The 144179-nt window shown below is 34.9% G+C and overlaps 4 protein-coding genes across 5 annotated transcripts; all 4 read right to left on the bottom strand.

Moving 5' to 3' along the window:
• Window positions 1-6831: 6831 nt before the first annotated feature.
• On the bottom strand, window positions 6832-63214 carry LOC134848385 (glutamine--fructose-6-phosphate aminotransferase [isomerizing] 1-like). Of its 2 annotated transcripts, XM_063865796.1 has the most exons (17): window positions 63183-63214; window positions 35172-35233; window positions 34819-34988; window positions 32803-32956; window positions 31994-32097; window positions 31168-31316; window positions 29541-29620; window positions 28924-29004; window positions 27209-27481; window positions 24221-24316; window positions 20843-20938; window positions 18019-18237; window positions 17247-17519; window positions 16373-16534; window positions 12501-12634; window positions 11617-11805; window positions 6832-7528 (listed from the first exon to the last, which is right to left on the bottom strand). In XM_063865796.1, the coding sequence occupies exons 2-17, from the start codon at window positions 35176-35178 to the stop codon at window positions 7484-7486; spliced, it is 2232 nt and encodes a 743-aa protein (XP_063721866.1). In that variant the 5' UTR covers window positions 35179-35233; window positions 63183-63214; the 3' UTR covers window positions 6832-7483. The 2 variants fall into 2 exon arrangements, with proteins under 2 accessions (XP_063721866.1, XP_063721868.1); XM_063865798.1 differs by lacking the exon at window positions 28924-29004.
• On the bottom strand, window positions 7539-10970 carry LOC134848387 (gamma-glutamyl hydrolase-like). The gene is made up of 3 exons (XM_063865800.1): window positions 9373-10970; window positions 8718-8871; window positions 7539-8436 (listed from the first exon to the last, which is right to left on the bottom strand). The coding sequence occupies exons 1-3, from the start codon at window positions 9547-9549 to the stop codon at window positions 7778-7780; spliced, it is 990 nt and encodes a 329-aa protein (XP_063721870.1). The 5' UTR covers window positions 9550-10970; the 3' UTR covers window positions 7539-7777.
• On the bottom strand, window positions 35306-63212 carry LOC134848386 (tRNA (uracil-5-)-methyltransferase homolog A-like). Its single transcript, XM_063865799.1, has 12 exons — window positions 63185-63212; window positions 59245-59398; window positions 57316-57496; window positions 53628-53812; window positions 49939-50098; window positions 49514-49730; window positions 46988-47171; window positions 44253-44401; window positions 42530-42646; window positions 37104-37205; window positions 36614-36828; window positions 35306-35782 (listed from the first exon to the last, which is right to left on the bottom strand). Exons 2-12 carry the CDS (start codon window positions 59388-59390, stop codon window positions 35474-35476), a joined length of 1965 nt encoding a protein of 654 aa, XP_063721869.1. The 5' UTR covers window positions 59391-59398; window positions 63185-63212; the 3' UTR covers window positions 35306-35473.
• A 16816-nt stretch (window positions 63215-80030) lies between the features above and the next one.
• LOC134848291 (uncharacterized) lies at window positions 80031-100889 on the bottom strand. The gene is made up of 7 exons (XM_063865685.1): window positions 100791-100889; window positions 100374-100548; window positions 93546-93706; window positions 87511-87683; window positions 85908-85994; window positions 85140-85266; window positions 80031-80396 (listed from the first exon to the last, which is right to left on the bottom strand). The coding sequence occupies exons 1-7, from the start codon at window positions 100813-100815 to the stop codon at window positions 80218-80220; spliced, it is 927 nt and encodes a 308-aa protein (XP_063721755.1). The 5' UTR covers window positions 100816-100889; the 3' UTR covers window positions 80031-80217.
• Between the last annotated feature and the right edge of the window lie 43290 nt (window positions 100890-144179).

A 144179-nucleotide genomic window follows, 5' to 3' on the forward strand; every position in this document is an offset into this window, starting at 1 on the left:
TAGAAATAATGTTCCATTACAGTCTTTTTATCGGAAGGCAGAAACTGCTTCCAGCTGAATGTTGGAGGTAATCCCCTGCTATTCAGCAAAACTGACATATTCTATCTTGAAGAGAGGCAAAATTCTGAAACGCGGTTTCAAACACCGTTTTGACATGAAGATCTGCCTGGGACTTTAAAAAGCAATCGTTTTTCAGGCTTAAGACAAAAAAAAACGAACAACGGTTGCTTGCCAATTAAAAAGCAATAGATTTTGCATCCATTTTCAGCCGACCATATCTAAATTTTTCTTAAAGCGATTTGGCGCCATTATATATTTATTTTGAGTCTTAAGGGGGAGGAGGGCAGAGTTTGCCGTTTTTCAGAAAACCGCCTGCAGGGCAGAAAATATTGTCAAAATAGGGTGTGATAGTGAATTGGTAGAGCTTGGAAAATTAATTTGGTCGACCTTACAATATTTTTTGAAAATCGCAGCTTCCCTCGAAAAAAGATCCACCCCTGATACCACTCTCAATCCAATCACCAAAAAATAGTTCCTTGCCACCTTTTGGTTGGAGCACTCAGATGTTTTGGACACATATCGAATTTCAATATTCAAAAGCACGGCGCTAAAACAACAAACAGATCATTTTTGAATGTCGAAAACCTCACTTTAGACCAGGGGCGGATCTAGGATTTTCTCGAGGGGGGGGGGGGGGGGGGGGTTGGATTTTCAAAATGAAATTTGAAAACTATGTCGGGCTTTTTTTAGGTCGACCAAAGTGAATTTCCGAACTCTCCCAAAGCACTAAAAAGACCCAAGACCCTATTTTGGTCAAATTTTGTGCGCCGCAGGCAAAATTTTGAAAAACAGGCCAAAAAGGCGTTCTAGGCACTTTTTGGAAAATTTTGACCAAAAATTCGCGTTTTTTGGCGCACACTCCCCCCCTCCCTCTCAAACTTAGTATATATTGGCGCCAAAGGATCCACCAAATATGGATATCTCAAATTAGTATTAAGAGGGGACCCTTTGGGTCGGCAGGAGGTCGAATCCCTGAGGGGGGGGGGGGGGGGGCGGACGCCCCACCCCTAAATCTGCCCCTGCTTTAGAACATAGTTCTTTCCCCCTCATCGCAGAATGGTTGGTACTCAAGGAAATGAAAAAATAAAAGAATCAAACCAAAAGCAATTGATTTGCTAGAAAATTATATTTCTAGCGGATCAATTGCTTTCGGTTTGAATCATCTTTCATTTTTTGTCTATTCTGATTCTTTTGGTTCCGATCATTCTCGAGATGTTACTTTGTACAACCTAGTGCACAACATGTCGTTCAGTATTCGAAAAGGAGTGGGCAGTGCTCAGGCCGACAAAAATCCAATTCAGCCGAAAAAGCATCGAAATGATCAGCGGTAAACTTCAAGAAATCGACTTTCCTTACCTCGCTCATGGAAACTAATTCATAGAAATAATGCTGCACTTCGCAAACAAAACAACATGAAAAAAACTAAGATGTACAAAAACGAGCCTGTAAGTAAAATAAGCTTTAAAAACCAAAGAATCGATTGGTTTGAAGGAAAAGCTCCAGATTGAATTTTTCGAACCTAATCCATTACGAAATGTTGATAAATTCAAATTTTGAGAAACTTTACCTTAAGTTTTCTAAAAAAAGTACTTTTTGAGAACCAGAAAAAAAACATCTCGAAAACTACCAAGATTTCAGCAGTCTTGTTTGATGGCAATATACGAAATCTTTGCAAGTACTCTAACAGCACACAACTAAAGGGTTGGGAATTTCACTTTAGTTTCCAAAAAAATCACAAAAATCGTCTCATCTCTTAAACTAAAAAAATTTAAGAATTCCTAATTGGAGGCCGAAATTGCAACCCCTGAGATTACTCAGACTGCCCCCAACTAGAGGTTAGGAATTTCAAACTTTGAAAAAAAAAATTAATTTAAACTTCATGAAATTTTTTTGAAAAATACAAAAAACGTCATATCTGAAAAACTGCAAGGTTTTGAGCAGTCACATTTAGAGGCAAAATTGGCAACTCCTGAGAGTACCCTGACAGAGCCTCACTACATAGATGGTAATTTCAAGTTTCGTAAATTTTTTTATATCTAAGTTTTGAAAAAAAAAATCCTAAAAAAGAGTCATATCTCGAAAACTACAAGGATTTGAGCAGCCATAATCAGAGCCAAGATCCGCAACCCTTGAGTGTACCCTCACAATATCCAACAACAGGAAGGAGATCTTCAACGTTTTGGAATCTTTTAAAATCTAAGTTTTTGAATATTTTTTTAAAAAATCATAAAAAACGTCATATCTCGAAAACTACAATGATTTGAGAATTGATATTTGGAGGCAAGATTCGCAACCCCTGAGAGTACCCTGACAGCACCCAGCTACAGGATGAGAATTTAAAAAAAGAGAAATTAATTTCAAAAATATCGAAAATTGCCTATCTCTTAAACTAAAAGGATTTGGTTATTCATATATGGAGGCCAGAATCGCAAAACCTGGGAAAACTCTAACAACATCCCACTATTACCTTGCTAATTTCAAACTTGATGAAATAAACACTGAATTTAAACTGGAAAATTGAAAAAAACCTTAACCATATCAACATACGATATAGCTTAAACGTGAAAAAAATCTTTTGCAAAACAAACAAAAATAATACGTTGAACAAACATGGCGAAATAGTGAAGCCCGCATTTAAATATATAATAGATTAAATATTTACGAATTTGACATGTGCGATTTAGTTGACCAGAAGACAAAGTTATTTGACGATTTAAGTTTTCTGAACCTGAGGTCGAGTATAAATATCAAATGTTTGTTGAAAGTTCATAGAGTTCAAATTAAATATCAGTAATATAACACTAGCCGCATAAGCTCGCTTGTGTAAGCAAAGTTAACTGAACACAAAATTTACGAAAAAATTGTCCGATTCCGATTGAAAAAAAGCAAGCAAGTAATATAACACAAGCGCTATAACACAAGTAATTTATCCCGTTTAATTCTTGGCATATAACAAGTCGAACATTTGGTTATTGTTCTCTTAGCAAATTCAAATCACGATCATTCCGCCTAGCCTATGAACAAAAAATATAACCCCAAATATGATTTTGTACTATTTTTGTACAAAAAACATAGCCCCCGAAATGATTTTGTACTATTATTTGCTGTGGCTGCTATATTAGGAAGAAAGATGCATAGAGGAATTTGGACCACTTGCGACACAAAAAACATAGCCAACTGACAATTGGAAGAGTAATGAGTGCAACGAACTAGAAAAAAACTGATTAATTTTTCGGAAAAATCTCAATGCTTAAAGCTTTTGAATTTCTAGAACAATTTATGACTGACAATTACTTGAATAAATTAACCCAATACGAGAAAACTGGATAAATAAGTAAAGTTTTAATTCCGCTGGGAAATCTGAACATTAAAATCTAATTTCGTTAATAGAAGTCAATCACGCTTTCCATGACAATTACATTTTTGCATATTGGATAAGAAAGTTTCAAAAGAAATCAAAGTTAAACCGTGAAAAAATAAACAAATTTGAGCGTGAACAAATTTTGAAGACTTTTTCCTATTAAAAATCGCCAAGAGCTATATAGAAGTCTTCAACACGTTCATGACTCGCAAACATATGGCAGTTATTAGGTGTTAAAAAAATTGACGGCAAAAAAAAGCTGCGGTACACTTCATGTAACCCAAGAAACTTCAAGTTATGCCAAGAATACGGGCTCAACCCAGATAGTCTCTAACCAATCTAATATTTAAAAAGCTCATTTGATCAATAAAAACCAGGCTAATGAATCACTAATTAAAAACATATGTTTTTCAAATGCTTGCAATAAGATACTATAGCCAACAGACAGTTGAAAAAAGTTAGAAAACGGATGGAACTAGAAATACTTGGGTTTTGAAAAATCCAACTCGATATTCAAGTTAACAGATACATGGCCTTCAAGCTCTTCGAAATTCAAGAACAATTTATGACACACTTTTTCAAAAACTTTATTTGTGAAAACTGGGTCAAATAGGAAATTTCGCATTCAGCACATTTAATGTGACCCTCGATAGTTGAGTTTGCCTTGAGAAAAGAAAACAAACAAAAAATCATCACGACCTATATGAGAGCCTTCACTACTTTCGTTGACTCTGCAAAATCATAATTGAAAACAAAGAAAAATTTCCACACAGAGGCGTAGCGGAGATTCGCAGCACTTGTAATACAATACAAACATGAAAAACATGTCGGAAAAATTTGAAAAGGTTCGAAAAACAGGAAGAACCAAATATTTCGTTGGTCTCGATAAAAGATACCTAGGAGCCCTGCTAACGCTGTAGGTAACTGCTATATACCTTTTACAATTGTTATACTGATACTGTATAAAAAGGGTAGCTTCAATCACCCTTCATCTCAGATTTGACAGAGTCGTTTCTAAGAAAAGTTTATAAAAATTCTAAACAATGAACTATGAATAAAAAAATTGACTTTTTCGAGATTCATACAATTTTGCGTAGAAAAGTTTGGGCGTATCCGCTTACGCAGGAGAGCTTCACGGTACAATTTACGTCGATTGAACCCAAAATCTCAGATTTGGGAGGGAAGTGGGACAAAAGAAGTTTCTCATAAACAGCTGTGGGTTGAAAACACAATATGAAATTATGGCAGTTTTCGAGAAAAGTCAAAAAGAATCAAAAAACGGTTAAAAAAATAATTATTTCACTATTCCGAGGGCCATAAATCTTTGTTCATAAAATTGGGACGTATCCATTTATGCAAGGAAGCTTTACACAATCCGTGCATTTCATTAAATCCAAGCCCTCAGATTTTTGAGAATTGACCTCAGTTCTTCGATAAAATCGTTAGAAATTTGACTGCTTCCTGTTTTGATCTCCTTATTCATTCCAAGAGGAGGGATTTCTTGATTATCACGCTTTACCAAAATGTGGTTGCATTTACAGGTTTCAGCAGCAGCGGGCTTAGGAAATATCAACTGAGTTTCTCTATTATGGGCGTTGAAATAATATTTCTTTTTGTCATTTGCCAACTTTTCTTTTCTAACTTTTAGTTTTGACATTTCTGAAAAAAACCACACTCTGCTACCGTCGGTATTTTAAAACATTGACTATTTATTATCTAGACTACGTCTCGGAATGGGAAGGGACTATGTCCAAGTGTGTTTTTACAAGCGATTATAGAATATGGGTCAATGACGAATTTGGGTCAAATATTCCCCGAAAAACTTTTTCGAAGGCTGCAGAGAGTGAATGAAGTGGAAAAAAATTAAGTAATTATGCAGAGGAGTGAGGCGTCTTTCCATTTTTACTTTTTTAAATGGAAATCGGTAGGTCAGTTTTTGAGAAAAACTAAACCTGTTGAAAAAAATTTATTAAGTTTTAAATTTTAAAAGAGTCTCAAAATATTAAAAACCCAATTCCGGATATTTTCATAATAGCGGTTGCAATCAAACAGGAACTCTAGCTTAAAATGCAGAGTAAGACATTTAAATTAGCAACGGAACAAAACTTACGAAGCGGAAACAATCTTTGATCAGACACCAGTTGAGCCGAAAACAAATGATTTTGTAAAAAAAATTTCAAGTCCCCTGAAACTATAATAAAAAACAGCACAAGAAAAATCGGAAATATGGTACTTAAGTCGACAAAACTTGAGCAGATAAACTTAAGTCCGACAAATCAATTTTTATCAAGTATTTAGTAGATAAATTTCATACATAACAGAAAATTTTTTAATTTCATAAAAACTGAAAAAAGCAAGGTCCTGTCGGGACTCAAACCCCAGAAATTAGACTGCAAAAGGCTCTAGGCTAATTAGGAATGCACTTGCCAATCGTTAGGGTTCAATAATAAAGTAAGATCAATTTCTTGCAAGAAAAATTCTTGGTCTCGCAAGTGTAATGATTTGATTCATCGTAACCAAAATAGATTGAATTTGAACTATTTAGTGAGCACATTTATGCAGTCATAAGATACTCACAGGGACCGACTCACGGGCCTTAAGGCCGCTCGAGGAGACGACCCAGAAATGAACCAAATAAAAAAAATTCAAAAACATTTCATCGAACTCAGTTAAGTGCATCATTACAGGAGTGAGTCAACGAGATTTTCAAAACTAGTAAAAATTACAAAAACGCGTCACCTGACGAAATATAAGTAGACAAACGATATTCCCACAATTCAAAAATTTGGTCCGAATTCGAACCCTGGAACCCCAGGCATGGCCGTTACTTGAGCCCCATTGTGCATAATGGGACTTGAATTTGAATTGATATCAAATAAAGCGTTCAAATGATTCAAGGATTCTCTCAGACAAGTTGTTAATCTGAAAAAACTCCATGTTACGATATGATAAGGTTTGTTAGTCGTAAGCGCAAAGAGCATATTAAGGTTATACAGTAGCTAACTTTTATAAACCAAAAGGTCTTTAGAAATATTTGAATTAGAATTTTAATGCATAAATACATTTAAGATGACATTATTACCCAAAATGAGTTTCTAATTATTTGGTTATTCGCAACCAGTGAATACAGTAGTTCATATTCGATTTATTCTATATTTATTATTTCAGCCAATGAAAACGTTCACTATCTGAATTTGCAGAGGCTAGTTTTTCTTGATAATTCTTGAAATGTGCATAATGGGACTTGAATTTGAATTGATATCGAATAAAGCATTCAAATGATTCAAGGATTCTCTCAGACAAGTTGTTAATCTGAAAAAAACTCCATGTTACGATATTATAAGGTTTGTTAGTCGTAAGCGAAAAGAGCAAATTAAGGTTATACAGTAGCTAACTTTTTAAACAGAAAAGGTCTTTGGAAATATTTGAATTAGAATTTTAATGCATAAATACATAAGATGGCATTATTACCCAAAATGAGTTTCTAATTATTTGGTTATTCGCAACCAGTGAATACAGTCGTTCATATTCGATTTATTCTATTCATTATTTCAGCCAATGAAAACGTTCACTCTCTGATTTTGTGGAGGCTAGTTTTTCTTGATAAGTTTTCTCCACTAAAATAAAATTTCAAAACTAATTAAAACTGTTCCAATATTAAAACCCAGGACCGACTGAATGCTTCTATAACACCAACTATTAAAGCACTGGTGAACCCCAATATTCATTTTATAGCCAGTCGAACAACAAAAGCAGGCAAACTAGATGCATGGAATTTCATCTGACTCCCTCAAGATATAATTTGAACAGACTTTTTAAGCGCAACATTGAATCGATAACATACACGACGATTGATTAAAAATTTAGACGCACTTTAAAGTCATAATATAACCAGTTATACTGGAAATTTTCTCTTAAGTAGGATTTGAAGATGAAGTGCACTTTTATGTACTTTTGATCCCTCTCCCTCGTGTGATTTGGTGGTTCTTCCTACTTTCGCTGTCTGGACCAGTGGATCGAAACTCGTTCAACATTATTTATTGCTTTTTTACTTTTCATTGGCTACTCGACAGTTACTGATTTGGCCAAGTTTCGAGGGCAGTCAACCTAAACACAAAATCGAAACTTACCCAAACATAAACTGATTCGCTCAATCCTTATGACTAAACGCTTTGTTTTTTTTAGAACAAAACTGGCTTTATCAAACTTGAAATTATCTAAAATTCAAATCGCATGCAACATTTCATAACTTCTTTTCGGTTTTTAAAAATGTTACATGCTTAAATTTGTCCATCAAATCAAAGTTAAAATCAAAAGCGTCCCCTATATCTCGATTTCAAAAAAATTGAATGCAAGTCAATTATCGAAGTAAAATTTTAGATTCAAACTCGATAGAGAGTAAACTATTTTATAGTTCCAAATCTGGTCCTTCGCAAAATCTTCTTCCGGATAAACATTGCACGATTTTCGCAGCTCATTGGCAAAGAAGTCTGCAAAGTACTGCATCACTCTAATAGCGCCAACAGAATGATTGACCGGGTCTTCAACTTCTGCGTACACAAACTGGTTCTTTTCTGGGTGCCACTGACTTCCATATATGGGCAGCAAATTGTGCTCAACTGTCGAAACAAATACTATTCCATTCGCATCCTCGTTGGTCGAAAGCAGGTTCCAAGTTGCGTTCATGTCTGAGTTTGATTCAAAAAACTTCTTGGATATCGAACGACTATGGAAATTTGCCGTGATCGGCTTGTTTCTAAGAGTCTCCATTAGCCAACCAGGTGCGTTCTCAAACATTCTAGATTTCTCCACGTTTTCTGTGAAGTTGAGTGGCAATGATACACCGTCGGTTCCATAGCTGAAATAGCGACATTCCTTTTCGCCGTTTAGAATGTAGGCAAGCACCTCGAAGCCCATGCAAGTTCCCCAAATCGGAAACTGTTTTCCACTTTCAAGATAATCTTGCGAGCTCCACTTCAGAAACAATTTGGTCGTGTTGTAGTAATCTCCAACATCTGGAAACAAACATCAAATTCAAGTACAATATTATAGACTAAAACAATCAAAAAACCAAAAAAATATATAATAACTTTAACATGACTAGAAGGGACGTGACAAAAAATCACAAATTCTGAACGCTCACTTCCCATTCAAAACAGATTCCTCCTTGAAAAAAAAATATTTTAACAATGCACATAAAGCGGCACTACTCCGTATCATCATGGCTAAACATCTTTATTGATTTGTATCAAACAAACACTTCATGCAACTGTTAACGATTTGACAAACAACTCACTCATGATGACGCCTCCTCCCGGCAGAATGAGTCCACTGACCCTCTTGTACACTTGGGCATAGTAAGTTTGTGATCTGTTCAGGAACACAGGCACCACTCGGATACCTGCCTGTTCTGCCCACTGCACGTACGACGCCTGAATGTGACTCGCTCCCTTTGGTACAAGACGATATCAAACACAAGTACTTGACAAACGACTGACATCTTCGATCGAGATTTCCATAATTAATCGATTTCCAAACTTTTTGTTTAAAACAATTGACTATGCTTAGACATACATATTTAGGCCGATTGATAGCTCTTTCGCGGTTCACAGGAACCTCAATTATTATGATTTTTACATAATCATTATGATGATTTTATTTTTTATTTTTATCATTCTTATTTGTACTAACGAGGGAAAACACCCGTGGCGAAGAAAAAAACGCATTTAACATTTAATTTAGCTTGATCCTAATTTGATAAGATGTATTCTTAGAAAACATTTTAAAAATTGGACCTAATCAACAAAACAAAAAATGCAATCTAATAATCTAATAATGACCTTATAATAACTGAAAAGAATATAATCTAACGGTCAATTCAAACTATTGCCGAAGCAATGTTCCATGCATTGAAACTATCATCGCGTCAGTACTTGAACTTGAAATCCCACCTCTTTTATGTCAGCTTTCGCCCAGCAATCTTCCGCCAATATTCCCACTACAGGCGAGTAGTTTTCTGCCACTTGGCCATTACATTGCACAACTCGACCCGGTTTGGTTACTTGAAAGGAGACTGTTTGAAGAATCGAAGAAACAAAAAACGACAGCTCGAGAAGACTCGGTATCATTTCTTCGTTCTTTGCAGTTAAGATTCTCTTTGAAACGCTGATTCTTTTTCCAACTGCCGATAAATGTGAATCAACGATATCAGGTTTAATAAGATAGTTTTGATAATATTTTGCCAGTTTAGGAGTGTTTAGAGAGATTAGGATGATAAAATAATCCAGAGTTAAGATATGACTATTTGCGATGAGGTATAATAATTTGATCAATCATTGGATAGATAAATAGTTTGTGTCACCACTAATGTGTGCAAATATTGGTCGGCAAAGTTTTCAGGCATATGCTATCTTCGAAATTGAAATATGGCACCAGTTCTTTAAAGACCTACTTTCTAAACAATATTTAGACACAGGCGAAGCTGGACTTCTCAAACACTAGCGGGAACACGGCAAAAGGCATCTCTATAAATTGCAATAAGAGAAAAGTAGAAATATGCCTCGATCTAGTAAAATTCGGCTATGTCTCGGATTCAATCTGCGACATAAAGATTATGAGTCTCACTCACTAACCCCTTAGCCACGGATGCTGAATAAATCTCAAACACTAGCCACATATAAAGCAGAGAACAGATGATATGAAATTTCCAATGCTACAGATCGTGGTTATAGCAAAAGTACCCCCAAATAAGCGAACACTTTTAATGAACACTTTTATTTGCGAGTTAGGTTAGAAAAAAAAGGTTCGTACTATTAACCTAACGCTCGCACGCTGGCGACAGTAAGAAGAACGACATAGATTCATATCCACTCAATTTAACAGATCTTAACTATGAATCACTCAATTAACTATATATCATTCAAAGCAAACGTTATCGTTCAAATTATCTGGATTGAGCTTGGTATCTTGATTATTAGCTAGCGACACATGAAAAACGATCTTAAACGCGCATTACGAGGGCAAAATGTACACTGGATCAGCTCATAATTTGGTGTCTGTAAGACACTGGAATGCAGAGACAAGTCTTTCACCATGGTCCAAAGATAAAGGGATTCTACTAATAAAATTTCCGTGGATTCCGCGCACAAATTTTTGTAGCGTAAATTTTGTCAGCATATTCGTTTTGTTGCGGATTCCGCAACAAGCGATTTAAGCTAATTGTTCCGGATTCCTCTAATGTTAGCGGATTCCGCAAATATAGGTGAAGTTGCTCGAAATAAAATTCCATTATCGAAATTAGAAGTCGATCATGTGTTTCGTGACCTTGACACCTTTGCTGTTCAATAGTGGAATTTGCCTTCATTTCAACAAAGGAAATCTAGTGAGCTAAATAAAACCGCGAAAAAGAACATTTGAGTCTGATCAAATTTATAGACTTTTCCTGAAAAACAGCAAAAAAATCATCAGGACCTATATAAGAATACTCACTGCATTCATGACTCTTAATAAGCGTTTCATACTGAACGTATAGCTAAATTTTTGCGCGATTTGTATTTCTGTTGTTGGAGAACCCTACTTGACTTAAGTTGCACGAGTGACAAACACAAGCGACAAAACGCAAAAAATAGCTTTAAAAGTAAAAAAAAATTAGGAAAACACAAATAACCCAGAGGCGATGCTGCGCTTCACAAACACTAGCAAGAACAAGACAAAAAGCAGCTCTATACAGTGCAATAAAAAAAAAGAAATAAGCGTAGAATAATTTTAAAAAATCGGCTACGTCTTGGGTCCCGATCTGCTACTTAGCGATTATGAGTCTCAAGCGCTAACCACTCAGCCACAGACACTTATTAAATCACAAAAACTAGCCACAAATAAAGCAGAGAACAGATACTATGAAATTTTCAATGCTACAGCTCTTGATTATGAGAAAAGAACCACCAAATAAAAGGATACTTTTAATGAGCACTTTTATTTGAGTATTTAGTAAGAAAAAAATGAGTTTTGAACAATTAATGCCCTTTATAGGGAACGGACTATGAGCATCCAATATGACTGCCCTACACGACTCTTAAAGAATCGAAATACTATGCGGCAGAAATATGACTTGTATTACAACAAATAAGCCCACAAGCTGGCTCGTGTAGTAAATGAAGTGGAAAAGAACTGAAAAAATTATCATGCTGATTGCTTACATTGAGTCCATTGCGTACTGCCACGTATAGAGATATGAGTTGGAGAGGTATGACTGTGAGGACGCCTGCGAGACAGTCCACTGTTTTGGGCACCCGGATCACCTGAGCCAGTTTGCAGTTGCCGTCTTTGTCAGTGGCCAGACGCACTATCTCTTCGTCCCCCTCTTCACAGATCAGAATGGGCTTGCCCTTAAATTGGTAGATTTGAAAAACACCGTGGATTGTTTCTTTTTCTCGTCTTCATTTCACTAGTTTTAAATTTATTATCAAGAATGAACAGTCAAATTTACGGTTTCTGCTGAAAGAAGTTGGAGATGTCATCAATAATTTTGTTAATAATATCCGGGTATGTTTCAATCTCATAAGTAGATTTGTTTATTTGATCTCAGTTAAAATATTTAGATTTTACTACTTGATTTTCAGCTTAGTGGGATCATTTCATAAGTGAATTGAAGCTTAACTTATAATTCAGAGCAATGAAATTAATTTCCTGTCACAATTTAAACTTTTATCAGTCTTTTGCTTTGTTTCGCTTTTGCCAAACCTGAAGCTTCGTTTTGATCATCTAAATATCGTCGCAAGCATTCCAACCAGTCAAATGATGCACTTTTTCTGATGACATAAAAAGTAATTTTTGACTTAAGTTGCAGTTTTTTCGTAGCATTGACTTCGCGTTGTCAATTTTCACGAAATCGCTCTGTAACTTTTTTTTCACCAAAATGTTTCCGTCTCGTATCAGTTTTGGGAGCAACAAACTCTCCTTCTTGTTGTTATTGCTGTAGCTTCACCGATCTATTTCGAGTCTTAGCTTGAATTGAAGAGATCAATTATGTTTGAGGGTTAGAGACAAATAGGGAATTTTTTTCTTTTTCATTTAAACTCACCCCTCTGGAGATGACTTGCTGCAGTGCATTTTGGCAGTTGACGTAGACTGAGTCTCTCACAGCAATCATGATGATGGGCATTGTGGCCTCCACCAGCGCCAGAGGTCCATGCTTCAACTCTCCAGTCATGATTCCTGTTCCAACAACCTCAGTGTTGATAAGAAAGAACTTCAAAAAATCATATTCGACTTGAGAATCGAATTTCCTTGCGATATTATCCCCATAATAATTGAAAACTAGAAAAATTGTTCATGAATTGTGAACAGTACTTGAAAAATCGCAGCTTAAAATTTTAATTTGCGTTGAAAAAAAACAATTAGTATTAATTTAACTTTGAAAGCACCTCTGCAGAACGTGAGGTGACAATTGATCGCAAGCGACAACTGAGAGCATTTCAAAAAGCCACAATTCATCGCAGATCAACTTACCATATTTATTATTGAACTAATTCGAAATACTTTGATTGAGCAATATACAGCAAACAAACGACCATGTTTCACAAACGAACTATTAACAAAGAATATTGAATTTTTGCTTTTCTAATTTGGACGAAATTTCGCCATGCCCGAAACGAAACGTTAGATCGGCCCCAGTTTAGATGAAAAATAAAAAAATATATCAAAGTAGACGTATCATTATTCAACAATAGAATTACAAAAATCATTGATTCTGTCAAAAAAAAATATTGAAAATTTTTTTGAGAAGATTATATTAAAAGTTTTGCCATAAATCTCGCAGGGAACTGAATAACCACTATTATTCCGTCAATTATCAGGAGCAGCGGTATAGTTCCTTGGAATCAACGTGCGACTTAACAATCAAAAATACTGAACGATAAATTTTAACAATTTACCGACTCAGTTGATATTATCGCGCAAGGTTGGTTTATTGTTCCGACCATTTGAACAATGGGGAGGAGCTTTGTATGCGTTCGTTTGTTTTTTTTTACTTTTGTTTTACTTTTTTTCCACGCAAAATCAGGTAACACAAATAATCATTGGACTGGGTTGAGTGTTATATCATATTAAAATATTCAGTCGTGATTCGAAGGACATAAAAAAATTTTAGTGTTGAAAAATCTGTTTACAATATTTGAATTTTGTGTTCTAAATTCGAGCTCATAAGGCGAGCGTCCAGACTTACAACAGCTTATTAGTGCTTAATTTAAGCCTTGAAAACTTAGTTTGACTCGATTAAAGTTAGTTTGAGGAGTTTTTAGCGCCATTTTGGAAATCAACTTGGAAATTCAAAAAAAAAATCTTATTTTTTTCATTATTCTTGTCATTTTACTACAAAAAAAGTTTTCCAATTGGCCTTATTTACTACGACTGATGAATACGCCCAAGTAATTTTTTTTCGTTCAGATCTTTTATCACACAACGCAAAAAAAACAGATTAAAATGAAAAAAAAAATTTTGGCAATTTTTTTACAACTATGGTCGGAACATTCTGTGCTAATTGCACAGTAACCGGCTATCCTTGAAACTTTTTGGATATTTATTCGGGGAACGAAGGCGAAATGACTACTACGTCCAAACACAGACTTGATGATTGAGAAAAAGCAACCAGTGACCTTTTTCCCACAAGAGAATGCTATCAAATATAAATTTGAGCTCATAACACAGATCAATAGTTTTTGGTATTTTATTTCGAATATATATTTTTATCTGTGGAATTAAACCAGCTACCATATAACACAGCCGGAAAAACTTTGGTTGCATAACATTGAAATAACAATTATGTATTTTTCCTAGTTCGGTGGTGTAAAGTAAGAATTCCAAGAAGTTTATTAAATATGTTTCTTTTGTTCTTTTTTATTGCTCAAATTTCCTGGCTGAGTTCCATATCTACCTATGACAGATTGAATGCACAGTCTTTAGATGTTCTCTTTAAGGCTGGCACTAAATGGCCTTCACAATGATAAGAAAAACATAAGACATACAACACAGAGGCGAAGCGGAACTTCGCATCACTTGCGATACCACAACAATGGCATCGCAAGCTAGCAGACAGGAAAGGAAAGAAGAGCCACTAAATCCAAAGAAAACGGAAAATTTTTCGAAGAAGCCACAACTAAAAAAAACTTCAAAACGTTGTCTGGAATGATATTTTAATTGCAGAAAACACGTCCAGAAATACATTCAATGAAAATTTAAAAACAATTTTCAAGCGAAAAGAAAAAAAATTCAAGAAAAATTTAGAACTACAAGTTCTATTCTGAAATTTCTAACATTTTGTTCGATCCGGAGGAAACCAAGTTATTTTAGTAGACCAATAAAATGTAAAACAAAATCATTTAGGCCAAAAAAAATGTTAGCAAAAAACATAAAAAGGAAAATATGCGAAGTCAAGGCTAGTAGAATTACAAATTGCAGGAGTAAATGAAAACATACAAAAAACAATTACAATGAAAAAATAAAAAGCAACTAAACGCAAACTGCATACAGCAAAAAATCTAAGATGTGGCAAGTAAGCCAACAAAACAATCAGACAATTAATAAGCCGACAATTTATTTGAAATGGATAACTTCTGTTTACAAAAAACAGGTCATGCTCAATCAGATTCAAACTCAGGACCTTTGCCATCCCAGTCGTATTGATTACCTCCAGACTCAGTGAACCGGAGACGCTTAAAAATTTGAATTCATTATGAAGCAAGAGAACAAGTGATTCTAGTGATTCAGTTCAACAAGTTGTTAACCCAAAAAAGTCTATATTCCGATTTGATAACGCGTGTTAATTGCAAGCGTAATCACATCAAGATTACTCAAGGTTACTGCAACCGCAATACCACCGTCTCGAATTTAACTTTCTATACTTAATTTCATAAATTTGAAATCTATTTTCGTGAAAACCTGATCAAACAACTTACACAAGTATAAGTTTGACTGACAGAACATATGAATTTCAAAATACTAAGATACTGTCGGTCCACCGACTGTTCGTCTATTTTCTACTCAAAATCTGGCTTCAATTGCTTCAGATAGCAAATTGCATTCCAATAATCTTTTGAACCAGACTTTTAAAAAACCTACAAGCTTAAGAAAATTAAATCTTCATATCTGCACAATCGTACACACAGAGTCGAAGTTGCACTTCGCATACACAAGCAAAACATGACCTATAACGCAACTGGGAAAAATTGAATGAGGAAAACTTTGAGTCTAAAAAACTTCAGAAGTGACGCACACCAATTATGAGTCTACATAATTGCTAAGTGACGCACGCCAATTATGACGCATTAGCAGCATCAGTCAATTTGAAAAAAAAAATTGCCAACTAACATGCTTCAATTTATAGAGCGGACGCATTTTAGCCAGCAAAAATTCAGTAAAACCATCCGATCCTGACCAGTTTCGCACCCTTATTTTATTGCGGGTCTCCTTCTTTACCTCTACGCTACAGATCCATTATACCTTGAAGCTAAAGTGCTATTTGTAACATAATAGTCTGTGCGAATATCCTTAGCAATGGCTGTACTTGATAGCTGGTTATTGATCAAATGATTCAAAATGAACACATTTTGTCGCAGCAATATTTGCGTCGCAACAATATTTGCGACTTAGGTTGGAGAAAAAAAGAGTTCATTAGGTTGGAGTAAAAAAAAGTTTGTTAATGGTGTATGCGAGAAACATATAATGCCTGATACTCTTGGGCGAGTAGGCAGTCAACAAAGTTTTATTTTCGCAAAGAAAATAAATAGAGAGGCGAAGCTGAACTTCACAAGCATAATGGACAAAATTCCAAGAAAAAAAACTTCAAAAATGTAGAAAAAAAAAAGAAAAGAATGGCGGAACTTTTGACTGACTTTTATGCTCTGTTCATTTTCAGTTTCTCTTTCGAACTGTTTCAAGTGCGCATAAATTACTTACCTTCCGAGTGCATGTATGTGATCTCTTTGATCTTCAGTGCACCCTCTAGACAGGTGGCATAGTTGTATCCCCTGCCCATAATCAAGAAACTGTTCTCTTTCTGATACTGCTCTGCTAGTTTCTTCAAATCCTCTGCCAGCTCCAACACTTTCTCTATCTTTTCTGAACACAACAATAATTCAATGAAGCCTGAACTAACGAATATTTTAGCTAGACTTTTTCTATCGCCAAAACAGGAGCTGAAAAATTATCTTCTCCGTCATCTATTGAGGCCAAAACTTTAAAATATTTCAACAACAATGAAGTATATGACAAGGAAAAATTGAGCGGACGGAAATTTTACCATAAAAAACTGCTTCGTAATGGTTGTTCAGGCGTAGCTAGCCCTGATTGTGTTCCTCAAAAATATCCTAAAGATGGAACAATTTTAAAGCCCTGATGTGCACGTAGAAATGAAATTAAAACTCGAAACGATAACTAGCGCTTTTAAATTATTTTTGTCACATTGGACAGGTAACTCTTTGAGGGAATAATTCATAGTTTTGTTCAGGGGCCGAATTTTCAAGAGTAGGCCGATTTACAGAAAAATTATATGTCGGCCAAATTGATTTTCCGAGCTCTCGCAAAATATTATGAGAATCACAAAAACTTCAGAGTTGGCTGCCGAAAACGGATGAAGTAAAATAGTTACTTTGGTTGACGCGGGAGTCAAATCCCTAAGAAAAAGGACTCCACCCCTCCCCCAATTATTTAATATAATTCTGAATTATTGAAGTTTTCATATTGTATTTTTCAAACAAAACTCTGAAATGGAAGGCAAAATCCAACCAATGTCTCAATTGTCCCAATTATTTGGCCACCAACAACAGCTTACTTGGCAACTTTTCCAGCTCGCTTATGATCGCTTTCCTTCTCTCCATCATCGATATTCTATCTGCACTGATCAAGAGAGCAAACATCAGCAGGGATATAATTTGACTAGTGTATGCCTTCGTGGACGCCACTCCTATTTCTGGGCCCGCATTAATATGCACTCCACAACTGGTCTCTCGGCTGATTGAGCTGCCGACCGTGTTTGTCACTCCAACACACAGTGCACCTCTCTTCTTGCAGTACCTCAACGCCAAAAGGCTGTCCGCTGTCTCACCTATAAAGCACTTTTATTCAATTTACAAAGCTTCTTCACAACGATTCAAATTATTAAGTTCTTAATTAACCCAGATGCAAAAATTTTTGTTCAAATTTTTGTCGTTTGCTTTGATAAGACGCGTGTGTTGAAATCCGACTATATATAAGATAAAAAATTCCTTTTAGAGATTCGACCTCCTCGTCAATTCATACTATTTTACCACCTCATTTTTGTTCCATTATGATAAATTTTCCATCATTCGCTGATTTTGCGCTCCCAAAAAAAGGCCATGAACAAAAAAATCCATGATACTATTTCACATCGATTGTTTTTTACGCAAAACATCATAGCAAAAACAAATCATTATACCTCACCTCTGATCACGTTTTCCGAGGTTTCGAAAAACTCACATCTATTCAGAATTGTACAAAACAACCATTTTTCAGATAAACAGCTGCGTCACTTGGCAGCAATTTAAAACTTAGTAGATTCACAAGTAGTTTTGCTTCTTTCTTACCAGACTGTGAAATGAAGAAGCAGACATCGTCTCTGAAAATAGGCGTGTGTCTATCCATGAAGTCGCTGGCTAATTCCACCATCACCGGTAGCTGGGACAACTCTTCTAGTATCTGTCGGGTGGCGAGAGCCGAGTGGAAGCTCGTTCCGCATGCTATCATGATGAGACGACGACTGCGTTTGATGTCGTCCAAGTGTTCCACCAGACCTCCGAGCACAACTGCAGATAATCAACAATTTTTATTGAAGAGGAAAAAAACATGCGCGTTTTGATAATAGACCTCTTATTACTGACTGTTAGTTTAAATCGTATGCAGCATTGTTCCCTTGCTTATTGAAATAATCGAGAACTAAGAAGAAGGGTTCTCTAGATTTGATGGATATCGGGCCTTTAGAATTGATCCTAAAAAGCGTGCAAATAAGCACTCTAATTTACGGCTGCCATTTTTTCTGCCTCTAGACTACTTTTTTTTAGATAATCAAATTCAACTTTTTTCTTTAAAAAAATAAACTCGACCAATTTATTTTGGGACATATTTGGCAAATAAAACCCCAAAAAAACAAGGAATTTGGCGACCATACTCTTAAAAAAATACATAAAACGCTTTTTTCATGTTTTTGTTCCGACCATTATTTTTGTTTTTTGATTTCCACGCAAAATCAGGTACCACAAATAATCATCGGACTGGGTTGAGTGATAGATCATATTAAAGCCATTTCAGTCGTAATTCGAACCACAATTAAAATATTCCAAAATTTTCCCACTGTCAAGAAAAACCGGTTTGAAATTTTGACTTTGTCTTAATTCGAGCGAATAAAGCCAGCGAGCAGGCTTACAACAGATAATTTAAGACCTTAAAACTTAATTTTATGCTAGTAAAACTCATTTTTGGAGTTTTTTGCTTCATTTTGGAACCCATAACTTCAAAAATTTCAAATTAAATTTTTTTTTCAGTTTTTCCAGTCATTTTTTTTACAAAATTTTTGTAATTTGCCTATATTACTCTGATTGGCTAATATGCCTAAGACCATGGTCGGAACATTCTGTGCTATTTGCACAGTAACCGGGCATCCTTGTTTTTAATTTAAGGTTGTTTTTTTTGCGAGTCGTGTGATAAATGGAACTGACGAAAACCTAGAAATTAGGAATATTCGACATTCAGAGTAAAAAAGGCCAACCGGACAACGGTTTTAGTAAGAAAAATGGAGAAAAAATCAAAAAAATAAATTTTGTTTATTCTGAATATGGCGCTAAAAACTTCGAAAAATAAATTTACTTAAGTTAAACAAAAATTTCAAGGTGTATTATTCCATAATAAGCCTGCTCGTTTGCTTTTCTCGCTCGAAACTAGACTAAAACTCAAAATATCAAACCAGTTTTCCTCGACACTGGGACAACGTTTTGAAAATTTAAATAAATACAAATCACGTAGATGTTGTAAATTCAAATAAATTGTAAATAACGTTCGAATCACGATTGAAAGGGCTTCAATATGATATATCTCTCGAACCATTCCGATGATTATTTATTGTACCTGATTTTGCGTGGAAAAAAAAGAAAACAAGGATAGCCGGTTACTGTGCAATTGGCACAATGTTCAGACCAAAGGGTTAAAAAAAATTTTGCGAATTATTGTAGTTTTTCTCGGCGTGGTGTGATAAAAGGAGCAGAACAAAAAACTAAGTATTAGGTATATTCGACAGCCATACTAAAATAAGCAAATTGAAAATTAATTTTTGCCGAAAAATTACTAGAAAAACTATTAAAAAAATCAAACAAAAAATTTTCGAATTTGATTCCAATAAGGCGCTAAAATACTCAAAGTAAACTAACGTTACTCAAGTAAAACTAAGTCTCTACGTTTTAACTTAAACTATTGTAAGCTTTTAAGCAATTAATCAGTTAAAATAAAACTGCTCGCTCGCTTTATTGGCTCAAAAATCAAAAAAAGACAAATAAAAAATTCGCTCGAAAAGTTATTCGATCAGACGAAAAATTTCAAACCGAGTCCGATGATTATTGGTGGTACCTGATTTTGTGTGGAAAATAAAAAAACTAAAACACACCCGAATACAAAGTTCCTTCCCATTTTCAATGGTCAGAACAAGAAGTAAAACACACCCAAATACAAAAATCATCCCCATTTTCAATGGTCGGAACAATAAACGTAGATTCAGATAAAAGAACATTCCAAAGTTACACATACGCATTTTTTGCGAAAACAAATAAGCCAGCTAGAATGGTCGGTTTAGGAGAAGAACGGTCTAAGAACTGCACGAGCGCAAGAGCAGATCAAAAAATCTGATTCATCAAAACAAAATTTATTTGCACTGTAGCTGAAACTCTAATTGAAACTCTAAACGCTAATTGACTACACTCTTTGTGCAATAACAAGATTGGACAGGGCTTAGTACTTAAACGGACAAGCAGCCCTAATGAGTGGGAAACTTGACACAAACTTTTTATACAGCTAGTTATTTACGAACAACACTTAAGAGGAATTTAAACTTACTAGTTAGTTAAGCCTTATGATCCCCCAAAGACTTTCATGGGGGACAAGTTCACACTGTCCTAAGGTTGGAATTTTCAGCCAGTTTCAATTGAAAATTGAGTATTTAACAAGCGCTTAAGCGCTAAGCAATTTTAATCCAAGCTAGATAGTGAGCTGAAGAGTCTTCTCTTGGTCTATTCGTGTGTGTGTGTGCGTGTGTGTGTGTGTGTGTGTGTGTGTGTGGGGGGGGGAGGTGGGGGAGGGGGGAGGTGGGGGAGGGGGGAGGTGGGTGTGCGCTATCTTTATCTAATGCCAGTAATGTGCTCTGCTTACCTTGTCCGGTCTCGAAGTTCAATCTTCCTCGCATGGTGTTCACCACTGACTCCGGCTGTTCGAAGATCTCCTTCTCCATGAAATAGTTGTAGCTACCTGTCAACATCAAAATAAAATTCCAGACATTGCCATCTGACAGTTTGGAAAAGAATAATGAACGCAAGGAAACTGGAAAAATTAACTTTTGAATTTCGAAGAAAAAAATAGATGGCCTAAAAGCTCTTTTAATTTGTAGAACAATTTATAATGGACATTTTTTTGTTAAAATAAACCCAATTTGAAAAAAACTGGATCAATAGATGAAATTTTTATTTGGCTGGGAGATCTGATTATTGGTTTCCACTTTCGAAATAAGAAGTCGATCATGTTTTTCGTGACCTTTACACGTTTGCTGTTCGATAGTGGAGTTTGTCCTCCTTTTAACAATGGAAATGCAGTGAACATAAAAATAAATCACCAGCCAAACCGCAAAAAATCAAAATCAGCAAGTCCTATATAAGAGTACTCACTACGTTCATTACTCTTAAAAAAGAATTTAGCAAAAAAAGTAATCAATAAAAAATTATGACATTTTAAAATCTGTTTCAACTAATTTAAATTGAACCAGGAAAACCTATAAATAAGGGACTGTAAATTCTAGCAACCAATTACAAAAATTTGGTGATATATTACAATAGGTGGTAGGTTCGATTTCAATACTGGAACGTATAATTGATTGAAAATGAATTGACTTTATCATGCATCAAAGTCAATACATGCACTATACTCAAAATTACCACCTATTGTAACACATCACCAAAAACTTTTCCTAAGAAACAAAAAACGAACTAAACAAGGATAGCTGGTTGCTGTGTAAGCAGCACAGATTATTCCGGCCATATTGTTATAAACTACTACCCAATTTTTTCAAAAATTGCGTTTTTTTCGTTTTTCAATTCCCGGGTAAAGGCCTCAATTTTCGTCATTAAATTCCCAGGTTAAGGCCAAAATAGTATTTGATAACTATTTCAATTGAGTAAAACTAAGTAATAGTTATTTAATTAAGTTAGGTGTAAAACTATCATATTCACAGAGGCGTATCTGCGCTGCGCAAACACCAGCGAGAACACGACAAAGCAGCTTTATAAAAAGAAATATGAAAAGATAGAAATAAGCCTCGAATTAGCAAAACTTCGAGAATTGGAGTCTCACACTCGGCGACCAACGCTTAACAACCGGCAAACACTAGTCATAGAAAAGCAACTAAATATGCTAACACATTTCCACCAAATAGAGAAAGACACAACTTTGGGAGTTATAGTTAGGAATACATCAAACTGAAGGCATTCACACTAATTTTGCATGGAAAAAATTGGAAAGTATAAAACCACCAAATGTACCCAGAGGCGAAGCTGAGCTTCGCACCACTTGCCATTGAAAACAAACATCGAAAAAGAAAACATTGAAAAAAACTAGTTCAACAAAAAATTAATTTTGCGTATCTCTAGATAAAAGTTCTTTATAGGTTAACATGCCAGAAATTTGAGTATTAAATTAGCAACGGAACAAAACTTTACGAGGAAACAAACGAGGAAACAAAGCCCACAATCTTTGAGCGGACAACTTCAGCAGAAAAATATGATTTCATAAAAATCTTCAGTTTTAGGTCCCACCTGAGACTAGTAAGAACAACACTTTCACATGTAGAAACAAAAAAAAATCCAGAAAACTTCAAGAAAAAATCAGTAATGTGTCAACAAAGCTGACAATCTTTGAGAGGACACTTATTGAGCCAAAAATTGATTAAAAAAATTCGAAAGTTTCCACCTCCCTGAACACTTTAAAGAGCAACACAAACTTTTTGTTCATAGGCGAACAGGAAACAGAAGTTACTTCACTAGTTTTTTATTTTGTTGAATTACCCAAAATTGGACAAATTCAACCTGATTTGCCTAATTCATTTTCTGATTTGCTGGCAATTTAAGCTTGTTTTGTTTTCGTGTTTCAAATGAAATGGCTATTTTTCAAAAAGATATGGAAGAAGAAGCGATGAACCGATATTTTCAATTGTTGTAGAAAGCCTTCAAAAAAATAAACAAACAAAATTGCCAAAACTCATAAACTCAATTAGTTCACCGCAAAAAATGAAAACAACAGCTGATTGAACAATCAAACTCATCACATGCTTGAACAAAATTTATTGAGCAAATTGAAGGAAAAAAATCGAAAAAAATAAAAAAACTTTCAAAAAAGAGATAATCTTTTATTGTTGAAATTTTTCACTTTTATTCAGAAAAAAAAGTCTGGAAAATTGATTTAAATTTTTCCCAAAACATATTATAAGACTTCAAAAATTCTTTAAAAAAACAAGAAAGAATCGGAAAAAAAATCATTTGGATAATATGCCGACGGAAATAAAGCCGACACTAAAAAAATACTATTTAAGAAACTCATAACAGGCGCTAACAAGGCCCATGCTTAAACTGCACCCACTACATTTACCTCTCCAGTAAAACACGTGTTACATTTATACATTTTCACGTGTGAAATCTGTGCCTAGGTATTTACTGGGAAAAGTCTAGTACCCGATTGCAATACCCTTGCTTACCGCAAGGGTAATAAATTATGTATTTCAAAAAACTGCGCGATATATTGAATTACAAAAAATCTGAAATCGAGTTTTTATTATTGTTATGATAATTGAAACAAAAAACGTTTTTCGGTTCATTTGGTAAATTTAAAATGTATCAACTGTGCCAGCTTATTACTATTCGAATGTCACAACATATGCTACGAAAAAACTGTAAAGGTGCCCCAAAAGTGGCACAAACATTTGCGGCTTTAGTTAGAAACGAAAGAATAGTCACTAAAGTTCTCTAGTGTAATAAGCCTATTAAAAATTTGACGAAAAATCTCTCGCTCGAATTACACAAAATCGGAAATTTCACACCGGTTTTTCTCGAGACCTCAGAAAAAATTTTAAAATTGAAAAAGTTTACTGAAAAATAACAAAAAGAAAAATCATCAGCACCTATATTGGAGTCTAAGACTAATACAAATTCTGTTGAGCCAGAATCGAACCCTCGACCTCGTAACTAAGAGTTTCACGACCTCGCATCTGCTCCATGGGCGCTTGATACAAAGATAGACGGCTAATGCGGCAAACGCAAACCGGGTATAATGTAAGTGCAGCAAAATCATATATAATGCTTTTGCAGCAAGTGCCACCAAACTAATAAGCAGTTTGATTTGCGACTTGTTTTGGAAAAAAAAGGAATTCGTAATATTACAAGCTCCGCTGAAACAATTCGACGCCAATTTTCAAACTTCGAAAGAGCTAAATAAAAGTTATCCGCATCTCAAATAATGCTCTTTTTCCAAGTTGAATTGAATGTCAACCTTTCATGATCTCCTCCAGTTTCAATTGCAATGTGTTCACAGATCTGAAGTCTTTCTCATTTGCGTGCTTCTTCTTTGTCCTCATTATGTGCAGTCCTGAAACGAAGCAGACATTTGCCCATATTTTCGATCATTTATTTTGAGATAGTGCATTATGTTTAATTTTTCCAGCGTACGTACAATTTTTTGGTTTTTAAGTTTTTTGAAATCTGAATTTTTTTTTACTCAAAGTCATTTACTACAGATAATAATTTGTGCGGATCGAGTGATATGTCATATTAGAGCACTTTCAGTCGTAAAATTACCAAAATTAGAAAATTTTTGATAAGTATTGCCCAGAAAACCCGGTTCGGAAATTTTGGTCTGTCGTCTGTTTCAGTGAGCAAATAAACCTTTAGGAAAATGATCTTTTATTTAAGCTGTTATTTTAATTTCTTTTCCAGAAAAACGAATGATCGGGTCTTCTTACAGCGCTTCATTGGTAATAAATAGATTTCTAATCGAGGCGGATCCAGGATTTTCTCGAGAGGGGGGGGGGGCGGATTTTCAAAAGAAAATGGACGAAAAAAGTGGACAAAACTGATTTTCCGAGCTCCCAGAACACCATAAAGACCATATTTCGACCAAACATTTTGCTCAGCAAGTAATTTTTTTATTCCGCTGGGAAAACATAATGAACAGATTTTTGGAATAGAGTCAATAAAGGCAAGGAAGCCGAAAAAAAAGAAATTTTCAATTTTTGAATTTCAAAAGAAAAATTCATGGTCTCAAAGCAAAACAAAAAACAAATCAGCGAGATCTATAAAAGAGTACTCACTGCGTTCAGTGACTCTTTACCATAAATTCAAAATCCAATTTCAAAACTAAAAATAGATAACAATTTTTCGCTTTGCGGAAAAAATCGCCGATTTCGCTTTTCTAATTAAAAAAATAACTTGAATTGAACTCAAACAGTGTATAATTACCTATATCATTCATAAATGCATTAATATGAATGGTGCACTTCTGTAGTTATTGAAGCATATGAAAACTTTTTCCAGAAAAAAAAACAAGGAAACGGAATAATCATCAAGACCTGTATAAAATAAATTCAATTTGCTCATTTCTACTAAACAAATTATAGCCAACACAGTTAGAAACGAATCAATTAAGGAAAGTAGGCAAAAAACTCTGACTTGATTTTTGAACAATTTATGACCAACACGATCAACAATTTATGACCAACACGTTCTTGATAACAATTACCACAATTCGAGATAAGTAGATCAATAGGTAAACTTTCTACTCTGCTGTGAAATCTGAAAACTTAAATCCACTTTCAAAATTAGAAGTCGATCACGTTTTTCGTGGCATTTACATTTTGTGGTTCGATAGTGGAATTTTTTCTCCTTTTAACAAAAGACACGAACTGAAATTGAAAAGAGATCAAGTCAAACCGTGAAAAAGTAAATTTGAGAGAGAACTAAATTTAAGACTTCAAAAAAAATCATCGCGACCTATAAACGAGTCTGAAGTACATTTTTCGACTCTTAAAAAAAACTAAAAGACATCATAAATTTGAATTTCGAAGAAAAAAGAGATGCTTTTAAAGCTCTTGTAAATTCTACAATTTATGATTATCAATTTTTTTATAATCATAAACCCAATTTAATCAACTTTAACCCAATTTTAGAAAACTAGATCAAGTGGTAAAACTTTATTTCGCTGGGTAATCTGATAATTGAATTTTGGAAATCAGAAGTCGACCACGTTTTTCGCAACTTTTACATTTTTTGCAGTTCAATAGTGAAGTTTTCCTTCATTTTAAAAAGAGAATTGAAATGAACTTGAAAAGAAATCAAAACTCAAACCGCGGAAAATCAAGATTGAGCCTGAATAAATTTTAAAATTTCTTCCTGAAAAAAAAACATCACGGCCTATATGAGAATCTTCACTACAATCATCGAGTCCGAAAAATTGATTTTCTCAACATTCCCATTTTTGTATTTTGAGGGCATAATTACTTTCATCTGCCTTCATAGCATTTGAATTGGACTTAAAAGGAAACCAAAAGTCAGACGGCAAAGATCAAATTTTAACAGTTTACACAGAGGTGAAGCTGTGCTTTGCAAAAATTAGTGAGAAAACGACGAAAAGCAGCTCTATAAAGTTCGATAGGAAAAAGAAGAAGTAAAAAAGAAAATTGGCTTCGTCTCGGGTTCGAACCAGCAACCTAGAGATAATGATCCTCACACACTAACCACTCAGCCAGATACACTTAATACATCACAAAGACTAGCCACAAAAAAGCAGCGACGAGGGGCTACCCAATTTCTAGGTTTGACACGGTATTTCTCGAGAGAAGACGAAAAGTTTTAAAAAAACGGTCAAAAAAATCAAAGTTTGACTTTTCCTAGTGCCATTAATTCCTGTGACAAAAAAATTAGGGGTACTCACGTATGCAAAGAAGCTTCGCACAGCCCATACTTAGATTGAACCCAAAATCTCAGATATAGGAGGGTATTTATCGGTAATAATCATAAAATTTACAAAAAAAACGCTGAAACAATAAAAAAACGCTGAAAAAATAAAAAAAAAATTGACTTTTCCGAGGACAGTAAATTTTTATGGAAAAAATTGTGAATGGCTGTTGTTCCAGGTGAGCTTATCACTACGCGTTATCTCCATCGAAACCACAACCTCAGGTTTGGGAGTTTAGTTTTCGGGAAACGTCGAAAAGATTCAAAAAAGGGTAAAAAAACGAAAAATTCACTATTTTTTCCGAGGGCCATAATTTTATGCCAAAACTGATTTTGAAAAAAAATTTCAAATTTTCCTAGCATGATCAAAAACGCCTATATGATCCGTACTAATTGAACTTGAATAAGTGATTCAACTGATTTTGCTAAACTAGTTGTTAACCCGAAAAACAGTCTACATTCCGATTTGTTAGCATAATGACTCAATTTTTTCGTTTATCTTTTTCCATAGTTCTTTACAAACACTTACCCCCTGCGTTGTCCACATGCGCAATATCATTGTCTTCCAAGTAAATTACTTTATTCGTGTGCTCAATCACAGCACTGGCATCTGAAGCGAAGAAATACTCCACTGGCGTTTTACCTCCCAATTTGAACTCCCCTGAACCGGCAGAAGCGGTCATTGCAGTGCCTGGTGATATGCGACCGTTAATGTTCGTAGTTCCATTCGGTAAATCTCCCCCTGAATGGCCGCTAGGAGAGGGGATTTCGTTTCTGTTTACTCCTGATGATGAGGTCCGATCTGAAAAAACGTCATTTTTTGGACCTCTCCATGTTGTTAAGCATTGATTTCTCGCTGACTTCAAGCATTTAGCGAAGCAATAAATAAGCGGAAGTTATTAAAAGCAAATTAATTTTTTTTAAAGGCGAGCAAGTTCATAGTAAATAACTAACACAATTACTGACGGTCAAATTAATTCTAGTGTTCAAAATTCGAAACAATTTTTTCGAAAAGTTAATAATAATACTTGATTAAACAAAGTAAACAAACGTCAGGGAAACAGATGCTCGCGTTGTCTGTCCTCTTTTCTTCTCATAAAAAAACTCAATTTTTTGACTGGAAGAATAATTAGTTTCTTCCTTTTGTGATCTTTAAAACAAATCATGCAGTTAACAGACATAAACAAACAAACAGGCATCAGATTACAGCTATAGTTCTAGAAAACGCAAAGCGAAATTTCTACATTAACTGTTGTTGTTTAAAAAACTACCATACAGTTTGTTTAACAAATCAGAACATAAAATTTAGTCGTTAACGGTTCCCCGTCCCATTCCATCAAAAAGCGTTTGTGGTACAACCCCAACGCTAAAAAAGACCAGAGATGAGACAGTAAATATCGTTCTGAATATCATAGAAGTCGATTTAGGACTAAAATATGATAAACAGCAATATGACATTTTTCAAAACAAAAAAAAAACGATTGTTTCAAATGGTTTTCCATAAGGGTAATTCAATCCCAGCGGCAGATTTAGCGGGGGGCGGGCGGACTCCTACTCCCTTATGGATTCGAACCCCCTTTGTACTATTTTGAGATATCCATATTTGGTGACGGACCCTAAAAGTTTTTTAAAGGCGCCAATATGTACTATTTTTAAGGGGGAGCGCGCGCCCAAAAAGCGCAATTTTTTGGTCATAATTTTCCAAAAAGTTTCTAAAAATTCCTTTTTTGGCCTCCTTTTTTTCAAAATTTTGCCTGCGGCGCAGAAAATTTGGCCAAAACAGGGCCTTTTTAATGTTTTAAGAGTGCTAAAACTCATTTGGTCGAATTGAAAAAAAGGTCGACAAATTTATGCAAATCGGCAACCCCCCCCCCCCATCCCCCCCCCCCACCCTCGAGAAAATCCTATATCTTCCCCTGTCCAATTCTGTTCAGTTTTACAGCATAATCTGATTTTTGTGTATTATGAACTGTCTCCAAAGTCGATATATCTTTGGGTGAAAAACTTCTCTTGTTATTCATTTAAAGACAGAGAGAGGAGGGATGTGACAGTGAGAACCGCAACTGTAAATTCTTATCGATTTCAACATGATATCAAAAAGGAACATCGGCTTTTTCTCATTATAACCCCCACAATAAGAAATCTTAGCTCAGCGATATTTTTGGAGGGGGCGTCTATAATGGGAAAGAGCCGGCACATCGACATGCTCCGTTCAATATTTATTTGACTTCAGTTGATTCTGACCTTGACTCGAGTGTCCATTCACAACCCCATGACTCAATGGAGAGTGGGGATGATCTATCGCTCTAGGCGAGTCAGACATCGCTAAAAGTGGTAAAGTGTGACTGACTTTTCTTTTCCATGAGACTTGAAGCCCGAGTAGAATTATTTTAGGACTAAGAGCGTATTTGAATGTTTGAGAGACATGTTTTCACTAAATCGACCAATTTAACTCCAAAAAGGATACTTTTTGAAAAAATTTAGGAGTTACACTTTCTAAACGATGGATTCCGATTCTTCTAAAACGATATGACCAAATAGGTTGTGTGGTGGCCTCTTTGAACCCACTCGTCGCCATCAACTTAACGAGAATCTCGATGTTGCAAATCTCATCTTAAAAATCTGTGATGAAATGTGATTTCAGATTCAAAAGCATCAGTGTACAATTCAGTCTGAACCACACACTCAGTTTTGCTAGACTTCATGTCTCAAAAGAATTTGACCATATGAATTGCTAATAAAAAGATGAATTAAAACCAATGATGGGGGAATGAAAACTCTGCACTAACAGTCTATCCCACAAACAAACTGATCAGCAAAAAACTTGGTTCGGTTAAATTTTACGCTTGTGAGTCACTAACCAGAGGAGTAGAGGATTGGGAAGTATTCTGTGAGCATTTCTACGTCGGCTTTGATTGCAACTATCAGTGGACTGCCTCTTCTGAAACACAAAAGCAATTCAGGACAGAATAAAACTTACAAAAAATTGGGGTACATAAGTTAATCGCTGAAGTAGAAAGGCGAACCAAAGCTTCTCAATTGCACCGAACAAAATTGCTTGGTATAATTCACAACACTAAGAACTATTAAAGACTACATTAACTATTTAAAAAAACCTTGCTAGAAATGAACTAAAATCAAAATTCAATTCCAACAACCGCGAAAAAGTAAATTTGAGCCTGAGCAAAATTTGATACTTTTCTTGGAAAAATCATCATAAAAGAGTCTGAACTACGTTTAACAAGTAGAAATTTTAACAACTGGATCATTGCGCATTTATTGTTCTGCTAAGTAATTTGAAAAAAAATTTCGTTACCTGGACGAAAGCAAAGAGCAAACTCCACGCGAAAGCAAAGAGCATTAGCTAAGTATTTGCAAAAAGTATGGAAAACGAAACACACAAAAGTATGGAAACGAAGCATAGTCAACAGACATTTGGAAAAAAAACAATGAATGCAAGAAAACAGAAATTGACTTGAAAAAAAATTGAAATTTTTATTTCAGAGCAAAAAATATAATAGCCTTAAATCTCTTTGAGGTTATGATTGACGCTTTTTTTGATAAAAAATAACTCAATTTGAGAAAACTGGTAAAGTTTTCATAGCGCTGAGATCTGAAAACAAATCAATGTTTAAACATAGAAGTCGATCATTTTTTCGTGACCTTTACACTTTTGCTGTTCGATAGTGGAGTTTGCTTCCCTTTGAACAAAAAAATTAACTGAACTTTAAAAATGTAAAAAAGAACCGTGAAACTGACTTTTAGGTGGGTTTATAAATTCGAGGGCAACAAAAAAAACTATTTTTGTTTTCAAAAATTTTTGATTTTCAGAAAAAAAAAAGACAAATCCCGATTATCGTGCCATTATTGAAAGAACGCGAAAAAAGAAAAAAATCAAAAAAGAGAAATAATACTGGAAAAAAAGAACTAAAAAATTGCGAAGAAGCTCTTCAGCATAAACATTTAACTTAGGGAAGAAAAATTAACTTCCGGAATAACTTCCTAGACGTTTACCAATACAGAAGCTCGTATGTTGCTCCTTCCCTTGAATAAATCGTTTTAACAGAAAAGAAGTTACACATTCCATAAAAGTAAAAAATATATATTTTTCTTCATCTCTGAAAATGTTTTACTTCTAACTCAACTAATGCAATCGAAACATTGCAATGAACAGCAATAATACAAAAGAGGCTGCGCACAGGACTAGTTTCGTGACAAGAGGCACACATGTTTCATGACCTTTACACTGTTCGATAATGGAGTTTATCTTCCTTTAAATAAAAGAAATTAGCTGATTTTAAAAAACAAATAAAGTCAGACCGAAAAAAAAATTAAATTCAAGCCTGAACAAGTTTTAAGCCGGGACTTTTCCGGAAAAAAACGAAAAAAAAAATCATCACGACGTATATAAGAGTCTGAAAAACGTTTATCGACTCTTAATAAATCAACAAATAAGTGAGTAAAAAATTTGATTTAATAACTGCATACCTAGTCGCGATAACTTGATCCGGAAATTTATTGCTTTTGAATAGGAATGCAAATGCGCCGTCGATCATGCCAATTAAGGTCTCCACCAGTTCTTGGAATGTCGTGGAAGGGTTTTCGTTGTAGATATAGAGAGCTAATTTGGCAACAACCTAAGCAACACAATCAACTATCTGATACTAGGCTTGAACACATGCGAAGCTGCGCATCGCATACACAACCAGAAAACCAAAGAAAAAAGTTACTAGTAACGAAAGTGCCCTCCCCCGGTCTTATGTACTAGGCAGCCCAAAATCATTATTTCTATATCTTAACCTGAAAGTTAAGCGGTCGAATCTGATTGGCTAATTTTAGCTAAGCAACGCGGTCAGGCATCTCAATCAACATTTCCACATAAAAATATTAGCCGAAATTACCAAACAGGTAGAAATTTGTCAAATAATTAAACTAATTTCAAGTCACTTTTGAAACTTCCTCCAGCCGAAACAGATTCAGTTAAATGTTTTCAACAGAACAAAATTTCTACACTTTCGGTCGGTTATTTCGGCTAATCATTTATCTACTTGAAATGTTACATGAAATCCGGCCCATATTTGAATTTCATTGACTATGTAGCCAACCCTATTCAACCACATTAATTTCAGTTCAGGCTCAAGCTGTAGAAATAAAGATTTTGAGCCGTTTAGTGCATAAGATTCACCCCCGCCCATTATTAACAGAACTTGCCGCCAAACCACCTACACCCCCCCCCCCCCCCCCCCCAGATAGTGAATCACTATTTTTCCTTTCTTTGAACGAGTGAAATGTAACAACAGCTCCTTCTCCTCACCTCAGTGTCTGTTTCGCTCTCGAAGTCCGTGTAGCCCTTCTCCACGAGGAAGTTCTTTATTGCCATGTAGTTTGTCACTATACCATTGTGGATCACCACAAATGCTGAAACAAGCAGAATATCTATTAAAAGTAGCAGACGCACCCCCCTCTCAGGTATTACACGCCCTCGCCACTTATAGGATCCCCCTTTGATATCATTGTACGAGATCCACTTTTAGCTGGCCTACACTAAAAAATTTTGAGAAAATTAAATCCGCGTCTATTGAGCAAAACATTTCAAGTGCTATTAAACAATGTATGATTAATATTAAATTTTGAGAATTCTGTTTCCCTTTAGTTTTATTAATTTAAATAATCCTAATTGCTTCTAGCTGCGGCAACAATCGGTTTAATTCCAGCACTGCCATTATCACTTAAGCTACTCATTTGACACATCGGGTAGTTTTACCAAAGTTTCTTTAGCAGATGATTTGAAAAACGTACAAACTGCTCATTAGCATTTCGCATTGATGCGATACATGATAACACCTCATACAATAGCTTTGACATTGACACGAACTGTCAAAAAAGTGAAAACCACTAACAAAAGTTAACGTTTGCTGCCAATTTCAGAACAACAGTCTCAGGTGCTTAATTATCAACCAGCCAATACATGATTTTGCCTTAAAAACATAGGACCCCTGGTAATAAACCGCCCCTCCCCAATTTGAAGCACCCACCTCGATAAATCGAGACCTCCGATACTAACGATCCCCCACATAATTTAGCACCTAAGAGTAGTGATGTGAACAGTTCTTTTTGACTTACTGTTATTTGCATCTGATCTGTGAGGGTGAGAGTTTCGGGGTGCCGGTTCCCCGTGTGTGGCCCACCTAGTATGGGCTATTCCACAATGAATATTGCACACTTCGTCCATATTTAGCTCCTGACTAACATTCACTAACTTCTCTAATGACGCCACCTGTCAATCAAACTATGCATCAGTTAAACCTGTGAACAACAAAAGAAAGGGAGCTGTGCTGAACAACTGAAATTGGGATTTGATGCTCCCAATTCAAACAAAAAACACAAATGCAATAAAACAAGGATCAATGTCGCATATTTTGCTCGAACAAAACTTGTTCATAGACAACAATTGGTTTGTAAATGAATATTTGTCCAAACTACTTATCACCTACCCACCACATTACTTCCTTAATCAATTGCACTGACATTGGAACAAAAAGATAGCAGCAGGGACTGGTTAATCTAAAATTTTGCGAGGAAGGCGAACTTTCAACATAAAACAGAGCTTCGCACAAGTTGCGATAGAACACAAGCATACCATAACAATCTATCGGGCTCAAAATAAGACGAAAGACTTAAAATGGGTAGTAAGTCAAAAGAAATTCGAATCAATTCAGCGGATGTAATTCATGCAGTTTGAACAATAACGAACAAAGTTTTGGAAAAAGCTGTGCAATGAAAAGAACAACTAAGATCGAAAATGGTTGAAGTGTAAAACAAGAAAACTGGTGGAAAATGTTTGAACAACAATCAACTTTCAAAAAAAATTTTGAAACCGGTTTTTCTCGTCATTGGGACAATTTTTTGAAAACATTTTGATGTCGATCGAATCACGACTGAAAGGGCTGATGATAACAAGTCTGATGATTATTTGTGGTAAATGAGTTTGCGCGGAAAACAAAAAAATGGAAAGTAAAAAGTAGCACGACCTATTACAGAGTCTGAACTACATACTCTAAATAGCCATAAGACAGTTGGAAAAAATCATGAACGCAAGGAAAAGGAAACATAGCCAATCAAAGATTGGAAAAGAGTAATGAACGCAAGTAAACAGAAAAAATGCATCAATATGTATGAATGCACATCTGTAGTTATAAGATACTTTCAACACTTTTCCTAAGAAACGAAAAAAAAAATCAGCAATACCTATATAAGAGTCTTCGCTACGTTCATTACTCTTAAAAAAAACTGACTTGTTTTTTTGAAAAAACTTCGACTTCCGAATTTTAAAGTAAAAAAGAGATGGCTTTAGAGCTCTTTGAATTTCAAGAACAATTTATCATTGACACTTTTTTGATAAAGTTAACCCAATTGGGGCCAATTGGATCAACATGCAATTTTTTTTCCGCTGGGAAACCTGAAAATTGAATTCCCTTTCGAAGCTAGATGTCAATTTCGTTTTTTGTGACCTTTACACTTTTTGCTAATCTTTAGGCGAGTTTGCCTTCTTTCAACAAAGTAAATAAAGTGAACATTAAAAGAAATCAAAGTCGAAGCGCGAAAAATCAAATTTTATGAAAAAATTTTAAGAATTCTTCCTGAAAAAAAATACAAACAAAAAATCGCCAAGACCTATATAAGAGTGCTTAGTACGTTCATGACTCTTGAAAACTTCAAAATTAATTTTCATTTAAAAAACATGATTTCAGGTCTCGATTAAATGTTTCATAGTTTAACATTCTATAATAAGCCTACTCGATTGATCTATACTCGCTCGAAATTAGACTGAAACCTGTTTATTGTCACTCTGACGACTTTTTAAAAATGTTTTGATGTCGTTCGAATCACGACTGAATTGCTTAAATGAGAGATATCACTCGACCCAGTCTGATGATTAGTTGTGGTACCTGAGTTTGCGTTGAAAACAAAAAAAATGAAAAACAAAAAAATAAACCCGAATACAAAGTTCATCCCCATTTAGAATGGTCAAAACAAAACGTGAAAACCCACCTCGTTCATCAATTTATGAAAAAAAAAAACACATTTGTTGATAGACATTAAAATTACTCTTCCAAAGCCAAGATAGATGAGAATTACCTTTCCTCTCTCGCGGACGATAACCGTGCTCTTGTCTCCGCAGCATCTGTCCACAGCCAAACCGGCCGAGTCATATCCCCGATACTCCATCCTCTTCAGGCCCTGCAGCAGAGTATCCAAGATGTACTTCTTGGTCTGCGGGGTGAGATAGTTCAGATAGCAGAAGATACCTATGGTTGAAACAGTTTAACAGCAATAAAATTGCTTAATACTAAACGAAAAATTAATAATCAGAACAGCGCTGAAAGAACAACGATAAAAACTGCTGTATATGAGCTGCAAATCTTTCGAGATGAACTGCTAGCCAAAATAAAATCAAAACAAAGAAACAAAACAAAAATAAGTTCACTCACCGCACATTTTAAAGCTATTTTAACTTCGTCTCAATTTGGCCACAACAACTCACTCAACTACTATCTGAAAAAAAAGACGTTTTTGTTTAACTTGATATTATTTGTCCAACTGAAAGCAAATCATTGCCTTGACTTGAACTAAAACTGTTAACTAAATATCTTTTTGTCATACCACATTTGGTGTTTTTTCAAACATCAAACACAAGTTCACTTTCATATATAGATGCTTCATTTGATGAACTTAATAAGCTAATTCGGATGCCTGACGTTAAAGGTATCTTCACCTCTCTCAATCACTTTAATCATTGTTCTTCAACTTCAACATCATTAGAAGGATTTAAAGTCTTTCCATCAGGAGTGATTAATGAAGCATCACTTTGCGCAGAAAAAACACCAGAGTTGTTCATGAGTTTTGTTTTTTCATCGTCAATTTTTGGTTGAGACATCTCATTAACCGTTTGCGAGCTTTTTTGATGTTCACTTGGTGTTGAATTTACGTTGTTTTTGAATGTTTTTGCATTTTTTCTCTCAGCGTTTGCATTGCTTGGTCGTTCGAACAACACAACCAACTCGCAGTGGTTAGTATGTGGAAACAGGTCAACTGGTTGTGCCTAAAACAAGAAATATTTATAGACCGCTACAAAATACTCGATGTAAGTTTTCTGATAACACCTCTTCTTTCTTTAATAAAAACTAGCAAGTCCGTCTCCAAATGTTAATGAGCTTGCGAAAAGTTAGGTTCATTGTTGTTCAGATCAAGCTATTCAATCTATGAAACTTTAAAGCAATTCAAGTTATTTCATGAATCAAATCGGAGGGCGCAAAGTTGAAAATTTTATAAGCAAGCTACACATAAGAAACTTTGAGATATTCTAAATTATTTCATGTAGCGAAAAAGATGACAAAAAGTCAGCTTTTTTCTATTGAAGCTTTTTAAGCGACGAAGCTTCAATTATTTCAAGTTATTTCACAGACTGAATCAGTTTGCGATAGGTTCAAAGTCATATCATGGAGCGAACCAGTTTCTGTTAGTTTATCAAGCAAGCTATTCATTGGATGAAACTTTTTTTACAAATATTTCTTAAAGCCAACCGGATGACAAAAAAAATTAAGTTAAAGTTTTTGTAAGCAAGCTAATCAAGCCAAAAAAAACTTCATTGACCGTCAATTTATCTATGAAATATGTCAAATTGAATATTCCAGACGCAAGAAAATGCTAGAACATTTTTGACCTTCTCTTAAACGTTAAGCCTAAAGAATTTTTTAAACGTTGCATTCGACAAAGCTAAAACATAGCTTCAGTTAAACATTGCGTCCATAGCGCATTCCGACTTTCATTCAATATATACGATAAATAAGATTGAAAAAATTTGAAGCGTTATGGGTCATCAGAAAGATTTGTTCACCAACTACTGCATAAAATGGACGCAGAAAAAACGTACTTTGACCATTTGAAACGGTGATCCTGCGAACTTCTTGCTAGTGGGTCTGCACAAATCTACCCAGTTGGTTATAGCTGCATTGGCATTGCAAGATACATAAACTAGTTTTGTGAGGAAGGAGCACTTTCTCAGTGATTGGATCACAATCTTGTGCAGCCCACTTCTTGGAGGGTCAACCACTGCACTCACGTTTGGGACATTTACCAGAGTCTCAGCTGAAAAAAGATACGGGTAAAAATTCCGAAGATTTTTTTTTGGTTAAATGGGTTTTTCAAATTGTTCTAAGCTAACTACTGCGCTACGAGCAAGTCGGATACCCGACAGTATCGTGATATCAGAATTAAAATCTTCACAGAATTGTATGGCAAAGCGCAGAAAGCGATTCATTTTTTTTTTCATAACACAGCTAAAGACTTTTCATTCCAAATACAAGCAGAGACTTCACGATCAATTTTTTTTCAGATAGATCCGTCCAATTACAATTCCATACCCAGCAATGGTAGTACTTCCTCAGCTTTGCCGCAGTGGTATTGGATGTTGTTTAGATTGTTCAGAGCGGCGTTTTCTTTAGCATCGTGAATTGCATCCTCGCCTGAAACAATTCAGAGCACATCAAATCAAGCTTATTTGCCTTGTACGCATAGTCAAAGCATTTTTAAGAAACTAATCAATTGTTATTTTATCTTGCGGTTACTTTAGAAAAATTTCAATACGTTCAAAAAATATTTTTACTTTCAAGTTTGTTTTTTTTTTTTAAAAAAAAAACGTGATATTATTGAAGCAGTAATTTCATCGCATTTAAAAAAAGTATTTATATAACACAGCCAACACACAATTGGAAAAAGTCAATGAATCAATCAAACAGAACCAAAATCTGAAATCTTACTTGCTTTTCGAAAAAATTACAACTTTCGATTGATCGAGAAAAAAGTAGATGCAATTCGCGGTAAAATCAAAAGTCAAACCGCGAAAAAGTAAATTTGAGCCAGAACTAACTTAAAGACTTTTCCTGAAAAAAAGACTCTGAACTACGCTCATCCACTCTTATTAAACAATCCACTAAAATTGGCTACTTTAATTATTAAATAGTTGGCTGGTCTCATAACACTACAATCTCAAGTTCGCTTGAGCTAAAACAAAACAATGGCGATAAAAGTCAAATTTGAATAAAAAAACATTAATTTTCCACAAAAGCCTGATTCAACAAATCGAATATCTTAGTCATCTGTTTCAACGCGGAATGAAAAGTTTTTTCTTAGTTTAAGTACACTTTAGCAGCAGCTGTGATAACAAAAAACTTCATTTTTTTTAAATCGACATATAATATGGTATTACTTTAAAGAAATTACGACTCTATCTCAAATGCAAGCCTGCAAAAAAAAGCTTTCTAGCCTCTGAATTATAGACTCTAATCATTTTCTCAATTAAGTTCATTGACACTTAGCTCAATTCCGCACAAAAAAAAACAAAGTATGGTTTTGCATTTGTATTTGGATAGTGGAGTTTGCCTTCCTTTTAACAAATGAAATTAGCTGAACTCAAAAAGAAATCAAATCTCAAACACCGAAAGAGTAAATTTGAGCCTGACCTTATTTCGAGACTTTGCCTGAAAAAAATTCAAAAAATCATCGCGACCTATATAAGAGTCTGAACTACGTTCACTGACTCTTAATAAGTAAATAACCTGTCTGTGCAACAAATATAAATCATTCATTTTAATTTATTCATGCATCCGCTTTTTAGAGTAATAAAATTTTTTAAGGGTGACCACTCGACTAGCTTAAGCCTCGACATCTAGCATAAGTTTGAAAACTGAAATAATATCGACTAGAATAACTTTTACAGTAATTTGTCTCAGAAATACAAACAATAATCATAATCCGTTCAAATTGAAAGATGCATATCTGAGAAATAGAAACTTGAGCAATTGACAAATTAAGCAATCAACATGCATATGAATTCCTTTTGTCCTAAAACAGCAAACGCTAAACCCCGACCTGCAAGGGCTTGAACCGAATACTGATCGACACGCAAATTGTGTGAAAAACTGATTTACATGTGTTTTTCTGTGTAACGATTCAAAATTTGATTTCAAACGAATTTTGCGTTTCGATTTTCGAGCTGGCCGATACAATTTTCAAGTATAAAACTTTTATGCTAGTCGAGCTTTATGCTAGTCGATACAACGCCGTTCTTTGTTCTTCTCAACTCAGCAAACAAACTAGCTAAATTGCACCACACATTTCATTCTAAGATGCAAACTGAGACAATTTCAATAAGATGCCAAATTAATCACGCCGCCGATAAGACGCCGATAATGAAAACTGTTAAAAAATCGAGGGTGTTTCAGCTGAAAATTATTATCTCTGACCAACAAAGTCGAGAACGAAAAGTAGTACCAGAAAGGCTCTGTCAAATTATAGGGGCTAACAGAACTTATAGCTTAAAACGAAAATTCACAAATAAAAGAAAACAAAATCCCATTGCATATCAAAATACTTATCATAAATAATTCATAACATAGCCAATCGAAGATTGGAAAAGAGTAATGAACGCAAGTATACATGAAAAAAAAACACTGAAATTATGAAAAAATCTCAACTTTCGGATTTCGAAGAAAAAAAATAGATGCCCTTTGAGCTCTTTGAATTTCTAGAAAGACTTATGATTGGCGCTTTCTTGATAACATTAACCCGACTTGAGAAAACTGGATCAACAGGTAAAGTTTTTATTCCGCTGAAAATCTAAAAAGTAAATTCCACTTTCCAAACTAAAAACAACCGTTCACAGATGAATTTCAATTGAACTCAAAAAGTGCATATATACCTAAGTGCATTCATAAATGCATCAAAATGTATGAATGCACACCTGTAGTTGTTAGAGACTTTTATGCACATTTTGTGCAAGACTATTTCCTGAAAAAAGCAAGACCTATATAAGAGTCTTCATTACGTTCATTACTTTTCAACATTAATCCAAAAGTTATAAAACATTTTTGAAATGCATAAAATGGACAATTGCCTTATGAGAAAAGTTGAATTGGATTCTTGGTATTTAAGAAAGCTCGAACAAAAGTTTTTTGTAGTCAGTAAACAAATTCCTAACAGGATTACAACACAATTACATCTTTTTTTCCAATAATCGTAGTTTTTGAATTCATTTTTTCTAGTTACGTATAATTTGCTTGTTGTCTACTTTCCTCGACCCCTAGAAGTACATTACATATGAATTTATGGATACTTTATGACTGGTACAAAAAGTAGTAAGACCCAACATAATTCCCTTATTTTCAAAACGAAACAAAAATGAGAACGTCGACCGTCTGCGAGGTAAGCAAGCTCATTTGTCTGCCCTAAAAGCAAACAAGAATTTACAAATTTAGATTGAAACGTTTTTCATCACTTATCTCTTTCCACTTTAGGAAAGTACTTTGAGACTTTTATAAAACTAATCAGATAAATCAACCGGCTCATTCGGTAATATTTTTACCGGTTGAACTCTTCAAACATCTACCTTCGATATTGAAAGTCAAGCGCGGATTACCTGTATTCAGAAATTCGATTAAACTCAACTTGAAAAAAATATTTATGACACAAAGGCGAAGCTTCTCATTATTTGCGACACAACGCAAGCGTAGCATTGCAAGCTAGAGAATAGAAAATAAGACAGAAATACAAAGCGGAAAAGAATCTATTTAAAAAAACTGGAATATTCAATTCAGAAAAACAGTCTAGAAACACAACGACATCATTAAATAAGTTTTTAGAATCATTTACCTAGCTAAGCCGACAAAACTTGGTAGATGCGCACTTAGACGAAAGCAAAAATGCCGTAAGAAAATGCTGTCATAAGACAGCGATAATGTTCTTCTTTCACTTTCGTCTTCTTTCACCTTTTTTCTGCTTTTAACTTTCGATCATTCTGCTTTGAGAATAGCCGCAAAATAATGACATAACAAGTTACAAAATTTAGGATAACAAAACGACGGGACTAGACGACCAGCCAACAAAACTACAATTATAACTTCATGACAAAAAAAAACGGTAACTTGTGGTTAGATTTAGTCGAAATTTGAAGTTTGTAATTTTCAGACTGAATTGTATTTCGCACCAACAGCCGAATTGTCTTTCGCACCAACATTCAAAACAAAAGTAACCTCCAATACATATTTTTTGGCTCAACAAAATGACAAAAACAACTAACATTTTGCCAATTCTTTTTGATTAACTATTTAACAGAATCTACCAAGCAGTATTGCATTTAAATCTAAACAAGTCACAAAGTATGAGTTTTATTTAGTATGTATAAGTTGTAAAAAAAATTACGAGACCAAACTGTGCACGGGATAGGAGCACAATTTTGTGTCTGTATGTTCCTGGATTCCAGAGACATGTCTTAAAATATGTTCCAAAATGTAAGTGGATTCCACAAACAAAATTTCAGTGGATTCCGCATACATATATCTGTAACGTAAATTTTGTCGGCACATTTGTTTTGTTGCAGATTCCACAACAAGCAAATATAGCTAGTTGTTCTGAATTCCGCAACTGTGAGTGGATTCCGCAAAATGTAAGCGGAATCCGCAAATGTAAGTGGATTCCGCAAACTGTAAGTGGATTCCGAATTTTTTTCAATACTGAACTTGCATATGAACAATTAAAAACAATTAATGGAATCCCAAAAACTGGAATAATGTGGAATAAATATGGAATATATCCACTATTTGGAGTCATTAGGTTGAGAGTGATTAGAAACTCAACGCATAGCAAATCGTCGAATTAGTTCAGTATTTGGGATTTCATCGATCCCAAATACTGGTCAGTATTTAGGATTCCATTAATCCCAAACACTGATCTATTCTAGTAAATTTCTATTCTAGTAAAATTCTATTCTAGTGAAATCAAATCATATATTTAAAAGATATAAATTTAAAGGCTACTACACATATAAATATATGTAAAGGGAATCGGCAAACAAAATGCGGATTCCACTTACAATTTGCGGATTCCACTTACAATTTGCGGATTCCGCAACAGCTCAATTTAACGATACAAATGTTTTATCATTTGTTTGTGGATTCCACAAACTGTTCTGGAATCCGCAAAAAGTTGCGGATTCCGCAAATTCGCCTATTTTTCGAGCGATAATATAGGTATTTGTTTATGGAATCCAAAACAGCATAGAAGATCAAAGAAAAGAAGCAATGTTGCGGATTCCGAGAAAAATCTGATTTTGGCCTGTTGCGGATTCCGCTTACAATGCAGAGAATGCACAGTTTGGCCTCGTAATGAATATACTGACAATTTAGCTTGTGACTTTTTTTCAAATTAATGTCGCAGTAATTTTTTTGTTCATAAAACTTTAAACAATTGGCTTCAGCTCAGAAATTCTGGCATAAAAAACTTTCTATGGTTTGGCGAGGAATCTGTAAATAATATCAACCTGAGTTGAAGGGTATTGTCTCAATTCTCATTTTTCTCAAGTAGGATATACACACAGACGCGAGGCGGAGCTTCGCATCACTTGTATTACCACGCAGGCGTAGCATAGAAAGCTAGCGAAACGAATTTTTTGACAAATTGAAAAAAAAAATCACAATTTCATAAAAACAGTTAAGAGAAGCAGAACCACCAGCAATAAAAAAGTTTTCAATCATTAAACGAGCGGAAACGTGATCGAAAACACATGAGTAAACAGAAAATTCAGCCAAATTAGAAAAGCCTAAAACAAAAGAAAACCAAAAAAAAATATTGTCAATTATTGAAAAAATTTGAGCAATTAAGTTGTTTAAAAGCTTGAAACATTTGGACCACAACCATTCTGAATTGTTTGAAAAAATTTTTGACATCTACAATCAGTTTTCACCCATGCATGAATAAGAGGAGAATGAGTGAGATATGCATAAAATGAACTGACTCATCTCTATTCCGATGACTTTGTGGACTGACTTGGCGAGTATGATTCCGACAGTGCCTGTGCCACAACACACGTCCATCACTGTCGAGTCAGAACTAGTCCCAGCCCAATCACACACTAAAACAAGGATAAACTTCATTCAAACTGTCGACTGGAGGCTATTGTTTGCACATGTTTACCTCAAATAAGAGATCTTTACACATACCCGTCATCTTTATATAAAACCAGAAATACAAAACTTCAACAAAAAATTACTGCTTTTCTTTAAAAAGTATAAAATGAACTGATCCTTCCCTTAGCCAAATAAAAAATGACCAGTCCCTTCGTCAAAAAATACAGTAATCCTAATCCCTGCCGTAATTACTGAAAGGCGAGTAAAAACAAGATATTATGATTTCAATAATATTTTTCATTTCAAGCTTATAGTCAATTAAATTTTTCGACTAAGCAAAAAGCCTTTGTATCAAAACGAAACCCATGTCATTAATGACAGGTGTCAGCTTCGTTAATTGATTTCTGTACAATCGATCAGAGTGAGAGTTCAAAATATTTTACCGCAACAGCAAGACTTCAAAAAAAGAGCCCATTTAAAAATTCAGCAAATCGACTTTTTTTGTATTCATTCAATCGCAAATTTGAAGCTGAGGCGAAGCTGAGCTTCGTGCCACTTGCGTTACAACTACATCTATCAAAATGGATGAAGATAGCTGTGAAAAAAACATGCCCAAACAATAGAATGCAAAATCAGCATCGGAAAAAAAACCAAGCGATGAAAAAGCCAAAAATAACTGAGCAGAAACTCTTCAATTCAATTTTTTTTCAAATTCAACTGAGCAGAAACTCTTCAAGCCAATTTTTTTTTCAAATTCAACAGCAGAAACTCTTCAAGTCAATTTCTTTTCAAATTCAAATTATTTCAACATTTTACGTCCACCTTCTCATCACAAACAGGCACACAAAAGCTTTTTTCGGGCATCAAACCATGCAAAAAGAGGCTATTAAGCCGCTATAAAACAAGCCAAAACTTAAAAGCCGAAAAAAATGAAATTTCAACAAACCGAGTGGTTAAAAAGCAGCCAATTTTAAAAAGCGCGGGAGGACGTGCAATCTGTGTTTCCGTCGAAACGACTCAAAATTAGGTCACTAAGCCGATAAAAAACAGGCCGAAATAGTTTTGGCCGAATTAAGTATTTAGCCGAATTTAAAAAAACGAAGGAAATACAAATTCAAAGTAAGTAAAATTACAAGTAAAGTAAACACTAAAAGCAGCCTTTAAAACATGCGCGCAGCAAAACAAAACGATTCCAAGATGTTGTAATTAAGTCGACAAAAGATAAGCAGACCAATAATTGACCGACAATTTTTATTTGAAACAATTATTACCGTTTGAAAAAAAGCCCTGGTCAAATTCGAACCAATGACCTTTGCGTCCCAGACCTATTTGTCACCTCCAGGCTAAACGAGCCGTGAATGCTAGAAAAATTGAATTAGTTATGAAACAAGGTACCACCATAGATGATTCCAGATGGTATGAGTCCTGTGAACGAAGTTATTTACGGGGAAAAGTCTAGTACCCGATTGCAGTACCCCTGCTTATCGCAAGTGTAGAGATATGTCTAGTTTGACGATTGCGGTAAAATGAAAATGACGGAAATCCAATCCTCCCCCTCCATCCCCTAATGATGACTAAAACCGAGATCCATTCATTATAAGCCGCTCTCACCTAGACTGTAGAGTAGTTCAGTGGCGAGGGTGTTGACTTGGAAGAAGGCAGTTGGGGAGAGACGGAAGGTGCTGGAAAGAACCTTCTCAGATATCTTCTTATCTCCTCCCAGCAGCACCAGTTGATCTATTTCCGACGAGCTGCTACAGCTACAAACAAATACTCGCAATGGTCAACACAGACGCGAAGCTGCACATCGCAAACTCAAACTACAAAAAATCGGCAATGAAGAAAAAGACAAAACGCATGAATTTTAATTTGAAAGGAAGTCTATAGCAATATACAATTGCACGGAATTTTGGACTACAGGATATAAACCGAGGACCTACCGTCCAAGCATCAGTTTCTTGTATATTAATCCATTGTTTCCTGGATACCACTACTTTAACCAACCATTAAAGTAATTGGTAGGCAGCAATGAATGCACTTCAATGAAGCGGATACATTTGAAATCACAAAATGGAAAATAAACTGCATTATCAAATTGAACACAGAGAGGTGAGAATTAGTCTGGAAACGAAACATAGCCAAGGCGCAGATTCGAAAGTATCAATAAACTCAAGGAAAACAAAAAAAATTGAATTCGAAATTTGTTTAAAAAAACATCCATTCTTAAGCTAGTCTACACAGCGAAAAAAATGTTTCAAATAAAATTTCAGCAGCTTCAAAGAGTTGATGATAAAAAGATGAAATTATAAAAAAAAAACCGAAACCAAAAAAAAGATTGAATGATTTTGAACATAGTTCAACTTTCGAATTCCGAAGATGAAACAAAATCAAGTTGAAGCTCTTTGAATTTCAAGAACGCACTTATGATTTACACTTTTTGAAAAAATTAACCCAATATAAGAAAACTGAATCAATGGGCAAATTGTTTATTCGGCTCAGAAACAAAGAAAAAAAATAAACCACATTCCAAACTAGAAGTCAATCAAGTTTTTCGGGATCTTAACACTTTCGTATTGAAAGATTGCAACTTAATTTAAATTTTAGCAGATGAAATTGATTTGAACTTAAATAGAACATATATATACCTGAAGATTCATGAATGCATTAATATATAAAAATGCACTTCTGTAAAAATTAGTACATTTTAAGACTTTCCTGAAAAAAAAATCGAAAAATTAATCCAGAACTGTTTGCTAGATAACCACTTCGTTCGTTTGCTAGAAAACCATCAAAGATCAATTTCGGAGGAACATTTTTAAGAAGTAATATGTCTCAAGGAAGTAATCTGATAACTCAACAGACAGACATTTGGAAAATTGTCAAAAAAACAAGGAGACCAAAAAAGATAAGTGTTATTTTTGAAAAACTTTTCACTAGCATTTCAAAGCCATTTTGATTGGTAGTTTTTTTTTCAAAAACTTACCCAACGTGAGATGTATGAAGCAACAAGGAATTTTATTATTCTGCCGGGAAATCTAAAACAGCCGACAGACAGTTGGAAAGGAGTCAATGAACGCATGTGAACAAAAAAAATTCTGACTTGTTTTTTGAAAAATCCAAACTTTCGATTTTCTAAGAAAACAATAGATGAAATTCAAGCTCTATGATTTTCTAGTAGAAATTATGATTGGCACTTTTTCGATAAAATTAACTCAATTTGAGCAAATTGGATCAATAGGTAAACTTCTAATTTCGCTTGGAAATCTGGCAATTAAATTCCATTATCGAAACTAGAAGACGATCTCGTTTTTCGGGACCTTTTAACTTTTGCTGTTTGATAGTGGAGTTTGCCTTCCGTTCAACAGAGAAACGAACTGAACTTGAAAAGAAATGAAAAGTCAAACCGTGAAAAATCAAAGTTGAGCCTGAACAAATTTCAGGACTTTTCCTGAAAAAAAATCAAAAAAATCACCGAACTATATTAGAGTTTTCACTACGTTCATCGACTTTTGATGATGATCATGTTTTTTCGCACATGTGCTATTGGAGAGTAAGTTTGCCTTTCCTTTAGAAAATGAATTTCAGATGGATCAACAGAAAAAAATGAGAAAATTAATTTGAGTGGGATCAACGCAAGATTTAAAACTTTATCAAATTTACGTTGTATATTCGTGCAAATCATTATATGAATATGTGTTTTATAAAAAGGAAAAATAGGAGCAAACAAAATTTCAAAAAAAACTTAGCCAATAGCAAACGTGTAAAGGTCAGGAAAAACGTGATCGATTTCAGATTTTTCAACTTTTAGGTTTCCCAGTGGAACAAAAACCTAACTTATTGATCCAGTCTTCTGAATTGAGTTAATTTTAATTTGAAAATGTTTCCTTGTGTTCATTGAGTCTGTTCCAACTAAGTTAGGTTTTTGTTCCGCTGGGAAACCTAAAAGTTGAAAAATCAGAAATCGATCATGTTTTCCTGACCTTTACACTTTTTATGTTCGATAGTGAAATCTGTCTTCCTTTTTTCAAAGCAAATAAAGTAAACAGGGGAAAAAACACAAGTCAAAGAGCGAAAAATTAAATTTCAGCCTGCACAAATTTTAAGAATTCCGGAAAATAAATCATCACGACCTAATTAAGAATCTTCACTGCGTTCATCAACTCTTAAAATGAGCAAATGACGTATTTCAGACACTTTTTGCACGCAAAGGCTCATTTTTCAGACATAGTTCGTCTAAAGGTAACCTAAAAACTGATATCTACATGGAAAAATAGCTCTAAAATATAGCAGACTTTCTCCTTTTATTAATTCTAGCTATTCCAACTTTTGCCAATTGTCGTAGTTACATTGAATTGACGCAGTTCCAGTAGAAGCTAGTGATCTCCGGGTGAGTTTCAGTCATGGCCTTGTGAATTCTCTCTTTCTCCCTACTCAGCACTTCTTCTGAGATGGATTGGGGCGAGAAGTGGACTATGATCATCACATTCTTGTCACTTCTGCCGGATCGCACTGTCAAACCTCGCCAGTGACCTGGAAAATATTCATCTCCATGTTGTGAAAATATTGATAAACACAAACAGCTTCAATTAATTCGACACACTGTCTAAGCGCATCAATAAACACAGCTTCGCACCACTTGCGAAACAACACCAAAACAGCATGACAAATTAGAAAGAATCATATTCAAACTATGCAATATGATACCATGAAGCCGATTAGGTATGAATCGAAAAAAAAACTTTTAAGCCGAGTAAACAAAAAAAGAATAACAAGGATAGCAAGTAGCACAGACTGATCCGACCACATTTTCAGAAAGCTCTTTTTTTATTTTTTCAAGTAACTGATTTTTCTTGTACGCCGTGTGAAGAAAGAACTATACAAACTCTTAGAAATTTGAAGAGTTGGGAATAAATGACTAAAACTGTCTTCAAAAAAATAAATAAACATGAAATTTCTTCAAATTTCGTTAAGTTTTTTTTTGCCAGAAGCGCGAAATAAGTATTCCGAAGAAAATTTTCCTTTTCGTAAAAACAAGTTATTTTAAGCCTAAAATAGTTATTTTCAAAGGTCGAAAAAAAAACATAAAAATACTGAATCGGAGTTGGTTAAATTAAAACCAGTATAAACAAGGAGAGACGGTTACTGTTCAAGTAGCATGGAATGTATCGACTATAGTCTTCAAAACATAGAAAAAAGTTTTTTCAAATTCTTGTCGTTTTTTTGCGTGGTGTAATGAAAGGGTCTGAACGAAAAATATGTTTACGCATATTTACACAAATATAAAAATAAGAAAATAGGACAAGAAATTTCCTATAAAAAGACAAGAAAATTTTTTTAAAAAACTATCAAAAACTTACTTTTTATTAAAATTTTTATTTTTATTGTTCCAAAAATGGCGTTAAAAAATTCCAAAAACTAACTTCACTTGTGTAGAATTATATTAGGCAGAAATAAGCTATTGTAAACGGCTCAATTTAAGCAAAAAAAGGCTGCTCACTCGCTTTATTCGATCCAAAATAGACCAAAAATTTCAAACGGGTATTCGGGTTTTTCTCAAAAACTTGTTTGAATAATAATATTTTTATGTCGTTCAAGTCACGACTGAATTGGGTTTAATATATTACATAATTCGATCTATTCCGATGATTATTTGACCTGATGTTCCGTCGAAAACAAAAAAAAATAACACACTCGAACAAAGTTCCTCTCTATTGTTCAAATGGTCGAAAAAAAAACAAATACTGATAATCGCAAGGTTACAGAGCGGAGCGGGTATTTGAAACGCAAACATACTCAAATTATGTCTGTTGGTTGACGAAAAGGCGTATTTGAGAACATGATTCAGCAATCCGAAATGAGTGCTTGCTAAAGACGATCATAATTATCGCTTATGAAACATTCTCGTGCATATTAATGGACGGATCAAAAAAAGTTAACATCTTGCAACAAATGTTTCTATATTTTAAAAAATGTTTACAAACTTTTCAAAAAAAACTTTAAATTCCATAAAAATCTTGTAACTTAATTACCTCCACCAGTGGGGCGCTTTAATAATGACATCTAGTAACTTTTCTCAACATGTACAAAGAGTCCGCGCTACAGGAATTAAGCCCTCAAAAACCAACAGACTGTCAAAAGTCCAAAAAAGCAGAAAATTTCTTGGTAAAAAAATGTCCAGGCCGGATTCGAACTGCATGCCTTTGTCGTCTCAACCAGCCAGATGCGCTGGATGGTTGATTGATTTTGAATTTATTATGAAGGAAGAAGAAGCATCAAAAAAATCTTGAGAACAAATTTATTTACGGGAAAAAGGTCTAGTACCCAGTTGCAACACCCTTGCTTATCGAAACACAGCATGAGCCTCTATTTCAGACTTTCTCACCCATCTTTCATTCATCCGATATCCTGGCACGGTCATTTTTTAAACTGGAAGTTTGAGAAGATCAAGAAAGTTGTTCGTTCGGCACACAAAAAAGTCATTGCTAATTATAAAAAAACGACCAGCATAAACGCATAATTTTCCCCAAAAATGATTTTGCTAGGAATGAAGGCGAAGTTGCAAGTTTCTCAACATTCCTATGAAAAGGTGGTTATTGGTATATGAGTGAAAACTTTTCAGCCGGAAAATAGTCAAATAATTTCGTGCATGTCTTAATCAAGGAGTCGCAATTAGATTAACAGCCCGCGCGCACATTCGTTCTTTCACTGAGGAAATTAAAAAATAGTCCTTTCCCATTATAGCACCACGCTCCCATAAAAGTCCACCCACGCAGCGAAATAAAATCCCCCCTCAAACAAAAAGTCTACTGTAGTGGGAACATTACTTTTTGTTACCAGACTAAAAAGGGGGCAAGAAAGGGAAAATGCTTCACCTGTGTGCGTGACTACACAGTACTGATCCAAATCACTCTCTCGAATGAGACTCTGAAACTGAGTCACTATTCTGAGCATAACATCGCCCACTATGTTGCACTTGGGTTCCACCACCGAGATCTCCCCTGACTTGTAGCTGGACAGACGGAAGCCCACGGTCTTCTTCACGCCATAGGGATCTGACCCTATAGTGAACTCACATTTGTTCCTGTAGCCCTAAACACAATCAGCGCACAATTTGAGACGACAGCCGGAAGTAACTTACAACGATTTTAACATTTTAGATATTCAATTTCTCCGCGCTGCGTGTATAACGCTCAATTCAATTTAGCTGAAAATTCGAGCTTAGAACCAATTTACGATCCCCCAATCGCTTTAGGGGGATGTTAACTTGGTTCCATAAATCTTTCTTCTAATTAGTCACCTTAGTCGTGGGACTTGGAATCACTGGCAGAAAATTGCAGCAGAGGTTGAATAGTTTCTTCTTCTCGTCAAGCCATTGTCTCGTGTCAGGGGCGGCCTTCCTCAGTTCCCGCTCAAACAACCGCATCGCACTCTTCAACTCACCGGCCTTCTTCTGCAATCTAGCGATCGGACACAACAACGGACATGACAAAAAATAGCAAACAAACACCCATAGCAAATAAATAATGAGGTAGAGTTTCTCATGCCAGATGGCCCGAATTCCCAAAAATGGTGTCAGCCAATCAGAATTCCGCATTGAAAACTGCGAAAGAAATGAGCATTTAATAAAATACAGTGCTGGAAAACCGGAAAACGAACAAAATTTGAAATTTCAAAAGCGTTTTTCTCAAACTGGGTTTATATTAGACAAAGATGAAGAGAAAAAAAGTTGCTTAGAACTTCACCAGAATTAATATGGTGCACTTTCTTCTCCGAAATTTTCAACCAAAATTTTACCCCAAAAATGGGTCAGTTCGGCTTTTTTAAGTAATCAAGAATAACGCGGAACTTCTTTGTTAATTGATTAGAAAATTATATCACAAGAAGTCTCCTACACAGCCCAACAAAGTTCTAGAAGGGTTAAGTCTCCAAAAACCTGTATAAAAGAAAATATTTTTGCTTGATAGTCGATCAACGAAACTTTTACTATATAATAACCAAAATCTTTGCTTAAAAGCTAATTGTAAACAACTTGCCAATTTCGGTTTAGATTTAGAAAAAAACCTAAAAATGTTAAGTTTTTCAGACCAAGAGACACAAAACTCTATGGAAGACTGACTGCTCAATTTATATTAATGCAAAAATTAGGAAAAACTTAGCTGTACTTTCCAAACGCAAAAAAAAACGGTCAAAAAAAGAAAACAAAGCAAACAGACAGTTGGAAAAGAGTCAATGAACGCTATTCAACTGAAAAAATGACTTAAAAATCTCAACTTTCGAATTTCAAAGTAGAAAAATTGATGCCCTTTAAGCTTTTTGAATTTCTAGGATAATATATGATTGTAAACTTTTTCGATAAAATTAACCCATTTTGAGAAAACTGGATCAAATAGTAAATTTCTTATTTCGCTGAGAAATCTGAAAATTTAATTTCATTTTTGAAACTAGAAATCGATCACGTTTTTTGTGACCTTTTAAATTTCGATTTCGATAGTGGAGTTTGCCGTCCTTTAAACAAAGGAGAGGAACTGAACTTGAAACGAAATCAAAACGAAACCGCGAAAAAATTAATTTGAGCGTGAACATAAATTAAGATTTTTCCTGAAAAAAAACGAAAAAAAATATATAATCGCGACCTAAGAGTCTGACCACCGTTCATCGACTCTTTATCAAAGAAAAATCAGCAAAACTTCTTGGAACTAATTTCCTGCCTTATTACATCAATAGACCATTTTATATATCATAAGGTAAAACGTCCGTGCTGAGGCAACTAAGTGGAGAAAAATAATAAGTAAACAAACGATAGACCGACAATTCAAACCCTTAATACAAACCATAAATATTTCAGATCACAAAAAAAAAAACTCCAGGCCGGTCTCAAACCACGGACTTTTATCGTCCTAGCCATGGACGTAACCTCTTCGCCATATGTACAGGAACACAACCTAAGTTTCAATGACTATGCTAAGCGAGTTGTTAACATGAAAAACTTGAATCGATTAAGAGACAAGCTATGATTCAATGTTTATGTTTTAAGTTGTTAATCTGAAAAAAAAAAACGTTGTATGTTCCAATTTGATGATGCTTGATAATCGCAGCGCTTGTTAGCTCATCCGGAGATTTTTGTTCAACTACTAGTATTTCATCTTTTAGCTCATTCGATCGCCTTAATGCGTAAAACCAACAAGAAACTTTTAATGCTCAACAAAAACAATTAAAAATTATATTTCTTCCTTTCGTTTTGCTTTCTTCCAACTATTGTGATCGGAATATTCTTCATGATGTGAATACACAATATGGCTTTATTTTCTATTAGATTTGAAACTCTATTTTCTCAAAGCTCAAAGTCCACACAGTTCAGTTACACCAATCAACCATTAGTGCAAAACAAAAAAGCTGCAATTCGCAACACAAACAAAAACCACGGACTTCAAAAAATTCAAATTAATACAAAAATGAACCTCAAAGAAAACCTCAAAAACGAAATTCGTAGACTACGTGATTGCGACCACATACCAACAAACTTTATATCGAACTGAACGTAAAATTTTCAATTTAGGATGAAAAAAGTGTACTCGAATTGTATTACAAGCGTTGTTTTAAGTATCATTATGGCTCAAATTATTAAATTTGCAATTTTTAACTTCATAAATTAAAGACAACTGCGTTAGTAAAATGTACTAGAAACTTACCTTCTACATTACAGAGACTAACATTAATAACTGCACATCTACAATAACTGCCAAATCAAACTTAAAAAAGTTCAACAATCATCCAACGGAAAGGATCTTTTCATAATTCTAGAGAGTAAATATAACTTCTTCGAAATTCTCAAAAAACTAAAACGATTAAAATTATCTGCGAAAATCCGATATTTCAAGATGAGCAAAAAATGGTATCCGTTTCAATTAGTATAACTTAATCGCACTCTTGCGCGCATATTTCTGAATCAGATGGAACACGCCAGCACTAGAGATGAAAAAGCGAATAACATCCAGCGCTTACCGCATTCTTTTTTAAAAACTGGGAGTTCCTTATCACAGCGTAAACACATTAAAATGAATTGTACCAAAGCATGATGTTGGAGCATACATTATTGTTTCGTTACAAGAAGTGACACAAGCTGGTGCAATGAAATAAATCTTACGATTATATCCGGAAATGAGACCACATTTATGGATGGATAAAAATAGAACACCAGAAATTATTCTTAATTTTAGATTGCGCCTGCTTTTGCTCCCATTTCTACACTATAAGCCGCTAATACGATCCTGTATCTGCGAAAGAACTTGAAGATGTTGGTATTTTCTGTTATAAGGCCCAATCTTTTCCATAGACTGAAAATTGAATCCAGCAGAAAAACTGAAAATTAAATCCAGCAGAAAAAAAAAACAAATTTTGAAAGTGTGAAAGTTTCCGCTCAGCTAAGTATACCAAAAACGTTTTCAGCCAAAAACATAGCCAACTGACATGAGTAATGATTGCTTGGAACAAACCGACTTGTTTTTTCAAAAATCTTCCAACTTTTGAATTTCGAAGAAAAAAATAGATGGCTTTAAAGCTGTTTGAATTTATGATGGACACTTTTTTGTTAAAATTTGAGAAAACAAGATCAATAGGTAAAACTTTTATTTCGTGGAACTCAGGGATTCGGCATCTTGACCACCCAAGGCCTCTGTGGTACTATTTTACTACATGTTATTAAAGTCAACCAACCGGTATGCTTTTAGAGGCACCAATGAACAATTAACCTGACTGACGCGAATAAAAAAAGCGATTTACGTAATTTTTAGAGCATTTTTTCGTCAAAATTTGCCAGTGAGTCAAAAAATTTGGATTATCGTATTATTTTGGAAGAGCTTGGAAAACCAACTTGGTCGAAATTCGATCTGAAAATCAGCAACCCCAACAATCGAGGAAACCCTAGATCTGCATCTGGAAATGTCGAGCTATATAAGAAAATATCAGAACAACGTTGTCCTTCCTCACTGTTTTTCATATGGCATAGTTGACAATGGAGTAACTGATTTGCACAGCAGCTCAATTGGATCCAAATCCTCCAATTTGATATTCTTGGCGTCTTCCTTTTCGCCTTTTGTTCCATCCTGGTCCAAGCCCCGCTTCAACAGCTGTTTCTTCAAGTAAGGGTCAGCTGCAGGCTTGCTTCTCTTAACCTTTAATCAAGTTCAAGTATTTTCAAATCCAAGTAAACATGGGTATCTAATTCATTTTCACTGGAGCGAATGAAGTTACAGCTAAGCCAAATAGGCCAAAGAAGATGCGGAATTTCTATTTAAAATGTATAATAGAAGCTGAGCTTCGCATCACTTGCAAAACAACGCAACCGCAGTATTGAAAAGAATATAGAAAAGAAGAAAAACAGTTGCCGAAAAACACAATTACTAACATCAAGTAAGTTATTAGAATTTTTCGAGCGGCCAGTAAGCTGGCGACACGTGAGTAAACAAACGCCCATAAAGTCGAAAACCAAAAATGCCATAAAAAACTGTTGTCAAGAAAAAAATGAGAGATTGAGTTTTAACACATTCAATTTTACACCACAATCGACCAGAATTGTTTTTAAAATCAGTGTTTTTCGTTCAAAGGGTATAAAAGAAATTCACGAGGCCAATGAAACATTAGCCAGAACTTCTGAAAAATTATGAACAACAAAACTTAATCAAAATCTGATTTGGTAGTTTAACAAAATAGCACGAAGACCGATGATCGCCAATTATAGTAAGAGAAGTTTAAATAAAAAATCCATGCTTTGAAAATTAAGCCGACAAAATATAAGCAGACAAACAAAATACCGATACCTCATATTTTCCTGGGAAAAATCAATTTCATTCACACCGAAAAAAAACAAGGTCTGATCGGGACTCATATCCGAGACCTTTGTGTGCAAAGGCAACCCCGTTACCTCTAAACCAAGTGAGAAAGAACCTGGAAATTATTAGTCTTCATTATTAAAACAAGCTAAATTTTGACTCCAGATACCCTCCAATAGATACAACACCAAGATAAAAAACAAAGATAAAAAACTCGAAAAAAATCAAAAACATTAACAATCTAGGGTAAACCAGAAGTAAATTTCCGTATATCTAGATAGAATTCCATTCTAGGCAAATATGCCAGACATTCGAATATTTAATTAGCAAAGGAACAAAGCCGACAATCTTTGAGCAGACACAAAATGAGCCGAGAAAAAAACCTTTCAATTCCTTATTGAAACACAATGAATAACACTTGCACTTGCAACTACAATGAATTTCGCTTACAGCACAAGAAAAATTCGTTTTATCTTCGAGCAGCCACAGGATGAGCCGAAAAAAAAATAATAATTAAAAAAAATGAGAAGTTTCAAAAAATCAATTTTTACCGGAAAAAAAATTCAAGTGAATACATACTGATAAAAACAAGGTCCGGTCGTGACTCGAACACCTAACCTTAGGGTGCAAAGGTGACGGCATTTCCTCTAAGCCAAGTGGGAAGAAACCTGGAAGTTGTTAAACTTCAATAATTAAGCAAGTAACAAGAGCAAGCACGTCTTGTAAAAAAAAGTTGTTAACGACAAAAAAAGTCTAGTTCCCTATTACAAGACACTTGCTCTCGCAATTCTGAAGATAGAGAACAGAAAAAGAAATGGAAACCTTAACTATTATACGTTTACAATTTTAACCTAAAAATACATTTAAAAAATTTCATACGTTTGTCTCGGATGATGTTCATTAAAAAAGCTTTGGCAATCATTTACGGAACGGCAACTAAGTCGACTACTCTAAGCCGGAAATAAAACAAGTCATGAAAAAAATTGAGCTCTTATTGTTGAAAGTAACAGTTTTTTGAGACCCATCCATCAGACCTAAAAACGCAAAATGAGGTGACTTAACCCATATTACATAAGCAGAAGCTGATAATTAGTGGAAAAAAACCTAAAAATTATATATTCAAAATCGAAGTAGATAATTTAAAAAAAAAACAGAACAATTTTCAACAGAGAAGCGAAACTAAGCTTCGCACCACTTGCTATACAAAATGAATGACAATAAAAATCAAACAAAAAAAAGCAAAAAAATTGTTTGCAAAAAAAGGGGGCCCCGCCGTATTCGAACCGCCCAAAAGAATTTCAAAAAATTTCTCAACTTATTTAAAAAATGTTCAGTCCTTTCACCCTGAGAGCAGACACACGCGCTTTTTAGAGGCGCAATAGGAGGCCACTAAGTCGATATTAATAAAGCCAAAATTCACTAAGCCGATAAAAAGACAAAAAAAACGAAAAATAAGTGAAATTTTAACAAATCGAGCTATCAAAATTACAACCAATGTGAAAAGAATATTTCGATTTGGCCGGATTTTAATATGCTAAGAACAACTGCAGTGAAAATTGTTTACAGCTAAATTTACCGTTTGAAAAAAAACTGGTCCTGGTCAGATTCGAACCCACGACCTTTGCCAACCCAAGCGTTTTTATTACCACCAGGCTAACTCTGCGAGAGACAGTAAAAAATTTGAACTCATTTTGAACCAATGTACCACCAGGAGTCGAATGAGTCCTGTGGACAAAGTTGTTTACGGGAAAAAGTCTAGTGCCCGATTGCAATACCCTTGCTATCGCAAGGGTAATTATAGTAAAACAACAAACAACATAAATAAACAAAATAGACTTCAATTCCTTTTATAAGAGGTTACAAATACAACTACAAAGACCAAGCATTGTACATCTTTGTAACCATATAATCTTGGTAGGTTCCTGGAACAGATTTCAAATTAAAAACAAAGTTGCTACCGGACAAAACCATTTTCCTCAGTCAACATGTTGAAAACAAATGATTGAAACAGTGAGAATGCTTCAACTCAACTTTTTTTATGACATAGATTTATCTGTGCAAAACGGTATTATAGTCAAAATAAAAGAATTTCATTAAAAATTTCATTAAAACTATTTAGATCAGAGCAAAACCCATGCTTTGCAAAGCAAGCCAATACAAAACTGTACATAATATAAATGCATTGGAAACAAAAACGGCATTTGATACAGTAAAATATGCATTTGACACAAAATAAATGCATTTGAAACAAAATTGAACCGAGGAAAGTTAGGACAAAAACCACAAAACCAAAAAAAATTCCAGAAGTTATTTTTGATTAATTAATTACTACCTTAAACTGACTCAGTAGTTGTAATTGAATTTACAAGAAACTGAACTATTTTCAAGAAATTGAGCACGTCAGCAGCCAGCAAGTGAAAGTAATTGGACGAAATTCAAACAGATTTGTAAAAATTGTTTACGGAGAAAAAATCTAGTTCCCGATTACAAGACACTTGCTCTTGCAAGCTTATTAAAGTAAAAGCAAACACTCGAAATGATTCAATGATTTTATAAGACAACTTGTTTAACAAGAGAAAAAACCATTCCCATTTGATAACGCATCTCAATCACAAGCACAATTATTACAATTTTCGCTTTCTTTTACCTGAGATTTCTGGGGTCGGAATACTTTGTGATACTTACACACTATCACAAAATGTTCCGACCCCAGTAATCTCAGGCAAAAAAAGCGAAAATAAGGCAAAAACAAAAAAAGGCGAAAAACAATCTCAGGCAAAAAAAAGGCGAAAAGGTGATTAACAGAGAAACGGATGATGTTCATATTAATGATATTCATAATATACCTTCAAGGTAGATCCCCTGTAGACCATTCCATCTAGCAACTTGACCGCCTGCTCTCGATCGGTTTCGCTCGAAAACGTCACATACACCATATCTCTGAGTTTCTTAATTTTTCTACACACAACTCCACACGTAGAGACCAAGCATTGTACATCTTTGTAACCATATAATCTTGGTAGGTTCCTGGAACAGATTTCAAATTAAAAAAAAGTTGCTACCGGACAAAACCATTTTCCTCAGTCAACATGTTTGCTTCAACTCTACTTTTTTCCGACATAAATTTATCTGTGCAAAACGGTATTGTAGTCAAAATAAAAGAATTTCATGTCTCATGGACAACAAAAGCAGCCAAGATAACCCAAGAAAAAATTGACAAACAGGAGCTTTAAAATGCAATAAAATACAAAGAAGCTTTGATAACGAAAAAAAGCTCGGCCCATGTGAACAATCTCTCCCTAAAATTAAATGGCAATATCAAGCAAAAAGACCTGCATGTACTAGACTCAAATCTGATTGGCGAGAAAGGTTTAATTTCAACCACGTGAATGATCTCACTAATTTGATTTAGGGGAAGTGCTCGCTTGGTCCAACAGCTCTCTACGTGATTCGAAACGGAATTTTTTTCTTATGAAAAAATAGGGCAAATTCGCTAATGCAGAGCTAAATAGGGCAAATTCGCAAACATTTTATATCGAATAAACTTTTGATATCAGATTAAGCAGAGTAGTTTTCGATAAAAGTAACAAAGTTTCCAAAAAACGATCAAAAACTCAAATAAATTTGACTTTTCTGAGAACTAAATTTAATACAAAAATTGGATCGTTGCCGCTTAAGTCGCGATGATTACCACAACCTGGTTTTTCGAATCAGCCCTTAATTTAAAATACGAGAGGGCAGTTTTTGAGAAAAATGGGGGAAAATCAGAAGACCAAATTGTCAAGAAATAGCCTTTTTCGAGGCCATAACTTTAATCTATTAAAAATGAGAACCTAGCGGCTTCTGTAGAAAAGATTCTGATTACCTGTTCTTTCTATTGAAATCTTTATCTCAGATTTCACACTGTAGTCTCTAAGAAAAAATCAAAGAAAATGAGTCAAAAACTCCCAACGTTTAAATTTTCGAAAGCCTTTAAAGGTGGAGTAAGGTTAAAAGAGACGATGGAAGCATGCAGACATAAAATGTTATAGCCGCTCTTTCATTGGTGCTGTTTTTTAAATCAGGGAAGAAGTTGTCGAGAACGAAAAAACTTCAGCGAAAAGTGAAAAAACTTGCCTAAGTGTCTCAAAATGATAAAAAAATTTTAAAAATACGATTTCAAAATACATTATTTTGTCGAAAAGGAATTTATTGTCTTCATAACTACGCAATCGGAAAAGATTATGCGATCAGTTTCATATCAGGTTCATAAAAAAATCGGACTTGGAAGTTTCAAGTTTAGTGAAAAATTCTAAAATCAAAACAAAATCCATGCTTTACAAAAAAAGGCGGTAACAAACAGTACCAGATAGTATAAACTCAATTTAAAAACATAAACTCATTCGACAGAAACTAGCCTGAAAACCACGTACCCAAAAAAAATCAAAAAAATTTTCAGAAACCTATTAGAAAAAAAAACTACTTACGGAAACGGACTACACCTATTTACTACCTAAATAAAATAGTTTTATTTGAATTTTCAAAAAATTAAGCATGTCTTTAAATTTAACATTCCTACGAAATTGACCATTTTGTGAACAAAGTTACTTACGGGAAAAAGTCTAGTACCCGATAGCAATACAAGTGAGCTTCATAATGAAGAACGATCAATTTACTACACATTTGTAAGAAAGGCTGTTTACGGGGAAAAGTCTAGTTTCCGCTAGTGAAATGAACACGTTGTTATTCAAAAAAACTTTGGCGAGTGCGGCTGGGACAATGTGAACAAAACAAACCTTATTTCTATTTTATGTTTTTCACTAGTGAATTCATCTCTATTAAGGTAAGAGAGTGGGTCAATTTCGACTTTCGCATCTATCTCAGAATGTAGCCCTATTCTGCAGTCTGTTGGTGGATTTTGAGTAACAGTCACCTCTTCCATTCTAATGCCTGAAAGAGATAAGATTTGTCAAAATTCTAGAATTTTATTGCAAGGGCGAAGTCTGCAGATATTTTATTAGGTTCTCGAGAAAATAAATGAAATGAAACACATCATATGGAGGACCTCCATTTGGATTAAAGGTATTGAGATTGGTTTCACGGTCTCTGCGCTTGATTAAACCAAGATGGGAAAGAAACAATTCTTAACCCAATGATTCAGACCACAACTGATTAGCGAGAGCTTCTGGGTATCTACTCGAACCAGAAACAAACAAACCAACAATCATCCAACTTGTGCATAAAAACCCTAAACATGTTTCAATTTTATTCACGGTAGTGGAAACTTTTTCAGATTTTTTTTTACTCCTTCAGAAGGTCAAAAGTATCATAGTAACCGAGGTTACAGTCATGAGTCCCTTCATCATGTATTCCAGTCAAAATCCTTGGAATTTTTTAGATATGGAAGTGATAATGATATAAGAAGATGACAAGTGTTTAGGTCCTTTTCAATTAAAATCGATACGGGTTACGTTTCTTCAATAAGAACACGCAACTCGACACGAGATAAAATAATATACAAATGTTACAAGTAAAAAATTTCGTCGAAAGTTATTTTGTCATTTATTGTTCCGAGTACGCAAGCGGCGTTCGCAATCTGTATTGCCAGGGAGATTCTCTGTTTTAAAAAGCTGCCTGCTCTGGGTTCCTCAGTGCATATGCTTAGGTTCTTACAAAGTTTGCGCAAAAAAACTTCTGTGCTGGGGCCGGCCGCGCCCTGAATTTCAAAAGCTAGCGGTTGAAAAAGATATCCATCATTTACAAGATCTTTATACTTGTCAATTTTTCGCTCTTCCGCTTCAGCGGCAGCCGTACCAGGGTTACAAACAGACCCCGCATTACTCCTACAAGGAGCTAAGGAGTCTACTACCGTTACATCCCACAAGAGCTGCTTACCATCAGCCCATGGAACGAGCCTCAAACCGTCTGGTCGCTTCTGATCGGTCCTGTAGAGGTGTCGTGATTCTAAAACAGACGGAATGTGAGTGGATGATAGACTCTGCTTTATAAGGGCAATCAGGTTTGAATGACTAGAGAATCTCCCTGCACTTTTGAGGCAAGAAAGACCATGCCAACCATCCTCGGTAACGTCTTTTCCGCACACGCATTCATGCCGTTCGCATATTTTTGAGCCTAATCGAAGTACTAACGCAATTCTGAGTTGTTGGTTCGACAGTTTTAACCTTAAATTTTTGCACGGGATGACGTTCAACCATTGGGATCCAAATCTATCTTGGAACGCGTTGAACCTTTTTACGTCCGTTGGTTCGAGTCGTAAAATCAAGTCTGCAATTTCGCTGTCAAAAATTGGCTCCGTCCAATTTTTTTGGATTTTATTTTCCGGAGCCATTTCAATTTTTCCAAGGTCAAACCACCGTTTAAGCGCATCATCATAGGTTCCATCCACATGCTCCAAACCAAAGATTTCGCTCAAGGCATCTTTCGCTCCTACTGCTGAGGCTAAGAAAGCGGGTAAAGCGAGTAGACGAGCGGAAGAAACGCCCAAGCCACCTTTGGCTGCCGGGAGAACTGCTTGTAAAAACTGGTTATCATCCATTTTCACGTTAGTGACCTTGCATAACGAATTTCTTAGTAATTTATTGTAGCGTTCCAAAAAATCATTTTGCAAAAAACAAGGGCTCGTACCCAAAAAATATAGGTGTTTTGGCATGCTAAAGCAATTTTTCAGGAGGTAAAAACCATAATGGGCGTCTAGTTTGTCAATGACATCCGAGATTTTTTCAAGTTCCTTAATTGTTTCGTCGAGCAATTCTTTTTGGCAAAGTTCGCCGATTGGAGATCCTGAAATGAGGAGTTCTTCTTTTATTTTTATTTTTATTTTGGGGAATTTTTTTCGAAATTGTGTTAAAATTGAATTATACTGTGTACTAGTAGTCGGTCCCAAAAACAAAGTTCACACTTCTCAGTGTTTAAGCTCAGGCCGTAAATTTGTTCCGATTTCAGAATGTTTTTAAGGTCCCAGAGTACTACCTTATAGTCGTCGGCTAAATTCCCATCATCTAAATACCAGATGTTAATTTTCGACTCCAACTGTTTGACTAGTCTATGAATTGTTTCCGCAAAAAGGGGTGGGGCTTCAGGATCACCTTGCTGAGTTCCGTCTTCTGACATTATGACAGAGCTTCCGTAAAAAGTAACTAGGTTTACCATACACGCAATGGGTGTAATTATACAATTCGGGGCGATTTGAATAAACATGATTCAGCATTTTTTCTCTGTTTAAAGAGTTAAAAGCATTCTTAAAATCGTGTTTTAAAAGAACAGTGCATTTTGGATTGTCGTCGCGTTCAATTAGGTTTCGAAACGAGTGCGCAGCTATTTCTGCTCCTCTTTTGGTACCGCATCCTACCTGTACGTTTCCGAAAAAGTTTTGTCGCTCGGAGAGGGTCTTGCTTCCAGCGCATTTAGACGCGATGCGTCTCAGCGTGTTGCCTATGGCAATCGGTCTCAACCCTCCGTCTATCTTTAGGAGGGCGATAAGCTTTGCGCCAAAAAAAAGGTCTTAATGGTTCGGGTATTTTGCCATCTCCAATGATGTTTATCAGCTTAGTAAGCGAGTTCAGAAAATTAGGTCCTGCACTGCCATTCGACTTACTAACAAGATCTTTAAAAATTTGAGGAACTATTTTATCAGGACCTGCTGCTGATCCGTTTGGAAAGGACATTATCGCTTTGTATAGGTCGAAATCGGTTACGAAAAAACTATCCAACTTTCCTGGATTTGGAGCTGCAAATTTGGCTCGCTGCGGGTGCTTAGACAACAATTTTTGATATTTATCAAAAAGGAGCTATTTTGTCATCCGAAGCAGCAAGCCTTATTCCTCCCTTTACATTTCCTTCATCGAGCTTACTACTTATTAACTTTATTCTCTGCTCGAGGTCACTCAGAGGCGGGCTTGAAACTTGGGGATGGGGTTTTGGAAGTGACACGTCATTTGCTCGAATTTTGTTATTAATCAAAGAACTCATGCTTGTGGTCTGTTTGCGTCCACTTCTTTTCGGTTGCTCCAAAAAAAACAAGAAAGACGTTAAAAAAATTAGCCAATTTGTAACATCTTCTACATTGTAGACGATATCATTTATTTTGTCTGACAGACTTTCCGCCAAGGGAACACGCGAGTCTTTTGGTACTCTCTTGAGTACTCGGACATTTGAGATGGCTGTATTAACATAATTGTCTAGCACTAAATCATTACCTGTTGTTGCTTTATTAACAGAATTTACATCAACGCATAAAGGACACTGAAACCATTGGGTTTTCTTAGAGTCGCTCAGAGAAATATTTATACAACTGATATGATACCAACTAGAACAACAATCACATCTAATCCAATTTATCAGTCCTGAAGATTTTAAGCAATCTTTGCTTGTACACTCTTTGTTGTTTTTCCTCAGCTTGACGCAGCATAAAGGTAAAAAAAAGGATTTTGACTGGACTTTAGGGGACTGAACTAACCCATGATAAGCGGTTAGTGGGAATTTTACAAATCAGCAAATAAAAAAAAAGACAACTAAATTAAAATTTAAAATCGAATTATAAAAATCAAAAACAAGGAACAATCTCACCCGATCTCAGTAGGTCCAGCGGCGCACCAACAGACTCCTCAAGCCAGTTCCAGTTTCTCACCTCCCCACAGAAAGCCACTTGACAGACCTGTCTCTAAAATCCCTCAGAGGGCGCTCCACACACAGGCTTAAACATCAAACAGAACAAATCTATTTAATAAGTTTATCACAACAATTAGGCTAAAAAGTTGTGATAAACTTTTAGAGACGTTTTCAGATTCTACTAGTTCCATACTAGTTATTTATGAAGCCAACTATGACTAATTTATCTGGCGAATATGCATATTGTTTTATGATTCTTTAGAGTACTGGATTTAGTTTTCAAAAAGGGACCTTACGCGTATTTACAGTCCGTGCAAAAGCTGGATAGGGTAATACCAGCGTTATATATGCATCAACAGCACTAGAATGATTAAACCACGTCATGCGAAAGTGTCAAAAAAAAGCAGCACAAAAATTTTCAGCATTTACTCCAAGAGAAAAAAAGTCAATAGTCAAAACGTTTTCAAATTAAAACAATCATCTGTTTCTAAAAACATATCAAACGTACCAAAGGCGTACAATCCTAAAAATGTTCCAAACTAACATAAATTAAAATGGGCCCTTCCGTCATGCGACGGTACGTGCACAGGTTGGATAGGGCCATATCAACGCTATATAAATACATCGACAAAATTTTATGAATAAATCAAGTCTATTTTAATGCATCAAGAGAATTGTCAATTAAAATCTAACCCTCCTCGACTACAGCACAGATAGAATTATCTATGTTGGATGTATTTTTAAGTTTTTGCACCCCCTAAAGCAGAGGATTGCACTCCTCAGATAAGTCACCATAAACATGTAGAGCAAAAGGGATTTCATGACATACAGAGATGGGACAAAGAAAGTGATAGATTTCGATGGTGAGATTGTGTGAACTATACGCTTCCTTCCGGTTAACCTCGGGTTTCAAGCGGTTGGGTGTGTAAGTCTTGTCAATTTTTTTATGACAATTAGGCAGTGCCTCTTGTGGTCATTTCAAATGTTTTTTCCTATCTCCGTTCGAATTCGTACATGTCAATTCCAATCGCTTTCCAATGTTTGTCCAGTTTCCACTTGAATTCGTCGATGGTCTTGCTTTGCACTGTTTCCTGTGGCAGAATTGTTCCAGTCGAGAGGTGCTCTTATTGTGAAGAAATTTTTTCGCATTTCTAGATTTGCTTTACGTACTTACTATTTTACATGCGTTACCTCTAGAATCCTTATCATTCCGCTCGAATAGTCCCGCAGTGGCATTCCTAAGGCTTCCTTGGTAAGGCAAACATGCCAACTGGAAAACAGTTTGTGGAAAAATGACAAAAACGAAAAAAAGGAATTTATGAACAAAATTTTTTTTCGTTTTTTTTTAGAAAACAGAATTTAGAAAACAGTTTATGTGGAAAAAGGAGAAGAAAAAAGCGTTAAAAAATAGAATTTTTCGAAACTTTGAAGTTTCTGATTCCTAAATGGCGCTAAAAAACTCAAAAACGAACTTTACTTGAGCAAAACTAAGTTTTCACGGCCTAATTTAAGCTTAACACAGCGATCCAACACAGCTTCGCACCACTTGCGATCCAAATCTGAATGACTATGATTGAAATCAAACGGAAAAATGAAAAAAAAAATAACTTCAGAAAATAGTTTTTGTAAATATAAACTGCAATCAAAGCTCAAAATATCTGGAAGCGAAGTGCCTGCGCCATCAGTAACTCTACATTGAGCTTTGGTAATGCTATAAAGAAGTCAAGAATTCAAAAAAAGCTTTCTGCAAAACTAAGCAGAAAAATAAGCAGACAGACAATCTAAATCAGCAAAAGTTGTGTACTGGCTAAGAAAAAACTCTATTAATTTGTGAAATCGAACGTTTTCGGAACTATGTTCATCGTCAAAGTAATAATATTGATATACAAAGATTTACAGACGCAAAAACATGACAAAAGACAATTAGGTGGTTCTAAACGAGAAATAAAATCTTTCAACCAATCAAAATTAAACACTAAAAGATTTTCGTAATAGTTACTTTCCCTTAGTATTCTCAGATTTTTAAATATAAGCGATTCTTTTAATTCTGAGGGTTTCTTATACTAACATTTCGTTTTTACAGTTTTTCCGATTGACATGCTCGATATTCTGGACTTATATTTTTGGACTCAAATCTAAGCCTTAGCTTGAAAAAAGTGAAACAACAAGAAGTTTAAAAGGTTAATTCAAAAGTTTTCCCACATTTTGTGCATCATCACGATTAAAAGTCTTTACTACAATTTTTACAAAACGATCAAAGATGAGAATCATGTCTAAAATGCTCTAAAACATTTTGACCAAACAATCTTGAACAACTGTAAATACATATTAAATTACATAACTATTAATAACATTTTCCTGTAAACTTCCTGGTTTTTTTAAATTTTTTGTTCTTTCATTGTTATAAAATTTTGATTTGGGTTTATTTTCCAATTCTGACCAGGGAATTCAAGTACTTGACTTTTGTTGGAATTGAGAATTGACAGGGTCACAGGAATTGGGAATTGGAATTGAATTTTTGGCTGGAATTGACATGGAAATGACATCAAAAATTGGCAAATAAAACTGATATCTTGAAAAATGACTCGGTTTAAATTTGACTCAGTCTAAAAGGACTCGGTCTTTGTCTGAATTTGAGCCCCATTCTTTGGTGAAGACGGTGTATATTCGGTCACCACGCTCATTTCCTCAACTGGAAACATTAAACAATTCATTATTTATGCTTAATAGAGGTAATAAAACTATATTAGAAATTCCAACTTAGAATAAATATTGTGGCAACGGAAAATAGCCAGGAATTGGAATTGGAATTGAATTTTAGTCTCTCCAGGAATTGGAATTGGAATTGAATTACAAGGAATTGGAATTGACCCCCCGGAATTGGAACCGGAATTCAACTCCCTGATTCTGACAAGTCAGTTTTTTGAATTTTAGCCGTGTTATACATGGACAATTATTTTAGTGTTAATTCCCGGCTCCTGAATTCGTCGCTTGGGTTGACTCTCGCCCTGCAAATATGCAAAGCCTCTAGTGTGATTAGCTTCTGAGTGTTGGCTGTTTGGTTTATAAACTCTGACTTCAGCTCAGCTGTACCTTTATTACATTCTAACAAGTGTTGCCCTATTGAGAAGTGCTCTTTGCGGTGTTCATTGACCCTCGTGGCTAAACTTCGGACTGTCTGGCCGATATAGGTGGAGTTAAATCCAATAAATGTTTGCTAATACATCACTTTGGATCTCAGTTCACGAGCAAAGAAAGTTTTGAGGGATTGGCAAGCATGTTTTCAATTTTGTTGTTATAAAAATTATTTGTGCCCCGGATATTTGCCGAACCTTTGCAGCTAACAGTTGAGATGGATTGCCTCGATACTGCATGGTAAAAAGAGGGGGGAGGGGGTGATTTTTTCAGCCATTTATCATTTCTCGGTTCTGATGCCGTCACCTCTAATTATTTTTTCCCTAAATGATCTTGTTAAAAATTTCACACACTACCCTGTCCGACCAATTTTTCAGATGTTGAAACCAATCCATTTTTACGATTTTTTTCCAATGCTTGGTCAAAACTTTCCCATGTTGAGGTACTTCTGAAAACCCTATAGACCATAACTTCATTGTTGTTCCTTTTGTATTGCAAAGGTGCGCAACCTCTAAAATTTAGAATGGTGCCGGTATCATTTGTTGACATGAAAGTCATAGCATATTTGAATTTCGATACAACTAAATTTATGGGAAAACATTCATACAAGGAAAAATCAGGCCCAAATTTTTTTAAAAAATTGCAGTAGGCATAGTTTTTTGTTAGAATTATTTTTAAACGGCGTTATAGTAAATAAGATTTAATTTTCCAAAATGAAATTATGCTTAATGCAGGCTTTTTAAAAAGAATTTGTGCCAAAAACTTCCATAAATATATTTATTGTATTTATTGTTTCTTGTTAGAGCCCAGATCTAATGTGGCAAAAAAGTATTGTCCAAGTTAATACACTCGATACGACTGGGAGTGTTTTCAAAATGAGGTGATGTTCTTAGCTACTCGTACTCTTATATGAGTTTAAAATCTGCCAAAGATTCTTAAAAGTAGGTCCGAACAATTTCTCTTTTTAAACCAAAAAGTGGCGGAAATAGGCGAGGAACATCCATATAAAATCACTGATTTTTGAAACCAAAATTGTAACGGTTTCAGCCCAATTGTTTGCTCACTTTTTTAAGCTTTCCTAGAAAAACGAACGAAAAATAATTTCTGTTGTTGAGATCACTTAACGAAGCGCAGTAAGACAGACCTAGGGATGTTTTGTAAGCAAATAGTTTTGAAAACCGTCTTTCTCAGTGCTTCAATTACAAAAACAAGCATTTTGGAAGATGTTGGAGTGTCTATCACAGTTTTCATAAAACGTAGTTTGATTTATTTGTGCAAATACAAACTTTCGGTAGAAAAAAAGAACTACGACAGGAAAATTACTATCAACCAGTCTCCAACCTACATAGTCAAAATTATTAATACAGTTTATCTTGAGATTCAGAGTTGGAGCAACTTGGATTTAAAAAAATTAGGATTAAAGGCTGAGATTCAATCTGAGATCTGAACTGAATATAAAGAAGAGGTTGTATTTGTTGACAAAAGTATTGAAAAAAATGAAATAGTCTCGAATTGACTCTCGGCCTCCACAAATAAGCAAATAAGCACCACAAAAGTTCCGGTTGTTTAGTTTTTGACTTATTGTTTAGTGTGTAGTTATTCTTGAAATTGTACAAGTTAAATCAGTTTCAATTGGTTGACCTCGAAAAAGAAAAAAACTTTGACTAAAATTTCTGACCTTGGAACGGCAGATTGTTGCCCATCAATATTCGATTGTGTTGATCCTCGTTAGCGTTGCTCAGGGCATTCGTCAACAAGTTAGTTTTCGGTGATTCGGCAAAAAAACACTGCGGGAGTTCGACTGTCTAAACTTCAATCCGTTCTCAAACAAAAATGTAGTTCTACTCAATGTGCTTCATTCGCTTCTCAAAGACAAGAATTCTTACATTTATAATGAAGCTTTGCTCATCGTTCTTGAAGACTGCTGGCCCGTAATTCAAAACGCCTCTCCCATAGTGAATTGAACACAGATGTAGGGCTTCTTAAACCGGTGCTGCGATTGTTTAGTACACAGCCTTACTAGTAGGTATGGATGCAGATTTTTGCTTTTTTGCTCTTCAACTGCTTGCTCACCCTGCGCTCTGCAGATGAAAAGTATAGTCAGATTTGACCTTGGATCATTCACGTCCCCAGCCCAGCCAGCATCTGCAAATCCATATATTTGAACAAGATCAGCGTCACTAGAGTAGCTCAGTTCTTGATCTTTACCGCCTTTAGGTATCATAGAACTTTCTGCGCAGCCACTCCGTACGCACTGTCAAGATCCATCCGGAAACGGGAAAATTGACTTACACTAGCTACAAGATTGGTCCTTCTCCGTTAAGCTATGAACAATAACGAGCCCACAAATACTCTGTAGTTCTAAGCCTTTGTAGCACCCACTATCAGGAAGTCCTCCATCACAGTTGTGAGCTGATAACCCCAAGTTTTCCCAGTCGCTTAAAGTCAGTTTAGCCAAATTGCCTCGAGCAGTCGACAATATAACTTGTTTCATTCAAAGTTACCGATCTAGAAACCGTTGTAGATGGGGCCTCTCGTCTTGCAACTTCGTCAAGAACTTTGCGCCACGGATGATGTCAGCTCCTCAAACCAGTACATAGATCATTACATACTAATTTCCATTCTTCGTGAACAAATATAAGTCGCTGCTGCTTTTAGCAAGTTTTTCCTTGCCTACAAAAAGTCTCAAATTCTATAAGCAAATTCATCCAGCCTGCGTCAGCCCATACATACTTTTTTGTAGCAATCACACTTGGTTGACAACGCAGTTGAACTGCTCTGGCTCTTTTTTTGGATACAATCACTGCTTCTGTAAAGCTCCTTGCCTTTTGAGATTCAGTAGCTGAAGCATAGGTGTAAAACGTTCAAACTTAAATAGGCAGTTTCATGTCCTTTTTGCCCTGTGCACTAAATACTGAGTAGGATGAAAATATGCTGCTTTTTTTCGAGCGGGTCCTCTATGCTGAAGGTTTTTTCATGATCGAGCTTGGTTTCAAAAAATCAATTGAATCATCGATTGATAGCCTAAGGGTTTGCAATGACTCACAGTCAACCATGAACTCGCATAGAGTGATGAGCTTAATAAATTTCAAGTTTCTTGCCTGACTCAATTTTTCTCTAAATCAATCAGCAAGAAGGCTCAACAATCCGATACCCAATGAACTTCCTCTTTTTGACTTATGGATCTATCTTCCGATGTTGGCTCCGTCAAAATAGTTTTACCGGCATCCTAATACATTCAAACAGCTCAACTTTGATGGTTTTCCTTAATGCATATCTGTCGGTGAAAGTCGGTTCTTGCTGCTGTTTATTGTACACAAGTTCCAAACTATCACAGCTGTCAACTTACATCAATCTGAGGAATCGTGGGCACTGTGAACTCTTGCTCCACCTGAATTTTCCACATAATCTTTATAAACATTATTCAAATACTCACATATATTGTCAGGGTGTAGGCTCTACAGTGCTCCATTGTCAGTCACAAAGTCTTGAAACGCACTTTTCTTGACCAAAAAAGAAACTCACTTTTTTTTGTGTTGAAACTCAAGGCATAACACGCTCCATTAAAGCTCGCTATATCTAATTTTTGTTGATTATCTGTGATATTCTGTTCCTCGTCTGCCGATGCTCTGCTGTCAATTTTATTTTGCCTTCTAGAATCTGTACACTTTTCTCAGAACGCTAGGCCGCGCATCATGTTGAATGATGAAGTGTCCCATTTGCTCAGGTGCCCCAGAGGTCAATGCTACATCATCGCACATTGCGTCAATATTTTTTCTTTTTGTCACTAGAATAATCGGAATCCACCCGAGTTTGCTTTTAACGACACAGAATTTCTTTTGCTGCTTCGCATGTAGCTGCCATAATTTAGTGCCATGGATTTGAAATAATGGCGACAAAATTCAACCTTGAAATTTCATATCACACTGTATCTAAGCATGCCTTGGATAGTGTAGCTCTAAGCAGCATCTTGCTAGTTTTTGGTCTCTATTGCACTGTTGGCGTTCTGTCAGTCGTCCCATTTTTTGATTTCTCAAAGCTAAAAACGACAGCCCTGTCGCCCACCACATGATCAGTGAACCAAAATTCCAATTTAAGGTCGCTTCCCTTCATTGATTTTGTTGTACAACATCTGAAGAACTTCAGTCGCTTCCACGCAGTCCTGTTGATAACCAGGGCATTAAAAAGTGTGACCCTATGTGGTTCTCTAGCTTCGCTAAACTTCATGATCACCTCTTGTCTGCGAACTAGCTTCTTTTCTGATCCATGGCGCAGATTTGCAATCTCGAACATTAATGTTGGCCTCTCTACACTGCAAAGTTTCTCTTGGCGTTTTGTTTCCAGGATTTTGTTCCACAACCATAGCCATTTGCTTCCACGCAGTTGTTCTCTATGTTTATGAAAGTCGTATTGTTTGATATCAAAGCCACATAGCACCGTGCAGTGTTGTTTTTATGCTGGATCACCATAGCTCACTTCTGCGTAGGCTGTCCTCTGGTGTCCTCTTGTTGTCCTCTGGTGTCTTCTGGTGACCTCTGGTGTCATTTGATGTCCTCAGGTGTCTTCTGGTGACCTCTGGTGTCATTTGATGTCCTCAGGTGTACTCTCAGTGAGCATCCGACAGATCGTCATTACCCATCACTGTCTGATATTTAATCTGTGGTTTGAACTGAGGATTGGATAAAGAAGAGGTAGTTTTGAGAATGCATGAAAAGTGAAGTGAGTTAAATGACAGAACAAAATAAGATTTACAAAACAACCAGTTGAAGGACAATTGTTTATTTTGTAATCACTTGCTTTCTGTTAACTATGTAAAAAAAAATTTTCACACAGCTGATTTTAATAAGTTCTGACTAGTGAAACTTCAAACAGATTAATCTCTGCAGTAACTTTTTCTGACCTTGGAATAGTCTGACCTCAAGATTTGTTCAAGTCATCTAGCTGTTTTTACTCTGTGAAGTATTATAAAACAACAAACTGCCATCAAAAAGTCAAAATTGTTCAGATGTTTTCATTATCAATAGCTGGTTGGCGCTGATACATTGCAGTAGCCGTCACACTTGCGCAGGAAAAAGCTACTATTCTTACTCTTAGTATTTTGAGGAGCTAAAAGAAGAAACTTAAAAAAGCTTAAAAAAACTGCCTCAAAAAATTCAAAATTGATCAAAAGTTAGCTGGTAGCAAAGTTTTTTTTAGCCATGATATGGAGTTAAGCAAGAAACAATTTTGACACAATTTTTAGACAAGTTTTTAGACAAAATTTTCTTAAAAATCGATACTTCGAAATAATAGTCAGTTTTTTTTCACCAATCACCGCAACCAGAACATTCTGTGCTGCTAACACTGTAACCACTTACTTTTTTTTTGTTTAGACTTCCTTCATTTCTGAGCCATGATGTTTTGACGTTACTAGATTCACAGCAAACAGTTTTTTAAACTTTTTTGGAGACTAAAATTGATAAGTTTTTTTAAATGAAATATCAGAGGGCTGAGAGAAGGAATGTTTCAAAAAGAAGCTGTCATTTTTGTAATGTTAGGAACTTGGCCTAAGCGAGTTTGCCAGAAAAAAAATCTTCGCAGCGTCAAAATCTGATATCACGCACACTTTATTGTAGATCTATAATTAAAGGACCTCAATCACTCTTGTGGTTTCATTCCGCTTAGTTTCTAGATCATTTGATTTAAAAAAACTGAACATCAAATGTATACTAACTTCATATCAGTTTGGAGCAGTGCGGTTAAAACACCATTCTTATATTTATCGACTGGTTTTCTAAGCTTTTTTGCTGATCAATTTGGTTGGTTTGCTATATAATTCATAGACCAAATTCCAGATAAGTTTTATCTAAAGCAAAAAAAAAACATTAATATTAGCAGTAACATTTTTTTCTGTACTCTTTACTTTAATCAAAATGGCGTCATTTTTAACAAGGTTCTCAAGTAACCGTTCTGTTAGACATAGTATTTACCGATTCACAACTTCAGCATATAGTTATAATTCTGATCCACATGATCTTAAAGCAGTCAACTCGGTTGAACCAAAACTATCCGATGGTGCAAATTAGCGAGTTTTCGAGGAAAAATATGTCGCTGAAATCATTTCTGCTATCCTTGTATTTAAATTTGGCAAAGTTAAACCTCTAATTACAAATAATGAGCTGTTTATGAAAGTTGGACAGAAAATTTTGGGCGAAAAACTAATTTAGAAAATAATGAAAATGTCCATTTATGGTCGTTTCATCGGGGCCGAAACAACGGAAGACTTAAAAAATTTAATTTCTCGACTTGAAGCTTACATAATTGGTACTATTTTGGACTATGCAGTTGAAAATGACATTGATGACTCAGAGAAGTCTTTTAATGCCAATCAAACGCTATAGGGCGTCGATTCGAAATATGCTCAAAACAATTCCTCGATAGACTGCCAAAACAAAAACTCAAAGCTCGAAGCAGGTTTCGAGAAAAATATGCAGCTTTTTTTGAATTGTTTCGGAGCAGCTTCGAAATGCGAAACTTTTGACGGTTTTGTTGCTATTAAACTTACAAGTCTCGCAACGCCCCAGTTTCTCATGAAATTTTCTGACATGTTTTTTAGGAAATTTTAAGGGTCGGTGAGCTGAGAAGCATTGCCATTTTCTTAATCCCATACTGGCCCTGATACAGTGCTGATTCAATTTGTTCAGACAGAACGAATGAAAATTAAAACTTAGAACTCGTTTTTCACAAAAATTGATTGAAATTAGACAAAAAGTGATCTAAAATTTCTAAGCAATAAAAACAATTGTAACTTGCTGACAGCCTCACCAAAAGAAAGCTGGACTTTTTTGCTATGTTTGAGCTAAATTTTTCAGTCGATCAGAACAAACGCTTAAGCAACCGAGTCAATTGCTGACTAAAATTTATCAAAGAGAGATCCAACAAAAATTAAGAAGGCTCAAAATAGTTTACAAAATGTAATAGCTGCTAAATTTTGTGTTGATATAAACAAGTATAACTTTTGTTTTCAAAAACAACAAAACTGCTTGTATTAGGGCGAGGCCCTGAATGATTCGACTGCCTTTTAGGGAATATGGAACACTAATAACATGAAAAATTAAGTGTAAAAGTGTGGAATACTTTTTTTAGTTTGAGATTTTTACGAGAATCCTCACCCCACACGCCATATTAAGTACAAAGTGAAAGTTTTTGCTCCTAATGACAAATCAACTATGGCAAATAAACTTCCTTCAAACATTTTGGAACATTTTTTAAGACGGATTAAATCTCGAGTTAATATCGCGAAATATATCGTGCGTAAATTGTCCCAAATTGGCCAAAATGGCACCCTTTAAAACCCATATTTTTACAAAAAATGACCACAGGTGGAATATATTTTCAAATTTAAGTTCAAAACAAAAATAACTTTGAATAATGCCTAGTTAAAAAGTCTGAACAAAAAAAACCACCCCGAGTACAAGCTTTACGGAATTCGGAACAATAATCCACCATTTTGTGCAAATTTTAGAGATTTTCTTTGTGCCAAAATTTTGAAAAAATCTAAATGAGTTCTGGTGGAAATCCTAGCAAGTGGTTATTCTAACATATTGCCAACCACATTTGAAAAACAAACAGCATTTAAAGTTTCCAAATCTGTTTTTTTTTTGCCAGAAAAGTTTAAATCAGCGCCGAAGTCAGCGTAAACAGGTATGCTCGATGGTGCTTTAAAATTTAAATTAAACAAATGCTCAAATACTAGATTGATTAGCTAAAACTGCTTGGCTTTTTTTTTCACTTTTCCCCCCGCATTTGATTTTCAGTTTTAAAAATTTATTTTATCGTTGTCACAATGCAACGAAATATGGCATGTTGAACAAACTAACAACTGCGTACAAAGTTGTTATATTGTCTCAACTTTCTTAATGAAGGTAACCAAATGGATGTGCTCGGGGTGGTTTTTTTTCTTCAGACAAGTTTCGACTTCTGAGGTAACCATTTTTGACGGATTTTAAAAAAATATCATTCGAAAGATATTGTTGTCTTGAGCTTGAATTTAAAAAAATCTTTCATCTGTGATCTTTTTTCCTAAACAAAGGTGGTTTAAAGATTGCCATTTCGGCCAATTGGGGACAATTAACGATATATTAAGGAATTTTAACGCGCGACGGTTAGCGCAGATTTTAATCCGTCTGAAAAATTGTTGCGAATTGGTTGATTGAAGCTTTTTGCCATATTGATTTGTCACTGGGAGCAAAATTTTTCACTTTGATTTTTATATGGCGTGTGGGGGATAATGTCAAAAAAAATCTCAAGTAAAAAAAAACATTTTTTTATTACATTTAATTGTTTTATGTTATAACTGCTCCAAAGACCATAAAAGGCAGTCGGAAAATTCAAGGCTTCGCCCTGAAACGAGAAGTCTTGTTGGCAGTTCACGTCGTAACAAAGTTTAGCCATTATTATAACACATTAAATATCTAGAAGCTAGAAGTCTGAATTGTGGAATGTAGGAGTGAGGGAGCGGAAAAAAGCCAACTGCTTAAGGATGCTTATACCAATAAACCATTAAATTACTTAAATAGTTAGCTTGAACAGTTGAAGAGGTTCAAGAAAACTAATACACTTAGCTTGTCATTTATTGAAGCAAAATAAAAAATGATATCAAAACTCATTATAATGTAAAATCAAATTTTTAGTCATTTGATAGAGGTAGATAATTTTTGAAGAAATGGAGGAATAAATATATGTATTCAGACCATTTTTAGCGGGTTTGTAAGAGGTAGATAATTTTTGAAGAAATGGAGGAATAAATATATGTATTCAGACCATTTTTAGCGGGTTGTGTATTCAGAACATTTTTAGAAAAGCTGACCGCGTATGGGCTACGATCAGGAAATCTTGTGATTGCCAAGCAAGTATCCTTGCGTTTGCGTTAATGGCGGTTTTGCTGCCGGAATAATGATTTGTTAGTTTGTTTCAACGCGCAAATTATTTATGCGAGGGAAAAAATCCGCACACATAATCGCTTCAAATTGAAATGAGGCAAGCTAATTGGTCTTTTTGTTCTAACTTTTGTAACGAAAGTAACGGAGTTTTTGCGCTCGGGTGGTTTTTCTTCAGACAAATTTCGATCTCTTAACTAAGAACTTTTGAGGGAAATTTTTTTATCAGCCGGAAGGTATTGTTGCCTTGAGCGAATATTTGAAAATAAAATTCACCCGTGGTCATTTTTCTTAAAATTGTGAGTGTTTAAAGATTGCCAGTTTGGCGCATTTGGGACAATTAACGCGCGGTATAATTCGCGCTATTAACGCGTAAACGGAGATCTATTATTTAATCCGTCTTAGAAATCAATCTAAATTGGTTGAAGGAAGCCTATTTGCATAATTGTTTTGTTACTAGGAGCGAAAATTATCACTTCGTATTTCATATGGCGTGTGTGGGGACGGTTTAAAAAAACTCTTTTTGTTTCAATTTTTTTTTTCAAAACGAACACTGCTTCATAGAATCCAAAGAAATTAAGGGCTTTGCCCTGATACGAGCAGTCTTGTTAACTTATATAAACGACTCAAGTTTTAACACTTTGATATTTAACACGAGCGATACGAGACCAATTGATAGGCAGCCGGAACTTACAATGAATTGTCCTGATACGAGCAGTTTTGTTTTCTTATGGAAAAGAAAGAAGCCCCTTGCTTTGATAATTTCGAATCACGCAGTATCAAAAAATTACTGATTCGGCTGTTAGTCACATAATTTATATTTTTATCAAAAAATATGCAATCCAATATTTGATATTTATAAGACTTATGCCAATTGTGTTTTCAGGTTGCGAGCAGTATCAAAAAATAAAAAAAAACAGTGAGGCTCCCTGTTTTGATAATTTCGAATCATCCAATATTGAAATTAACCTCCACCCAATTCTTGTATATTTCGTTAGAAAAAGTAATGCAGCAGGCTTCATTCTGTCATTTTTCAAAACTAGACTGCTTGATGACAGCCGAAAAAACCAATAGGTCCAACTGGCATAAAACGGATCAGAAAAATTTTTCTTGGAGAAATCGACTTTCATTTCAACAAAAATATCTTGCAAATTTTATTTAAAATCATCTTTCTTGTTTCCCCCACTCCACGCAGAAGATTAATAATAATTAAAGGATTAATTCAAATCAAAGTAATTTGATATAATTAAATAAACAAATTACAGCAATATCAAGCGACTTGAAAAAAGTAAATTACAAGATAGGCTGATCTGCTCTAAGTCTACTTTGAGCAACATAAGTTTCAAATAATATTTATTTTGAGAGTAGATAGTAATCATAATAACATTTATTTAAATAAAAATATTTAAATAAACATTTTTAAAAAGTCATGTGTTTTTTCCGCATTTATTTTTTCCGCATTTATGTTTTTTCCTCATTTATTCCGCGTTTAAAAACTGAACTATAGTTAGCGAGGCATATTAGTCAAGCAATTGACAATTTGTTAAACTAAGCGAACTCTGTCAACATATTGATGAACATATTTCATAACATTTATTTTAAAAAATTAAAAGCCTTGCGAACTTATCAAAAGATAAAACCCAAAACAAAAGGGTTTAAGAAAAAATTTCAGTTCTTAAAATAATCACATCGCTCTGACTTATAGTGAAAGTATATCACTCATAGAGCTCCTAGGAGTTAAGTTCAAAGTCGTTCTTATAGAATAGGAAGAAATGTTAATATTTAATTCAGCAGATTAAAGCAGTCGGACTGATGTTTAAATCATATTGACTTTCTGACCTCGGACAATAGAATGAGTTTGTCTCTGTCTTGCTGTCCTATGTCAGCGTATAGCCTTAGTCGCTTTCCTCCGGTCTCCCCTCCTCGTCTAAGAGTTAGGGGGGCAAGTTGTTGGAGGCTTCTTGGTACCAAGTCATCAACTACTTCGCCAGGAACAAACATTTACTGACGTACAATGATTTATTTTTTTTCGATTCCAAAAGTGTTGAAGAAAATACTAGAAACTAGATGTGATACTAATTAACAAGACATTTATTTATTCTGTTAACAAGACATTTAAATTTGGTTTCAATTTTTTTTTCAAAACGAACACTGCTTCATAGAATCCAAAGAAATTAAGGGCTTTGCCCTGATACGAGCAGTCTTGTTAACTTATATAAACGACTCAATGTTTAACACTTTGATATTTAACACGAGCGATACGAGACCAATTGATAGGCAGCCGGAACTTACAATGAATTGTCCTGGTACGAGCAGTTTTGTTTTCTTATGGAAAAGAAAGAAGCCCCTTGCTTTGATAATTTCGAATCACGCAGTATCAAAAAATTACTGATTCGGCTGTTAGTCACATAATTTATATTCTTATCAAAAAATGTGCAATCCAATATTTGATATTTATAAGACCTATGCCAATTGTGTTTTCAGGTTGCGAGCAGTATCAAAAAATAAAAAAAAAACAGTGAGGCTCCCTGTTTTGATAATTTCGAATCATCCAATATTGAAATTACCCTCCACCCAATTCTTGTATATTCCGTTAGAAAAAGTAATGCAGCAGGCTTCATTCTGTCTTTTTTCAAAACTAGACTGCTTGATGACAGCCGAAAAATTCAATAGGTCCAACTGGCATAAAACGGATCAGAAAAAAATTTCGTGGAGAAATCGACTTTCATTTCAACAAAAATATCTTGCAAATTTTATTTAAAATCATCTTTCTTGTTTCCCCCACTCCACGCAGAAGATTAATAATAATTAAAGGATTAATTCATATCAAAGTATTTTGATATAATTAAATAAACAAATTACAGCAATATCAAGCGACTTGAAAAAGGTAAATAACAAGATAGGCTGATCTGCTCTAAGTCTACTTTGAGCAACATAAGTTTCAAATAATATTTATTTTGAGAGTAGATAGTAATCATAATAACATTTATTTAAATAAAAATATATAAATAAACAATTTTAAAAAGTCATGTGGTTTTTCCGCATTTATTTTTTCCGCATTTATGTTTTTTCCTCATTTCTTCCGCGCTTATAAATTTCTGCAAAAAAGAAATTTTCGTTGCAACAAGCCTGTTGAAAATGCCATTCTATCCCTCCAAAGCATTGTTAATCTGAAGCAACTTCTTTTCGCTGCTCTCCCTATTAAAGTACAATCTCTTCAACTGGCTCCATCACAAAGCTCCATCACAATGCCATTCATCAAACTAATTTAGAAAATCAAGAGCAGGCAAAGCTGCTAACACAAAAATTCTCTCTGATAATAAACCGGAAAGGTTGAATTAGAATTTATCACAACTGTGCGTAAATCTTTTTAGGGGTGGTCTTCATTACTTTCTAATGTTTCCGCTTGGGCTTTGATACCAAAGCTTGCTGTTAATTCTGTTGTTATGGCAAACAGATCTAGAAAAATAATGCGTTTGCAGCGTAAAAGAAGCTCAACTTGAGCACTGAATACAAACGTACATGGCCATCTTTTCAAAACTGTTTTTTTTTTCAGCATATCTATAGTCATCTCTGCAGAGATATTATTTCCCACGTGTAGAAGTGACAAAATCCATAATAGGTCAACATAATTCTTGATTTGTGAATGGATTTAAAATTGACCCTTTTTGTGTTTTAAGGGTCAGTATAAATGTTTGTTAATAGAGATTAATCAAAGATGATTAAGCCTTTAAGACACAAAATTTAGCTGTTAAAACGAATTTTTCCTCTCATTGGTTAAAAAATTCCCATCACTTAGTTTATCACTGTATAAAAAGCTTAAAGTTCCAAAGTTCTAAACTTAACTGCCCAATTATTTGCTAAGCGGTGTTCTAATGTGTTTGACTCAAAAACATGTTGTTTCGACTGACCCTACCCAATTTGGCTGTTTCGAGTTTTTAAGAGTTTTTAAGATCATTTATCCACGGGGGAAAGGACCAACACAAGAGCTGTACAGCTCATCACGGCGAACCGCTGTTGTGCCCCTGTTTTAACCGCTGCGAACCGCTGTTGTGCCCCTCGAGCCACTCGAACAAAGAAAAACGCGCGGGTTCTTTGCCAAAACTAAAGTGTGTGTAAATTTTTTGCGAGGGAAAATACTTTGAGCCGAGGCGCGTCTAAGAAAAGACTGTACGACACAGCTTTGACCCGCGATGCGATACGAAACCTTACGCGGCAGGATTTTCAAAGCCTCGTCTAAAGTCGCGGACCTGTAGCTATAAAAGGTATTGGATAAAAGATCTAGCCAGAAGCAGCAATAATGGCGACAAACACACTACACGCACGCACTGAAATCCTAGCTCTAATTCTCGTGATGCTCGGTTTATCAGCCTGAACTACCAAAATAAACTTTCTATGATATTTAGTCCATAAACCTCTAATGATACGTTATGGACGCATTTTTTCATGGCTATTTTTAGCATAATGACTTCATTAATAGTGTATCACTGTTTCAGTAGGTTTGAACTCCATTTTTTGCGTTTTCAGTTTCCCATCGAAGTTTTGAAAGTCATGTATTTAGTGATTGGAGAAAATGTCATAAAACTCACCATGGTATGGAATTTAAGTCTGTTAAAATCTATTATGAACAAAGGATCCTTAAAAAACAGCTAAAATTGACCAACTGTTCCCCACATTTTTCCTTTACTAACATTAATGTTTGCAATAAATCTGAAGCAATGATCGTTAAAGCTCCGCTCCACGTGATACTTATAGAACCTCAATTTGGAACTCAATTTGGTGGTTCAAAATTTGATTCAACTTTGCAAAATATGGCTGCTATGCCTACACTTCTTTTTCCTTAAATTGATCCATTTTGGCGTTTCAAGAGAGCTCAAAAACTTTATTTGGTCAACCTATAAAGAAAATTTAATAAAACTCTCAATTTATTTTCGCTTCATCTTCAATAAAATCCTCAATTTTCTGATTTGATCAACTGATGATGATATACACATGATCATCTCTTTCCATTTTGCGACTCATATTTCATTTTTGTGACCGATAATCGACTTCAAGTTAAAACTGTTGATATTGCAGCACAACAGTAATTTACGATCGAAGAAGATCTATGATGTCCTTTTTGTCGATGTTATAGGAATCAACTTTGATTGTCTTGACTGCTTTTTTCCATCTGTTCTTCCCGCCGCGTTGCTGGGAGGCCCCGCCCATGGCCCCCAGGAAGCCTCTACCTCCGCCGAAACTCCCTAGTTCCCCGGTCATATTATGTTCTAAAGAAAGATAAAACAGATTTGATTCAAATACGGCATCAGGGGATATTTAAAAATCCCTTCCCGCAAAAATGTAACAAGACTGCTCGTATCAGGGCGAAGCCCTGAATGTTCCGACTGCCTTTTAAGGTCTATGGAGCAGTAATAAAGTGGAAAATTTAAATGTAATAAAGTAAAACTAAAATTTTTTTTCTGAAAAGTTTGAGATTTTTTGTGAAAACATCCCCCCACATGCCATATATTAAGTATAAAGTGATAGACTTTGCTCATATTAACAAATCAATTATGGCATATAAGCTTCCTTGAACCAATTTGGAACAATTTCTAAGACGGATTAAATCTCGCTTACGCGTTAATAGCGTGAAATATGTCGCGCGTTAATTGTCCCAAATTGGCCAAAATGGCCAAAATTGCAATCTTTAAACCCTCATAACTTTTTGAAAAATGATCACAGGTGAAATATCTTTTGAAATTTAAGCTCAGGACAACAATAGCTTTCGAATGATGAAAAAAACTCCGTCAAAAATGGCTAGTTAGAAAGTCGAAATTTGTCTGAAGAAAAAAAAACCCACCCCGAGCACAAATATTCCGTTACTTTTGTATCGAAAGTCGGAACAAAACGCATCACATAAATTATACGCAGCTCTAATCAAAGTATTCTAAAAAAATCAAAAGTTTTGAAAATTAAGTATGTTTGCTTCACTTGAATTGCTAGCGATTCATTTTTCTTTCAATCAAGTTTTCTAATTTAAAAAAAATTCAAGGAAAAAAAAATGAAAATTGAAACTAATTAAAAAATTCAGAGGCAGTAGAAAGAAGTGTTGGTACAGAAAACAATCATTGATGAGCAACAAAAACAATAGAATCAAACAAAAAACTATCTAAAGATATTTTTAGCATAAATTAAAGAGAGAAAAGGGCCACCTACGGAAATAAAATAAAAAAAAATCTAACAATTTTGTGAAACATTTTGCAGTCAGCTCGATAGTAACGCATAGTCAGGAAAACATATTATCCAAAGGTAATTCCCAAATTCACGGATACACTTGCAATATCAGATAGCAAGTTCAAACCAGAGGAATATGTCGAACAAAACAGCTATGCATAGTTATCCATCTGCAACAGTTAAAGATGTTCAAGGTGTTATTCTTCAATATGGCGCCGGGGCTAAAATTGTTATATAATGCAGGTCACAACACGAAAGATAAAAGCTTATCAGCGAATCAAGCGGTACAACAAATGCGTGACACAATCTCGAAATATATCGAAAAAATAAAGCCTAACAAAATTTTTTTTTTGGGAGGGGCGAATCCAACAATTCTACATTTGAATCTTTTCTTGAACAATTACCAAATATCGGTACTAAGTTACATGGCATCTATATTTTGATAGTGGTGAAAAGGATTTTCCAAAACCTTGAAGAGCGTGATATATCGAATGATGGTGGTCATTCAAAACATAGCGGCATTCAGAAAATGATTCAAGTTATAGGTGATTCTTGACTGCTAAACACATGGAAAACTTTACGGGGGGCATAAAAAAAACTAGTTCAGAATTATACCAAAACCGAATGTGGTTATTGTTCTTTAGATTTTGGGCAAATGCCTTTGCATAACACTTAACATCCAATTTCGTATGATTTCGCTTGATGCTTTTTTTTGATTTTTTAAAATTTGTCGGGTTCATAGAATTTATTGGAAAAAAATGAACCTCTCAACTCAAGAAACATTTTTTTATTTCTCTAAAAACTGTCACGTGTTAAAGTTATTTTTTTTCAGTAAAATTTTTAATGACTGTCACGTGTTTTAAAAACTGTCACGTGTTAAAGTTATTTTTTTTTTCAGTAAAACTTATAAATGCCGTATGTTATCAGGAGATTTTGAAGAACAACCAGATCCTCCAAAATTTAGAGTCAATGACACTTTTGAAGGATTGATAATTCAGTTGAAAAAGAACAAACAAACTGTAAGTTTTTCCTACGAAAAGTCACTAGTAACAAAACAATTTTTGATGTATTGCAAACTTTTTGAAAAATTTACCAGAAAAAAATGTTTCTGTAGTCAGCACAACGGGGCTTAAGGTTTCATTTTTGATGAAAAAAAGCAAGTAGTTTTCAAAATCAAGACCTGAACACGTTGAACACTTTTTGAGCAAATTAGAAATAAGATTATCAATTGTGATTTTACCAGCAGATTGGATACATCAAACTCATGAACTGGTCATTGCGTCATTGCTTTATGTCAAAAAAACGAAAAAGTAATTTCAATTGTTTTGAGTCTACACTTATTATCGAACACGTTTTGCTCAGTTACGAACCTAACCTAACCATCAATTGCATCAATAAGCAAAGTTTTCACTTCTCAGAAATTGTAATTTTTTGAGCTTAAACTTCAGCAAAGATTTTGCATTTAGAAACTCAATTATTATGTACAGATCAACGGATGCAAAAAACATATTTTTCGTTTTGATTCATGTATTCAAAGATAGTTTGGACAAACATTTATCTCTAATAAGCAAAACTTTCATGTTGAAAAACCTTGTAACAAAAAGAAACATAGCGTTAATTTTATGCTAAATAATTTGAATAAACAAAATTTGTAAAGCAGATTTTTATCGAAAAAAATTGATTTTTTAGCAATTGGATACTTGCTCGGAAATTTGTATGTAAATTGATTTTTACAATATCACCCAACTACCAAAAAAAAACGTTTCATATAAATTTTTGGAAAACGTTGAGAAGGAATATTATAGCATAGTTTTTCATAAAATGATAAACAAGCAAGAACAAGGGAGCTCCAAAGTCTTAAAACTTGGAAAAAACACCCACAACAACAGTTGAAAATTTTTTACAGGCGAAAAAATTCCTAATTATTTTGATATAGCGAACATTTAACTCGAGCGTTCGCAGAACCAGGAAAATTTAGTAAGAACTTGTTCAGTGTTTAGTGAAAGACATAATCCCTGTCAAGAAAACACTCTAATTTAGGCCAACTACAGACACAGAAATGTTTCAATAAATTGATTTTTCACAAAATATGAGGCTTTTGGACCTTAGAAAACTCCATCTTGGACCTTTGAATGTTCAAAACTTGCAACTGAAAATATCCCTATTTGTAATAAAAGAATGCATCAGGTCAAATATTGCATCAGGTCAACTCTTGCTAAACTTCATGAAAAAAAAATATTTTAAATAATCTATTTAATTGAAAATTAACACAAAAAAAGCTTTCAAGATTGATGCAATTCCGTTTTTTGAAAAAAGAACATTCCCTTGACGCTGTAGTTTCGTTGGAAAAAACTGAGATTTGATTGTAGCAACAGAAACTTGTCAGCTGCTGTTTTTTTAGATTTTGCTCAGTCTTTAAACAATAGTTAACAATTTGTCCCAAAAAATTGAAAAAAAAAGTGTTTCTGAATAAGAACCATCATTTTAAAAACTACGAAAATCAAAAACATGCAGTAATTAGTTTTGAAAACACAAAACTCAAATGGAAAATTTGATTTTTAGAGGGACTTATGGCACACTTCTTGTTCGGACTTATAGTTTTCATTTTCTAGGTTCATATTTTTCTTTCATGAGGTATTCAGTTAGCAAATGATACCAGTTTCCTAGGGATCAAAACAAAACCTCCATATTTTTTGCAAGAACACAAAAATAATGCTACTAGTTGACGTCGATGCTTCCTTGAATAAAAATAGTTTCACATTGAATTCAGATTAAACGAAGTTTTTTTTTGTAAAATTGAGAAGTCTAGACTCATTTGCTCAAGCAATCAGGGCATTAAGGTTTCAGAATTATGCAGATATCTAGGAGTTTTTTCGGAGCAAGATACAGGTTTTTCAGTAGCAGTTACAAAACTCTTTGGAAAATGGTTCAAAAAATCCATTTAGTGTATCTAGTTTGGAATGTGTTACACTTAAGCGTTCGGATGGTTTTATACAAATCTTAAAAAAAATGAATATATTTCATTTTAAAAAAATATTTAAGCAAATAAGATGGGTAAAAAAAAGACATTTTTTTAACGTAAAAAAATTGATAGCACACTTGATCACCTGATTTTTTTCATAAAAAGCTAAATGTTTCCAGCAGAAGTATTAATAACGAAACAAGAGAACACTAGATAAAACCCAAGTGACAATCGAACAACTAAAGAGGCAAAAATTAGCAGCGAAAAGCTACATTAAAAATGGTAAAAAGTTCTTAAAAAGCTCGCAAAAAATACAAGAAAAAAGACTCACTTGTTACAGAAACTCGAATCAGAGCCAATTGGCAGATCACTCGAAAAATTCAGAACTTACTTTCATCAATAAATTTTTTGCTTAGTAAGCGATTCATTAAATATTTCAGTCGATCTCATGTACAAAATATTTTTATATATTTGATTGTTTGTAAATGTAACCATTCCTAGACATGTTTTTCAAAGAAAGTTTAAAAATGTTCTGCTGGGAAAAGTTAAATCGTAGGGGTGTGTGATCTAAATGTGGTCTTTTTAAGGGGGCTACTATTTTGCTTCTTCGATTTGAGCAATTATAAAATCAGATGTGGAAGTTGCGACAGGTCATTATTTTTCAACAGTAATAGCCTAATGTAAAAAATGTTCGACCATAAATCATTTCAGAAAAATACTATTCGAAGAAAATCCATCATTTACTCAATCTGACATTCTGGCAATTTTTCAAGACATAGAAGTTAAGATTCTGATCAGAAACAAAGAGCTTCTTAGGCTCGGGAAAAGAACTAACTGATGAGGAAGAGGATGTCAGCGACTGAATTTATTTTGGACTTGCTCTTCGTGCTCGTGTCTCCCCCTGGCACTAAATGTACCACTCGCTTGAAATAATCCACCTGTTCACGCTGCAGTTGGGCTTGCTACATACAGAAGTTTAGAAATAAACTTATACTGTAATAAGTTGGTTTCAGGAGGCGCAAAATATACTACAAATTATAAAAAGATTACCTTTTAAAAAATCTAGATTTGCCTAAAAGATCACTGAAAGATCACTGGTTCTACCAAACCGTTGTCAGTTACAAAATCACCATATATAATTTACAGTTTGACTATTTTCCCAAGAATTAATCACCAGAAAAAATGGTAGCCGCAAGAAATTAAAATCTTTTGCTCAACAACCTTTTAGAATGTTGAACACGAAGGTCTTGGTTTGAAATAGACGTTCGAAGAGACCAGTTGAAATACTTCGCTAACTGATTTTTTTTTCGTTACAAAATTTACCAATGGTTCAGGAATTTGTGTGTATTATAAGGTAGTTAAATTAAGAATGAAAAGTGTTTGCGACCTTTTCTTGTTATTTTTTGCGAGGAAATGCAGATGATTGACTTGGGGTGCAGAAAGTGCAAGGTGGTTCACCTCTTATAGACAAAATTCTCCCGATTGTTATTAAATAAAGGAAATCATATGAAATTTAAATATTTTGTAATCGCTACAACCACACGGATACAGCTGAAAGTTTTTTTAAAGCTAAAGCAATCATACACAAGTAATCTCATCATACTTTGTATTTGAGGTTTTCCAGCATGGCCTCCTGACGTTTTTTCTGTAGCATAGCGTAGTGTCTGTGTTTAGCACTGCCCACCAATACCTGTAAAACAAATCTCAAATAAGAATGCTCGTGCCAGGGCGAAGACCTGAATGTTATGACCGCTTTTTAAGTTCTATGGAAGCAGTGATCGCTTTTTAAAAAATGAGGAAATTATTTTTTTTTCGTTTTTAATGGTAAAATTAATGGTTTTTCACTTATTTGGCTATACAGTGCTGATTTAAATTAACCGGACAAAACGCGTTAAACTTGAAATTTAAAACCCGTTTTTCTCAAATTGGGTTGAGTTTAGGTGAAAACGTATGAAGACAAAGCTTGCTTGAAATTTTAACAGAATTAATATGGTGTAATTTGTTTTGCGAAATTCGGGCCCAAAATTTTATCCCACAAATGGGTCATTTTGGCGTTTCTTAGTTAATCAAAAATTACGCCAAAAATACCCAGTCGATCACAGACATAATTATATCAAACTGAGCCCTTTACGTAGCCCAACAAACTTTATGAAGGGTATTTTCTCCAAAATATTGTATAAGTTAAATTATTTTTGTTTGATAGACAAAAAAGGTCGTTTTTACTATATAAAATACCAATTTTTTATTTAAAAACAATTTTCAAACAATTTGCAGATTTTTTTTAGAGAAAATACCCTTCATAAAGTTTGTTGGGCTACGTAAAGGGCTCAGTTTGATATAATTATGTCTGTGATCGACTGGGTATTTTTGGCGTAATTTTTGATTAACTAAGAAACGCCAAAATGACCCATTTGTGGGATAAAATTTTGGGCCCGAATTTCGCAAAACAAATTACACCATATTAATTCTGCTAAAATTTGAAGCAAGTTTTGTATTCATAAGTTTTCACCTAAACTCAACCCAATTTGAGAAAACCGGGTTTTAAATTTCAAGTTTAACGCGTTTTGTCCGGTTAATTTATATCAGCACTGTAGTTTTGAATAATAAATTTGGGTATAAAAATCTCACACCTGCTTGGTTAGTTTCAAACGAATTGAAAAATTGCAGTTAATCGTGACTTTAATTTTTGAAAAGTAATATCAGTGGTAAATTTAAAGCCCCCCTTCAGCGCCCTTACCCTCCGAAACCATTTGATACTAATTTAAGACAGGGGTCAAAATATTATAAATTTATGGGCTGCGCAACTGCGTTACAAAACACATTCTTTGAAACAAAACCATCCAAAAATTATACCTCGTTATTGTCGAGCCGTCGTCCAAAAAAAAGTGAACAAGAAAGTCGTAAAGGCTTGTTCACTTTTCCGATTACGGTTTTTGTAAATGTGTGCAAATATTTCTGAGTCATATCATAATATTTAAGTTGCTTTAAAGTTGCGTTTTATGCGCACACTTTGTAAAACTGAGAATATAAGCTGAAAATAAGCTGATTTTCAGTTTTATGGCACTCATTAAGTGATGCTATTGAAAACGCAATCCTTATTTCTACATTTGATTGCGGGCTGAACTTATTTGCAAACAATTTATTACGATTAATAGTTTGTCATTAACGTGTGAAAGCTTTCTTTTTCAAGCGTTTTTTAATTTCACCTTCTCCCAAATAGTGTCATGACACGAATAGCAGCTGCGCTCGTCGGGTGCCACTAGAGATTTCTTCCCTGCTGGTTGTAGAGATCTCTGCAGCGTGGAGTCGTCTGCTCCGAGCGAGTCGGAACACGAGTTGATACTGTGCAATGAGTCGAACAGAGATTTGTTGGAGGAAACTAAAAAATCAGGAGAACAGGTCTTTTCTTATGTCAGTCTTTTTTATGTCCGTTTTGTCAGTCAAAATCAATCTTTTCATGCCCGTTTTTTTTTTTCAAATATAAATAATAAGGAGCCACACCACATATACATCGTATTTACTTAATCTTAGTAGTTGCGTTAATTTAGAAAAATAAAAAAAAAATCCGTTTCTGGGAAAAACGCTAGTCCTATATGAGAATTAACTGGCTAGTAGTTTTCCGTAAGCTCGTCGGTGTCGGTATTCGAGTTAGGGTGTTTTATGGGGGTTTTTAGGGGAGCTTAGAAAACCACACTAGACGACCAAAATACGGACGACAAATTTTTAATATATATTGAGAAAAAAAAACCTTGACTTTCTGGCCTTTTGTTCCAAGTATGGGAAAAAAATGCGGATTTAATGTGCTCGATGTCTTTTTTTACTCGCATTTTGATTTATTCTCTAGTCTTTTTTGACGCTGATTTCAATATCATCAAGAAGATCTTGATGTCTTCAGCTCAGAAAAGAATCTTTCACCTGCAGCAAATCATGGTGAATTTATGGCTGTTTGGAAAAACTTTGGATAAAAATCAAGCAGTGTATTTTGTTCTTTTTAATCGTAATTAGTAAATAATACCGGCTTATCATTGATTCCAATTTGAGTTTGAACTATTTTGTTGGTCCTATTGATACGTTATTATAATCAAAAAATATTAAATATAGCGTATAGCATCGGGGGAACACAGTTTTACAAAATTTGGGTTTTTTGAAATTATGCAAAATCATCGTTTTTGCTGCAGAAGGACGGACTTTAAAAATCTAACCATTCTATTTCATTAGAAGTCAAATAGCAATTAACACATTTTGATCTCTTTGCGAAACGAAAACTAAAAAAAAAAGAAACGTTTTCGCGTAGCTATCGCAGTGTTGGGGTGGGTAATCATGGTAACTTGGACCTCGGCTGGTTTTGTGTTAATCGGAATGTACATACACGCCATATACACAAAATAACACATGATTAACAAATAAAGTTCTGTTGTATCTTGAGTTGAAACAATCCTATGCGTATTCAGTGAAAATTAAATCGAGCCGTTTTGATTTCAACGTATGATTCTTGATTTATGAATAAATTAAACAAGACTGCTAATATCAGGGTGAAGCCCTGAATGTTCCGCCTGCCCATTAAGGTTTATGGAGCACAGTAAAATCATTAAAAAATTAAAAGTAATAAAACAAAATGAAAAAAAATTTTTCAAAAATTTGAAATTTTTTTTATAAAAATCATCCCCCCACACGCCATGTAAAGTACTAAGGGATAGATTTCGCTACTTGTAACAAATCAATTATGGTAAATAAGCTTCGTTAAACCAATTTTGAACGATTTCTAAGACGGATTAACTCTCCGCTTACTCGTAAATAGCGCGAAATATATCGCGCGTTAATTGTCCCAAATTGGCCAAAATGGCAATCTGTAAACCCTCATAACTTTACGAAAAATGATCACAGGTGAAATATCCTTTCAAATTTGAGCTCAGGACAACAACACCTTTCGAATGATATAAAAAAACCGTCAAAAATGGCTAGTTAAAAAGTCAAAATTTGTCTGAAGAAAAAAAAACCCACCCCGAGCACAAATATTCCGTCACTTTCGTATCGAAAGTCGGAACAAAAATCTAACGATCTCAGTTTCTTAACCAATTCTGAGACGATCGAACAAATTAACGTCCAGTAATGAATGCAACCGGGCCAATTAGTATCGAGAAGGGCCAAACCTTGTGTCGAATTAGCAGAACTCCTTTGAAATTTTTTATTTTTAAAAACCTTTCTGGATATTTTTGGATTTTTTTTTGCTCCCAGACAAATCTAGAAACATTTGGTTCATTTTAATCTTTTAGGAAAAACAATATTTCAACTTTTTGGCGTATCAACTAAAATCTAGTTAGAGCTCTTATCGCTTCAGCCTCATCATCATTTTCATTATAATCTGGTTGCTTATACAAATATTGCTTGGCAACTTTTTTTTGCTGCTGCTTGTTAACTAAAATTGCTGGTGCATGGCAGTTTTTTTTTGTCCGCAGCATCAATATTTCTGAACATCAAAATTTTTAGCGGTTTTTTTGGCTTTCAAAACTCTTCTTTTTGTCAATAATTTTTTCATTTTTCAAATAGCAAGGCGTAATGCGGCTTTCAACTCGTGTATCGCGCACTTTTTTCTTTTTTAAAAAAAAGTTTTTGCGCTATTAAGTTGCGTACAAACCAGACTTAGAAAAACCGTGTTTCGATACCACTTTTGAATTTTGGGGTTGATATTTCAATTGTGGGTTTTATTGGCAATTTATAACAAATAATTGACCCGCAAAAACAAAAACTAATTTTTTCGTTAGATTTTTTTTATTTCTGGCAGAGAGCGTCAAGACGAAATTGATTTGCTGCTTTTTAGTCTTCGAGCTAGAAAAGATGGTATATTTTCATGGGCAATTGAAAGTTTATGCTTTTAAGTTTAAATTAAAGTTTATCTTTGCTTGTTTGAAAATCGTGTAAAAAGGTTGTTGTTCCGACTTTCGATACGAAAGTAACGGAATATTTGTGCTCGGGGTGGGTTTTTTTTTTCTTCAGACAAATTTCGACTTTTTAACTAGCCAATTTTGACGGAATTTTTTTATTCGACATTCAAACGATACTGCTGTTATGAGCTTAAATTTGAAAAGATATTTTACCTGTGATCATTTTTCGTAAATTTATGAGGATTTAAAGATTGCCATTTTGGCCATTTTGACCAATTTGGGACAATTAAAGTGCGATAAAATTCGCGCTATTAACGCGTAAGTGGAGATTTAATCCGTCTTAGAAATTGTTCCGAATTGGTCGAAAGAAGCTTTTTTGCCATAACTGATTTGTTACAAGGAACTAAATCCATTGTTTTGTAATTTATATGGCGTGTGGGGATGATTTTCTTTAAAAATATTTCAAGTTTTAGAAAAGTTTTTCATTTAATTGTATTTCATTCAGTTTTTTTATGTTGTTTATGTTATGCCTGCTCCATAAACGTTAAAAGGCAGTCGGAACTTTCAAGGCTTCGCCCAGAATGGAGCAGTCTTGTTGCTGTTTGGTTTTGATACCTGGTTGACGAATCGACATGTTTTCTGCACGTTGTTCTTTTTAGTCATTTTCTTCGGAAGGAAAGCATACATACTATTGCACAAGTCTAGTATTGAAAGTACTAGAACTCTTGCTAGCATGCTTCGGTTTTTGAGAACTGAGGTAATGTATAATGGAATAGAATTTCCGCAACTGTTTTTCGTAAATATCGGCCGTTTTATCAGGTTTATTAAGAGAAATGTTTACAAGAGAGTCGGCCGTGTAAATCTGGTATATGAAAATATGATCTAAACTTTATTTACCTGCTATAAATATTTGTCCGCATAGAAAATGAAACACAAGAAAAAATTCGGCCTAAATGGTCAAACGATAACCGGTTTTCAATGAGACGGTCGAGCGAAAGTTTTGTTAAAACCAACGTCGAATCAAGGGTTGAACGAGCTCAAATAGTCATAAAAAAGGCCGAATTGTTGGTCGATTCAAGAGTCCAGCAAGGCCGAATTTTGAATCAAACAGGACAAACTCTTTTTTTATGTAACTATGTACTTGGCTTAAAAAAAAACTTGGTTTGCTTTAGCAAAAAAAAACTCTATTCTTTGAAATTTTCCATCAGCACATCTCATTGGGCGACACTCCATTTCAAACAGTTATTTATACTGAAAAAACTTTATACTGAAAAAAATTGTCTTGATTTGAATTCCTCTTCTATAGACACTCTTTTTCTATAATAAAAAGTCACCATAAGTTGCGTCCTGAACTTATAATCTATGTTTTGTTAATTTATTTTGTTTGATAGTCAAACATTGCTGTTTGGTTTTGATATCTGGTTGACGAATCGACATGTTTTCTGCACGTTGTATTTTTGAGTCATTTTTTTTCGGAAGGAAAGCATACATACTGTTGCACAAGTCTAGTATTGAAAGTACTAGAACTCTTGCTAGCATGCTTTGGTTTAAAGAACTGAGGTAATGCATAATGGAATACTATTTCCGCAACTGTTTTTTTTGTGAATATCGGCCGTTTTATCAGGTTTATTAAGAGAAATGTTTAAAAGAGAGCCGACCGTGTAAATCTGGTATGCGGAATTTGTTTCCATGAGAACTTCAAGCAGCGGGGTTATGTAGACCGAAAAAAGAAGCAGCCTTAGTAGAAATCCCTGCGGAACTCCAGTTGACTGGAAATAGTGGTTTGAGTAACATCTTTTCTTTCTCACGTCTTGATTTCGTTTGTTTAATTATGATATAAACAATCCTAATGCAGAATTTTTGATTACAAAAGATTTTATAAAATTTGCTCACTCATTTGATAGTTTAGAGTATCAAAGGCAGCTGATAAATCTAGTGCAATTAGGCATAATGATTTTTGTATGACTAAATTTGTCATCACATCAGATGAGTTATTTAATAAAGTGGTCTGTGTCGATTAAGCCCATCTGTAAGTTTATTGGCGAGTATCTAGCAAATTGTGACTAGAATATTTATCATTTATTTCATCACATAAAAAACTCTCTAAACTTTGTTGAAAAAGAGAAAGTTAGAAACTGGTCGAGTTGACGACAATATATGGTCTATATTTGGTTTCTTGAGGTGAGGCTAACAAACGCTTTTTTGAAATGGGAAGGGAAAACGTAAGAATTAATCGATTGGATGATGAGGTGAAGCAAATGAACTCCATGCCGATTTAAGTTGTTAAAGTTGAGGTTCTGATAACGGGTCCCCGGGTGAAGTTGCGTGTGATTAGTTTATTATTCAATTGACTGCTTCTTGAGAATATGATCAAAAATTTTATTTACCTTCTATAAATATTTGTCCGCATAGAAAATGAAACACAAGAAAAAATTCGGCCTAAATGGTCAAACGATAACCGGTTTTCAATGAGACGGTCGAGCGAAAGTTTTGTTAAAACCAACGTCGAATCAAGGGTTGAACGAGCTCAAATAGTCTTATAAAAGGCCGAATTGTTGGTCGATTCAAGAGTCCAGCAAGGCAGAATTTTGAATCAAACAGGATAAATTCTTTTTTTATGTAACGATGTACTTGGTTTAAAAAAAAAAACTTGGTTTGCTTTAGCAAAAAAAACTTCTATTCTTTGAAATTTTCCATCAGAACATCTCATTGGGCGACACTCCATTTCGAACAGTTATTGCCGCATTTGATTTTCATTATGGTAAAAGTTTATTACAAGAGCAGTCCATGCAATATATAAAAACTTTATAATGAAAAAAGTTTTGTTACTTTGATTTCCCTTTCTATAAGATACTATTTATCTATAATCAAAAGTCACCATAAGTTGCGTCCTGAATTTATAACCTATGTTTTGTAAATTTATTTTGTTTGATCAAAAGATGCCTGGTAATCTCTAATAATTTTCAACAATGTTTCGGTAACAATGTAACCAAGTCAAACAAAGCAGAGCAAAGAAAGTAAAAGAAGTTCAAACTACGTCACACGCGGACATTGTTCACAGAAAAGTTCCAAAACGGACATCGCTCGATCCAAAAAGTCGAAAACATACATCGTTCGATTTAAAAAAAAATTGAAAACGGACATCGTTTGACCGTTTCCGTCGAACGATGAGTCGAGCGCGTATGCCTAGGGGCTATGCATATGCATTTTTTGTGATAATTTTCCTGAGCTATTTAACGTTTCTTCACCCTCGAGATCACTGTAGGCTTCGAACCAGCTACCTTTTGATTGAGCGGCAACCATTTAGACATTGTTGCAATATCAAAGGCAGTTATGGATTTGCTTCGCTTCTATCTTACCCAGGTTGGAGTAGATCTGTGTGTCTTTGGAGTATTGTCTTTTCTCGTCACTGTTCCTGAATCGGTCGATCGCGCTTCTTCTCAGATGTGAGTCTGTGTGAGCCGGCACTTTGAACAGGTAGCCATACTTTTGCCAGATCAACTTCTGGTCCAGCTCTTTCCTGATCGTAAATTTAGTTGGCTTCAAAATTTTATAACCTTTTTGAGCTAAATAACTTAACAAACGGAACGAGTGTTCAACTGTGATTGTCATTTTGTGACAACGCTAGTCCTAAAGAAAAAAAGCTTCCATATTTACTAATTTCAAATAAAAGCTAAGCTGTTCACGAGGTTTGTGATAAAATATTACTTTGTTGTAGGTAATTCTAAGTTGAAACTATTAAAAAGAATAAAAAATTAAAGTGAATTAGTCGGTAAGTTAAAACATTAAAATAATGAGAGATCATTCTCTCCGCCGGAGAGAATGGCCAGTGAAGAACATAAAAGAGTGACCTGTTATCTAAATCTAATTAAGCTAAATAAGGTTTGCAATAAATGCAAAATAAGATCCAATCACAACATTCTTCTAAGCAGGAAAAATTTTAATTAGTGCCCGATAAGTAAAAATATGAAATAACTGAGTCTGAGTCCTTTCTCTCCCTTTCGGGGACAGAGAAAAAGATTTTATTGCACTACTGAGTAAGTAACTGAAATTAGCCCAAAGCACCAACAATAGCACTAAGTAATGCACTAGTAATTGAGGTTGAGGTTATCCGGTATCCAACGGATAGGATCTATAAAAAAATAGGCAAGGGGTAGCAAATCCAAAAACTAAATTATCACCGCAGGTTAATGGGCGAAGAGGTGTGAGGTCACGGAAGTTAAATAATTGCCTGAGATGAATTTTATAAAGGCAGAATGCGACGAGCAAAATATCGAATGATCACTCCGAAGGATTGATGAGTTACAAACAGTTATGCACACTAAGTCTTCCAACTCAGGTTTGTGGAAAATACAGTTTAGCACCGGTTAGTAGAGTGGAAAGTACTCGAGAAGGGAACAGGTATTAAGATTATCGTTTACAACTTCTATACTCAATTAAAAAGTTTTCAAGTTCAGCATTAAAAAGTTCACTATCGAGTTCTGAATGTTCTCCAAAATTATCTACTGCCAACCTTAACGATTCATCAGTTGAAGAGGTGGAAGTTTGTTCGGGAGATGGTGAATCCGAGTCAAGTAGGATCAACTCCGCCGGAGCCACAGCAATGTCTGCCTCGTGAGTGGTGTTATCGTCTATTTCTACCACGATGGGGTTAGCTTCCGTACCAGAGGTTTCTTGGGATCTATCTACAGCATCTATAAAATACTTTTGACTGTAAAATTTTGGTGGTCCAACACTCCTACTAGAGCATCGGATGATGGGAGGACTTTTACCAGGTTTGTTGGTAGAGTCGTGAGTCGAGGTGCAATCGTCAGCGGAAACTACTATTTCGTGAACCGGGAAGTCTGTTACTGTGCCCGAGTCCGTTGGATTACGATCGCCCTGAAGTTCCCGTGGCTTGATGATGGTTTCCTCCTCCACCTGTGGTGTAGTATTATGTTCCAGTGCACTAGAGGTTCGGTTAGCGGGGATAATGCTTATTGGGCATTCAGAAGTCTGGTCCCCAAATTGTTCTCCGTATTGAGCCGTATTGTCTTCTAAAACCTCAGATTTTATGTCATTTTTGGTTACACTAAAATTAGGGCTAATTTCATTTGGAATATGAGTCGTGCGTGAGTCGGAAACAAAACGCTCTCTGGCTACATCTCAACAAGGGAAACCGCCCGCTATCCATTCCCATTCGCTAGTATCCTAAATATCCGAAGGAATTAGCATGGATTCATCTGAAGCTAGATAACCTGGAGGGGTTGACGACTTCTTTGAGCGGCGAGTTTGTCTTCGGATTGGTTTGGAGGATGTCCCCGACACACGTGTCCTTATCAGATTATCGGATGGGGCCAGTTCAACTTGTTTGCGAGTCCTAGGAATCGGTTTTCTCGGTTTTGGCTTTCGTCTCAAACCCTCATGCTTCTGACTTACTTCAACATTAGGATTAGGGAAATAAGGGAATAAAATATTTCCTTTAAAAGGTCTGATTTTATTCGAGGTACATTTAGGAGTCGCAATGTCCGGCTTTCGTATTATTTTTCCGTCGGATAATTCTACTGTCGAAGTAGACGAATTTATAAATCTTTTGTTTAGTTCCTTATATAAACAGTCTCGATTGATGTTACCATTTGTTTTCCGAAAGATTTTACCATTGAAAGGGCTTTGGAGAGGTATTCTATCGGACTTAATTTTCGAGGATGAGGCGTAGTCAGTGTCATAGCCCTTTTCGATTGGCGTTTGGTTGTTTTTCGCTACCAAGTCGTCGTTGTATCCATCCTCGAGTCTATCGTCCGAGTTCCAGTCATTTGCCCGTTCTTTAGATAATATAGATTTCCCTTTGTCTAAAATTCCAAAGGAAGGTTTATCAGAAGCTAATTGTTTCCAAATTGTATTTGGTTTTCTGTTATAATGAATTTCAAATGGAGAAGATTTGATTTTAGATTGGTAAGATGAACGTAAATTCCAGATAATTTTTGAAACGGCTTTTTGAAGTGTACAATTTTGATTTTCTTGTGAAATAGCAAGTAGTTTAATTACAGTGTGTACCAATTTTTCGACTAATCCGTTGGAACGATGGTCACCTACTGTACAAAATTTTATTTAAATATTGTTCGAATCACAGAATAATTTAAAATCTTGGCTTGTAAAGCAAGTCACGTGGTCTACAACCCTTTTTGAATATGGTATACCATGTAAAAACATGTAATCCTGTAAAAATTCGATAACTGTTTTTGCAGAAGTGGAAGACGTAGTTTTTGCCGACGGAAATTTGGAAAATCTATCGATGCGAAGTAAAATATATTTGTTTGACCCCCAATAGGAATCCAAGGGTCCGGCGAAGTCTAAGTTAAGTTCTTCGTTTGGTTCCAATAATGGAGGAAATTCACTAGTTTGTGAATTCGGGATAACAGTTTTCAAATTCTTACCCGCCGCTGTGCATTCTGAGCAGTTTATGCCATGAAAGTAAATTTACCTGTTAATATGAGGCCACCAGATGTATTGGGCCAAATACTTCATTCCGAATTGACCTGGATGAGTCTGGATGAGTTTCATGCAGTGTCTTCATCATCGCATTTCTCAGGGTAAAAGGTATAACTAGTTTACCGTCCATGTATAACAATCCGTTGGATTCGTGTAAATCTCTGGTGAAGTGTTTAAAGTAAGGGGAATTTGCATTAATCTTCTCCACTTTGTTTTGAAGTGCCTTGACTATCGGGTTCAACATGGGGTCGTCTTCTGTCAAAAAGGCTACCAGCTTGGCGTTAAAGAGGATGTTCAAGTCCAAGGGTCGATCCGGAAACTTCAAGTCAGTTAGGGTCAGTTAATAACGGGAGATCTAAATCTACTGAAATACCGGAAGTAGAGGGATTAATTACAAAATTCTTATAATTCATATTAACACAATCTCCATTTTTTTTATCTACAGGCGAGTTAATCAATCTACAATTAAGAATTAAGAAGTAAAAAAATGCGGGATTAGAAATAGAATTAATTATTGGGTTCGTGTTTGAATAATCCGTAGGAAAACAATTTGAAGGACAAAAAACCGTTCTATTGTGATTAGATGAACAAATTGGGAAATTCGAGTTTATTACTTTTAGTACTGACGCTATTAAGTAATTACTTAATTTAGCGTAATCGGAACTTTCCAGATTTGAACCAATGGCTGAGCAGGTAATTTTTTGTTTCTCCGACGGATTAATAAATTTGTTAATCTTATTAATATTTGCCACTACAAATTCTTTGTCGTAATGAGATATTGGGAGGGTTTTTCCAGATAGAATCCTAGAAATAAGGTCAGTGAAGACCATATCCTTTCCTGCTAGATGTCTGATTGTAAAATTAAAAGGTAGCAATCTGTCCACCCATCTCGTTAATCTACTATGATATGTTTTATTTCCCTGGTTTGGTGAGAGGGCGGAAAGTAAAGCTTTGTGGTCAGTAATTACTTCGAATTCCGATCCGTAAAGGTAGTTTTTGTAGTGTTCGACGGCCCATACGACCCCTAACAATTCGAGCTCGTTCGTAGAATATTTTGACTCGTGTGGGTTTAAAAAACGAGAGGCAAAAGAAAGTGTTTTCCAGTCATTCCCATGGAGTTCTTCAAGTGAAGCTCCCAAACCATTGTGAGAAGCGTCCTTTTTTACTCTAGTGTTGCATTTTACATCAAAATGGGTATTCTCTGTTAGATTTACAATTTCTTGTTTAATTTTCTCAAACGCTTTCGTATGGTCGTCGTTCTATTGGAAGATCGATTTCTTATTGAGTAGCGGTCAAAATGGGCTTCCTAGAGAGGCTAAATTTGGGACAAACTTGATGTACTGGTTTATAGATCCGAAAAATGATCTTAGTTCTTTCAAGTTCTTTGGAACAGGTAAGTCCTTAATTGCTTTCGATTTTTTTCAAATAAAGGTATAATTCCTGTTTTTGAGATTTTAAATCCCGACCACTTTATTTCTTTTTGAAAGAATTTGCATTTTGACTATTTGACCGCGAAGTTATATTTGTCCAGTGTCGATAAAATTTTTAACACAATGTTCTTGTGGTCTAAAAATCTTGTGGTGATTTTCATCTGGTTTTTAATTTTTCCAATCCGAAGGAATAAATTTTTAAATGTTTTTGATATGTTTAGAATTTCCCTATCTTTGTCTGTTTGAGAGATGGAATTTAATAACTTACACTGCTTGTTAGTCTGGAAATGCGGGAAGAACTTCTGTGAGACTTCTATCCACACTTTCGGTACATTGTTTCCTAAGATATTTCTCTCGTGTCCCTCGGTCAAGAAGAAATGACAGTTGTCTGACCAACCGTATGAGAAGATCGGAAGTTTCACCTTTCCAGAAATGTTTATGGCGTTATCCGTGAATCCACAGTAAAGGTCCTTGGTTGCCTTGTCCACCGGATAGAATTTCAGGTAAGGGTATCGTAGTTTCAATTCGTGTAACACGTTTTTCTTGAGGAAGCTGACCGGGCTAGCTGAATCCACTTGTATAATTAGAATTACTTGATTTTCTTTTCCGAGGCCAATAATCAATAATTTCTTCAATTCTTTTCCGTCCTCGTCAAAAATCGTAGTTACGTTTAATACAGAATAATCGTCGTTTTCGCTTTGTCCAGATTCCGACCATACGTTTATGACGCCACAACATTCTCTATCTACATGGTCTGTTTTTAAATCCAGAATATTCGACGGATTAAAATCTGTATTATCTACAATTTGGCTATTTACAATGTTTACATTTTTACGGCGAGATCTACAAAATCTGGTAAAATGACCTTTATATTTACAAGAAGTACAGGTAGTGTCCTTTGCTGGGCAAACTGCTAGATGGCCTTTTGAGAAGATTCCGCCGCACTTCATACAGTTGTTGCTTTTTTCAATATTGAGAGTTGGCTCTCTTTTAACGTTAAAGTGGCTGTGTGATTTATGTACGGATGATCCGTTGGATTTAAAATTGTTTGTTAGTTTTAGGTGATTTAAAATTCCCTTCTCATCTATGAGTGCTACGTTTAGTGCTTCTCTTGGGGAAGAGTTTCTGTTAGCAGTTTTCTTTGGATGTCGTAGTTTTTCATGTTGTTTATGAAAATGTCTCGTATCCACTCTTCTTCTCCTTCGGTTATGTCGCATTTTTTTAGCCATTTCTCTTAAGGCACCCCAAAATTGTTCCAGCGATTCTCTATCCCGTTGTTTTCGGTTTAGCAGTTTATGTCGTTCAAATGTGACGTTTGTTTTTTTTACGAAAGCGATCGCTAGGAAGTCCCAAAATTCTTTAAAAGAGATTTGTAAGATTTTCACCTTGGTAAATTTTTGTCCGAAAATCCTTTTTCCTTCGTTTCCCAATGCTAGGTATAGGACTGATTGTAATTATTTATCTGCTTCTTCTAGTCGCATTCCATTGAATTTCTTGGTTTCAGATTTAATGGAGGCTGATTCCTCTTCGTCATATCGTCTTTGTTCTTGGGTGTTTCTCTCCATTCTCGACTGTCTTTGGTTATCTGTTTCACCGTCCATCGTATTTTCCAAATTTGGAGGTTGAGGGTGATGTTTCTCCGAAGGATTTAGTAAGTTTTCTATGTCTATATTCTCTTTAGCAATTATAGCTAAGTGAAACAGATCGCTCAAATCTTCCCCGGGAATGGGGGGATTTACAGTATGGTTTTGCCAAAATGAAGGTATTCCTCTCACATTAGATTCGTTATTTGACTGCGCCATGATAAAATATTACTTTGTTGTAGCTAATTCTAAGTTAAAACTATTAAAAAGAATAAAGAATTAAAGTGAATTACTCGGTAAGTTAAAACATTAAAACAATGAGAGATCATTCTCTCCGCCGGAGAGAATGGCCAGTGAAGGTCATATAAGAGTGACCTGTTATCTAAATCTAATTAAGCTAAATAAGGTTTGCAATAAATGCAAAATAAGATCCAATCACAACAGTTTGAAAGAGTTTATTGATCGGCAAAAGAAAACATTTCATTAAAGTTTGCGGAGACTATATATTTGAAAAAAAAATTTAGTTTTTTTTTCTTAGAATCTATTCAAGCTGCAGTTAAAGTCAGGGGGCGCATCTAGTAAACTGAGCCAAAATGGCATTTTAGGCATTTTTTTGAAGTTTTTTTGAATGCCAATTGGAATTTTTTTCTTAAAGTATATTAAAAAGTAGAACAGGTTACCAATTCAAACAAACTATTTCTCCTACCTTCTGAGATCGGCTTTCTGCGTGTGTTTGAGGAAGTTAATGTGTTGCTGTAGCCTGTCGTTCTCTCTTACATTCATCAGAATGGCACTATCCTCGTGGTTCTTGCGCTGATGGCTCTGGTTCGAAGCCCCGCCTCCTCCCCCTCCTTTGTAGCCTACCATCTTGGAATGACAATCTATCAATGAGGAGCCAAACTGGTTCAATCTTAATTACATTTGATTTTTTGGAAAAACGGAATTCGAAACGATGGATTTCAGAAAGAAAAAGAATAAATTGAAGCAGATAACAGTTGCAGAAAACGAACGTTTCACATTTAGAAATTGGTCTCCTTTGAAGCTAGTTAAGAGATTTATTCTTGTGAAGCTCTCATTAAAATTCATCAAAAGTGCAAATTCAGATGTCTCCTTAAAGATCTACCTGCAATTCGTCTTAATATAATCATTGTTTGATTGAATTTCGGAATGCTGTTGTTTGTTTGTTTTCTAGTTTGAAAGAGAAAAAGACAGATGATTTGTGCCGCTTGACTTAATTTGGATCAAATAAATTCTTTGTTTAAATCGACAACGTTGACGAGAGCATTTCGCGGTCTTTTATTGCTCAAAAGTCGCGTTTTGCTCCCAACGATCGCAAATAGATTCTCAAAATCAATATCAAACACTGGTAAAATTCTGGTGAGGGAAGGGGGGGGGGCGTCTTAGGACTTGGACTGTCTGTCCGAACTGGCTTTCCGATCGTTTGAGGGGCCATAGTCGACCAAGGGATGTTATCTTGCAAAATCTTGCAAGATAACGTCCTTTAAAGATTGCATACATGCACAGAGCCCGCTAGGTGGTTGTCCCCTGAAAGCGTTTCTTTTCGAATTTTTTATGAAATAGGCGGATATCTGTAAGTTTTCATCGACAACTCATAGCTTAGTCTCTTACAAAAAATGCTTCAAACGAAGGTATAAATTAAACAACATTGTGAGCAAGCATTATTGGTAATAGCAAGAAGCACAGAATGAATGAAAGTTCTTTCAAACTTGATAGGTGATTTTCGTATTTTCTTCTGTTCAATGCTCTTTACCGACTTTACTGGTTTGGCCACATTTTACTGATAAGGATGTTATATTTTTCCCATTCTTTCATCTACGATCGTAGTTGTTGTTTTTGTATTTCGAGTTCATTTAAGATCTCTGAAAATTGGCAATTAGTAACAATTTGAGCTGTAAAACAAAAACATACAACTTCCTAAAATAAAGTCACAATGTATACAAGATATTGTTTTAAAAAAATTTTTTTTTAAAAATTTTTTGAATCTTTTTGAACTCGGATAGAAACTATGACCAGCAAATTCCTACAACTTTCCTTTAACTGTTTCAAATAAAAGTTTCATAAAGTTTCGAGTGTGTTTTTTGTCTTCAACAATTTTTATACAATAAAAATTCAATCGTTTTTCATTTCAAAATGCGAGCAAGTTGTACAAAAACTTGAATCTCAAAATCATTGATCGCAGCACTTACTGAGACTAAATATTACCTGTTCAAAACTAACAATTGCAAGTAAAAACTAAGATAATAGCAAACAGCGAGTTGGAAAGAGTCAAGGCAACCAAGGAAAGAACAAACACTTACTTTTTTAGGGGAAAAATCAACTTTCGAACTTCAGAGTTAAAAAAAGGTTGCCTTAAAGGCCTCTGAGTAACAAAAATAATTCGTGATTTCAAATTTTTGATTAAAAAACTCAATTTGAGAAAACTGGATCAATTTATTCATTTTGTTCCCGCTGGGAGAATTGAAAGTTAAAATCCACTTTCAAGAATAGAAGTCAATAAACTTTCTGTAATTTTTTCACGTTCGTTTATCGATAGCAGCATCGTAGTCTTTTTAATGAAAGAAAAAACGGAACAAAAAAACGAGTTTCAAACTGCAAAAAACCAGATTTGAGCGCGCATGAACGCAGTTGGAAAAAAATCCGACTTTTTTGAAAAGTCTCAACTTTCGAGATGCAAAAAAAAATTCCCTTGAAAATTTTGAAAATTTTTGAACGACAATTTTTTAAGCAAAGCCAACAGACAGTTAGAAAAAAGTCAATGAACGGGAAAAAGACTGAACTTTTTGACTCATTTTCAGTATTAATTTTTTCAAGAAAAAACAGATGTCCTTAAAGCTTTTTGAGTTTCTAGAAAAATTTTGATTGAAAGTTTTTTCATAAGTTAACCCAATTTGATAAAACTGGATGAAAAGATGTCTTTCAGCAGACAAGATACAGACTGCCACCAAAATCCCACTGAGTAGGTCAGTCACATCAACAGCGGTAAGCTATTTTCTTACAAAACAGCTTTCAGATTTTTGTGAGTAATTCCGACGAGCCGAAATTTTTTTGATTCCAAAAATTCAACACTCTTTGTTGCGCTAAAACAAAAATCGAATATTTTTTATAAGGTTTTTGAGTTATTGATGGGCTGTTGCCGAACTATCAATCATTTTACTTCAAAAAATATGTAAGAAAATTAGCATCGAAAAAAGTGTTTTCTTCTGATGATTAGAACAAAATTTTTTTGAGCTTAAATGGTTCTTCTGGCTTTCATTGTAAGTGTTCTTAGACTTAATTCTAGTTTTTTTCCAATATGCTGAAGAATAACAAAATGTAATCAAAAAATTTTGAGCTTGATTACCTTTGTAAGTCCTCAAGCCAATTTTTAATTTTACTATTAAAATTACAAGCTACTAGATCCAAAAACTGAATTATGTCCTGATCAAGTTTACATCGAATTGAGACAAAAACAATTGTAAGAATAAAAGCAGATTTATGCAGAAAAAAACTAAAACATTAATTGGCAATTCAACAACAAGAGATTTCATGTAGCTCCTACATGCAAATTCTCAAAAAACAAATAATAAAGAAGTTTGTTTGGTCAAAAATAATCACTTCAGTAAATCAATCTGCAATTGATTTGATAACAAAGACTTTTTTAGTGCTTTGATAGCGTGTCTGAAGGATGCGAAATAACTTATTTCCGAAACCCAAACCTCGAAAATTTATGATATGTGGTTGTTTAATTTTTCAGTCAGCTGCCAAAAACGCTGTTGGTTGAGATTGATCTTTTAATTTTTTATTACACCAATTTTGTATAAGCTGAGGAGAAATAAATCAAACTTTTTTTTATTGAGCAAAATTCTATATACTTCAAATTATAGAGGAAAAATAGAGCAAATTTCAAAATTATTTCGATTTTTTTGTCAGTCTGGAGTCTGGGACAGTTTGATGCACAGCAAAATAGAACACAGAGGATTCATCGAAAGCATGCTCTACACAATTTATTACAAAATAAATTAACATAATTGCTCAAGTTATGTTATATCTTATTTAGTCGAGAAAGTTTTGAATGCTTGTTCTAGAACCCATTTATTCTTGTGCTCCTTATTTTTTGTTGATTTGTTATTTTTGGACAGATTCTTACTAAAATCTTGCAAAACAACCTACTTTTTTCAAGATTTTGTACAATAGTTTTCTTTGATTGACTAGGATGGACAATGTTTTGATGCAAAATAAATAGATATTTTTTGAAACTGACCGAATTGGTTGAAAATTCAAAAGAGTTTACAAGATGTGGCTGTTTTTAGTACGGTCAAAGAGTAGAAAACATTTATTTCAATTTTGTCAAAAAGTGCACAAACACAGATATTGACCAATCAGAATCGAGATGATATAAACAAACTTAAGCAAGAATAAAAACTAACTAATTATTTCGTAAGTTTGTTTTCTTAGCTCGATTTTGATTGCTTAACATAGTAGGAGTCTACTATATGACGTGTCTAATTTATGACCTGTTTACTTTTTGCTGCGTAACTGGCTGTCGTAGAATAGCACCGAGAAGAATCTTCATTGACGTTGAAATGTGATTGACTCTTGCGAAGAAAATTTATCTCTTCAGCCAACCCTTTGTCTCTCAGATGTTCGGTTTTCCGACCATCTAAGAATCCCCTTTGCTTGTTCTTACGATATCAGTTTTCAATGAGGTTCCTAAATTGTTCGAAGCCGGTCATGGGCTCCAATATATTTATATAAATAATGTTTTTGGTTTTAAAGGGCTGGCGCACTGGAAAAGCGCACTTTTTAAATGATAAAAGCTTTCCATCGGTTCAACCCTACAATCGTCTCCCCCCACTATGTGACCCACCGTACAATAATTTCCCCAAGCATGTAACAATTATAAAATTAATTTGCAGAAATAAACGCACAATTGGTTTACTTAATGATTCAGTGGCATTGCGTTTGAATGCTGTTAATGACATAAATAATTGTATTTTTTTTTACAACAAAACTATTTTTTTTATATTCAAAACTAGGTTTATTTAAAAAAAAACAGGTCTTTGCAGTGTGTAATGGGATACAATCAATTTGGATAGCCTAAAAATATTAGGAAAATATCTAAAATTTGAAACCGAAAATCAGCCCCTTTCTCTTGAAACTCCATTCAATTTAGCACTATTCTTCGTGCAAGCGCAAAAAAGCTCAAGTTTCATTTTTCGTTCCGACTATTACCAAAGCAAAGGAAGGAATATTTGTGCTCGAGGTGGTTCTCTAGACCAATTTTGACTTCACATTTTTGGCCTTTTTTAAATGATCATCTGAAAAATTATGCTGTCCTGAGCTAAAGTTTAGAAAAACCGGCGGTTGCTTAACTTGTAGTTATGGTGGGTTCAAATAGCCAGCTTAGCCATTTTAGGAGAATTATGGCGCGGTATATTTCTTGTTACTATAGGGTAAGCGGAGATGATTTAGTCCTAATCCGGCTTAGGAAATGTTCCAAAATCGATTGAGGCAATTTATTTGGTCTGCTAATGTGAAAAAGAAATCATATAAATCTGTATTTCAAATAGCGTGTGGGAGAATGATCTAAAAAAACTGCATAGTTTTTTTGTTGAAAATTTCAAGATTTTTCCAAAACAATCACTACTCCATAGAAAACAAAAGGCATCTGGAACACTCAGGACTTCGCCCTGATGAGAGCAGTTTTTTCTAGTTAAGTACTGAAAATCAACTAATGGTTCTTACAACTTTTCAAATTAAGATGCTTATGAATGTACAACCAGTTTAGGACTTGCTTTGATGTTTTGATTAATTAATTGAGAACTTTGTTCAGATCGAAACCTTGAATCAGTTGTAGAACCGGACTAAACTTCCCACTTGTGCTATGCGTTAGTTCATAATAGGATTTTAGAGTTCAAACTATTCCCCATTTTACCCAAACATTTGACAATTTTTGTTTAAAATTCACATTAAATGATAAAATGACAACAGCTTTTTTAAAATAACGGTAAAATACCGTTTTTAAATTGTCTTTTCAAAAACAAAATAGTTTTATCTTAGCGAAGTTTCTTCCAATTACAATTCAACCGGGTTTACCTCCATAGTAAAAAAAATTGCATAGCCTAAAACTCCATATGTCAAACTTACTGAAAAAATACAATTTTTTTAGGGAAAAATGTTGATCGTTTACATATTTTTATAGAAAAAATACTTGTCAATCTTTTTCTCTTAAAAACTCATATATACATATTTATGTTATCATAGTTTTGAGTCCGTTGTGGCAGTAACCTTGATGGTCAGTAATTGATACCTGCCAGCGGCGTTGTCATTCTACAGTGGTGCTGAAACATTTGACCGTTGAGTTCTTAGATTATAAGTTGTCTGTTTATATTACGTACATTCCGAACTCAAGTTACTGGAGGTTCGTTTTTAACAAATCTTTACATTTTCATGCATTTCTATGGAACTGTATCAGAACATTTGTTCCCGTTATCATAGTTTTGAGTTCAGTTTATAGTCCGTTGTGGCAGTGACCTTGATGGTCAGTAATTCATACCTGCCAGCGGCGTTGCCATTCTCCAGTGGTGCTGAAACAATTGATCGCTGAGTTCTTAGATTATAAGTTGTCTATTTATCTTATGTACATTCGGAATTCAAGTTACTGGAGATTCGCTTTTAACATGGCGCAGCCAGCAGCGAACGGAGTTGGGGGAGGGAAAAATCCATTGGGGATTACGGCATTTTGGCCGAGTTAATGTGCGGAACCTCCTATGTTGTGGGAACATTGGATCAATCGATTCACCTGGGGCGTGATTGCTAAGTACGCAATTAATCCGAAGTCATTCTATTTTGAACTGAGCAAACGGGATTGAATCGGAGCAAACTATCATTTCTAACCTGCACTTGCGTCTTGGAGAACGTGGTCAGGACGAGCTTCATAACCGGAAACCGCGTTTGGACTTAGCTAATACCAGGTACCTTCGGATACTGGATGAATTTGAACAGAAAGAGCGCAACGAAACGTTCGAGAACTATCAACTTTTGTCGCGAAAGCAGAGAGAGCGAGAGCCGCTCAAACAGTTTCACTCGGTGCTGAGTGGACTGGCAACTAGATGCAACCTTGGCACATTGGAACGGAGAATTTTGAGTGACGTTTTCAAAGTGAATATGAATAGCAAAGATTCACAGACTGAAATATGCAGGTCAAGAAAAACACCGCATGACGTTTACAAAATTGCGTTATCGTATGAAAGGGGAGACAAATATGCAAAATGCTACAAAGGTTCAGGCGGGGGGCTGAAGACGGCGTCAGGAAGTGCTCTGCAAATAAAGGCTGAACTGATTAGTTCTATCAGAGGGGGATATCAACGGCCATTTCAACGGGGTTCTAGGGGAACATTCGGAGGGAAACACAAGAAGCCGGGCGGATAGACGTTGTTTTAACTGCGACCAACCCACTTTTACCACGGATCATATTTCGAAATGTCCGGCCCCGATTACCAGGTGCAACTACTGCAAGGCACTATGAGCGGACATGCATGGGAAACGAGGTGCCAACCACGGGCGTGTCGGACTGATCTACGGCGAGACGGATTGAGAGGACCATTTTACGGAACACGATGACGTCTCATCCCAACACGATAACTCGGTAGGTTGGGTAAATAATCGGCCACTACGCGTTTACGGATGGAATTCGGATACCTACGGATAATATGTTGTCATGTCATTTAGAAGGAAAAGAGAGGAGGACGATATCAAAATTGAAGGGGGTACAATTGCCATTGAGAATTAACGGGAAGATGACAAGGGCGTGGATCGATATTGGGTCGCCAATCTCGATTTTCACTATTGGGGAATTTTGGAAAAAGCTGAGAAAAACGGGGGTCAAATTATTACTTTTGGGCCCGGATGAGACGCAGTTCCGTGACTACGAAAATGATCCATTGAAATTCATGGGGAAAATGAAGGCGACACTGACGTCGAATGGATGGTCGGCAGAGACATACATCAAGGTGATCGGGGGGTTTACACCTTCAATCATTGGTTGAGATCTGATGCCACAGCTGAGTCATCAGCTGGTTCAAACCGATGCGGGGGAGGTCATGAATATCCAAGTACACTCGGAGCAACAGGTTGATAAGCCGTTGGTTGAATGGCAGCTACATTTCAGTAAGCAATTCAATAATCAATTTAATAGGGTAGGGCGCATCCGTAACTGTAAAGTGCAAGCAGATTTTTTCTAAGCACTAGTGCCACTGCAACAGAAAAGTAGGTGCTTTCCAATCACACTTCAGAAAAAGTCAAAAAATCGAAAAATTGCTGAGTCAAGGGAATAATGAAAAACTCCTAGAAGGCTCGAATAATTACTTTTTATCGCCTATTGTTATCACGGTAAAGAAAGACGGTTTGGTAAAACTTGCACTTGAATAAAAGGGAATTGAATAAGCAGGGACATAAAAACGAGTACCAGATGCCAAATATTGAAGAACTTATGGACACGATTGGCCAAGCGGTTAGCGAACGAAAATCAGGTACGGTCTACTTTACAATCATGGACCTAACGTACGCATATCGACAATTGCTTTTAGATCATGATACGAGCAAACTTCGTAATTTTTGGTTAGTGGCCGGACAATCCACCTGCTAGGGGCTCTACGGCCTAACGACGATGCCGGCGGAATTCCAACGGGTAATGGATACCATTTTAAATGAACTCCCAACGCTGATGCAATCTTTGACGACATTCTAATAATCTCAAAAGGCACTGAAACAGAACATATTGCCATTGCCGAAAAAATCTTTAAAAAAATAGATCGAGAAAACATGGCTCTGAAACTAGCAAAAGGTAATTTCGCGAAGTTGGAATGCGAGTGGTTGGGGCAAAAAATATCAGCGTCTGGAATTACTCCGCTCGTTCGAAAGACGGAGCCGATATAGCCGAATATAGTCAAATTAAAGTGCTTTGACATACATAAAGATATCCGTATTGTGTGCGATGCAAGCCATAATAGACTAGGGGCGGTTCTTGAGCAATTGGGCCCCAATGACAGGCGGCCGATCTCGTTTACATCAAGATATTTAAATGCGGCAGAAAGAAGGTTTTTCTCCAAACGAGTTGGGAATGCTGGCGGTAGTTTGGTGTGCCAAAAGTTTTAGAAATTATGTATTTGGAAGAAATTTACAGTAGTAATTGAGCACAAAGCTCTTGTTACATTACTTAACGGTAACAACAAGAAAAACAAGACAATGTTCAGTCGTCTAATCAGGTGGATTGATCGTATCATACCGTTTCATTTTAATATCGAACATATGCTGGGGCGATAATCTGTATTGCTGATTATCTTTCAAGACATCCAGTGGGTGAAGCTCAACAAGTAAATAGATATGATAACACACTTACAGTAGCGAAAATTGATTCGATTAGCAAATCGCTTGGTTAAACTTCGGTAGCATCAAATTCAGTGGCTGGAAAAGAAAAACGCATCCCTGCTTCAGCCAATCACGTTGCAGTATGCAAATACAATAGCCAATTGCCACCGGATGAGGGCTCATTTGCATGCCGCAAAACGGCAGCCAATCAGAATGCTTGCATTTGCATATCGAGGAACTCAAATGGGAAAAAAGCAAAACCAGTTGGAGTTTTTACTGAGTGTGAACCAAGTAAATCTTTTATTTTTCCATCTTACAATATGAGTTCGTCATTAAAGAAACTGAGCAAACTTCTCGCCAAATACCCAGATATCGTATCCAGCAGCGAGAACTCTTCGGAGAAAGAAGTAGTAAATGTAAAATCCAATCTCGATTCCAGAACCACAGGAACGGTAGAGGCAAAGACTAACACACTCATTTCTATTCCATCCAAGTTTCCGGGACAAATTTACCCGCCAGTGAACTCAGCAAACATCATCATCAGCGTAATTCCGAGGGACTGCAAGATGGTGAGGAAGCAAGACTGTTTTACCGGAACTGTTTAGCCTCAAATTGGTAGAGGCAAACTACAAGGCAGACAAGCAGCTAGAAGCGTTTCAAGACATGCTCAAATTTAAGGACCCGGACTTTGAAGACAAGGTGAGAGCCATGGGTAGCTATTTAGGAGAGTACGTTAGCGATTTCCAAGTGAGGAAGGGGTGCCTTTTGATGGACGAGTGACTACCTATTCCGGTTCTGCTACGCTGACCCATCATCAATCGGATTCATAGCTGACACTATGGGAAGGCCAGTATGATTGGTGCGTCGAGGGATATTTGGTTCCCATATAATCATCGGAGCCTGGCGTCGAAGGGAGGAGTGTGCCATGTGCACAGCGGCAGGTAAAAATTTAATTTTTCATACCGGAATAATGATCTTAGCACGGTGTACGAGCAAAAGGAGCCGGTTGAATGTATTCAACTAGACTTTTGGGGAGCTATCAAGTATCTAAATGAATCTGATAAAGACATTTTGGTGGCGGTCGATCGATTATCTCGATGGCCTTCTGCACTAATATGCAGTGAGAAAAAATCGGATAAAGTCCTCAAATTCATTTCCAGTTACATTAATACGCATGGAGTCCCCCGGAAAATATATATCAACCAAGGCTTCAATTTCACTTCTAAAAGTGTTAAGACTTTCTGTTATACCGTGGGAATCAAAATTATATTTTCACCGGTGGATGATCATAGGGCCACCGGGTGTGTAGAGCGAACCATAGGAAGAATTTTGTTCTGCCCTATGTGAAAATGAAAAGCCACGGAATCTAGAAGTAATGGTCGAGCAGGCCCTCGGCACCCTTCGTTTTGCGCCAAATGCTGCGTTAAGAATGTCGTCGTTTGAAGCACATCATGGCCGAGAGGCAAACACCGTATTACGTAATCTAACTAAAAAGCCTTCAATGAAAAACTTGAATTGGGACTAAGTGTTACGTCAAAAATCTGCTGGTTTAGACATTGACGATCCAATGGCGCAGAAAATGCTACAACCCGCTAGCACAAACTGGAATAGGCGTTCGGATATGTTGAATATGACCCAAAAAATGAACCACCTAATGAAGCTGTCAGGAAACCTCGTGTCGCGTGAGGGGACATCGGAGGCGGAAACAAGGGATTGTACGGAAAAACCGAGCAAGAAGCCAGCTCCACGATCGGAACTTTTGTTTCAGAGAATAAAAGAAAGATATAATAGGTATACACGAAACAAATTGCTAGTGATTCTAAACATACTATCACAGTTACCGATGGTTCTATACTTAGGAAAACCTGCCGAAAAACCGGAATCCCGTAAAGCCACTGGGAGACGGAAGTTGCCAAGACCTCCAACACTAACCAGTTTGCGCAAGAAGCTGGAGAAAATGGATAAATGCCCTGGCCCTAGTAAGGCAATTACGCGAAGCAAGGCGTACAAAGTCAAGTCATGGGAGGACGATTCGTATTCGGAGGATAAGCCAGCAGCATTAACGTGTTGAGTGCAAGCGCGAGCAGACAAAAGCAAGAAGGGTGAAGGGTCCAGTGGAACAGTTACGCATGCAGGAAATGCGGACGTCGAGGAGGGTGTACTGGAAGTGCCAGTAAGTTTGCCGGCGGAGAAGGAGATTAATGCAAAAGGTACCGTAGACAAGTCAGTGGGCAGCGATCCGAAGCAGCAAACGAGTAGAGGAACGGCGCACAAGGAAGCGAGCGGGCAAGAGCCGGTAATGCACAGGGAGGACGGAGCAAAGAAAAAAACGGGCGGCCTAGGAAACAACGGTTAGCGTCGTATTCTAGCCAGGATTCTTACAGTCAGGACAATACGGGCTCAAGGAAGAGTACACAAAAAAGAACGGCATTGACGAAGATGGGATCAGTAATGATCTATGCTATTTTTCAGGACGAGGGGAAAGGAAAGTCAGCGTCAGCCGAAACGGTGTGAATCATGTTAAGAAGAGAAAAGAGGAAGCAAAGCTCAAAACTTTACAAACTTGCCTTAAACGTGCATTTGGGCACTTGGCCCAGGGAAGGTTGACCGTAGGATCTAAAACTCAATTTAATTATTAAACTATTTCATTTCAATTTTATTTATGCATTTCATTTTTTCAAAGAAGAGGAATTGTCACATATACATATTTATTTTATCATAGTTTTGAGTTCAGTTTATAGTCCGTTGTGGCAGTGACGTTGATGCTCAGTAATTCATACCTGCCAGCGGCGTTGTCATTCTCCTGTGGTGCTGAAACAATTGATCGTTGAGTTCTTAGATTATAAGTTGTCTGTTTATATTACGTACATTCCGAATTCAAGTTACTGGAGGTTCGTTTTTAACAAATTTTTACATTTTCATGCATTTCTATGGAACTGTATCAGAACACTTGTTCCCGTGAGATGACAAATCATAGCAGGTGAACGTTCTTTACAGGCGACAATTCGTAACAAGCGACAAATCGTGACGTTAGATGAGCGGGTAACACTAATTCACGCGCAATATTCCGGATGTAAACGCCACGGAGCAAAGCAGAGCAAGCATGTTTTACTTGTCAATGCCTTGTTCCAATTTAACACTATTTACGAACTTTTGCTTGGTACGAATTGTCGCCTATTACGAATTGTCGCCCTACCACTTTTTTCCATGAAACTTTTTCACCGCTAGCATTTTTTAACAATTGGTTAGAGCTACAAAACTTCTGTCAACATGGGAAGGTCGAAGAAGAACTTGTGACTCATAGCAAAATTAAAAATCCTTATCAGTCATTTGGGAAAAATTGTAATTCAAATCAATCCAACAATTCTATTGGAAGAATAAATTGATGTTAAAACTTTACAACAGCCAAGGTCTGATCATTAGATACACGCGAAAGAACCAACATGAAGGTTTCGAGGTTTCAGGGCAGTAAACTCTATGAGAAGTTCTAAGATTGCAGAGAAAAAGCAAGATTGCTACTAGGATCATCGTTACCTTGTGTGATTATTTAACGTATTGGAGGATCATTAGACAGATCTCAAAAATATACGTCATAGTAACTCTGTAAAACCCCAAAAACTTATAAAGTATTGCAGACATAAATATCTAAATCGTTTTTTTCTTCCATTTTCATAAAATTGAATTCAATTTTAAAGATAAATGCTTGTGATTTCACAAAAACCCTTTTGAGGCGTGATTGGGATTGATTTTTCTAGACTAATTAATGAATGTTTGAAAACTAATATTTACATAAAGTGAGAGGGAACTATGACTAGAGTGCGTTTTTTCTATCTGGACGACAACTCATAAATAGTCAAGTGTTAAATCGTATTAAGTTTTTCTAAGCAATTCTTTGGATTCCAAAAAATGAAAAAGTGCTCTCAGCATTGAAAAAATGGTCTGACTTTTTAAAATAATTTCCATAGCATTTGTTGACACTGAAGTTCATGACTTATCCGATTCAGTTCTATTCCAACTTTTAACTTTATAATAATTATAATTACACCTCATTTTGGCCTGTTTTGATTTTGGTCATTATTGGTGGCTACAGTATTTGGTTTGCATTTTGGTCGATTTTACCACTGCCAAAATCAAAATTATTTGTGTTTTAGCATTTCTATTCAAGAAAAAAATAGAAGTTTATCAGAAACGATCTCCGCAACAATTAATAATATACGCAATAGCTTGTCGTTCCGACTTTCGTAACGAAAGTAACGGAATATTTGTGCTTTTGTCGACTTTTCAACCACACATTTTTGACGGAAATTTTCGTATCATTCAAAAGTTAATGTTGCCTTGAGCTTAAGTTTGAAAGAAGTATATCACCTGTGATCGTTTTTCGCAAACTTATGGGGGTTTAAATATGGGGGCAAGCTAACAATGGTTTTAGCAATCGTTCTGATTTACCTGGATTCTCCAAAATTTGTATGATCTCCAAAGAGGGCGATAATGTCAGGAAACTGTCCTAGAGCTGCATGATTTTTATGTTGGGTTGTCCTATTTAAGGATCTAGCCCATATGTTCAGGTATTTTTTGATCCAGCCGAAATTTGCTCAATTTTTTTTCAATAAAATAATTGATAATTAATTTCAAAACCACTATTTTCGAACAAATAATGTTTTATCTCAATTTTTTTTGAGCTTGGGCTTCTATTTAGAAAATTTTTGTATACCATGGCTATTCTATACCGGGTTGACAAAATTGTTACTTTACATTTTTTATATATTGATTTTTGAGTTAGGACCGAAGTGTAACTCATAGAGTAATTTCGGATAGGGTACACCGTCTGCTCGTCACGCTATCTTATTTTCGGCCGGATAGATTCGTGCAACTTCTTAGTCTAATACCGATCCTAATCTTACTCTTATACTATCTAGTCTCAGGTTGTTTAACTAGTCTCTGCTAGGCTCAATAGATCTAGGGTATACTGGTTTATTGCGGCTGCTGAAGTGCTCGGGAGAGTCCAACTAATTTCTAAGTTAAATTCAAATCTCTCTGGTGCTGAAATTACAAGTAACTTCAGCACTTACAAATAAGTGGGTTGTTAGTTAGATGGATCATGATTGGTTAATATTAAATACTTTACATTGGTAAAACATTTAATTTATCCAATCATAAAATATAGTTTAGATCAGGTTCCACCCATCCGGGTTTTACAGAGTTTTTTAGAATAGTTCTTCTGTAATTCAAGGATGGATGATGGACGTTGGTATTTGGCGAACATCATAATTTTCTTCCGCTTCTTCTTGTGACAACGACAAATCAATTCTGATTTCAGAATGGTTGGCTATGTCAGGTTTTTCTGTTCTTCGGGGAGAACTTCTTTTGTGTCTGATCTAGCTTGGGAATGGCGTGGAGATTGTGCGTGGAGGGGATGCCTGGTTACTCGGATCTGTACGTATACTTGAACATCGAGGTGGTCATTGGTCTAGTTCAATGAAATCCTTTTCTGCGAAGTCAAGTCGTACTCTAAATCCTTTGAGTTGTGATTGTGAGCGGCATATCGATTGTAGTTGGTCATTCTCTCTCGAGTGTAGTGGGGTCGTCTTGTCTTTTGATGTTCGTCCTTGGTGTTGTATTCTGATCTATATATTGCATCATGTGATTTTACATTTTATAAAACTTTTATTAGTTTAATATTTTTTAATAATGATTTTAGTTAGTTGTTTTCACAAAAGCTTTTTGTTTTAGTTCGGTTATTTTGAAGAGTTACTCACCCTTGAGTAGCTCTTATTAAAAATAAAGGTGTGGTCACAAAGCGTGGATGTAGCGCGGTGGGTTAGGCCGGCTATAGAGCATGCTCAGGACGTCCTTTCCTGGTGGGTTAGGCCAGGAGTGGGAGTATGATTTCATGCGGTGTTTGTGAGGGGTCCTGTTATGTGACAACGTTTTATGTTGGGTTTGTTGTGGTTTTACTTATGTCTTGTTGGTTATGTACTTTTTCCAAAAAGCAAATTGTTTGTGGTATGGGTTTGTCTTTCGACTTTTTTGTGTTTTATTATTTCTTTCTAAGACTTTGTAATAGTCTTCAAAAGAATAAATTATCCAGTTTTAAACTGGGTTAATCCGGTTTGGGTACCGTTGGTTTCCTTTTCTTAGTCATGCTGTTATTCTATGATTTGTGGTATTTAGTAAGCTGCGTTGGTTAGTTTTGTTTAGTATATGATTCCTTTCCAACCGGGTTAAAGGAAAGTTTGAAACATGTTATTATATGTTAGAGTTGTTGAGTGTGAAAACTTGAAACTGAAATTCATTATTTTAAACAATTCTTCGTGGGCGAGCTGTGCGAGTGTGGATAGAATTTCTGTGCGAATGAATGAAAATATCAAAAGGTTAGTACTGCAATTGCATTTTATTAATTTACTACATAGAATTTAGAAATTTACTGCTAGTTATGGGGGAATTTTAAGATACAAATTTTCATCATAATTAGATTTACTGCTTTTGGGGGAAAATTTTATAAATTAATTTACTGCATTGGTATTATATTTATTTAATTGTTGGTGCAAAAGTTTAATAGGGTCTTAAACAGTTTTGAAGAAGTTTGCTATTTTTTATTTTTCTTTTGTGAATTTTTCAGATGATCGAGGATGAAGGCTAAAAATCTAAAGAAAACATGAATAAAGAATGGTGAGTGTTTTAATACTTTAATTAGTTAGTAATATTCATTTAATTCATACTTACCTGTTAGTCGTCGGGGAAAAAACCGTGGGGGAAGATGTCGTGAATTAGTTCTGAAGTTGTGAGTAGTTTAGCTAGAATGCGGATGATATTTTTAGTCTGAAGTAGTGGCCAAAGCAATTGAAGTGCCTTAATAGTGGTTAGTTCTTCAGTGCCTACTGCAAACTCATAAGGTGTGTTTTGGATTAAGTTATATAATTTGTGGTTAAATTTAGTGTTGTGGATGAATTCTAAAATTGGGATTTCTATAGGTTGTAGGAACTCGTGCGGGATAAGGAAGGGTCGGGATTCTTCGGCGTTGAAGGTCTTGGTGATGGGGCAGAAAATGTACATTTGGGTTATGGGGTCATAATTACGAAGAATACCATGGAGGTTAGTGTCTTTAATACAATATGTGAAATTTAGGAAATACGGTGAAGTGTATTTTGAATTGATGAATTGGAAACGATGGTGTGATTGTCTAGAGGGTGTGTGGAGGTCAAAGTGATTTTGGATGAAACGATAGTAACTGTATGTATGTGTTTGTTTAGTGCGCAACATAATATCGTGTGAGCAGTGTAAATCTCTTTCGTGTGGTGCAAGGAAGTGAAAGGTTAGTGAAAAGATTTGGAAGCGTTCTTTAAAACTTTCGTATGCTTGTGTGTTTGTTAGTGCTTCTGAAATAATGTGATCAAACTTTCGGTCGAAGATGTTTAGTGTAAATACATATGGTGTCTTGATGAAAAATTTCTCGGTGATTTGTGGATTAGCGAAGCGATCGTCGTCTAAGAATTGATCTTGGTTAGCTCTAATGATGTTGTGATCGTAGTATTCTAGTGTATATTCATTAGCTCTAGGTGCAGTGTGTATTTTTAGTGATTTTTTATATCCAACGTAAGTAAACTGTCTAGCGGTTAGTGGTGTAGTTAGTTGATATAGCATGTCTTTGTTTCGGTCTATATCGATGGAAGTGCTGGATAAAGGTAAGCAAAGAGGGTTAGTGAAATGATAGTATGAGGTCCAAGAGAGAGTGGGCATTAAAACGTATTCATCTACAAAGTTGCGTGTTTCGTTAGCGTCGTGAGGGGTGTTTAAGGTGTATTGTGGAAATGAGGGTAAAGTGATAGCTAAAAATTCTTTAGTGTTAGTATGCTGGGGGTGGTTGATGTATTCACGGGCTGTTCCTGGTTTTGCTGGGAAAGGATGGTTGGGGAATTTTCTTTTAAAAGTGCGGTAAGCTCTATTAGTGTTGAGTGAAGATATAGTGGATGTGGATGATGGTGTTAATGATTCAGTATAATTTGAAGAGGGTGTAGGGGGATTGGATGAATTTGTAGTGGAGGAGATTTGGTTTATGGTCGGGGTGTTAAGGTGGTAGGGTTGTTGTTGGAGGGTAATAAAATTATCTAGTTCTGGGGAGATTCGGGGGGTGTCTGGAGAATGAGATGATTGGTCAGAATGGTATGAGGAGTAGGTTGGGGTAACTTGGGAAGCATAAGAGGGTGTGGGAGTGATTGGGTCAGGGTTATTGGATAATATGGGTTGAAAAGGGGGTTGAGAAAAATTAGAAGGGTTATGAAAATTATTGGATGGAGATGGTTCTGAGTCGGCGAATTCATCGGGGGTTTCAATATTCGGGTTATTTAGCTGTGAAATGGAGTATAAAACTGAAATATGTGAGTTAGTGTCGGAATTCATGCCTGATGTTACATTGCTAGATGGAAAATCGGGTGGCGGAAAAGCAAAAAGTGGTATTATTGGGATTGGAGAGGTAAGATTGGTTGGATGGGAATTTGATCGGTGTAGTGATCCAAGTTGGCGGCTCATCGTGGGCTAAAAAAATTATTATTTTGAGATTGAAAAGCGGTGGTATGGGGCTGTTCAATAATTTGTTCATAAGTATTATCATCTTGTGATTGATGTGTCATTATATGTTGGACGGGACTTTGCGATGTATTGAGTCGAAAATTTGGATTATGTGTGATGGCTAAATTTCGAAAATTTCGTGGGACTAGGGATAGTGGATGGTTATTTGGTAGGGGTGGTAATTGTGGTGCCGTTGGCTGTGTGTCGACATTGTTATGTTCTTCGTCGTATGTATTTTGTCGTGTTGTTATTTTTGTGTTATATTCTTTTATTTGTGCGTCTAAAAGAATTTTGTTTATAGATGTAGAAAAGATTCCAAAAAATCCTGCAAAGAGTATGCGTGCTACGCTTGCTTGTCTGTTTACTTGTGTGTGTATAGCACATGTATTGTAGATTCTTTTAAGAGTGAGAAAAGAAATCCAATAAAGTTAAACATTGCGTATAAAATAGTCAATTTTTCTAAGATGTAGTAGGGCCATCCTAGAAAATCAAGGATTTCATTCTTGAGTGTAACAAAGCTAAAAATGTTGATTGGTGATATATCTTGGGGACGGTATTTTTCGCCGTTTAGATATATATAATCTTTAATGTCTTTAAAATATCCGCTATAGTCTTGCGTGTAGATATCGGCAAATCCTGCGGTTTCTGCAAGTTTGCGTAAGTTTTGGTCTATTGATTGTCTTTGTATAGTGTCCATTTGTGTTAATAATTCTTGGAATTGTTGTGTTCTAATGTGATGTTGAATATCTGATTTTGAATAGATTCCTATTGATTGTAAATCTATATTTGGGTTTCGAGCAATAGCGCGAATGCTTTCTGGTGAAAATTTTTTGAGTGATTGCATTAATGTGGGATATGGAGTGAGAAGGTAATATTTATTTTCATCAGGGTTTAGTTGTACTACATTGTGGCTGTTTTCTGATCCACATGGGACTGCGGTATCCCAGAAATAGGTTCTTCGTGAAAGTGTATCCACGAAATGTACTTTATTCTTATAAAAGATAGGGATTCTTTTATAACATCGTTTATCTTCAAAAACGTATAGTGGTGATACTTTTTTGGTACAAGTATAAAACCATAAGATGTTTCCTTCATAGTCTAAAAAATTTGATCTATTTCCTGATAATAAGTACCCTGCGTAGGGTATTTTTAATACTGCTAGTGCAAGTGATTGTAATATTTGTGTTCGTTCTAATTCGCATAGTTGGTGTAGTGTTTCTAATTCGGAGAGTGACATTTCTTGAAAAATGCGGCTAATTGTATAGTCTAGTTTCATATCCAAATGAATATCATAGTGGATATTACCGAAATATGTAGTATTCATTAGTGATAATTCTTGTAAGCGTGTGCTTCTGGTGTCATAAGGTTTTAGATGTCCACCAGGTTGTCCGTTGCTTTTTTCAAAATTAACTGGTATATAGGATGTTCCTTCGTTTAGAGGATGACCTGTGGCATATGGGTCGATTTTTACTTTTCCAGTGGTCATGTCGAATCCTTTTTCGTATTCAACTAATATTTCAGAGTATTGTGTTCTGTGAAGTGGATTCCTGTATTTACATGCAAGTTCTGTTTCTTGATATATTTGAAAACGTGTCAATTTATTTTCTATATTGTCTATGTTTCTAAAATCGGAACTTAGTTTGCGTGATGGATGGACTTGTTCATATGGAATTGATTGTATAAAATATTTTTCGTGAAATTTTATCATACGAGCGTGTATTTTTGCTACTTGAAATGTTGTACATGTATCTTCGGGGAACCAAACAATTGTTGCTTGTGTTCTTGTTGTAGGGTCGCAATATCCTTGATCATTTTTACAAGGTAGTCGGATTCCTTGATAGATCATTGTTTTATCAGATAAATCTCGTGTGAGTTGTATTTTTTCGAGTTGTATTTTCCAATCGAAAAACATTATTTCTTGGTATCCTTTATTTTTCGTGTCTGCTTTGCAGTTTGATGGGTTATTTATACCAATGTGTGGTATCCAATGTTTATCATGTAGGTCATAGGTTAATCGTCCGTGTGCGCCGTTATACGGGTATTTTTCGTCTAGTTTTATATGTCCTTGGTGTCTTTCAAGTTGTGATTGGTGTACAGAGTCTGAAAAAACTTGAAAATTAACTAATTTTCTTTGGGAATTTTTATTTTGTGTGATGTTTAGTCTAAGTAATTCATTTTTACAATCTTCGGGATTGAGATGTAAAAGACGTTCTATATTACTTTGATAGAATGATTCATGGTCAAGTCGGTTTTTGTTGCCGTTGGAGACTTGTGAACAATGTACTTTCTTTTCGGAAAATGTCGCTGTGAATTTATAACCTGTAACTGTTGTTGCTCGGGCTTTTGAATAGAGTGTTGCTATTATATCTGTGGTTTCTATAGCTTGTGGTTCTGTTTCACATTGTGATACTTGATTTATTGCATATTTGTGTAGTGTTTTTTGTTCATTTTCTTCGCAATCGTAATGTGTTACTAATAAATCTTGTGGTCCTGTACGAGGGGAAGGGTTTATGTTTTGATTTGAGATTACTAGAAAAGGGAGTTGGAGAAAAATTAATAATTTTAGAATATACATGTGTATGATAATCCTGAGTATGGATTGTAAAATGTAATGTAACCAATTGTGTTTTTGGTGTATCTGTCGTATTTATATATTACTTCAGTAGTTATAAACGGTGGTGGTAGTGATTGAGCTGTTATGTTAGGTGGATTTAATGGGTAGGGATGTTGGGTAATGTTATTTAACTTAACTGTGATTTCAAACTTTAATTGTAAACTGTTTTGTTGGAGTATTTGAATATTGTGATCACGGATATCGTTATGAATATCTTGGCGATATTGTAATCTATTAAGTGCCCAGTTATGAAGGCGGTTACTTTCTTGATGTTGTCCAAATAATGGTGGAGGTGCTGTGAATGTATTCCAATCTAGTCTTAAAGGAATATTTATTGATGATTGTTCTCGATATCTGGCGTCGAGATTATTTGGAAAATTTAAGTTAAAGGGTGGTGGTGAAAATTGGCTTATTGATGGTGTTGATGGTAGTGATAATGTTTCTGGTAGTGATGAGGATGTTGTTGTATCCGTAGAAATATCTATGGGGTCATTGACTAAATTTGGTTCACCTTGTGTAAATGATTGTGTAGTCCAATATGGCAGTCGTGATGTTAGGTTTGGGGGGTTAAAAGGATTTTCTCGTGCTTGTTCAGATGTTGGTGTTGAACCTAAGTAGTCTGAAGGTAGACTTGAAGTGCTTCGTTGTGAAAAAAGTGTAGGAGTTTCTGGTGTGATACCAGTGGTGTTTTCTGGAGTGGTTTGTGATGGGGATTGAGGTATATCAAAATGAACTCGGGGAGTTTGAAAATTTCTATTTCGTCGAGGATGTATAATTTGTCTATTTATTTCTGTTGTGTTTTGGTTTTGACTAAGGTTTCGTATTCTACTTAGTTCTTGTGGTAGTGTTGGGTAAAGGTTATATGTTGGTTCGCTTAGAGGTGCTTGTCGTTGAACTGGTTCTAGTGGTTCTGATAAACGAGCGTGCCGTTCTTCAAAAGTGTATGGATTGTCTTGAAAAGAAATTCGTGTAGATGTTTGAGGATTTTGAGTAGTTGAAGGTGGTGTTGGATTATCTTGGGATGATGTCGGTGAAGACTGATTCTGTGACTGTTGGGTAGCAATTTTTGATGGATTTTTGAATTTTTACTTTAGTGGGAAGGTTTATGTTTATTATAATATTCTTCCAAAAAAATAATTAGAAAAATTGTTGCTAGGGCAAATGTGATGATTGCTTTCTTTATACATTTACATATTGTCAAAATGAGGGATGATAAAAATGTTATGAAAATTACAAACAATAAAAAAATATCAGTTCTACTGAAAATTGTTCGTATCATTTAGACAAGTTGTTAAAATCGTACCTGTGGATATATTCAAGGGTTTTGGAAAGTTGGAGGAATAGTTCGAGTATTGTGTAGAAAATTAAAAAAATGTTACAAAAAATGATTAGGATTATTAGAAAATATTCAAGTATATCAAAAAGAAATATTATAAAGGCTTCAAGTATTGAAAAAAAATGTTTAAAATTTATAAGTATTTGAGCAACTGTTTGAGAGAAGAGCATTTAAGAAATGATCTCTTGGTCGAATATTTTTTGCTGTTTGAGGCGATTTTCTAGTGTGGTCGAATTATTTATTAGTTTTTTGACAAGTGGGTTGAGTTTTGTAAAAAATTGTTGGGGGCAATTTTCATGGTGACTGGGAGGTCGTCTTTTTCTTTATTTTTGTTTGTCAAATGATCCGGGGTATGGTGAGATTTTTATACTTTAGGCTAATTAAAATCTTCATTTTGTTACTTTAGGCTAAGTTATCAAATTTGTTTTGGGGGTATTCGTGGTCTGAGTTGGGGAAATATTGTTGATCTTTGGGTTATTAGATAAGGGAGGGGTACGGTATTATGGTGATATTTATTTTAGTTGTCAAGTTGGAGTGGTTTGCTTATTTTTGACCTGGAGGTTGTAAAGTTATAGTTAGAGATGTGCCTGGAGTTCTAGATTATTCGTCTAATTGATCTTAGTTTGAGTTAGAGAAAGTGGCGGATTGGATGAATCCTATTGGTCTATTTTGAACTAGAATTATTGCGTACTTGTGAGCATGTTATTTTTAAAAAATTGAAATGAAAAATGTTACGGGGGTTTCAAGATTGTGAAGTATAAAATCTTAAAATTACTTTTTAAATTCTACTTTCTTTAATATTTTAGATTGGGGGATGAACATTTTGTAGTTTTTACGTGGTTGATTTCGGAGTCTTGTTGTTTTTCTATGTTCAGATTTGTCTATTTCTTCTTGGGGTATTATTTGTTCGGTCATTTTTCTATTTTTTCTTTGTTTTGGATATTCTTTATGGTTTTGTGTATTGATTTTGGTTGCGGTTGGTTTTGTGTTTTGATTTTCGGTGGGGTTATCATTTTGTTCTGTGTTTTTCAGATGTGGTTCATTTTGAATGATTTTTAATCCTGTGAAAGAATATAATTGAGTTAATTCGCGGAGTGCGTATTCTTTTGGGTAATAAGGTAATAGGTTGTTTCGATGTTGAACGATTTCTTTTTTGTTTGAGTCGATAATTTTATATGTGACATCAGTGGGTTTTGCAATTATTTGGTAGGGTCCTTTTCGGAGGGGTTGTAATTTTTTAGAAATTCCTTTTTGAGTATTAAAATTAGGTATTAAAACAAATGTTCCAATTTTTAAATCGGAAGCTGGTGTAAAGCGTGAATTGAATTGTTCATTTATGTTTTGTCTTTGTAATAACTTTTTCGTTATTTTTTGATAAATTTCATTGTGTTTCTTATCTCTATTTAAAATCCATTCGGTGTGTGTACCGGAGGCTAATTTAAGAATTTGTGGGTGATGAAAATGATCTTCATCGTGTGTATGTAAAGGTAGGTTATAACAAATTGAGTCTTTATTTGGTTGACAATAACCTTGTGCGTTTTTATGAGAATTTGCTGTAAACATTATTGGTTTGCGTGGCTTTTGGTTGAAAACCATTTCGTATGGTGACATTCCTAAAGTTGTCGTAATTTGTGAATTATATGCTAAGGGAAATAATTTTACATCTGCTGACCATTCGGTATATTTTGTATCATTTCCGTTGATGATACATCTGAGATATTCTTGTAATGAACGGTTCATACCTTCGACTAAGCCGTTTGTCCAAGGTGCATGAGATTTACGTGGTTTGTGTTTAATGTTGTATAAATGACATAGTGTTATTATTTCATTATTTATGAATTCTGTACCATTGTCTGTAACTAAAATTTCTGGTAGTCCGAATTTTGCTATCCAGTATTCATAGAGTGTTGTGTAAGCATAATAAGCGTTACAATGTGGTACTGGGTTAAGTGCTACATAATGTGTAAATGCGTCAACAATTACCATAATGTAGGAGTTTCCTTCTGATGAGGGTGAAATTGGTCCTTTAGTATCAAATGAGATACGGTGATTAAAGTACAAACTTTGTCCTTTAAAATCTTGTTTTTGTGCTATTTGTTTTTGATTTGGGTAAGGTTTATTCAGTTGACATACTATACAATCATTGCATAGTACTTTTATCCAAATTGGTGCATTTGGAAAGTAAAAATTTTGCATAAAATTTGAATATGTTTTTTCTGATCCAGAGTGTCCTTTAATATTTTGTGTATGTGAAATATTAAAAGCTATAAGAATCATACTTATAGGGAGACATGGAACTGTAGATTCATTCATGTTATACTCTAAAAGGTCTGTGTTTTCGTTAATTGTTGTGTTGTTAAATTTGCGAAAGTATCGGAGGAGTGTTTTGTTTCCTAGAATGGTTGAATCTGCTTTGATAGGTTTAGTTTTATATTTGTGCCATGATTTCAGTTGTCTAATTATCGGGTCAAGATTTTGATATTGTTTCAGTGTTGAAATTGTAATCGTATCTGTTGGGGGGAGAAAAATGTTTTCGATTTCTAATTTAGATAAGGGTATTGTATCAAGTGGGTCGTGAAGGTCAAAAACTTGATTTATTGTGTATTTTGAATCATTTGTTTGTGGTCCTGATAAATTTATTTTATCAGTTAAATCTTCTTTTTCAATTAGTGGAAAATGGTCTTTTTTAGGCGGGTGTTGTTTTGTTCGTTTTTGTTGGGTGTTACTTTTTATCCATTGGGAATATGGGATTGGTTTGAAGGTTGATGTTCCAAGTAAATCAACTTCATAATGATTATTTTGACAATCTAAATAAAGTGGAAAATGTTGTAAATTATTTATTTGTGATTGTTCAATATCAGTTTTAACTGCATATTTGCATTCTAATCGAGGTGATGTTTCGTTTTCTGCAAGGTAGAATTTTATATTTTTGGGTATTTCAACTGTTGTTTTTCGTGTAAGTAATTCAGGTGGTGTATTTCGACTTAAGGTGTCTGGTAATGCAAGATTTTTTCCTGCAGTCCAAACTATATGTAAGTTTGGAAATTTCATTAGAATTAGTTGAAATCTGTAAACTCGGTGGTTTGGGTTAGATTTCTGTGTGAAAAGAAAAATGATTGGTTTGTGGTCTGTGAATAAAACTGTTGGATGTTTTGATCCAAGTATCAGAAATTCATATTCTGTCAGTGTATATATTATGGCTGTACATTCTCTCATTAGAGTTGAGAGTCGTAGCTCTGCTTGAGTGAATAATCGGGAATTTGCTGATATCAGGTTCATTTTATTTGTACCATTATGTGATTGTAATAGTGCTGCGCCGATGCCAAAGTTCGAAGCATCGCACATTGCATAAAATGGTTGATCAGGGTCTGGAATTGTGTTTGAAATTTGTTCAGTTAAAAGTTTCTTTATTTCTTCGAATCGTGCTTGATGTTCTGTATTCCATTCAAAATTATTTTGTTGTCTAAGGATGTTGTAAAATGGTCGTAGATATATTTGCATTTTATAAACATATTTACTTAAAAAGTTTAACATTCCAAGAAATTCTTGGATTTTCTTTTTATTTGTTGGTGGTTGAAGTTTTTGAATAGCGTCAATGCGTGATTTCAATGGAGTGATTGTTTTTCTTTCTATGTTATGTCCTAAGAATTTAACTCTTGTCAAAAAGAAGTGTGATTTATCGGGGGCGGCCTTCAGATTTTCGTTCTGAAGTATTTGGTGGTATTTTTCTAAAACATTGAACATTTCGTCTTTTGTTTGTGATTGCATAAAAACATCGTCTAGATAGGTGATTGCGTTTTTCTTGAGTATTAGTGGTCTAAAAATTTTGCTCATAAAAGCTGAAAATGCTGCTGGTCCTATGGATATTCCATAGAATAAGCGGTTAAATTCGTATTGTTGGTTTCCGATAACAAATTGTGTTAAACGTCGTGATTGTTCATCTAGTGGCATTTGATTGTATGCACTATTCATATCGGCGGTTGTAAAGTATTTGCCGTTTATTTTTGTTAAAATAACTTGTATTGGTTCAATGGGCCAATTACATTTTGATTCATCTATAAGTGAATTGAGGTATCTAGCATCGAGAACGATTTTTAATGATTCTCCTTTAGCTAGAATGATAACGGGGTTGATGAATGTGTTGCCTTTTGGTTGTTCTTCTTTATTAACTGGTGATATAATATTGTACTGTTCTAAAATATCGAGTAATCTGTTTACTTTATCATGTAAGTGAATTGGTACTTTACTTGCTCTCTGTTTTTTGAAAACTGCGTCTGGTTTTAATGGGAGATGTAGTGATGAACTGATTTTGCCAACATCGAATTTTGATGTTGCATAGACTGATGAATATTTAATTAGCTGTTTGGCTAACTTTTCGAATTCGTCTTGTGTTATTTGTGAATGTTGGAAATTAAACATTGTTAAAAATTTTTGTTGGTCCTCTGTGTAGTTACTGATGTTGAATGTAGGTTTGAAATATGGAGTTTTTGTGAAATAATCCGTATTTCTGTTTTCGTTACTTATTATATTATTTATAGATAATTCTTCATTAAGAATTGTAGATTGGCAAATATCTAGTAATTGGAGTATATTATTTACGCGATAGGCTTTTTCGTGTATTGGTGATATTGTAGCGTTGGTTTCACAATATCCTAAAAGTCCTAAAGGTAATGTTACTTGGTAAGGTGTGTTGTTATAAACATGTAAGGAAATGATATCTGAATTCGAATTTTTCAAATATTTTATTGATGAGATTGTGATTTTGAAAAATTTGTGAATAGGTTTGAATTCAAAATCTGACATATAAAATTTTTGTTTGTTTTGTTCTTTATCATATTGGTGAACTTGTTTGATTGAAAAATTATATATGTTTCCTGATAGTGGTTTCAGGTGTTTTCTTTGTTGGTTATATATTGGATAAAATTTTGAAAAGAATGGTGGTTGTTTGTTTAATCTTTGAAAAAATGTTAGGGATGTTTCTTTTGTTTTTGTATATTTATCTTTGATTAATATTTTACTATTTAGTATGTTAATTGTTGGTATGTACTTCGAAATAAATGGTATTCCAATGATATTATATTTAATGTCAGTGATATGGAATATTTGTTTAAATGGCTTATTTAAAATTTTGCTTTTCTCCATTGTTCTGGTGGGGAGGAGAAATAATTGGATTTTTCCGTAGTTTATCAATGTTGATCCTTGTGCTGTTGCTAGTTTGCTGGAGGTTTCAAGAGGTGTTAGCTTTGGATGTAAAGTTTTTATTTCATTCCATGTGGGAATGTTTATTATGTTTGATTCTGCTCCTGAATCAATTAAAAAATCTATTTCAAGGTCTGGTGGTTGAAATTCTTTATTTCTTGGGCTTTCTAAGAGAAATGGTATTGTCCAAATTTTTTCTTTGGGTTGTTCTTTTTGTATATTTTGATAAATGTGGTTTGTATTCAAGCATTTTGTTTTGGTGTTTTTATTGGTTTGATTTGTAGTGTTAATCTCATTTGTTTCTTGTGTCGTTGGTGTGGAATTTATGGGTGTAGTGTAATAATTTTGAAGAAATTCTGATTGATTTTCATATATATGTGATGGAAAGGGTTGTTCATATATGACAGATTCATAGTCATTTTCGACTTTTATCATATTGATAGCAAGAGTGTTTTCAGTATCACTTTCTGAATCTGATGATGTACAGTTTATTTGATTGAGTTGTAACGTATCAGTTACTGTGTCATCAATACCTGGGGGGTCTGATGTTGTTTCTGGGTTAGCTTGTACTTGATTGATTTGTCTTTGATGTTTAGGTGTACTGCTTCTATGACGATTATTAGAGTTATGATAGTGATTATTATTCCGGTGTGGTGATTGGGAATAATTTCTATAACGATTATTATAACTTGGGTGTCGATTTTGTGAATTATTTCGCGATCTGTTTTGGTAATTATTGTTTGGTCTGTTATAGTTCGATCTATTATATGAGTTATTCCTTGATCGATTGTTCGGGTAATTCTGGTTTCGGTTGTTTGAATAACTTCTATTTCTATTATAGGAGTAGTTTCTATTCCTATTGTATGATGAATTTCGTGATTGGTTGTTTGGATAGTAGTTATTTCTTGATTGGGAATTAGATCTAGAAACAAATCGTTGTGTATTTGAATTTGATCTGGAGTAGTTATTTCTACTATTTGGTCTATTGTAGTGATTTTGTGATGAGTTTTGTGTATTTCTTCGTTCTGGTGATCTTCCTCTATAACTTGAGTTATATGGGGATTGATTTCTTGTATAACTTGTATTGTTCGGAAGTGGTTTTCCTGAACTGTTGTTGCTGTATACATTTTTGTTTGGTAGATTTTGATCTTTTTTCATGTATTGATAGAATGATTTATTTGGTTCTTTGTATTTTTGAGGTTTATTTTGACTATCTTGCTGTTTTTGTCTACATTCGGAAATACTATGTCCGTATCGGCGGCAATAATTACACCATTTTTTGAAAGATGGTTTGCCTTTAAAGTTCGGGTTCTTTTCGTAAATATTGAGTATTTCAGTGATTTTTTCAACGAGGTCTGTTTCTGATTCCTGTATATTATTAATATTAGTGGGAGTCGTTTCAATTTTGTTAACGTATTGTAATTTCAGATTTTCCGTTTCTTCTAGTTTCATCGTGATTTCTGCTTGTTCTAATTTGTCTACTAGTTTTCGAAAATCTAAATCGGGTTCTCGAATTGAAGAAGGATGGGATGCTCTCTTTTTTATTGCTATTTTCCTTAATTGTGGTGTTAAGGTCATCATTAAGATTTCTGTCATCTTTGTGTTTTTATAGTCATGTGTATTTAGTGAGTATGCTTTTCGAACTAGTGTTTCGATTCGTACTGCTATTTGCTTGATGGTTTCGTTTGGTAATCTGCGAATTTCATTACATAAAACTCTTTGTTGTTGTTTGTTTCTTTCGGAGTCAAACATTTTTGAAAATTCTTGTGTAAATCTTTTCCAGTTTGATTTTATTTCTAGAGGTAGTACTGAAAACCATTTTTGGGCTGCGCCATCTAAGGTTGTTTGTATTAACGCTGTGCGTCGATGTATCCAATTTTGATGTAGTGGCGTATTAATTGGTTCAGGTCCAATATTTAAAATCAGGTTTGCTGTTACTGCATTTAAATAATCTTCTACAGAATATTCAGGGTCTGTTCCTGTGAAAACCATTAAAGGTTTGTTTGATGTTATTGATGATCCACCCATAAGGTATGGATTCATTGTCATTTGTAATGATTCTGCTGCATTTGGCATTTGAGAAAAATTTGAAAGTTGGTTTCTTGTTATTTCATGTTGTTGGAGATAATATGGGAGTGGTATTTCATTTTGCATTTGTGATGCTTGATACGAGTGTGCAGTCATTGGATTTTGTTGTTGAATTGGTTGAAAAGATTGTGTATTAATTGGATTTTGTTGTTGAATTGGTTGTTGATGTTGTGCATCTATTGGTTGTGGAGAAAGATTTCTATGATTTGTACGTGTTCTCTGTATTCCTTGTCTACGATATTCTTGAGTATTTTGTGCAAATATATCTGGTTGTAAGAAATCGTCATCTGAGGATAAATAATCCATTTGATAAGATGTTTGTTTTTTATTTTTATTCTGTTGAAAAAATGGGTAATTTTCACTGCGATCCTGTGGAGGATTTGGTTGAAAATTTTTGGAATTATATTGGGCCGTTGGGTTATCCCAGTTTCGAGGTTTTGTATATTGATTAAAATTCCTTTGTGGTTGATAATTTGTTTTTGATGGATGTGTATAATTATAATTATGGTCTGCAAAGTTGTTTCTAGTGAATGTTTTGCGTGTTTTTGATGGTATTGTCATGGGTCTGTATGTTTGGTAATCCATATGTGAGTATTTAGGGGCAACCGAAGGTTTAACGGTTGATTGTAAGGTTACCTGTGTTTGTGAAGGGTTTGTATTTCTTGGTGTTGTTAAATTTGGGCGTATTGGTGAAATACTTTGTTGTGTAGTTGTTGTGTGTACAATTTCTTCATTTATGAAGTGTGATGGTGTCTGGATATCTTGTTGAGTAAGATTCCTAGTTCCATTGAGGTTTTCGTTGTGTATGACTGTCGAGTTTAAACTATTATTTTGTGTATCGGGTAAAAATGTATTATAGTTTAATGGTGTTGCATCAATTGTTAATGGTATTACTCTTACATAATCTCTTATGTAAGATATTGTACCTATTGCTTGACTTGAGATTGATTGTGGAAAGCTTATAAATGCGGGATGAGACCATTCGGGGTCCCAAACATAATCTGATTGTTCTGTGATAGCGGTATCATCGTTCGAATTTTGGGGTCTAAAATTTTTTCTTGCTTGTGCAATTAAATCAATATTGTGTGTGAAATAATCTATTATGAACCATGCTAAAATTTTTTGTAAATCGTGTTTGGTATGTTGTGAAACGTCGTCTTTCGTGAAATTTTCTTTAATGATGTTTAAATAACTAGAGAGTAGTGTGATTTCATGTCGTACTTTCAAATGTTTAGATGTTTCTGTCGGTGAGACATTTGTTAGTGGGATTTCGTTTTCTAATATCGAAATATAACTATATATTATTGCGAAAACTTCATTGGTGAATATGGAGTTTGCTCTTTGTGAGTTTTGGTATTGGATGCTTTTTATATATTCTGAAAAAACTTTTGAAAATTCTAAATCAAGATCGTCTGTTTGTATAGTATATGTTCTATTATTATGGTTTGGTGAGGTGAATTCTATAGAGTAGATTCCATACTGTTGTGTTATGTTGCATATATCTTTTAGATAGTGATCTATGATTTGTCTTTTGTTTTTTACATCGGGGAACTCTGTTTTACATGGACTGATTCCGGGTTCAAATAAGTTTACGAGTAAATTTTGACAAAATATGTGTTGTCCTCTATCAGTATCTGCATCTACTATAAAAGGAAAGATTTCATCATCATCTGGAGTTTCGTCACCTGGAGTGTGCGTTGAGCTCATTTTTTCGTTCGATGACTGTTAATATGTAATTATTAATGTGTCGAATTGGTTGATTCCAATTGTATAGATGTACTGGTTTGTGTTTGTACTGCTTTTTTATTCTTCTTTTTCCTCTTTGTGATGAATTTGAAGTTGTTTCTGAGTCAGAAAAATATAATTGATCGTGAAGTGGGTAATTTTTATCTATTGATTCTTTTAGTTTGTAAAGTTCGTCTAAACTGTTGGTTTCTGATTCTGAAAATGCGTTTCGGTTTTTTGAAAATCTTTTTCGTGTTATTTGTCTTTGTTTAGTTATTATTTTCCTCTTTAGTGTTTGTCGTTTTGTTCGAATGTATCCAACTGTTTGTGTATGAGGTGTGATTACAAGGTCGTATTTTTTGTTATCTATTTCACAATTGTGTAAAATGATTGTTTGTTTATTTCCTAGGTTTTTAAATGACATAAGGTTTAGAATGACGGATGCAAAAAGTTGTTAAATGATTTCTATTTTCTTAAACTGTTAGTTCTTACGATTTTTTGGTTAGCTTAACCTGGGTCTATTTGTTCAGGGTTGGAGAGAAAAGTATATCGATTCCGAAGAATGATTTTTACTTTCTCGTGACTAGTATAAGCTAAGGTGTTAACTTACTTAATCTTACTTAGGGGTAGTGATTGTGTTCAAGGGTTGGAGAATAGTAAATCGATCCACAAGGTTCAGGTATAATTAGAACGCGAGTAGTTCGTTAGATACTATTTTAAACTTACTAAGTCTAAGATTTATCCTGGGTCTGGTAAGAGGGGGGTCAAGTGAAGGATGAATAACCGAAGTTCTTCACTGTTTATCCTAATTTGAATGATTAGTTTTGTTTAAAAATTTCTATTAGTCTTGGGTCTTTAGAAAAGGTTGGGTAGTGAATCGACGTTTGAGGTCGTTAGACACTAATTAAGTGGGTGGGGGAGAACAAAGTTGTTCTGTTTGATCCAAGGATAAGCCTTGATGATCAAATTTAAAATTTAATTAAGTAGAAAATGATTTAAGATCCAAGGATAAGCCTTGATGATCTGGTTTTAAAATTAAGTGAATTTAAGTTTTAATAAAGTTTTAAATGTGTGTAAAGGAAAGATTTAGTGTTTTATGATGTTAGTGAGTTGATGATTGCTGTTATGTTTTAGATGATGAAGCTGGAACAACAGGATGATTTATGATTACTAACCATTTATTGTCATGCTACTAATTTTTATTTTTATTTTCCAATAAATATTTTTCAAACATGTTTTGTATAATACTGCAGAGTTTTAGGAAAACGATCTTAGATCTTTTTATCAATCGTTATTGTATAATATTAATTTTGTTTAGCGCCTGAAATGATTTTGAAGAGTAACTTCAAGGTTTTATGTTTGCAAATGGAAATCTAAATTCATTGCAAGTAGTATTCGAAATATAAAAGTTTGTTCTGGCTTTTGCCGAACTATCATATAACTATACGGCAAGTTTCTACTTTGTCGTATGTCGTCTTTGGTTCGAGGTCTTCTTCCAATTCCGGGTAGTTCTATTATGGTTCGGAATATTGGCTCTGATCTATTGAGTCGGAGAGACATTTCAATTAAATTATTGTCGTATAACATTTTGTAAATGTTTTTGTCTAATTTCTAATCTATTTTTGGTTAATTCTAATCTAGTAAGGTCTTGTTCGAGACTTATGGTCGCACCAGATGAGTTAGGACCGAAGTGTAACTCATAGAGTAATTTCGGATAGGGTACACCGTCTGCTCGTCACGCTATCTTATTTTCGGCCGGATAGATTCGTGCAACTTCTTAGTCTAATACCGATCCTAATCTTACTCTTATACTATCTAGTCTCAGGTTGTTTAACTAGTCTCTGCTAGGCTCAATAGATCTAGGGTATACTGGTTTATTGCGGCTGCTGAAGTGCTCGGGAGAGTCCAACTAATTTCTAAGTTAAATTCAAATCTCTCTGGTGCTGAAATTACAAGTAACTTCAGCACTTACAAATAAGTGGGTTGTTAGTTAGATGGATCATGATTGGTTAATATTAAATACTTTACATTGGTAAAACATTTAATTTATCCAATCATAAAATATAGTTTAGATCAGGTTCCATTTTTGCTCCGTAGAAATCCATAAATTTATTATCATCATAAGCAATCAATATAACCAAAATGATAATCATGCAAATATTGTATATATTTTAAGATTATTATGATCTTTATTGTGATTGTGACTATGTTTAATGTTTTGATTATTAAGAAAACGATATTTTAGCTTTCATAATATGATTATTATCGGTAATTTTTTGTTGCGTCTACTATCAGAAGCAGATAGGCGTCGAGGGGGGACGCATCATTCAACTGGGGCCCCTTTGGTTTTTTATACGACATCTACTTTCGGCGAACAAACCCAAAAGCTTCTTAAGGCTCGGGTTGAAGTCCCACCGATAATTATCGCTTTTTCTGTACTATCCCAATGATCGCTAATTTTCTGCGCTGATTCACGTATAACTCAGCTTTTTGCATAAGGGAGCCAGCTCAACCCGGGGGCGCTTTTAGCGCCAATAAAAACTTAACTTGATGGTGGAGTAAAACACACGACTTTTGGTTAAAACGTTCCAAAAAGTACCTAAAACAAAAATTTTTATAGTGATTTTGGAACTCTGAAAACCAATTTAATCGACCTAAGAAATGATGCAACTTTTTGGCGTTTTTTTGTGCTTTTTTATGAATTTTTTCTGCAAAATTTATCGCAAAGCTTTTCTGCATTTTTAAGTTTTTCTGCATTTCTTCGCAAAGTTTTTTTGCGTTTTTATGAAATTTTTCTGCAAAATTTTGTACTTATAGCGCATGTTTTTTCATTGTTCAAATTATTATAGTAGACTAGAGTTTAATTGCGCAGTTCTTGTTGAATTGCTGAAATTTTTTTTTGAATGCATCCTCATTAGTGATTAGATTTTATTTGCCTGAATTCAAAGCAACCGGCCGGTATCATTTGTTATCAGAACTATTCGTTGATCTTAGATGGTACCACTGAAAACAAAATTGTCGGTTCTTCAAGCTATCTCTTCCATTTTTTGAAGTTGGGTTTTTGTAAAACATTGCTTTGCTTTCTCCAGCTTTGCTTCAAATTTTCCTCTAGCCATCTAAAAGACAAACAGAAATATTAACAAAAAATTAGGAAGAAAAAAGTTACAGTATGATTGGATTATTTTGAGTCTTAACTATTTGCTGCAGAGGTAAGATTCTAAAACTAAAGTGCTGGAACTTTCAGTAATTATTTTTGAAATAATTTCTTGCACATTTGTTTTTGCAGTAAAAAAAAACATTTTTCAAATACTTTGTTTGCAAGTTTTATAGCAGAAATACATTACAATAGCAATCTGGAATAGATAGAGATTCGCAAACACATGAAAAGATAGCAGATACGTAAAACAGACGAACGAAACTTTACTGACAGATTATATTATAAGTCTGATGAAATCGAGCAGTTTTTTTGTTTGGTTTCAAATTTGAGTTTCACATAGTGTTCTACCTGTTTAAATTGTTAAATGTTTTGAGAAGGCGCGGTATGAAAAACAAAACTTATTGGTTCACTTAGGTCGACGCTCCAAAAAAGATCATCCAAGACATTACGAAGCCAAACTGTGCACTGGATAGGTGCTTAATTTGTGTCTGTATGTTCCTAGATTCCAGAGACAAGTCCTTAAATATATAAACTTTTGTCGGATTGATCAAAGAGACAGAAAGAACAAAAGAAGAAAAAAGAGAGCGCCCTTGTTGCGGATTTCGCTTAATGCACAGTTTCGCCTCATAATGGATCAATAATATCAAGAGCTTGAGCGGATATTGATTGTTTTCCAAGGGGGGTTCAATTTTTGTGAAAAAATAGCCATTTTCTGCCATAGGCGACAGTTTCAAGAAAAGCCATTTTTTCTACTTTTTTTAAAACTTTGACCTAGAAATTACATTGTTTGGCGACAAACATTGTGGATAATCTCACCTCAAACATGAGGTTACTTCCGGTTGTAGGAAAAGTTAAAAAAACGTAATGGGAATACAACAATTGGCTAAAACCAATGAAATTTATTTTAGCTCTTTAAACTCAGCAAAAAAATTGAGGCGAACCATGCAGTTTGACAAACTATCAAAAAAAAGCCGTTAAACTGGACGAGAACCTTAGAAGGTCTGTTAAAAAAGCAAAAAGAGCTGAAAATGTTTTTTTTCTTCGAAAAATGAAGAATTCAATTCACTGAAGGAACTGCGCAAAAAATATGACAACCGTTTTAATGACTGATTGTTTCTATGTACCAGTGATCGCAAAAAAAAAGATTCATAAAATTTATTGGATGATGAGCTAGGACTGTTTTCAGGAAAAAGCCGTGATTTAACAAAGAATTGCTTTGTTTACCTTCTAAGTGAGCAAGGAAAACTTCTTTTGTTTCAAAAAAGTGTTGGAAAGCAAGCAAGTGTAAGTTTTGAAAAAATAAAAAAAGAGTTTAGATTTAGAACCAACTATTTATTTTACTTGAGGGACAGAACCAATAGCAGGGAGGGGACTTAATGACTGCAGACGATGATGAAAGAAACAGAGTGGGCCAAAAAAAAGATCTGGAGTCCATCAAAATATTAAAAAATGTTTCATTGAAAGAAACAGTAATCGATGAGAAGCTGACGTGATTTCAAAAACCGTAAAAATTTTGACTTTGAGTTGATTTTGAGGATAGTGGAGAGATTGATGTTTAAAATTTCTACCTATTTTTACCTCACATCATCTACAGAATACTTGCAAAGTTCCACAGAATAAAACGAATACAGGCACAATAAAAATTATAACTCTTCTCCCAAAAGATTGGTTGATAGTTCAAAAACAACAAGGTTCCATTTTAAACTATTTTTTGCATATGACCGAGACCATAGTGGACCTACGAGTTTCTCGAGTGGAAAGAGAGCTGACACATTTTCAACAAAAATTTTCGGAATTTTTTGTCAATCTTTATGGTCGACCATTTTGATTTTCTGATCTCTTCCAAGTCATCATAAAATCTTTTTTGACTCATTTTTTTTCGCGGCAGGCAAATTGTAATAAAAAGCCAAAATAAATGCTTGATCTTTTTTATGAAACAAACTTTGACCAAAAAAACTGCCTATTCGCGGTGCGCACTCCCTTCTCAAAATTACTATATTTTAACCAAAATACGCCTTTAAAAAATGTGAGGGTCAACGAACCAAAAAAAATGTCAATTAAGAACAAAAGGAGGACCCTTTGCCTAGTGAGAGGATCAAATTGCTGAAGAAAGGAACTACTCCAACCTCCACCCTAAATCCGGTTCTGGGTGAGTCTCCGCTTCCCAGAAATATAAATAAGCAAAAAGTTGCATCTAGTTCATAACCAGAGAATTAACCGGTGTTCTTCAAAAACAATGGGTTTGCTCATTAGTAGATTGATCTGGTACAGGAAATAACTGATACTACCATCAACAGAATTGGTGTGGGAAATGGTAAAACTAAATCCCAAAAGAGGAGTGATAAGTTTCGGTGAAAAAACTGTTCAATTTTTTGGTTTATACTAAGAACATGATTGCACATTGCGCATGGCACGTAAAATCACGTAATAACAAACCAAGATATTAGAAATAAATGCGCGGATAGTTTTGAATAAAAAAATTATGATTTGTAATTTTTTTATCGCTCTCCAATTGAACTGTTGATTATTAAATTGTTTTGCTGCCAGCCAGAAACAATTTTGAAAATCTAAAACCTTGTCTAAGTTTTTTATGATTACTGATAACAATTTGCTTAGTTTTGCGAATCTTTTGATAATTATTGTAACAACAATGTCTGGCCTGAGGCAGGGAAAAAATTTGGCGCATGGTCCGTTTTATCAACGGACTTTAACAACCTGAGGAAAACTTTTGTTGGGGTTTAATTGTCGTACCATAAAAAACTCGACTAGTTGTTCTGAAGCTAAGGAACACTCAAATTTTTGTTTCAATGTCAAAACAAAAATCAAAATTTATCTTGAAAATTGGGAATTGTGATTAAATTGCTGAACACAATTTTTTTGAACTCATTTTTAACTTCAATTTCTAATACACATAGATTGAAATCTGACAAAATCAAGCAAAATATAGCCTACAAAAAATCAAGTTTGTATTTTAAATTATCTACAAAAAACTTCCAATTTTTGACCGAACAAAAAAAAAGATTTTTTTTTGTTGAAGTGAAAAAATTATCGATTAAAAGATTAATCCATAATTCGAAAATCATTAGGTTCCAGGTATATTTGTTAAAAAATAAGACCAAGATTAAATCTAAAAATTTCTCCAGGGGGGAATGAATTTCTAGCAAAAAACGATCGTACTTTTTGTTGACTTTGTTTTTCGAAATCGACCATCTTGATTTTCTGATCTCTCTCAAATTACTATAAAGCACTCGTTTTTTACCTCGGGTTTGCTCGGAAATTAGATCCTGACAGGCTTTCTCTTAACGGATTTGCTCGGAAGTTAAATCCATTCAAAGTTTTAATTAAATCAGATTGAGCTAGAACAGGAAAACAATGATAGGGGTAGGGAAATGGTAAAAAAAAACTCCTGAGCTAGTGCAGGTTTTTATGCTTGACCTGTTTTGAAACGAAAACAGTTAAGGGAAACACTTCTCACTCTCTAAAAGAGTGAATTTCCAAGTTTTCAACACCACTTAACAACGTATCAAGATATCAAGAGATGAGACCTAATTGGGCGGTTAACTTTCCATAAATAGAGATGTTGTTTTTTTTCGTTGTATTGTTTTTACTGTATCGGTAACCCACCACAACCGTCCCAAATTAGATTTGGGCAAAAAAAAATACATAAGTATACCAGATCTTAGCTTTTGTTTTCCAGATTGGAACAGTTTTTCATTCTACAGTCTTTGAGATTGGAATTCTTTTTCTTCGCAAAATCAGGTGTTCCCCACACTTTGACGCACGTGTCAAAGCATTCAATACGTTACTCAGACATATTAACAAATGTCAAAAACCTAAATTCAAATAAATCAATTTTGAAAGAACAATTTCTCAGTAAGCAAACAGTTCAAGTCCTTCAGCTAAATTTATTTTTTGCGTTTGATGGACATTAGATTTTATTTAACCACTCGTTTGGAATACGGTAATGAATTTTGTAGGAGATAAAAAGAAATGATACCTCCCAATTTTTCTCAACTCCTATGATATGCTTAGGCTTTAGTACGGTTTGCGGTTTAGTAAGGTCTGTTTAAAAAACAAAAAGAGTTGAAAATGTTTTTTTCTTCAAAAAATGTAGAATTCTTTTCACTGAAGGAACTGCGAAAAAAAATATGACAACCGTTTTAATGACTGAATGTTTCTATGTACCAGTGATCTCAAAAAAAAATTAGATTCACAAAATTTAGTGGACGATGAGCTAGGACTGTTTTCAGGAAAAATCCGTGTTTTAACCAGGAATTGCTTTTTTTACCTTCTAAGTGAGCTAGGAAAATTTCTTTAATAAAAAAAGTGAAAGCAAGCAATTGTAAATTTTTAAAAAAAATAAAAAAACAGATTTAAGATTTAGAATCAAAAATAATTATTTTTCTTGAGGGACAGAAACGATAGCAGGGAGGGGACTTAATGACTGGAGACGATGATAAAAAGAAACAGAGCGAGCCAAAAAAAGATTCTGGAGTCCATCAAAATAGTAAAAATTGTTTCAATGTAAGAAACAGTAAACGATGAGAAGTTGACGTGATTTTAAAAACCAAAAACATTTGGACTTTGAGTTGATTTTAAGGATAGTGGAGATAAAGATGTTTAAAATCAGAGCAAAAAAGTTTAATAGTGGGTTTAATCTAGGACAGAAAAACAGCGATACAGTTCTCTGCACAAATTTTTTTGGGTAAAAAATTTAAATGATTCTCTAGACTAGTGTTTTTTCATGATCTTATTTGAAATGAGGAGTGCTGAATTTCGGGAAAAAAAGATTTTTCATTTTCTAATAAAGTCATTTCATACTAAAAACATTGTTAGTTTTTCATAAGTATGGAATTCGATTTACAGCTTTTTTTTGGGGAAAACTATGTCGTTATAGTCCATTTTATCAGGAAATTTTGACTATTTAAATAAAAAGAATATAAGATTTAACTTATGATGTCGTTAAAAACTCGACTAGTCATGACTTTGAATCTTCAAAACTTTAATAAGTAGTCTCAGTGTCGAAAAATGGGTGATTATATCATAAAACTAGAGGCTGTGTATAAAGTAATAGAACACAATTGGTTTGAAAAACTTACGTTAACCTAAAATAAAATTAAAGTTAAACCTAATAAACGTAAAATCCACTCATGAAAGTGAAATTTACCTTTTTACCTGACATCATCTGCAGAATACTTGCAAAGTTTCACAGAATAAAACGATTACAGGCACAATAAAAATTATAATTCTTCTCTCAAAAGATTGATTGATAGTTCAAAAACAACAAGGTTTTGTCGTTTTTTTTCCATATAACCAAGACCATAGTGGACCTACGAGTTTCTCGAGTGGGAAGAGAGCTGGCACATTTTCAACAAAAATTTTCGGAGAGCTGGCACATTTTGATTTTCTGATCTCTTCTGATCACCAGAAAGTCTTTTTTGACCAATTTTTCTCCGCGGCAGGCAAATTGTAATAAAAAGCCGAAATAATTGCTTGATCTTTTTTATAAACAAATTTTGACCAAAAAAACTGCCTTTTCACGGTGCGCACTACCTTCTAAAAATTACTGTATTTTAACCTCAAATACGCCTTTAAAAAAATTTGATGGTCAACGAACCAAAAAAAATTTTCAATTAAGAACAAAGGGAGGACTCAAATTGCTGAAGAAAGGAACTACTCCAACCTCCACCCTAAATCCGGTTCTGGGTGAGTCTCCGCTTCCCAAAAATATAAATAAGCAAAAAGTTGCATCTAGTTCATAACCAGAGAATTAACCGGTGTTCTTCAAAAATAATGGGTTTGCTCGTTAGTAGATTGATATGGTACAGGAAATCACTGATACTGCCATCAACAGAATTGGTGTGGGAAATGGTTAAACTAAATCTCCCAAAAAAAGAAAGATAAGTTTCGGTGGAAAAACTTTTCAACTTTTTGGTTTATACTAAGAACATGATTGTATATTGCGCATGGCACGTAAACTCACGTGATAACAAACCAAGATATTAGGAATAAATGCGCGGATAGTTTTGAATAAAAAAATTATGATTTGTAATTTTTTTATCGCTCTCCAATTGAACTGTTGATTATTAAATTGTTTTGCTGCCAGCCAGAAACAATTTTGAAAATCTAAAACCTTGTCTAAGTTTTTTATGATTACTGATAACAATTTGCTTAGTTTTGCGAATCTTTTGATAATTATTGTAACAACAATGTCTGGCCTGAGGCAGGGAAAAAATTTGGCGCATGGTCCGTTTTATCAACGGATTTTAACAACCTGAGGAAAACTTTTGTTGGGGTTTAATTATCGTACCATAAAAAACTCGACTAGTTGTTCTGAAGCTAAAGGACACTCAAATATTTGTTTCAATGTCAAAAGAAAAATCGAAATTTTTCTTGAAAATTGGGAAATGTGAGTAAGTTGCTGAAAACAATTTATTGAACTCATTTTTAACGTCAATATCTAATACACATAGATTGAAATCTGACAATATTATTTAAAATCTAGTCTACAAAAAAAATCAAGTTTGTAGTTCAAATTATCTACAAAAAACTTTTTCACCGAACAAAAAAAAAGATTTTTTTTTGCTGAGGTGAAAAAATGATCGATTGAAAGATCAATCCATAAAGATCAAAGCATTAGGTTAAAATAACACCAAAAATAAATCTAATAGTTTCTCGAGGGAGGAATGAATTTCTAGCAAAAAACGATCGTACTTTTTGTTGAATTTGTTTTTCGAAATCGACCATCTCTCTCAATTTGCTATAAAGCACTCGTTTTTGACCACCGGTTTGCTCGGAAGTTAAATCCATTCAAAATTTTAGCTAAAGCAGGTTGAGCTAGTACAGGTAAACAATGATATGGTTCTCAAACAGAAATGGTATGGGAATTGGTAAAAAAACCTTTGAGCTAGTGCAGGTTTTTATGCATGACCTATTTTGAAACGAAAAGTGTTAGGAGTTAAGGGAAACACTTCTCACTCTATAATGGCGCAAATTCCCAGTTTATCGAAACCCTTTAACAACGTATCAAGATATCAAGAGATTAGTTACTTTTTATTTCTGTGATTACTATTAAAAAACTTAATTTTGTTCTGCTCAGGATTATTTTTATTCTGTTCAATTTGACTGTCTTTTTAGTTAATGCTTTTTTGAAAATTTATTTATTTTTTGTCAAATTTTGACCAAAAAGTTACATTTTCCGGAGCGCGCACCTCTCAAAATTACTATATATGGGCGCCAAAGGCACTTGAAACAAATTGAAGGTCAGCCAGCTAAAAATTGATATCTCAAACTGGTACAAATAGAGAAATAGAGGAGCCTTTGGGTCGTCAGAGGGTCAAATTTTTTGTCGTCGTTCCTTGAATTTAGCGGTTTCGCTTTTCGTCGTAGGTTTATTCCAAAATTAGATTTGGGCAAAAAAATTCATTAATACACCAGATCTTGGCTTTGGTTTTCCAGATTTGAACAAATTTTCATTCTATACTCTGAGATCGGAATTCTTTTTCTTCGCAAAATCAGGTGTTCCTTACACTTTGACGCATGTATCAAAGCATTCAAGACGTTACTCAGACCCATTAACAAATGTCAAAAATCTAAATTCATAGATTTTAATTATCAGACACATCAGACACATACTCAGACACATTAACAAATGTCAAAAATCTAAACTCAGATTTTAACTATCCACCCATGTTTGGAATACGGTAGTGAGTGTTCGGAGGTCTTCTGTAGGAGATAAAAAACAGTGAAACCTCCCAACTTTTCCTAACTCCTAAAATATGTTTAGGCTTTAGTACGGTTTACTGTCCCCCGCATTCCTTCACTGTCTCCCCTTCTTAGTTTATTTGCACACTTGATATTATGTTGCCTATAGGGGACTAACCCGAGTCCTTGAGAAGCTCAAGTTTCCTGGAGCTTACATTTTTTTCCTCAGTTTTTTTTTTCTTCAGATTTACAATAAAGTTGATGTATCTTGTACAAAAATTAGTTTTGATGTCCAATATTTTTTTGCATTGAATTGAACTTTTCAGCTATACTCCATATTGTTAAAACAACAAGTTGTTGTTCCATTTCGAGTTTAACAAAACTCCCTGAAATGCTTACTGCTTTTGTTTTTCAATTATGCCTTAAACATGCCTGTTTAATGTAGTGAAAAAGAAAGCATCCAAATACTAGTGTATAAAATATGGGAGACAAAAGCGTCGGTTGCAATTACGACAACAAACAATTGCAGGTCATTTAGCACGAAATGAAAACATCATGCTCTACACTAACGGAAGTAACTTCAAACAAAGATACAGATGACGTCAATTCCAGTTTCATAAGCAATATAGGACAACCTTATTACTTAATACTTTCAAGAAGGGGCAAACTTACGCTCACGAATTGCAGAAAAATTCAACAAAAACAAACTTTTTTTGGCCCACCTGAAATCGCGCAAACTTATTTACAGAAGCTTGAATATCAAAAAATAGACACGTCTCTGATTGCCATTTTCAATTTCCTCGGTTTCTCCAAGACTGAACAGCACGTGTCTCCGACTTATAAAATAAGCAACGCCATGAACAACGAAAAAAATCCGTCAACACTTTACACCGCTATCTGCAATGAACCAACAGAACAACACAAGCGCAGATCAATATCAGAACGAGCAACCCACAGGAAAAGAAGTTTTCTCTCCTCGCCAACTGTCAGCAATCCTCTTGCCACACTTTTCCGGAACCAGCCTCGCCCGCAAACAATACGAAACTTTCATCAGTTACCAATTTTAACTATGAGCCATTTCTTGCCCTCCCAAGATGCCGGACTTCATTTGTATCTGCCCAACGCCGGCTAACCGTACTCAACACCACAGCAGCCGCTTTCAGGACACCGAATTGATGTCACAGCCCCATGCCGATAGGTCAGAAAGTTCTAATCGTCATTCGCGCACCTCAAAAGCTCAAATTCATAGAAAAAAGCACGACCTCGAAGCTACAACGACGCGGATGCTGAACTTATCAGGACCAGTTTTTTTGTCATCATTCATGCTCACAACCGAAACTCAAATGGCAGGGCAACGTTCCGACAAACTAATTTCTTCAACGTCGCACAATTTTTATGCCAGTACAGCTGAGCAAATCTTTAGAACTAATCACCACACATGCAAGCCTCCGCATGCAAACTTTCAATCTCAAAGCAACAACCAGACCTAATTTTTCTAGCCGAAAACACAATCCACGCAGCAACAATTTAAGCATTTCCAACGGACGTCATACGATACTTACTAACCTTGCCGTTGGGTTGGCTTTGCAATCATTAACCCAGCCAGCTCTACAGACTAAATTCAATAGCAGAGCCAGCCGACCCTGAAAACCTTGAACCTGAAGCCAGCCGACCCTTAAACTGGATAGGACACAATTGACCATATCAGAAACTAAATATGACCACTTCAGGATACGCCTCGACAAGCAGACCAACCCCTGTTCAGTTTTCCTGTTGCTAAAACCTGCATTCCCCTTTCAACTGAAACCTGATTTTAAATTCAAGGACAAGCTTCAATCAAGCTTGACTTATCCGACACAGCATCTGCCAGATCTACAATTGCATGGACGAAAAATGTTGCTCGCATTGGAAAAAAAATGAAAATTTCAACTCGAAATTTAAAACTTTGCACTTAAACATAAATAGGATAATCATAATTACAAAAGTTATCCGTCGTTCCTTAAAAAATGCAATGATCTAGAGCTTTGAGATAAAATCATGATTCATCCAACGCCAAAACTCGTTGGCATGATGATTTTTTAGGCCTATGATTACCAAAAAAAAACCACTTATTGATGGCAATCTTTAACAAACAGATGAGAAACAACTACTTACATTCCAGAAACTATGGATAGATATGCAAAAGTTCTACTTGCAATTGTGAGACTTAGTTCGCTTAACTAAGACTCAAACAATGCAAAATTATGCTTTTTGCACTTGCCTGGGTTGAGAAGGCCACTTTTTGTTTCGACTTTCAATATCAGTGCTGGGCCGAATTGACCAATAACTATCTTTTAGGGCAAGAATATTATGTATGCCTATGCCATTATTGATTGAACAAGCAGACTCAGGTTGCCAGAATCTTCAATAGACCTTCAACTGAAACAGGATATTAAGTTCAGTCAAGCTCTGAACTCACGCGACGCAGCCTCTGCAGGAATTACAATTGGACAATACAAACAACAACAGCAGTTTTTTTTCAAATGGCCAGTATTGCCGTTTTTATGGATTGAAGTCTCTCAGATGTTGACCCTGAGCTTGTGAGTACAATCTGCTAAAAAAATCAACGTTTCGAACATATCAACATTGCCTTCCAAGGAATTGGACTTATTACTGGATACGACCTTCACCGAACAAGTGACACCAAAAGAAGCCATCTCATCTAGACAGAAATACCCGTTAGATGGAAGCCACTCTTGTTGACCCTGAGCTTGTG

This window comes from Symsagittifera roscoffensis, chromosome 6, assembly GCF_963678635.1.
Source record: "Symsagittifera roscoffensis chromosome 6, txSymRosc1.1, whole genome shotgun sequence".
NCBI classification, from domain to species: domain Eukaryota; kingdom Metazoa; phylum Xenacoelomorpha; order Acoela; family Convolutidae; genus Symsagittifera; species Symsagittifera roscoffensis.

Excerpts from the sequence above, each read along its gene's own strand:
- LOC134848385 (XM_063865796.1), bottom strand. Across the intron at positions 29,621-31,167 it reads GATCAAGTTATCGCGACTAG|AAGAGGCAGTCCACTGATAG; the intron begins GTATGCAGTTAT and ends TTTGTGTTTCAG. Across the intron at positions 29,005-29,540 it reads CCCAATCCTCTACTCCTCTG|CGATGTCTGACTCGCCTAGA; the intron begins GTTAGTGACTCA and ends TACCACTTTTAG.
- LOC134848291 (XM_063865685.1), bottom strand. The coding sequence starts at position 100,815 with ATGATTATATTAAGACGAATTGCAG. Across the intron at positions 100,549-100,790 it reads TATATTAAGACGAATTGCAG|ATTGTCATTCCAAGATGGTA; the intron begins GTAGATCTTTAA and ends CCTCATTGATAG. Across the intron at positions 85,995-87,510 it reads ATGACACTATTTGGGAGAAG|GTATTGGTGGGCAGTGCTAA; the intron begins GTGAAATTAAAA and ends TTTGTTTTACAG.
- LOC134848387 (XM_063865800.1), bottom strand. The coding sequence starts at position 9,549 with ATGATACCGAGTCTTCTCGAGCTGTCGTTTTTTGTTTCTTCGATTCTT. Across the intron at positions 8,872-9,372 it reads CGAAAGCTGACATAAAAGAG|GGAGCGAGTCACATTCAGGC; the intron begins GTGGGATTTCAA and ends CTTGTACCAAAG. Across the intron at positions 8,437-8,717 it reads GGGAGGAGGCGTCATCATGA|ATGTTGGAGATTACTACAAC; the intron begins GTGAGTTGTTTG and ends GTTTGTTTCCAG.
- LOC134848386 (XM_063865799.1), bottom strand. The coding sequence starts at position 59,390 with ATGGAAGAGGTGACTGTTACTCAAAATCCACCAACAGACTGCAGAATA. Across the intron at positions 50,099-53,627 it reads ACTATGCCATATGAAAAACA|ATTGCAGAAGAAGGCCGGTG; the intron begins GTGAGGAAGGAC and ends TCCGATCGCTAG. Across the intron at positions 44,402-46,987 it reads TGGAACTGCGTCAATTCAAT|CTGTAGCAGCTCGTCGGAAA; the intron begins GTAACTACGACA and ends ATTTGTTTGTAG.